The sequence below is a fragment of the Phycodurus eques genome, chromosome 12 (genome assembly GCF_024500275.1).
Source record: "Phycodurus eques isolate BA_2022a chromosome 12, UOR_Pequ_1.1, whole genome shotgun sequence".
Lineage (NCBI taxonomy): Eukaryota > Metazoa > Chordata > Actinopteri > Syngnathiformes > Syngnathidae > Phycodurus > Phycodurus eques.
In genome coordinates, this window is record NC_084536.1 from 13,380,414 (window position 1) to 13,518,571 (window position 138,158).

The 138,158-nt window shown below is 40.5% G+C and overlaps 2 protein-coding genes across 2 annotated transcripts; both read right to left on the reverse strand.

Moving 5' to 3' along the window:
- Nucleotides 1-27,579: 27,579 nt before the first annotated feature.
- tbx15 (T-box transcription factor 15) lies at nucleotides 27,580-61,348 on the reverse strand. Its single transcript, XM_061691904.1, has 8 exons — nucleotides 60,944-61,348; nucleotides 54,456-54,714; nucleotides 51,139-51,240; nucleotides 44,318-44,489; nucleotides 39,066-39,233; nucleotides 38,914-38,978; nucleotides 31,883-31,980; nucleotides 27,580-29,212 (listed from the first exon to the last, which is right to left on the reverse strand). The coding sequence occupies exons 1-8, from the start codon at nucleotides 61,185-61,187 to the stop codon at nucleotides 28,392-28,394; spliced, it is 1,929 nt and encodes a 642-aa protein (XP_061547888.1). The 5' UTR covers nucleotides 61,188-61,348; the 3' UTR covers nucleotides 27,580-28,391.
- A 3,763-nt stretch (nucleotides 61,349-65,111) lies between these two features.
- Nucleotides 65,112-102,777, reverse strand: wars2 (tryptophanyl tRNA synthetase 2, mitochondrial). Its single transcript, XM_061692276.1, has 6 exons — nucleotides 102,658-102,777; nucleotides 78,291-78,554; nucleotides 72,819-72,899; nucleotides 71,253-71,335; nucleotides 70,487-70,608; nucleotides 65,112-65,703 (listed from the first exon to the last, which is right to left on the reverse strand). The coding sequence occupies exons 1-6, from the start codon at nucleotides 102,769-102,771 to the stop codon at nucleotides 65,255-65,257; spliced, it is 1,113 nt and encodes a 370-aa protein (XP_061548260.1). The 5' UTR covers nucleotides 102,772-102,777; the 3' UTR covers nucleotides 65,112-65,254.
- Between the last annotated feature and the right edge of the window lie 35,381 nt (nucleotides 102,778-138,158).

Genomic DNA, 138,158 nt, shown 5'->3' on the forward strand with positions numbered 1-138,158 from the left:
TATCATTCCCCTCCCTACATGCTTCACTGGTGACACACGCCAAATACAAAGACGCACGCACAAAGACATACACATGCATGTGGCAGTAGCAAAGAACACACGTACACGCACAAACATGCACATAAACTTGGGCAAGCACACACACAACACTGACAGACACACAAAGATACACGTGTACACAAACACGCACAAAACAAAAACCCTCACATACATACTCTCTCTCTCTCTCTCACACATACACACACACACACACACAGTGCATTCTCACACACACAAAGACACACACGAGCACACGCACACACAGAGTAGTAAAGAAGGGCACCAGCAAACTCACAAAATTGTCAACAAAAGAGGACTCAATGTTGAGGAAAAGGAGGAAGAGAAGGCGGTTGCCAGAGCGCCGTGAGGCGCGGCCTTGTCCGCACATAAACACTTGACACACAAAACCATCCGCGCTAACAACTTGACGGCGACTATTTATAACGGGCTGCCACTTCATTTCCATGTCTCATCTGTTGCCTTTATTTCGGGCACCTGCATGCACACACACACACACACACACGCACATGTGCGAGAGTGCTGTGTTACATTGCAGAATGACGCTCGAGAAGAGAGAAGAGAAATCTTATTTGATTTTCTCCGTTTAAGACATTTGGAGGAAATCGCAAATCACACAAAATCACCAGGTTTCTGTCTCAATTGCTCAAAATCCATAGATGCTTCGTCAAGAAGTCTCATCAAATCTTTTTATACTTTCAAGAATTTTTCTTTTATTGTTTTTGTAAACACATTTCATTTCATCACAAAAGTAATTTTTCAACAATTTTTTCATTAGTTTTTTGAAAAGTAGATTTTCTTTAAAAGGTAGTATTTTTCCAAGAAAATAAATCTCTTTTATTTTGCTTATTTTATGAATTTTATTTTTAAAATAATTTTTGAAAATGTTACTTTTTTCCCCTACTAATGTTTTTTTTTAATTAACAAAAATGTATTCCCCCCCTAAAAATATTTGTTCAAGACAGAAGCATTTTCTGAAAAGTTTTCTCTTTTCAATAAGAAAGGCTGTTCTTTTTAGAATTTTTCAATTTTCTTCCTGAAAAATGTTTTGATTTAAAATGCTTTAAAAAAATGTTTGCCCTAAATGTACCAAATGGTGGATTTCCCCCCTGCCCCTTTAAAAAAGGGGTTATTGTTTTATTTATTTATTTATTTATTAGAAAAGCCGTATTTCTAGACACTGCACACTTAGTTTTTGTTTAGACTTTTGTGGGTTTTTATTTTGTGATACCACTACCAAGGAAAAAAAGTGATGCTAATCATAGAGCTGGAAACATATTGTGACATCACTCATAATGACAAAACTAGCATGCAGTTCTTCTTCAACTGGTAACGTGTATGTCAAATTGAACGGGGTTATTTTGGGTTTCCCACATGACAAAAAGGTGAAGAGGTGCCAAAAGGTCCAGTGTCATTTTATATATATATATATATATATATATATATATATATATATATATATATATATATATATATATATGTAACATTTGGGCTATTTTGTTTTTTCCCGCTGGCTCATGGCAGTGTGTTTTTGCCGCCGTTTCCCACGCCGGTCCGGGACCAATTCAATCATCTGTCTCGGAGCCGAGGTCGCTCTTTGACAAAAGGATCAAGCCAGATCCAACGGCTTTAGCGCTCGGAGCTCTTGCGAGGACGATAAACGTCAGCGGGATATTTACGGTGCCGTAATGATACACACATCTGCGAACGACATCAGCGCGCCACGACGGCGGACGGACGACTGACGACGAAGGCCGTTTTCCTTTTCATTTTCATTGTGGGGGTGCTGACCTGAAAGGCAGCTGCACCCCCCCCACCCTATATACTGTATATGCAATCGTGGAGTCACAAGGTCAACACGACGTAAAAGCTTCTTCAAACCTTTTGTCACGGGCCACACTCTAGAACCGGTTTCCCTCAGAGGGCTGTTATGACTGTGAAACACTATACATCTTTTTCATTTTTCATTGCCTCATCATAGGATAATAGTTTGCTCAACTTGCTAATGTAACGAGGGTTTTGCTCACAAAACATGCTTGCAATAACTCAACATTATGATTTATTACATATGGACGATTTGAAATGTTGGTACAGAGCAAGAATCGTGGCAGCAGAGGCACATGATTTGCTTTCGCGGGCCACGTAAAATGATGTGGCTGGCCGGATGTAGACCCCGGGCCTCGGGTTTGACACCTGTGCTGTAGATGAAGAGACCATTGCAAGCTACAGTCAAATGTATTTCTGAATACTACACACATACACACACGCACAGAAAGGCAAAGCCTCTTTTCCACAGCGGCCAGGTCACATCATTCCATCCTGGTCACAGACAAATGTGCAAATCAATTTTACACTCAAGCATTCGTGTCATGCATGTGCGTGAGTGTGTGTGTATGCCCACATAAACCATTTCAGCACAGCTGTTTTCTGCCACTCTATCTGTCTCGGGATAAGCCTTCTCAAATCTCCCTCCGACCATCATGTGGCCTCCAGCCTGGACTCCTCACAAACGTGTGTGTGTGTGTTCATGTGATGTAGCCATGCCTAATCCAATCATCTAATCTAATCCACACAGCGGGTCCAGCGCAAGAGGTAACCAGGCACCAGGAGGCCACCTGAAGATGTTTGGAGGCCATCCCACATGACAAAAAGGTGAAGAGGTGCCAAAGGTCCAGTGTTAACGTCATTTGAAATAATTTTATTACGTGCAGAGGTTTGAGGGTGGGGGACCAGAATGTGGGGAAGTCCACAAAAGTTGGGGGGGGGGGGAAACAAGTCAACAAGGATAAAGCTCAAAGACGAAAGATAAAATTGACTACAACACTAAACAGGTGAAAAACACCTAAGAACAAACAAACGACTGAATTAGAAATCTTAGAACACATTTTAAATAACACAGAACGGGTGGTCTCAAAGCCAACAACAAGACTGAATGGGCAGATAGTAGGGCTGTCACTATCGAATACTTTTAGAATTCATTATTCTTTCGATTATTAACCGATTGTTGTTTATTTGGTATTGTTTAATGATTAACCAAAACTGCAAAAAAAACATGGAATAATAATAATTATAATAATAGTAAAAATAATAATTCATTTTATTTGAAAGGCACCTTCAAGGCACACAAGGTCACCGTACAAACATTGTTCAAATAAATCAAGCAATACAATTAAATTTGTTTTTAAAAAAAGCAACAGAACACAAAACATCAATTAACATGGCAAATGATATGGGAAATGTTAAAGTGAGTAGGCAGTCCGGAATAGATGTGTCTTGAGTTCCAAAGATGGGGGGCAGAGCGGCTGAAGGCAGAAGGGACGGTGAGGTGGATGGAGGATGAAGAACTGAGAGAATGGGAGGGTATGGCAACTCGCAGGAGGTCAGCAAGATATGGCGGGGCGAGGTTATTGATGGCCTTGAAGGTGCAGATCAGTATTTTATATTCGATGCGGTATTGGACAGGGAGCCAGTGGAGTTGTTGCAGGGCTAGAGTGATGTGGTGAGAAGATGGGGGGGGGGGGGGGGGGTCCTTATGATAATATGGGCGGCAGAGTTCTGGAGAGGCTGTAGTTTTTTTGTGACTTGTGAGGGAGACCAAACAGGAGAGAGTTGCAATAATCTAAGTGGTGAGTGACGAGGCTATGAACAAGGACAGCAGCAGTGTGGGGGGTGAGGGATGGACAGACGCGATTGATGTTTTGTAAATGTAAGTATGCAGACCGGGTGATGTTGTTTATGTGTGCTTGGAGGGAGAGTGTGCTGTCAAAGATGACACCCAGACTCTTAACCTGAGGGGAGGGGGGAAACAAGAATTATCAAGTGTAATGGAAAAAACTGTCAATTTTGGCTAGCGTGGACTTGGTAACCTATGAGAAGCAGTCAGTAAAGGAGGAAAGAGGAATCGTGGTGGTGGGTTTGGTTGAGAGGTAAAGCTGGGTGTCATTCGCGTAATAGTGGAATTGTAAATTCAATTTATGGAAAATATTGCCAAGAGAGGTAGGTTATAAAGAGGAGGAGGCCCAAGGCAGAGCCCTGGGGGACACCAGAAATAACACGAGATGGATGGGATCTGAATGATTTCATTTGAACAAACTGGATTTGACTGGACAGGTAAGAACTGAACGACTGTGTAATGGCAATGTGGTGGAGTCTGTTGAGGAGGATGGTGTGGGTAATAGTATCAAAAGCTGCAGTCAGATCAAGGAGGATGAGGATGGTAAGTAGGCCAGAGTCCGCTGTGAGGAGGAGGTCGTTGTCAATCTTGATGAGTGCTGTTTCAGTGCTACGGAGGTGGCGGAAGCCAGACTGGAACTGTTCGAAGAGATTATTCAAAGTGAGGTGGGAGTGGACCTGGGAAGCGACTGTCTTTTCCACGATTTCTGAGAGAAATGGGAGGTTGGAGGTGGGACGAAGGTTATTAAAAAATATTTGGATCTGAACCTGTTTTTTGTCAGTATTCCAGTTATGGCCGCAGTTTTGAATGCTGTGGTCACAATACCAGTAGAGAGAGATGAGTGGATGATGTTAGTGATGAGGGGGACGAGGGACAGGAGGCATGCTGTTACCAGTACAGTAAGGAGGGGATCAAGTTGGCAAGTGGAGGGCTTGGAGCGACGGACGAATTCTGAAATGTCCACGGCAGAAGGCAGCGTAAAACAGCGCAACATCAGACGAGAGTGACATTGTACTCACCAACCGTTTTGAAAATGAGAGCTACTAATGTGAAGGACAATTAGTTTGGCATACACTTTTGAGGCTACTTCAGGTCATTTACAGGATATTCATACGACAGCTGCAAATAACCATTATTTTTATCATAGAAACCATTTTTTTCCATGAGTTGATTATGACAGTTACTGGTTTGGTCCATAACATGTCAGAAAATAGACAAAAATGTTGATCATTGTTCTCCAAAGTAAAAGCAGATGTTTGCAAATGTCTTATTTTCATTAAACATAAAAGATCTGATTTCATGAAGGGCTACAGAAATGAGAGAATATTTACTGTCGACAGGATGAATCAGAGGATTTGGACAATTTTAAGTCAAACAATAAGACGAAAGGATCAATCGATTATCAAAATAGTTTATTAATTTGATTATGGATTAGTTTTCGATTCATTGATTAATTGTGACACCTTTAGCAGGCGGGCAAAATAAATAAAATAAGACCAAACGAGCAAGCAAGAAAAACAAACAATAACAACACCAAACAGGCAGATGAGGACAACAATCAATAACAACAGCAATTAGAGGTGCCAGAGGACAACAAACGGCACTAAACGGGCAGGCAAGCTCAACAACATGACTAGATGATCCATCCGTCCATTTTCTAACGTGCATGTTTTTGTCATGTGGGAGGAAGCCAAACAAGCAAACTTCACACAAGAGGACCGGAGCCCGCATTTGAACCCCCGACGTCGCAATTGTGAGGCAGATGTGCTAACGTTAACTGTTAGGCGTCAGGGTGCACGTACATCAGCTGTGAGCTTAAAGCTACAAGCACAGTGTCATTTTCATGCGAGAACTTTTCGTACGTGTTGTGTTTCAGCACTAATAGAAAGCTCAGCTAATTAAGCTCAGCACGTCCCAGGAGACGAGGGGTACCAACAAAAAGCCGGCGGGATTTCAATTTTGGGTGGGGGCTTGGGGGGAGGACTGAGGTTTTGGGGCCTCAGCACCTGTCGCGTTCGGCCTGGGAGTAATGAATGCTATTGATGAGCCGAGCGGGGCGAGCTCGGACCTCGGGATCTCCGGCGCAAAGCCAGGGGATCGGCAGACACCTGTCAATCAGGATGGGAAGGGGGAGGGGTGTGTACCGACAGACGGGGGTAGGATCCGCCCTCGGCTACCGACGGCGCAGCTGTAAGACGGCTAAGCTCCGATCCCAAGCCATCTTGTGACATTCTCACGGAAACCAGATCGGACCATGTCACGCAAACACCAACTCGTAGCGCGTGTAGCGCAACCATTTTCTTACCAAAGGGGACATTTTGGTTCTACAAAGTACCAAAGAAAAGTCTCAAGAAGATTAAAAAGGCGTAGGAGCTCAGCCATTTCCTATTGAGGGCAGTGGTCCTTCAAAGACCATCTGGAATTTAAAAAAAAAAAAGAAAATCCAAAAAGCCAGTTTCACGTAAAAGCTTGAAACTTGGGTCGGGTCACAAAAATGTCCCAACAAGACACTGCTGAAAGGAGACGGGAAATCAGTCATTTTGGTTCGAATCATCTCTTTTGGGCTCAAACTAATAAACGCACTTCATTATTATTATTATTATTAATTTTTTTAATTCATCCCCTGTAGACAATTTCACTTAAAAACGTAAAGCCATGCTTGAAAAGACACAGGATCCACTTTCAGTTAGAAACTTGAAACTTGGTAGCCATATCGATCATGAATTGCCCCTCAAAAAAAGTCATTAAGAAGCCATGCTAAATAAAAAAGAAAAGAAGTCAGCCATTTTGGTTCCAATCAGCTCTTTCAATGTCAAACTCGAATAAACTCACTTCATTATTATTAGGTTTTGAAATTCACCCCCTGGAAACAGTTTCACTTTAAAACTTGGTAGACATATTTATCATGAGGAGGCCCACAAAAACGTTTCAAGGAACCATGCTTGAAACGACAGAAAATCAGCCATTTTTGTTTGCTGTAGCCATTTTAAGGTCATTTTTGTCACTGCCAAGGGGCCTTCATTTTTTTTTTTTTTTTGGTGACAATTCAGCCCCTGACGTCCAGATTTAGTTTGAAACTTGAAAATTGGTAGCCATACCTATCATGAGCAGACCCACAAAGTCTCAAAAAGCCATCCTTGAAAAGATACAGAAACTCAGCCATTTTTGTTCGATGACGCCAAATTAGGGTCATTTTTATAACTTCCAGGGGAACTTCCGAATGGGTTCAAAATTCAACACCTGAAGACTGTTTGACTTAGAAACATGAAACTTGGTAGACATGTCTATCATGAGTAGACCCACAAAAATGTCTGAAAAGACTGGAAGTCTGCACTTTTCTTTGAAACGGCCATATTAGGATCCTTTTCAGGCTTTCTCCAAAAACCAACTCATCCTAGATTATTTAATCCATTTCCTATGAAATTTGAGCCACGTATACCAGACGGATGCCATATTTGGCCCACATGCCCCGGGTTGCCCATCCCCGTTTTAGAGGGTGAGAAGAACAACACCCTGCACCACCTGCAGTGAAATGGACTTTTGGTTTTATGTCATGTTATGGTTTTATGTTTTATGTGCGGCTTTGCTGGGCCTACTGAGGCTCAAGTGATCCAGTTACTTCCAAAATGTCATAAATTATTAGTTAGTGTCATTTCAAAGCACAGAATTAGTATTAGTTACGTTACAACATTATACCGTCTCTGAATTTTAAAGTTAGTTTTTTTAAAGTATGGCAACAACAAAAACAATGCCAGAACAACAAATGACATCAAACATTTCCCATTTAAACGAATGGAAATGTGTTTAAATATTTGTTGCTTAAGGGGTTATAACATCGATATTATTCACTCGTCCATTTATGGTGTGTCACATTATGTGTTACTATATAGCTAGCAGACTATCATAAGACGAAGTTAGGTGGTTGCTTGAAATACACAACGTGTAGTTCTCTTTGCTTTATGTTTAATTTGACAGTAAACTTCAGCTAGGAGTGACCATAAACAGGTTGACGTAAACGTTTGGCCTCTTTTTTAAAAGTTCGCTGCTACTGTTTAATGCTCGTATCTCACATTTTTGCTCACAAGTCAAAACCCCCAAAATCGGTCAAAAACCCACAAGTCAAGGTACCACTGTATATTCTTTTATGGCTTTATTGAGTAAAATAAGTCAGGAGCTAGTTAAATAGCATTTTTATATACTGGGTGACATCATTAAAATGAAGTAATTTAATTTATAAAAGAATTTTAGAAAATATTTCCAAAAATATATATGTAATTATGAATCCATAAAATAAACAAATACTGTAAGTACCAAAAACGAATGTAGTCTCTGTACTCATGTACTAATTTACATAAGTCATTTTCTCGTATTCAAATGTTCAGTTTCCAATCTGCCTTCGTGATTTGCCCACAGGTACAAAAGCCCTTTCCCTGATTGGCCACGGGGCTTTTTCCGACAAATGACTTTCTTCAGACTTGTGATTGGCTGAACCCGCGCCCCATGTTGCTTTGACATACACTGTGCATTCGTTCCATGTGGAATGCCACAATTGCTAACCACATTTGGAGCTGGAAAATTACTTTTTGCGGTGCGTCTTTCCACTGCGTGATGGTCCATTGCAGACACTTGCTTTGCGCGCATGTTACATAATATGCGGTGACATCACTAATAAGTGTAATAGATTAATGACGGCTTTTGATTTCCATTGATTAAATGCTGCTTTTTGTTGCCAAATCATGATTGCAATTAGCTGCCAGCCTAAATGATATCGCTACCATTTGTCTCCCAATCAGTCGCCAATTGAAAAAGTCCTCGACTGCTCCAGCTGCATTTGGAAATTGAGGCTAACTTGGACACATTTAGGCGAGGGGAACATTTTTCGACACGGCTGTGTTATGATTGTTCGTTCGCGGGGAATTTTCTCTGACAGCAAGTATTTGCGTCAAAACAGAACTTGAATGTCTTTTAAGTTGACATGTCCGAGGCCTGTTCACGTCGGGACCGTGATTGACAGGAGCTGCTTGTTTTTCTTTGCTGGCGTAAAAAGGATTTGTTTGGTCACACCTCAATGGATCGACCAGTACGCAGGAAATAATTGAAAAACATATCTTAAGAAAAATGGTTCCAAAAGGAATATTGAAATTTAAAATTTGAAATGTCAATTCATGTCAGCTTAAAGAATGATGAAGCATTTAATTTTGGAAAATCCTGTTTTGAAATGGAATTTATTTTATTTATTTATTTTTACAGAATTTGTTCGGTTGAAAGAACCTGAAAATAACAGTCCACTTTGTGTAGCAACCAGCTTTTCCCCTAACTATTAATCTATCTTTTTATGGTTTATGAAATGTGATAAAGTAAAATATACTGTCGATACTGCATTAAACGGCTATACAAGCTCGCTGTTCAGGGCGTCCATATACAGTATCCAATCGCTGAGTGTGTTGGGGTGTGTCAGCAACTCTTATTTTTATGCGATGGTCCGGTCCAACTGGGTTCGACCACATTGCGCAATTTGCGGCGGGCCATACAGAGAAGCAACAAATGTTTGTGTCACGCCAAGAAATGAAGCAAGCCAAGCAAGGGTTAGCACAAAATACAGCGGCTGTCACTGTGTGTGTGTGTGTGTGTGTGAGAGAGAGAGAGAGAGAGAGAGAGAGAGAGAGAGAGAGAGAGCACAGGTGTCATATGGTGGGGGGAATGGGGGGGGGGGGGGGCGGCTGACAATGTGAGCACATTGACACCAGGGAGGTCTTGGAGTTGTTCTCTCAGGAAGCAACTTTGGTTCAGGGAAAAGACGGGATGTCCCGTGACCATTTTTGCGTCGAAGGATTTGGCAAGAAATCAAACTTTGACCCCCGCCTGCCACCACCAAATTTCCAATCCCTGATTCGAGCCCCCCTGACCACCTCCACCACTATTGCCACCTCCGCCCGAGTGGTCCGCTGCAGCTGTCCCGTTTCCCTCTAATTTTTCTCTGTCAGATTTGCGCCTATAATTAGCAGAAAGACCTCAGCGACTATTCCGCCCTCCTCTCCTGGCCCTGGAGGGGCATCTGTAAGTCCGCCCCGCCTCCCCCAGCATCCCTTCCTCGGCTGGGGCATTCCGAGCCAGACGAGGGGCCTCCCACCAACCACCTGCTGCCCCCCCTTTTTTTTGTATTTTTAAAAAATTATTATTTTTTTTTAAGTCGGCAGGTTCTGTGAAGCTCCACGAGACAAGTGGGGAGCGCGATGGGTCCGGCGAGGTCCGCGCACGCGGACCGCCGAAGCACCTGTCGCCGGCCGGTCCTGCCTCGACAGGCCTGAGAACACCGCGGGAAGAAATGAAACCCCGGAAGAGCTCAGCGACCCGTCATCGCGTCCGTGTCAGCTGCGCGCAGGCCCGCTTTGCACGTCGGTAATTGTTTTGCCAACATGTTGCGCTGCGAAAAGTCACAGACGTTTAACACAACTTTGGCTAAAGTCGCAGCTTTGAGCCATCGCAGCATTTTTTCGAAAAAGGTGTCATCTTGCTTTAAGAAAAGAAAAAAGATTTTTTTCTAGAATATTATCTAGAAAAATACCACTTGTGTTCTTTACTTTAAAAATGTTTGCACTAAAATGACTTTATTGAATAATGTGTATTTTCACAGAAGTAAAATCGACAAAAGGTTTTCTCGTCATTCAAGAATCAAGTTCCATCCATCCATTTTCTGAGCCGCTTCTCCGTCCACCCTGAACTGGTCGCCAAGCCAATCGCAGGGTACAAAAACAAACACCCGTGAGCACTCACATTCACACCTACGGGCAATTTATAGTTGTCAATGAACTTACCATGCGTGTTTTTGGGATGTGGGAGGAAACCGGAGTGCCCGGAGAAAGCCCACGCAGGCACGGGGAGAACATGCAAACTCCACACAGGCGGGGACGGGATTCGAACCCCGGTCATCAGAACTGTGAGGCAGATGTGCTAACCAGTCATCCACTGTGCTGCCAAGTTGTGTTTTATTTTCCATAAAAAGGTATTTTTGGAAAAAAACATTGCTTCATGAGAAAAAAACGGGGTTAATCATCCCTTTAACCCATCTGGTTAATCTTCTCCCTTTGCATGGCGTTACTTGGAAATTTAGAATAGCCATTCTCGAAAGTCATTGTAGTGCATTCTTCGACATTTTACTTGGACATGGGCCAAGGAAGGTCTGTGTCATTAGACCCTCTTTAGCCAGCACCTGAGCACAGACCTCCGCCAAGGCCAAATTGGTCAGTGTTTTTTTGTTTTTTTTGGATTATGTTAGTGATTATATTTGTTGTTTTCGTCACTCAAAAGCTGTCGAAAACTTTAAAGATGTCTGCAGTCCGTTGCCGACGAAGGTCTGTGCTCTTAAATACCTTCAGCCAGCACGAGAGCACAGATCTTGGCAAATACCAAGCTGTTAACAAAACAAATCTCATGTTTATTTGGTGTTTTTCTCTTTGTGGATTGGTGCTGTCGGATGCAAAAACAAAAGAAAACTTTGTTGGTTTGGGCCATTCGCCAAGGAAAGTCGATGCTCTCTTTAGCCAGCATGAGGAGGACACAGACCTCCACGACACTGTTATTTATTTCGCATTTTTCTGTTCTTCTCTTTTCAGTGCAACACAAAAACTACCAAAACCTTGTGGATTACAGATGTTGGCCCGAGAATGTTTGCATTCTTAAACATGCATAAGGCAGCACAAGAGCACAGACCTCAACCAAGGGGGTTATTTGTATTTTTTTAATTCATGAGTTAGCAGTATGATGCAAAAACTGCAGAAACCTTTGGGAACAGCCGGGACCATCGGCTAAGAAACACAGACCTACACCAAGGGCCAAAAAGTGAGAAAAGAGTGTATTTTGTATGCATTTGTTGTATTTTTACTTAGCAGGGCGGCAGAAAAACTACTGAAAAGTTGAACAACATGAACAGTTGGGCCCATCTGCTTAGGAAGGTTTGCTCTGATTTTTTTATCCCGCATGAGAGCTCAGACCTCTGCCACGGCCTTAAAAGTTTTTTCATTTTGTATTTTTCGGTTCCTTAGTTTGCAGTATGACGTGAAATCGACCGAAAACCTTGTGGCTGACTTGAAGTTGTGTGGCGCTCTTACCACTTTTAACCCAGGACAAGAGCACAGACCTACGCCAAGGCTAAAACGTGGGCGGAAAAGTGTCCGTTAAGTTTGATTTTGTCTGTTTGTAAGATAGCATGATGATGCAAAAACTACCAAAGGCTTGTCCTGGGCCACGAGCCAAGAAAGAAAGTCGAGGTCCGCGCTCTGGAATGGTCTTCAAAGAGAAAAGCTTCATTTTGCGTGCCGCATTTTGCCATCGTGCTTAAGAATATAAACAGTGGAAGCCACAGGAGAAGTAAGCATTTTACACCGGGTACGATCTCAAATAAAAATAGAAGGCGGCGGACGCAGCAGTCCAATAAACACATGCGGTGGGAGCGCCGTATATTTCCAAAGGGCCTGAAACCCAAGCGGAACTATTTCCAGTGCGGGGGCCACGCCCTAAGCCAGCGTGAAAAATTAAGACAAATGTCGGGCCGCATTGTGGGCGCGGAAACACGAGCTTCATCCTCGTCGTTAGAGTTGCTTTCTTTCCCGTCGTTTTCTTTTCCTCTCTCACACTCGTTTTGGCCGTGGCCCTCGTTTGGCCGTCATGCCGGATTTTCCGCTTTAGCGCCTTTTCTTGCCCCTTAGAGCAGCGGCGCGCAATTCCACCTTTGTGCCAGCAGATGTTGACTTTTTTTTTTTTTTTAACGCACCGTGATGGTGAATGTGCGCCCACTACAACTTCTGTGTTCTCGAGAGATTTTTCTTTTAATGTACGTATCTTCCATGTTTTTGTGCTTTAGTGAGACCGCAATGAGGGCCAAGACAAGGGCCTCCATCCATCCATTTTCTGTACCGCTTAATCCTCACAAGGGTCGCGGGCGTGCTGGAGCCTATCCCAGCTATCTTCGGGCGAGAGGCGGGTAGCACGGTGAACCGGTCGCCAGCCGATCGCAGGGCACGTAGAAACAAACAACCAATCGCGCTCACATTCAGAGTCTCCAATCAAGCCCACCACGCATGTTTTGGGGACGTGGGAGGAAACCGGAGTACCCGGAGAAAACCCACACAGGCACCGGAAGAAAATGCAAAGTCCACACAGGCGAGGCCGGCTTTAAACCCGGGTCCTCAGAACTGTGAGGCGGATGTGCTAACGAGTCGACCACCGTGCAGCCTACTTAAAAGAACAGCTTGATGAAAAACAAGTTCCAAATAGTTAAAAACGGGAACGTGGCGTGCGAGCTCTGTTTGGAAGCTGCCATATTTACATGCGTAAACAATGAAATCCTTCACAGCAAGATGGAGACAAGACAGACCATCATTCCGGTTTGCAGTTTATATGAGGAAAATTTACTTCTGATTGGTTTATCGAAAAGGAATATTCCACCCTGTGGAACTAAATGAAATTCCATTCGGATTGGGCCTGTTTACACTGATTGAGGTGTTAATTGTGTATGGAGCGTTTTCATTTGGTCTGAGCTGCTAAAAGGATTCTAATCGGAATAGAAAGCTCCATGTAGACCCCCTGGTTAGCGCAAAACCTTAAGGCTTCTGCTGGGAAGCAAATAAAAAATCAAAAATGTCAGGAAAGGCCTGCCACAATATCTGTGCTTTATTTGGGGTTAATCAAAGGCATTTTTAATGATGGCTGACTCCCCTTTGATATGAATTTGAATGTGACCGGTTAACAGATTGACTGCCACGGACGAATGTATTCATCAAGGACGTTTTTCTTATGTACATGTGGAAGAGGGTCTCGCCCAGCTTGTCTGACAAATTCCCATTTGCAAACCACTGTAATGATGAACAGATTCCTGCAGGTGGCGCCATTGCATCGCTTTGGATTTGAGCTCAGCACAGCTTTTCAGTAGAAGATAAAGATTAGGCGCTGAATCTCGGCTTGTCACGTCGATTATGAGGAAGAGAAATGCCAACACGTTGGAAGTCAGATCATTTTAGGCACCTGACACTTGAAGAGAATATGTACTGTATATGTATGGTACGACATTTCCACCCGTGGTGGTAAAAAGTGAACCTGCGGTCAGTAAATACAATTAGCAAGATTACTAATGAGGTGGGCAGGCCGGCACAATTGCGGGGGCGCATGGGCGTGTTTGTGCACACCGCATAGCTGTCGCTTTTATTGACTCACCACTGATGATAAAGTCAAGTTGCAAAAGTTGTATTTCTCCTAGACAAATTTCAAGTCTTTAAATAATTTTGGGTGGGGAAAAAAAGTCTTCTGAGAATTCAATCCATTTTTTTTTTCCATTTGATGTGAATGACGTTCTCTTCAGGAAAAACAAAAAACATTTTGGAGAAAATACTTACAAGGAGAAAGATGGGTTTTTCAGGTCAGGTTTTTTCAGAAAGGTTGACATTTTCCAGAAGTCTTTTTTGTCAGACAAAAATTAAGCAGTATTTTTCAAGAAAAACTCATAATATTATGAAAATCAAAAAAATTGTGTGGTGAGAATCAAGTCATACGTTTTTAGGGGGAAAAAATGGACTACTTTTTCTTGAAAAATACATTTTTTAAGTCTTATAAGCATAAAGTGATATTTTTTTCCAAGAAAAAAGCTGCATTTGTTTTTTAGGGGAAAGTGTTTTTAAGAAAATATATATTTCTTGTATATTTTGAGTGAAAAGGTTTCATTTTTGGAGAATGCCATAATGTTTTTTTAAATGTTTTTTTTATTTTATTTGAAAAAAGTTGTATTTTGCTGGAGAAGTGTATCATATTGTTTTGCAATTTTATCCATCCATCCATTTTCTGAGCCGCTTCTCCTCACAAGGGCGTGCTGGAGCCTATCCCAGCTATCTTCAGGCGAGAGGCGGAGAACACCTTAAATTGGTTGCAATTTTATATTTTGTAATGTTATTTTTAAGGGGAAACTATTTTTGTCTGACAAGCATAATTTGTTCTTTCTTGAAAATGATCATTTTTAACAGAAAAAAAGTTCAATTTGTCTAGAATAATCTTTGCATTTTTACCATGAAAATATTTCAGATTTTTGTAGGTTTCAGGAAAAGTTGCATATTTTCGAGAATAATGGGAGCGTAATATAGTTTTATAATCAATATTTTTCTTTCCCAAGGGAAATGTTTTAGTCTTTGGAAAATAATGTTATATTTGTTCAAAAAAGAAACCAAAAGTTGTATTCAATTTGTTTCTATCATTTTTTGAAGCTTCATGAGAAAGAAGTCTTAATATTCCAACAGCAAAACAAGTCATCATGTATTTTGCAGGAATATATATTTTTGAAGTAGTCGTCGTCTTGTAAAAGTAATGTTGCCTTTTCCCTCTTAAGCCTTTTCAGTGTCTCCAAGCCTCCTGCTTCAAGATGGCTGCTCCAGGTAAATCTTGGCGTTTGTCCCGGCTTTCCTCCTCCTAACGATTGTGTTTGGAGGAGCTTCTAGCCGCTCAGGTGCGATTGGTAACGAGCTATAATAAGCTCGGCGAGGTTCAAATGACATCTAACGTCGTCCGAGCGGTCCGCTTTGACACGGAGCTATTTCGACTTCTCCGCTGCAGAACATTGGCACCGCGAGTTCAGAACGCCAAAGTCACACGATAACAAACGGCTTTGTTGTGGCGATCCACGGAGGCCGTGTGTCAAGGTGGGGCGGGTTTATGCGCTTCTGGACACCTGCCCCTAAAGATAGGACGGGATGAAATGGGGGGCGGCCAAGAACTCTTGGTTTGCTTTGACTGGAGGACGTTGAATGTGTTCCACTTTAAGACTATAATGTCCAAACAGAAAACAGTGTTACAAGAATAAAGTTGTATTTTGTACACACTGAAATTGGATTTTTTTTTTGGGAGAAAAATGGAGTCAAAACTGGCAGCACGGTGCACAACTGGTTAGCATCTGCCTCACAGTTCTGAGGACCCGGGTTCAAATCCGGTCTCGCCTGTGTGGAGTTTGCATGTTCTCCCTTTGCCTGCGTGGGTTTTCTCCGGGTACTCCGCTTTCCTCCCACATCCCAAAAACATGCGTGGTAGGTTGATTGAAGGCTCTAAATTGTCCGTAGGTGTGAATGCGAGTGTGAATGATTGTTTGTTTATGTGTGCCCTGCGATTGGCTGGCGACCAGTTGAGGGTGTACCTTGCCTCCTGCCCGATGATCGCTCGGATAAGAGCTAGCATGCCCGTGACCCTCGTGAGGAGAAGCGGCTCAGAAAATGGATGGATGGATGGAGTCAAAACATTGTATTCTTATGAGATTCACGTTTGAATGTTTCAAGAAAAAAAAGTATATTCCTCTGAGATTGAGGTTATATTATTTTCCAGGAAAAGAAATGTCATACTTTTATGAGACTAAAGTTGTATTTTCTTACAGGTTGGGGGGGAGAAAAGTCATTTTGTAATTTTGTCAAGAAAAAAGTCACAATTTTATGAGAGCCAAGTCAAAATCTTTAAGAAAAAGCATCATTTTTACTTATTTACTTTATATATTTATTTTCTATTCATTAATCGATTGTTTTTTAAATTGTAATTTTTCAAGACTAAAATGTTTTTTGTTTTTTTTAGAAAAACACGGTCTTACAGAAATAGAGTCCATTTTTTTTGCAGGAAAAGAAATTGCATTCTTATGAGATTCGAACTGTAATTTTTTAGGGGGCAAAAAAGTTTATTACTCTGAGATATATGTTGTAATCTTATGGGGAAAAAAATTGCATCTTTGTTTTAATATTTGTTGAAAAAAAGTATACTCTTTAAGAATACTTTTTTTTAAAACTCATACAAAGTATTACATTCTACATTCTATTACATTACATTCGTATTACATTACATTCTATTACAGTATCTACATTCTACATTCAAAATATATTTTTTTAAAATATTTTTTTTGTTGATGAAAAGTAATATTTTCTTGGAGTGAAAGCAGTAGTTTATTCCTGAAAAAGTAGCAGTTTTCAAGAAAAAAGTGGCATTTCTAAAATAAAAAAGTAATATAAAATTCAAGAAAAAAAGATGAATCTTTTTCACTAGAAAAAAATCAATTTAAAGACAAATGCTTATTTTCCCTTAAAAAAATATTCATAATCTTGCTAGAATAATCCTACATTATCTATTACAAAAACTGTCTTATGAGATGGAAAAAAAAACTTAAATGAATTTCCTCCTGTTGTTTCTTTCGCTCCAAAAAAGCCCCAAGCAAATTGTTAGAGTCACTCCTGTTGATTCTCGCTGAGCTGAAGTCTCACGAGATGTTTTTTTTTTTTTTTTTTGAAGAAGAAGAAGAAATGCTAACGTTAATGCGAACAAAAAGAAGGAGTAAATCGGTTAAGCCACTGAGAACTAGAGTGGGCTAATTGAATATCATTTTGAAATTAAGTGCAGAACTAAATAGAGAAAGGGGATATCTTTCAGATGAAGACTGAGCTCACGCAAGGTTTACTTCCAATTTTGACATAAAGGGAGCAATTCATTCTTTTTCTTTTTGCAACTGCGTGTTAGTACAAGTGAATGTTGTTCACTAGCTTTCAAGAAATATTGATAGATTTGATGGATGTTTGGACTTTGACCGCTATTACACTGAACGCTTAGTTCACTTATAATCACTCTGTCTGCAAAATGACAAAAACGGAGTTAAAACGGACTTAGTCCACTCTAATTCTCAGTGGATCAGTTTCTTTGAAGTCGCGCACACACATTTGTGAGGCGGCCACAACACGCGCTGAGTGTGTGTGTGTGTGTGTGTGTGTGTGTAATGTTAGCCGCACAGCTCAGTCCAGGCCAGGCCATTAAAGCAGATGTGAGCCAAGCGGGTGAAATGTAGTCTACCGGAATGTTCCACTTGACTATCCAGAGCACCCCAAGTCAGGATGAAGGAGAGTGCGCATGTGTGCGTGTGTGTGTGTGTGTGTGTGTGTGTGTGCACGCATGTATTATAGCGTTTCATTAGACCTTCTCAAGTTGCAACAGTCAAGCAAACGTTTGAGCTCATAAAAAAAATGAGATGTGCTGACTGACTTTGTCCGCGATGGCCGCTACGACGTGTTAAGTGTTGATGTAAGGCTACCTCGGAGCCATGAAAGTGTAAACACGGAATATGTTGACATTATTTCTCGTGTCTGGTGTGTGCGCACAGCACATATGTCATGTCGCGTTTCATTATCATTATTTTAGTTGGTATTAAATATGGCCTTGAAGGCAACATGGCATGATTTGTGACCTCACGGAGTGGAAACACAACACAAAAGTTGTGTTTTTTTCAACGTCCAAATATCCCATTTGAGCAAGGAAATTAGCCCGTTTAAGCAACCAACCAACCAAGCAATCATCCAAACTGAAAGGCTAACCAACCGTCCAAACTAACAAACCAACCAACCGTCCAATTAACCAACCAACAAACCAGCTAAAGTGACAACATCTGACATCTGACAAATGTATCAAACCAACTGACCAAAGTAACACACCGACCGTTGCAATTGACAATCCAAGCAACCAAAACAAAACACCGGCCGAGCAATGAAAAAACAACTCACAATCAACCAACCGCCCAAAGTAACTAACCATCCAGCTAATGTGAATGAGTGCTTGTGTGTGGATGTGGATGAGTATGTCTTTGTGTGTGCGTGTGTGTGTGCGTGCGCGCGCGCATGTTGGTGTGCATATTGCCTAAGTTGTGCTCCAAAAATAGTCACCCAGACGAGCCTCACTGGCCCTCGGACCCCCCAACGCCAGCACACACCTCCCACGTCCCACCGGTGGAAATATTTGTGTGTGCATTTGTGCGTCTTGGTGCCTCCTTCCAAATAAATCCCCCGCGGGCTTGGCAAGTCGACGTTTTTTAAGCGGTGGCAACAAGTTTGCTACTTTTCGACAGAAAAAAAAACATGGTCGCTGCAGAAGGTATCACGTTGCTGCAATGCGGCCAGCTGAAAAACATTTAGCACTCAGCGACCCATCTGTCAGTGAACAGTCGACAATTAGGACTTCATAAATCAGATCCTCATTTTGTTGTTGTTGTTTTTACATTGGAACGCTTAATAGCGGACAAACGTATGTCACTTTGAATGCTTGATGTGTTACTTTGGTTGGTTACGTTGGTTTGTTATTTCCTCTTGTTTGTAGGTTTGTTACTTTTCTTTGTCGGTTTGTCACTCAGCACAGCAGACGTTGCGTGTAGCCATGTTGGACTTGCTCGGCGACCACCGCCAAGGAAGTGCAAACTGCCAGCTGACCCTTAGCGGTGAAAGTCCACAAAGTAAACAAACAAAGAATTTGTCCAAATGTCTTGTTTTCCCCTGCTGGGCGTTTGCCGCCGCGGGTCAAAGGGAAGAGACGGGTGGAAATGTCGTAAATCAGACGGATTTTAGAATGCGATGACAAACCTAATTCCTGTCTGAAAACAGCCGAGACCCCCGAGACTCCCTCCCTCCCTGCGTCCGTCCCCCCACCAAGCGGGACTGTCATCGAAGCCGCCCTATAAACATCACAGCTGTCAGCCAAGCTCGCCCGGACCGCCATCCGACCGCTCACATGCTCCTTCTGAGGGACAATTCTGGCCCGGCGAATTCCACTTTGCATTTTGTCACATCAGACTGCTGCGGTGTTGGTAGTGGGGGGGGGGCTGCTCGTGGGGGTCCCGCCGTGTCAAAAAAACAAAACAAAAACGACCCACTGCCCGCTGGCCGCCTTGACCATCTGTTGAAGGGCACCGAGTGGCTTCATCCCAAAACAGGCACCCTAGCTGGGAAATGGGTGAGCGAGGGTCCCAGGGTGCGGGAGGGTAACGGTGGCATGCGGGGGGGGGGGGGGTCATCACATCGTGCTAAATGTTGTCACGGCGAAAGGGGAGTCGAGGAGCTTTGGAGGCCATTTTCCACTCAACAAATGCTCACACACGCAAAGGAACACACACACGCATGCTCGAGTGGTGACAACAAAATGGGCCAGCATGTCTGCTCGGCAAATTAGGAACATAAAGTTGAGAAGACTTGTTTTTGAGAAAACTAATATAAAACAAGACAATATGGAAAATAATACATTACGATGTTTGGAGGGTTTGTTAATTTGGTTAGTTGATTTGTTACTTGAATTGGTGGGTTTGGTAACTTTAGTTGGTTAGCTGTTTTTTTACGATGTTTGGTTGGTTTCATGGTTTGTTACTTAAGTAGGTTGGTTTGTTACTTTGGTTGTTTAGTTGGTTTGTTTGTCACTTTAGTAGGTTTGCGGTGACAAGATAGTGGCTAACGTGCTGGCTAGGCTAATACACAACTAAACCTGGTGAGTGGTTTACTGGAGGAATTTAGTTTTAAGAGAAGTAATATCAAATTACACGTGCAGTGCCTGGCAAACTGGGTCAATTGAGGTTAATCAATGTTGTATTGAAATCTATTCATCCTTATTAAATACTCAGTTGGTTTGTGACTCGGGTTGTTTGAAAAAGTGATTACGCTGTGGCGTGAACAAGTTATAACCCTAAAATGTCACAGTACGACTTAGCCGTCCTAAATTAAAACCTGTCCAAAGGCGCTAGTAAATTTAACTTGACATTCTGTCACGCAGCAGGTGGGAGGGATTATCATGGACCGCTAGGAAGTGGGTGGGGGCGGGTGACGGGGGAGCTCGTGGTGGGTTCAAGGGTCATGAACAGTAGAAAAGGCCGCACGTATAAATACATACACGTGGTATACGCCACATGAAAAGACGTTTACCTAGAAATGGACAACTGCATGCTCTTAAGATATCACTCAACCGACACCTGTTTACCATAGCAACAGCACCACTTCTGATGCATTGTGGGTAGCTTGTGCTTATCTTTGTTCACTACAGTAACTCAAAGTTATTGAAGCAATCAGAATAGTACCTGTACCACTTTTTATACTTGTAGAAGCTGGCATTTTCTTCCTTTTTGTGGGGGTTGCTGTTCTGTGTTTTTTTGGTAGGTAAATTGGTGGGTTGGTTGTTTGCTTTGCTCATTTGGTGATAATCTTACTTTGGTCGGTTGGTAATGGGTTACTTTGGTTACTTGGTTCATTCATTTGGTGGTTGGTTTGTTACTTTGTTTTGTTCGTTACTTTGGCTGCCTGGCTCGTTACTTTCTTACTTAGGTTGGTGGGTTGGTAGGTGGGTTGTTTTGGTCAGTTGGTGGGTTTGTTACTTTGGTTGGTTGGTGCACTGGTTGGTTAGTCAGCTGGTGTGCTAGTTTGGTTGGTTAGTTGGTTGGTTCGTGTATGACTGGTGTGTTTATTAGTTTATTACTTTGGTTGACGGGTGCAATGGTTGGTTAGTCAGTTTGTTTGTTGCTTTGGTCGTTGGTTGATTTGTTACTTTGGTGAGTTTGTTAATTAGGTTTTTGCTTTGTTATTTTGGCGTCCTACTTTCATTGTTTGTTCATAATCTGGGCGCAGAGAATCCCGAGTTGATACAGCGAATAAGAAACCAAAGTGCAATGGCGGAGATCCCGTTGTGGCCATGCAACATGAAAATGAAATAAGTAGGCTCCGAAGCCGCTCAGACCTTTATCTTCAAAACGCTCGTTATGATCACAGGACGTTGGTTTAAACTCAGCGTAGGTACGATGCTAACGACTAGCTCTGCCCCCCCATGGCTAAATATTTTGTAATTATGAAGCAGCACACACATGCGCGACTTAAATCACTTTTATCACGCTTGTCACATAAAATCGGACTGCAGAATGTGTCGGCTGCGTTTAAAGTGGTGACCCGTTTTCTAGTTGGCCCCGCCTTCAGTCTAAGTATGAGGCGGGGGGGGGGGGTTATACATGCATACATACATACATACAGTAGTGGTGGTGCGTGTCTGAATGTGTTATTTGAGTGTGGCAGCTGAACCAGGACACAAATATGCACAGACCTCCACCAAGGCCAAACAATAAAGGCATGGGGGGGAAAAAATTGCTTTGTCGACTTTGTTCACCCAAAGAACAGCAAGATGGAAAGAAGGTGGAAAAATTTCAGCTATTACAAGTGTAAAAAGGGCTGCAGGCACTGTCCAGCCTCATATATACTACCTCCAAATGCAGAATATTGCCTGGTTGATTTTGTTCCTCTATTCCATGTCGGTGTCATTGATACAGAATGGCAACCTGGAAACAAGATTTTCAGCTTCTACAAGCACAAATGTGCTACAGATGCTGTTACGGCTCTCATATTACCTCCTAATGCGGAATACTGCACATTCCGTGTCTGTGTTGTTATACCAACCAATAACCTGGACGCAAGACAGACAAATGTTGGCTTCTTCAAGTTTAAAAGGGGCTAAACGCATTCTCTCACCTCTTATAGTACCTCTGAAAGTGGAACAATTCTCAACATTTGCAAGCATACGTCTACAGGCGCTGTTACGGCTCACATACTACCTCCAAATGCAGAACATTGCCGGGTCGACATCAATCTTCTAAAAGTGTAAAAGAAGCTACAGGCACTGTCGCGACTATGATACTACCTCTGAAGGTGGAAGCATTACCAGGTCAACTTGGTCAGCCCAATGCGTGTCGGTGCTGCTAATATACTGTCCAGCTGATACTACCTCCGACGGTGGAAAATTACCGGGTTGACTTTATTCACCTATTGAGTGTCACTGGTGTAAATCCAGGAGAGCGAACTGGGAAAATAATGACAAAATGTTGGCTTCTACAAGTGTAAAATGGGCTGCAGATGCTGTTACGGCTCTCACACTACCTCAGAATGCAGAATATTGCCGGGATGAACTTTCATGGACAACACGTATGACGCATCCAATGCCTAGCTAAAAGAAACTAACCTTCCCTCACTGTTGGCGGTCAGCCTCGCCTTAGCATGAAAAACGCTGCCTTCAACCCTCACGTTACGAGAGAAAAGCCAGGTGATAATGTAACCAGCCTGGTGTTTGGGCGGGGGCGGTGAAAAGCGTCTTGTTAACAAGGCGGCTAAAACCCAACGGGCGCACTAGCATGTGTCGCCGCGGTGTCTCTTAAGGTGTGAGGTTTACGTGAGCGCTTGCTGGCTACTGTTCCTCGCACCCCACAAAGCTAAGACCCCCAAAGACACCAACGTTAACTCCAGTGGTGTCAACACGAAATTGGGTGAATATGTCAATCATAACAGGATGCAAGGGGAACATCTCTGGGATCCATACACAAAATTCAACAGGAAGTCAGAGATTTGGGTTACAACCAGCCATTTTGAGCAAATTTACAAAAAAAATCTGCCCCAGATCGGCACTAAACTGGGAGGACTTGTCGATTTTAACTGGGCGCACGAAAAAGTCTTCAGCACCCATTAATAAAATTCAACAGGAAGTCAGCCATTTTGGCTTCATGTAGACATTGTGTGATAAATTCCAAGGCTCAAACTTTGATAGAATGTTCGGGGAAAAAAATCAGTACCGGACACCAGTTTTACCAATAGACACAAAATTAGGTGGGCATGTCTATGATGAGAGGATGAGCGAAAAAGTCTCAAGAACCAACGTACGAAATTTTATGGAAAATTGCCCATTTTGGTTTGAATTCGTCATTTTGGGGCGAATTTCAAGCCGAGTACTTTGTGAGAAAGTTAGCAAAAAACAAAAAAAAAACATCAGCCCCGCACACCAGTTTCACAAGTTGACACAATATTCTGTGGAGTTGTCTATCGTTACAGATGCACAAAAAAGTCTCAACCACGGATGTATGAAAATCAGCCCTGGACACCAAAAACCAAAACCGAAAAATGTGTGACCATCTCTATCATGTTAGAACGTATAAAAAAGTCTCAAAGACCCATGCCCCAAATTGAACCGCAAATCGGCCATTTTTGAAGCACATTCTTGCGCTCGTATTTTGACCGACTCTTACTTGGCCAAGGAAGGGTAATAACTCCCCCACTACCTTAGCTAACTGGCAGGCTTCTAACGGTTCCTCAAAGCCTCAACAGGGATGCGGGCGAGGGTTCCGGGGGGGGGGGGGTGTATCCGGGTCACCTGCGCGGTCAGTCACACTATCCGCCGGACCTCTCGGGACCCCGCCCACCAGAGCGGACCTCTCTCATTTAGACACGGAGCCTGCTCGGCGGGGCACCTTTAAAAATGAGAACCACCTGCCTGTGGGGGTCGACCATATCTCCGACATCTCCTTTGACTCCAGAGGTTTTAGTGCGTGTGTGTGTGCGGGTGTGTGTCTGCGTGCGTGCGTGTGTGTGCGTGTGTATTGCTAAAATGAGCAAAAACGGCCTGCGGCTGCGAAGTGTAGCCAGTCATCTGGCCTTTAGAAGCTTTAGTCTGGTGCTGGTTATGCTTAAACGTGGCGGCCAAATGCAAACGTTTTTTTAATTGATGAATTTTTTTTTTCCAAAATAAAAAAATGCATGAGGAATTCTGGCTATGCAAATGTCATTAAAATCACAAGAATGAAATTGACCCATTTCAAAGTTTGAAAATTCAGCAAAACAAATATGAGTATTTCACTTTTTCTGCTAGACTTATTTCATTATTTAAAATGAAATTAAAATATAATGCCGTTTAAATACATTTGTAAAATTATAATGTATTATTTTTTTAATGTATTTATTAAACCTTCTGTTACGTAGTGGTGGTGTGTCAAACTGACACTTTTTAAAGTTTGATTAAATAACTTCATTTATGTTTTCTTTTAAAAATATATTAAAACAAAAATTTAATTATTAAAAATAATATGTTTTAACATCCACGACCCTAGTGAGGATAAATGTTTTGGAAAATGGATGGATGGATGTTTTTTTATTTTTATAATTATAATAATGTATTATTTTAATATTATAATGCATTACCCTTAGGTTGTGTGGCAGGTAAAATTTTAATGCTCCTTTTTGTTGTTTGCAAATTGAGAAAATTATATACTTATATATTCTGCTGGCCTTATTTTATTAAGTTTTTTTAAATTATTTTTTTAAATAAAACATTTAATTACTGAGAAATCATGGATTTATTTTGTAATCGTTTACAAAATATGCTTCACACATTATGTTTGTGTTTTGTGCGTTTATTACTGTTTAAAGTCAAGTCTGTGGTGCAGATAAACCGTTTTAAAGCTTGAAAAGTGGTAAAAATAACTAGCTAATGAAATAATGGGTCAAACTGGGGCTAAAGATCTCCTGTGCGAATCCACCCAAAGTCTTCATAAGATAACTGGACCCTCTTTTGCCAAATTTGCTTGAAAGAACATGCATGTAAAACAAAACAGATTGGTGGAAATCATGTAGTTGGGCATGACAATTTCCAGTGTGAATCCACCCTATGTCATCATAAAATGATTGGAGTGGCAGGTAAATTTTTTTTTTTTTGGCTAAATTTTCAGCATCTATGACGTCACACCGAAGCTAAACAGACCTATGATGTCAAAATCATTTCGATGCATTTTGTGTATAACTTTGCAGCCGTCTTTATGTGTCTGTGAAGATTTTTTGATTTAAGGAGTTCATCTATCAGGCACTATTTTGTAATCGGCATTACGACTTCAGTTTAAAGTCATTTAAAGAAAACTGGATCCTGCTTCTTTCGCCAAACTTAATTGAAAGTAAATACAGTATATAAAGCAATTTGATATTGTTGCTGAATGATAACTGGCCATAAAGATGAACCCAAGAAGTTGTTTTTTTTAACCAGGTCAATCAGTGAGGCATGACTTTATTGCTGTCTTTTGTCCACTTCTACTGTCAAAAGTTGTGAAGGGCACCAAAACAACCAATTAGATCCTTCTATTACCAAAATCTCATTGAAAGTATGTTTATATAAAAAAAAAAAAAAAAAAAAAAAAAAGTGGATATAGACAAATTGGAATTGGGCTTTAAGATCGCCAATGTAAATTGTGCTTAGGACACAAAGAGATAATTGGACGCCACTTCCTTCATGTAAAAAAAAAAAAAAAAAAGAAAAGAAAATAAATCTACACATCCAATAAATCTCCAATCAAAATTGAGCAGAGTCATCATAAAATGATTGGAGCTTGTTTCTGACACCAAATTTTCATCACGATGTAGATGTCTAAATTAATTTTGGTGTATTCCTGACATGCGTATTACGACCTCACAGTTAATTTTATGTGCCTGTGAAGCTTTTTTGACGTTTTTCTTGATTTAACGGTTCAACACGTGTCGCCCCCACACAGAGAAACCCCTCCGAAAAGCAAATACGTGTCTACCGTCTGCAATAATTCACGTCTACGGAATTTCGCCAGGAGATGAACAAATGTAAGAGAGCAACACTTACCAAATATGTTGCATGGGAGATTCGGACACCAAGAGGCCACTTAAAGATCGCCTTAAATTGGAGCACCAGAACCTTCTGATCTTGTTAAAGGGATCAGTTTTATTCTTCGTTCGGGTGTCGGATGCCCGCCGCTTATCCGTCAACGCCACGTTGACAATGATGAAAGGCTTCCAGGACATTCTTTTCCACTTCTGGGACACTGATGGATGGCGGAAGGTCCATTATGTCATTGATGAATTGGCAGGAGGCTGGAAATAACAGTCTGCATCATTGGCGCACCGCCAACATTATGAAATCATGCTCGTCTGCACTCATTATTTAACGTCCCTCGAGTTGGGGAAAAAAACAGGTGGTTGTAATAGTCTCAGTGGTCCTCATTGTGTTCTGATGATGGCCCAGATATGATATTTCATGAACGTGATTGGAGAGAGATGAGTAACATGCGTGTAAAGGATGCTGATTGGCCCAGGAGGCTGAATCCAGGGAGACTGGTTAGCAAGAGGGAGAGAATTTGTAGTCAATATTACACATGACTAACTCTGCTGACCATGTCAATGTGATCATCATATTTCTGTAAACTAACTCATTTCGTCCCTTGTGGGGCCGCTTTATGCTCACTTTTGTCTACATTTTAATGATGCATTAGCATAGCTCTTAAATAGAAAACAGCATGTCTTTTGCCCCTTCAGGATCACCATGAGTCTTTGCATCCGGGAAAGGTAGTCAACATAACATTATTACGCACGACTAACTCGACCGACCACGTTAATCTTAATCATGGCACTGCCTCATGCCTTATACATAGAAAAGAGGATGTCTTTTGTCTCTTCAGGGCCACCGTATGATTCTTTGAATTCAGGAAAGGTCATCAAGATGACACTATAACACATGCCTACTATGGAAATCATATTCATGACAATAAACTCAGTTTTGTCCCATTAAGGTACTTGTGTGGGGCAAAAGCATTCAGCCTGACAAAGTTACGCACGACTAACTCGACTGACTATTCATCACACCTTTTAGGATTAAAGTGAAATCTTTTGTTACTTTTAAAGCCACTGCCCATTCCCATGTTCAGCGAAAGTAGTCAATGTGGCACATTGTTATGCAGGACTAACTTGACTGACGCTGTCAGTGTGACCAGCTTATTCACGACAAGTTATCACAGCTTTAGGAATGAAAACAGCACGTCTTTTGCCCCTTGAGGGTCACTGTACGTTCCCATGTTTGGTCAAAGTAATAGCCAACAGTACGTATGACTAATTCTGCTGACCATATCAATGTGATCGTCTTTTTCATAACTACTGTATACTCAGTCAATTTTGTCACCACCGTACATTCACTCGTGTCCTGGCAAAAGTAGCCAACATAATACTTTACTAAGCACCACTAACAAACAGTCGGTAAGTAATTCTTTTTGTTCGTGTTACAGTTAACAGTTGCAGCCTCACTTAGCCATCCGTCCAAACTAATTTCACCCACATTGCTGATGGAAAAACCATTCAGTAGACATACGTGAATTAAAACGTTTATTGAGGTTTTTTATGTGCTTGGCACTTTTTTATTTACATTTACACAAAAAACAATAGTTTTTTTTTTGTTTTTGCTTATTTTACTATGCCACACATTTGTATAACAACGATGGTACTGCAGCATTTAAATACCACAAAACACACACTTGAGCAACTTTGCTTTGCTATTGCTGATAACTTCACACGTTTAAGCTTATTGATATATATATATATATATATATATATATATATATATATAGATATATATAGATATATATATAGATATATATATAAAGTTATTTATTTATATGCTAAAATACATAATCCACTCCAAAATGGTGACACCAGGTTTCAGTCTGTCAAGGGATTTTGCTTTGGGGTTGATATTCCTGGTAGGACGAGTGAGGGGGCAACTTGTCCAACAAGGCGCGTCCCCAGATCCCGTCCAAAATGTCCCGATTCTCCCTACACTTGGGCGGTTGTTTTTTGCGGAAACAGGGCATAAGAAAGGGCAGCGTAAATATTGAACCCTAACAAATCTGACTGCATTGAGCCCCTTGCCATTGCCCCTGACATCCCTTCCAGCACTGGGTCACCCCTATAGGTATTGCAGCCGTTCCCCTGCCATCAACAATGCTGCCCGTGCCGCCACCACCCATACCACTTCAGCCATCAAACCTAACACCGCCTATAATGCAGCCGCCGTCACCACCACTCCTGTCATCCCTGCTGCTCCTTTCATCCCGAAAATAAAATTAAATAATAGTAAGGATGCCCCCTCGAAGACCTTTTTAAGAAGAGAAGGGCGTATTCACAAGCTACGATCCTTTTTTAAAAGGCTAACAGCTGGAAAAAAAAAATTCACATGTTCCGAATTTGCGTCAGAATATCGCTGCGCCGCCCTCTTTTCTCTACACCATGTGCATGGACATCTGGGAGGGGGTGCCGTACTGACGTCCATCGCAGGGAGCGGCGCCCTGCTGCTGGCCGCCGGCGCTGTTGCCAATCATGTGCATTGTGTCCATGTTGCCGTTGGACAGGTACTGGCGCTCGGCAAAGGCGCCGGCCGGGGCGGATGAGCACAGCAGCCCCCCCTGGGGCTTCTCGGGGCTGGTGGCCAAGCGGGGCGAGGCGGGGAAGTTGTATCCGTACAAATTGTAGGGGTTGTGCAGGGAGAAGGCGTTGTAGGAGCCCTGCTGCACGTGGTGGTGGCCCCCGCTGAACATGTGAGCTGAGGACGGGGAGGAACCGGAGGGGGCGGTGGCCGAGGTGCCCCCGGACCCGCCGGCGCCCGCCTGCATCACGTACTGCAATTGTGAAGCGGGGAAGGAGCTCAGCTGGCCTCCGTAGGCATCCATTTTGCCGCCGGTGCCGCCGGGGGCGCCTGCAGAACCGCTGCCTTGCATGCCGATCAAGGAGGAAGTCCTCTGTGGCAGGAAGGACTCGGCGGGCTGCGTGGAGGCCACGCCGCTGCCCGCCGCCTGGAGGCGTCCGTAGGAGCCATCGGTCAGGCCGCCGTAGCCCTGTAGCGCCGCCATGTTGCTGCGGGCGCACGCCGGGTACTCGGACAGTCCCAGGTTGCACAGCTGGCTCTCCCTGCAGCCCACATTGAAGGTGTTGGGCGCCAGATGGAAGGCGGGTGGCGAGCAGGAAGGGGACAGGAGGTGGGCGGCCCCGGAGGGGGAGGGCGTCCCCGTGCTGGAGGTGGTCGGAGACGTGCCTGTGCTGCCGCCTGAACACACGAAAAACACACAAATGTTTAGTACCGTTAGAGCTTTGTTGGTGGAGATACATGCTGCAACCTTTCATGCAGACGGCGTGGGTTCTATTCCCGGCCACTGCCCCAATACACAATATTGTCGCTTTAGGCCACAGCTGGTCCGAAGTCCAGATAAAAAGATGGGTGGATTGTGTCAGGAAGGCCATCCAGCGTGAAAACTGTGCCAAACAAATCATGCGAGTGACTCGCTGCGGCGACCCCTGACAAGACAAGCTGGAAGTCACGACAACCGTTTTGATTTTGGTTGGATGCTATCTCCTAGGTGAGAGACTATATTGAGCTGCTTTTTGTAAACTAAGGACTTCGGATGCACTGAGTAAAAATGTACTGTAGATGTTCGCATCTCTACCACCACTACCACCCCTAACGCTGCCACCCCAGCAGCCGACTCACAGTTGTAAGACTACCGCTTTTAAGTAGCTTGCTTTGTTTCTTATTGATCATCTCTGCCTTATTTCAGACAACAAAAGAGGATTAATTGTAGTGCTTATTTTGCTTTTTCCAACACTTGTTAGAAGGAGCAGTCACCTCTATCATTTTTGTACGTTGCTACTTCCTGTTTTGTTTCATTGGCCTGACACTACACTCGGTCACCATTGAGCAATTCTTTTGTGAACAAAGGAGTTTAATTTCCGCTCATCCGTGACCAGAGTTGTGACACGGAGTGAAGATGCCAACCACTACGTTGGCAACTCGTTATTCTACCTCATTTTCTCTGCATATCTCCGAGTATGTTTTGCTTTCTCTTTGGCTTTTTGCAATACTTACTGTTGAAAAAAAAAAAGGACAGTAATGGTAAGAGAAGAATAGCAACAGGAAGTTATCATGAAATAAGAAGTTACCACTTTTATTGGCACTTTGAGAAAGTTTCTCAAAAGTAGAAAAGACTGGCTGTATCCAAACACATACTCTTTTACGAATTTTATTTTGGTATGTTGCCACTAGCTTGTTATCTTGCCATGACAAGGCTCTTGGCCCTCACTGGCCAACTTTTTGTGAACGAAGAATGTGACTCTTCAATGACTAGTCTGTTTGTACTGTTTCGATAAAAACGGAGCACTGAATAAAGACGTTGACTGCTACGTTAGGTCCTAGCCCTAGATGTAGAGTGGTTCAGTTGAAATAATCGCATGCGCCATATGCCTTCGATAAGCTGCGAGACAAAGGGGGTTCACCGTGGGGGGGGAAGGGATATGCGTGAAATATATGTGAAGTCATGTTTTCCTTCGCTTCTAAGGACTTGAGGGATGTTACGAGGGCTTGCAGTGGACTATCGGAAGGAAAAAAATTGGTGTTTGCGCTCGGGGTTCACATTTTTAATGAAAACAAACACGTCGTCCCACTGCAACATCAGGCGAGCCGGGTCGCCATGACAACGGTCACATGGTGTCAGAGGCTGGATCGGGGGACTTATGTTACTTACACCAAGGAGTGTATGTTTTTATAATGTTTTATGATGCAAAACCATTGCAGTGAACCAAGTGGGAACCATTACATTTGGGTGTGGGGAGGGAAAAAAATTGCAGTCGAGCCACAAAAAAAAAATTGTCATTATTCCAAAAAGAGAACGTAAGAATTGTAAGTATTCATCTTTTGCTTGCGGGATTAGGCAAGTTACATGAAACTAGGAGAAAACTTTAGAGAGCGGAAGGAAGAACTCATTAAATTTTGGTGGTGGATACAAAAACTGGTCTGATTGATCTTTTTTTTTTTCCTCCCACAGAAGAAAAATGTGGTAGAAAAACAGTCTACTTTTTTTTCTTCCAGAAAATGGTGCAGATGGTATGTATTTTTCCACTTTAAAGTTGCAAGAAAATGGTGGAAAGTGGTTCAAAATCATAAAAAACTTTTCAAGTGCAAATTCTTTTTTGTTTTTCATTAGGCAATAAAATGAAAAATATTTCAAATAAAAATAAAATGAACAAATGATGTGAATTCTTTTATAAGATTAATGTGGAAAGGAAACTTTTAAGATGTCGTAATTTTTCCCACAAAATGGTGCAAACAATCTCTACGTTTTCCATGTTTTAACAGGGAAAGAAAATGGACAATGGTTAAAAAAAAATAATAATCATCCAGAAAATACTGCAAATCATACCAAAAATATGTGAGAAAATGATTCAAATGTTTCCTGGAAAATCGTGCGAATTATTTTCTTGTATGAGTCAAATTAATGGTGGAAATTGGCATAATTTTGTCCTGCAGAATTGTGCAAATTGTCAATTTGTTTTTCCTTTTTAATATGTAAGAACACTGGGAAATGTTTTTTTCCCCAGAAAACAGAATTTTATTTTTTTAAACTAGCATTTCTGTGGATCCAGAAACAGTGCAAAATTATTATTTTTTTTTCATTAACATCGCGAGTAAAAGATTACCGCAAAAATGGTGCAACTTTCTGAATTTCTTACCACATTTAAGTGTAAAAGCATGACACAATATCACTTTTTTTTGCCAAGTTAAAAAAAAACAACAACAAAAATCTAATTTATCCTCCTGATACACCACCCAAATTCATCAGTGAATAACACTTTGATGAATGTAGACATAATAATCAAACACAATAAACTTGTAATATTGCAATCTGGGCACCCTTCGAGGCACCGTGCAAATGTGGTGACTCACCCTGCTGCTTCTGCATGTTGGTGAAGTCTTCAAAGGTGAGCGTCCTCACTGGAGGTCTCCAGAAAGCGTACGTCTCCATGATGGCCTCAAGGCCTGTCCTAAACCGGCACACACGCGTACACACACGCGCACACACACACACACACACACACACACACAAAATAAAAACCATGAAATAAAAACTGATAAAAAAAAAAACACTGAGCTCATAGGACTAATGCTAATACTAATAAGTTACCTAAGGGCCAAAACCTAAAAACATTTTCAATCACTTAGATGTTATGTCACTACAGTAGGACGACTCATACGATAGTCAGGCTCATAGGTTAATGGTAATACGCTACCGCTAGGATTACGTAAAAAAAGGATCAAAACGAAAACATTTTTGGAGTCCCACAAAGTGATGTTCCTAGTCCGGTTTATATGATAATCCATCCATCCATTGATTTTCTTCCGCTTATCCAAGGTCGGGTCACGGGGGCAGTAGCTTTAGCAGGGAAGCCCAGACTTCCCTCTCCCCAGCCACTTCCTTCAGCTCTTCCGGGGGGATCCTGAGGTGTTCCAGTCAAGCCGAGAAATGCAGACTCTCCAGAGAGAGAGACTACGGGGGGATCCCCGGGGTCTCCTCCCGGTGGGACATGCCCAGAACACCTCACCAGGGAAGCGTCCTGGAGGGATCCTAAACAGATGCCCGAGCCACCTCATCTGGTTCCTCTCAATGCAGAGGAGCAGTGGCTCTAGTCTGAGCTCCTCCCAGATAACTGAGCTTCTCACCCTCTCTCTAAGGGAGAGCCCAGACACCCTGCGGAGGAAACTCATTTTGGGGATCCGGGATCTTGTTCTTTCGGTCACGACCCACAGCTCGTGACCATAGCTGAGGATAGGAACGTAGTTCTGAGCTTTGCCTTTCGGCTTAGCTCCTTCTTCACCACAACAGACCGATACAAAGTCCGCATTACTGCAGACGCTGCACCAATTCGTCTGTCGATCTCCAATTCCATTCTTCCCTCACTCGTGAACAAGACCCCGATGTATTTGAAATCCTCCACTTGAGGAAGGATCTCATCCCCGACCTGGAGAGGGCCCTCCAACCTTTTCCGACTGAGGACCATGGTCTCAGAATTGGAGGGGCTGATTCTCATCCCAGCCGTTTCACACTCGGCTGCGAACCGCTCTAGTGAGAGTTGGAGATCATGGTTTGAAGAAGCCAACAGAATCACATCTGCAAAAAGCAGAGCTGCAATACTGAGGCCACCAAACCGGACCCCCTGTACGCCTCGGCTGCACCTCGAAATTCTGTCCATAAAAGTTATGAACACAATCGGTGACAAAGGGCAGCCTTGGCAGAGTCCAACCCTCACCAGAAACGAGGCTGACCTACTGCCAGCAATGCGGACCAAACTTTGACACCGGTCGTACAGGGACCAAACAGCCCGTATCAGGGGATTTGGTACACTATACTCAACCCCTATCAAGAGGACTGGTACCAGAGCCCAAGCAGTGTGTGGAGGCGAGCCCGAACTTCTCAACCTCACACACCAGCTCGGGCTCTTTCCCTGCCAGAGAGGTGACATTCCACATCCCTAGAGCCAGTTTCTGTAGCCGGGGATCGGATTGCCAAGGTCCCCGCCTTCGGCCACTGCCCAGCTGGCACTGCACCAGAACCCTATGGCCCCTCCTACAGGTGGTGAGCCCATGGGAAGGGGGACCCACGTCACCCTTTCGGGCTGTGCACGGCCAGGCCTCTTGGGCACCTGGGCCCGGCCACCAGGTGCTCGCCTTTGAGCCCCACCTCCAGGCCTGGCTCCAGAGTGGTCCCCCGGTGACCTGCGTCTGGGCAAGAGAAACCTAAATCCATTAATTTTATTTGTCATAGGGGTTTTTGGAGTCGTGCTTTGTCTGGTCCCTCACCTAGGACCTGTTTGCCATGGGTGACCCTACCAGAGCCACAAAGCCCCAGACAACTTAGCTCCTAGGATCATTGGGACACACAAACCCCTCCACCACGATAAAGTGACGGCTCAAGGAGGCGATATGCTAATGCTAATAAACTACCTCTTACAGTCTTGAAAAAAGGACCCAAACAAAAACAAAAAAATTCCCAGTCCAACAGAGTGATGTCACCAGTCTGAACTCCTAGACTAATGCTAATTCTAATAAGCTACCTCTAGGAGTCCGAGAAAAAGGACCAGAACAAAAATCGTTTTCCTAGTCCTTAGTGTTGTAACACTCGAGACAGGTCTCATTTTGAAGGTCTTGGTCTTGTCTCGGACTTGACTCCCAAAAGTCTTGGTCTCGTGCTGCTCTCAGACTGGCCGGACTGAGAATTTTCCATCGACACCGGTCAAGACCAGCACTGATCTGCTATTGTTCAACTTCAATAATGTGATAATAAGGAGAAGCACTTGGTAAAACAACAAATACCTTCAATTCAGGTGTTATAAACCCCAGGCAGACCACCTCCGTAATGACTGCAACCTTTGTGGTGTTGTGACTGAGGAACAGGAGGGGATGGGACGGGACAGGGCTGGACCCCACTCTCCCACCAATCCCTACTCCACCCTCCCCCCAGTTGAGAAGGTTTTTAGTTAGGGGGGCATTATTATGAGAACCCACTGTACACATTTAGGTAACAAAATGCTGCAGTCTCTTATGATTCTTTCTTCTTTAAAACTTGATTTTTTTTAAATACATACAAGGATGCATTTTTTTGCAAGAATTTAGCTTAGTTATTCAACCCTGTCATGGTTTTTAAAATACCAAAATATTGTCACGGTCTCATCTTGTCTCTGTCTCGCCTTATCTCGGTCTTGACTCGCCAAAGTCTTGGTCTCGTACAAGTCTTGTTCTCGGATAGTGTGATCTTAAGCACAACACTACTAGTCCCATTGAGTGTTGTCGCTAGTCCAGCTCATTGGCTAATGCTAATGAAAGTCTGAAAAAGGGAAGAAAAGAAGTTACCCTTCACACAACGTGATATCGCTAGTCCAAACTCATAGACTAATGATAATGCTAATAAACTAGGCCAAAAGAAAAAAAACGTTTTCCTCATCCCATTGAGTGTTATTGCTAGTCTGGTTCATCGGATAATGCTAATGCTAATAACCTACTGCTATCGCGGAGTGGAAAAGAAAATCAAAATAAAAAGCATTCCACCAGTCCAACAGAGTGATGTCACTAATCCGGCTCAGAGGCTAATGCTAATGAAATGCTAGTGCTAATGAGCTACATTTAAGAGTCTTGAAAAGAAAAGCAAAATCAAAAATGTTCCCCTAGTCCAACAGACTGATGGCACAAGTCTGGCTCAGTGGCTCATGCTAATGAAATGCTAGTGCTAATGCGTCTTGAAAAATTTAACAAAATAAAAAGATTTCCCCAACACACAGAGTGTCGTCTCTAGTCTGACTCACAGGCTAAAGCTAATGCTAGTAGTAGAGTCTGACTGCCTGGCTTAAATCAAGGTGGCTGACATGTGTAATTCTAAAAGGAAACTGGAGAGGAAATGTAGGCAGTAAACTAAAACCTATTGCAAAGATGAGCTACAACCAGCGGAAGAATCTACCGCGTTGAAAGAAACCAAGATTCCCGCTCGCAGGAAACCAGAGCTGTTAAAGAGGAAGGCAGAGTTTTATTGTGTGCATAAATCTGCACGAAAGTGTGGACACAAACCTCTGCGACCAGCGTGATTTACTCCCATCGAACTCCCAGCCGAGTAATTTTAGGACAGAAACTTCCTGACCGACTGTTGCAGTACGTTAGCACTAACGTTAACTGGCCTCGGATGCTGCCACGGCGGAAGTTACCAAAATATTTGACAAATACATAAATAATAATAAATCTTACCAATTAATTATAATTTATGTAACTTGAACATTGAAATTGCTGGTCGCTAAATAATCCGATCTGGTTGTCAATACTGCTAATAAGTATAATCAGGTTAGTTGTTTGATAGGGACATATTTGCTGCTTTTAATGTGTGCGCATGCGTGTGTGTGTGAGAATTGCAAACATGTCACAGTTTTATTTGAATCATGTACAAATTTTGCATGCTTGTAACAGTGCTTGAGATCAACATGAGCTAAAAATGGGATTGTAAAATGACATTTTCTTTACCTTACCAAAGTTGACATGAACTTGGAATTACTGAAATATTTTGATGTGTTTTTTTACTGCCAGCGCTATAAAGTCTAATCATACCTAGACCGCCTCCTTTGCTGGTAGTTGTTTGATGTTTCTTTGGGAATAGGACATTTCTAAAATCGTAAATTGCAAGTTTACTGCATTTGTCCCTTTCAAAGTTTTTTTGTGTACTGAACATGGGTCAATTATTTAGATCATGTTTGAATTTTTCTGGTTTGAAACGATACTTGAAATGTCAACATGGACCAAAAACAGTATCTCTTTAATTTTTACGCTTTTTCTGCGAGTGTGAAGGCCACGTTATCTTTTCATGTGTTGCTGTTTTTCCTTTTAACACTAGGCCATAAATCACGAAGTCTATTGTTTGAAAAGCAAAAAAATAAGTCTCGGATATCTCCGCTGCTAATAATGCAGACCAGATGACGGGGTGCTGCTTTCATGTTCAAAACACACCATCTCCGACAAGCCCCTCCCCCCCGCATGCTGATTCAAAGGAAGAAGGAAAAGGAAGGTATGATGTCACCACTGATGGAACGAAGGGAACAACAGAAGCCAACAATCGGCCCAGTCAGGACTTTTTCATTTCTTACAAAGATGTACTAATCAAGCAGTTTTTTTTGTTTTGTTTTTCTTTGAACTTTTTAAGCTAACAATTAGTAGCCAATTTGACACACAGTTTCACTCAGATGACATCAGTGTCAGCGTCTCGACATGTAAAATAGTCATCAGAGAACAACAGTTGCTTTAAACGTGGGTGGGAGACGTAAGGGCTGGGTGTTAAGTACGGAAGGTATTCAGACCCCCTTAAATTTTTCACCCTTTGTTATATTGAAGCCATTTTCTAAAATCATTTAAGTTAATTTTTTTCCTCATTAATGTACACCCAGTACCCCATATTGACAGAAAAAAACAGAATTGTTGAAATTCTTGCTGATTTATTAAAAAAGAAAAACTGAAATATCACACAGCCATAAGTATTCAGACCCTTTGCTGTGACACTCATATTTAACTTGGGTGCTGTAAATTTCTTATGATCATCCTTGAGATGGTTCTAAACCTTCATTAGAGTCCAGCTGTGTTTGATTATACTGATTGGACCTGACTAGGAAAGCCACACACCTGTTTATATAAGACCCTACACCTCACAGTTCATGTCAGAGCAAATGAGAATCATGAGGTCAAAGGAACTGCTTGAAGAGCTCAGAGACCAAATTGTGGCTAGGCACAGATATGGGCAAGGTTACAAACTAATTTCTGCTGCACTTAAGGTTCCTAAGAGCACAGTGGCCTCCCTAATCCTTAAATGGAGGACGTTTGGGACGACCAGAACCCTTCCGAGAGCTGGCCGTCCGGCCAAACTGAGCAACCTTTCTGAGAGAGGTAAAGAAGAACCCAAAGATCACAGTGGCTGACCTCCAGAGATGCAGTCAGGAGATGGGAGAAAGTTCTAGAACGTCAACCATCACTGCAGCCCTCCACCAGTTGGGCTTTATGGCAGAGTGGCCCGACGGAAGCCTCTCCTCAGTGCAAGACAGATGAAAGCCCGCATGGAGTTTGCTAAATAAACACCTGAAGGACTCCAAGATGGTGAGAAATAAGATTCTCTGGTCTGATGAGACCAAGATAGAACTTTTTGGCCTTAAATCTAAGCGGTAATCTAAGCGGTATGTGTGGAGAAAACCAGGCACTGCTCATCACCTGTCCAATACAGTCCCAATATTGAAGCATGATGGTGGCAGCATCATGCTGTGGGGTATTTTTCAGCTGCAGGGACAGGACGACTGGTTGCAATCGAAGGTGATGAATGATGAATGCGAAAACATGAATGCAGCCAAGTACAGGTATATCCTGGATGAAAACTTTCACCACAGTGCTCAGGACCACAGACTGGGCCTAAGGTTCACCTTCCAACAAGACAATGACTCTAAGCACACAGCTAAATAACAAAGGAGTGGCTTCAGAACAACTCTGTGACTCTTCTTGAATGGCCCAGCCAGAGCCCTGACTTAAACCCAATTGAGCATCTCTGGAGTGACCTGAAAATGGCTGTCCATCAACGTTCACCATCCAACCTGACAGAACTGGAGGATCCACAAGGAGGAATGGCAGAGGATCCCCAAATCCAGGTGTGAAAAACTTGCATCATTCCCAAAAAGACTCATGGCTGTATTAGCATAAAAGGGTGCTTCTACTAAATACTGATCAAAGGGCCTGAATATTTATGGCTGTGTGATGTTTCAGTTTTTCTTTTTTAATAAATATGCAAAAATGTCAACAATTACATTTATTTTCTGTCAATATGGGGTGCTGTGTGTACAGGAATAAGGGAAAAAATGAACTTCAATGATTTTAGAAAATCGCTGCAATATAACAAAGAGTGAAAAATTTAAGGGGGTCTGAATACTTTCAGTACCCACTGTACAACACTGCGGTCTCTGCTTTTTATCATAACTTTTCACACAGACACACTATTCCGTAATCCAATAATTCAACGACGTTAGTGACAATTGCTTTCAACACAACCGAGACGGGAAAAATGAGTGTCAGTTGTTAAGTTGCAAACAACAGTCCCAGCTTTTCGTAATACTTTTGACACAGAGACGACGTTAGTGGTACGTATAAAATAGCTGTCTGACAATTGCTTTCAACAGAACAGGAGCGAAATGAGAGTGTTAAAGCTCACACCCCCTCCCAAATTTTTATCATTCCATTTCAAAAAGAGACTAGGCCTCCTACAAATGATAATTATATGATGTCTTCCGACTCAAATAGTTGGACATTGCCAATTGCTTTCAACATCGCATGGTATTAGGTGTGAAGTTCAACACCCTGTCCACCTTTTCCACTATTCCATTTCACACCACCAAAGCATGAAAACAACATTGACGCACCTGTTTCTGCCAGAGTCCCGAAAACCTTTAGCAAAGGGGTTCCGGTCAATCTTTAGTCTGGTGATCTGCAATGACAAATCCCAATCGTGACTCACGATTAAACATGGGATCAAGATGGTGAAGGATGATGCCACAACACAGTGGGAAGGTACCTGCTGGTTCTGGTAGGCGGTGACGGTGGTGAAGACTGTCTCGGGAAAGCTGAAGGTCTTGACGCCCTCGCCACCAGGAACCTGCTTGTTGGGCGACAGCTCGCTGCTGAAGTCCTTGCGGATGACATGAACACGAGGCTGGTACTTGTGCATGGAGTGAAGGATGATCTGCGAGAAAAATAAGAAACGGAATGTCTACTTACACCTGGATGCCAAAGTGTAGTGTGTATGGGATTGTTAATACAACACAGTTTTAAACTTTCAACTAAACTACAAATAATTGTCAGAACTTTCAATCATGGAGTGGAGGATGGGGAAGAATACAGAATACATCAGTTCTTCTACCTGGGCATGAAAGTGTAGTATGTAGGGATCATTAACAAAACATTTTTCACATTTGTATTCAACTGAACTAAAAACAATTACCTGAACCAATTTAACATGAGGTCATGGATGATCTTGGAGGGGGGGGGGGGGGGGGATTACAGAGAATGGGCATGGATTCCCCCCAAATGACACCCGAGTGTAGTGTGTTCGGGATTGGAAAAAAAACATTTTTAGATTTCAACTAAACTAAAAACAATGCATTTATCAGACCCAAAACAACATGCAGTCATTGATAATCTCAGTTAGGGTCACTTTTTTTTTTTTTTTTTTTTTTAAGATTCAACTGAACCAAAAATGATTGTCAGAACCAAAAAAAAACATGAATGATAAAAATACAGAGAACTATCATGAATTCTTCCACCACAATGCCGAAGTGTAGTACATATGGGATAATTAACAACAGATGTACAGTATTTAAGATTAAACTGTACTAAAAACTATTATCTGAACCAATACAACACAAAGTGATGGATGATCTGAAAAAAATATAACAAATGGGCATGGATTCTTCCCACAAGGACACCATAGTGTAGTGTACAGGATTGTAAAAACAATTTTTAGGTTTCAACTGAATTAATAACAATGGCTTTCTCAGCCAAACCCACATGAAGTCATGGATATTCTGCAGGGGGAAAATACCAAGAACGGGCATAGGACGCCTGAGTGTAGCACATATGGGATAGTTAATACAGCATTGCTTTTTTAAGTTTCAAATAAACGTAAAAAAATGTCAAATCCAAAACAACATGGAGTGAAGGATCTGCAGCAAAAAAAAACCCCACCAAGAACAGGCATGACCTTCCTTTCAATCATCAAGTGTAGTGCATGCAGGATCGTTAATACAACATCTTCAACTGGACTAAAAACTATTACATGTGCCAAAACAATATTAAGTGATGGATAAACTGACAAACAATGCCAAAACATATATAAATGTATAAATTACTCCACCAGGACATCAGAGTGTATGTATGGGTTGTCGATCCAGCATTATTTCTGAACTGAAAAGAATGGGGTTGTCACGACAAAAACAACAGAGTGATGAATAATCTGCAGTAAGAAATACCAAGAGCCATCATGAATTCTCACACCAGGCTGTCAATGTGTAGCACGTATGGGATTGTTAATACAACACATTTGTTAGGTCTCAACTGAACTAAAAACAATGGTGTTGTCAGAGTAAAAAAAAAATAAAATAAATAAAAAAGATGAAGTGATGGATATTAAGCTAGATAAAATGCCAAGAACAGACACATTCTCCCATTAGGACACCAGAGTGTAGTGCATACGGGATTGTTAATACAACACATTTTTGCTGCACAACTTGAAGTCTCTTTTTCAAAGAATATTCAATTAAGCAGCCAAAGTGCTGCCACCTGGCGCCATACAGCACTCGTTTCTCAAGTTTGGGCTCGTGACTAAAAGCAAAAACTCGGCCAACTGGCGGTTTGTATCTTTAAAAAATCGTAAGTCGAGTCATTCGTATCTCGGGGCACCACTGTATTGTGTAGGTACACTGAAAAAAATTAAACACAAAACTGACGTAACCAATCAGTGATTCAGTAAAAATGATTCATTTAGTGTAGCCTGAAAGTTTAACCTGAAAGTTTTTATTTCATGTAAACGGTGTTTGAACAAACATTACCTGTTTTCAGGGGCACCATTAGGCGGTTGCCGGAGGTGGCCACGACCTCTGCTATAAATTTGTTGGCTACCCCACTCGCCAGTCAGTTACATAAATCCTAGCGTCAGTTATATTTTCACGGCAAAAAATGTTCTATCACCATACCCCCGGCGGCGATTAGTTTTGGCATCAGAAAATGTCGATGGCAGTATACACATTTTTTCGTTCAAATTTTAAACATTCGGTTCCCAGTTTCGATACCTATAGTCCACCTACCCCGAAAAAGAAAGTGGCGAAAACCAACGAAGAAGAGCTTGTGCCCAAAGGCAGCAGCGGACAAAAGTGTTAACTATGTTAAAATAAATGACCAGTCACCTCAGTGCAACACATGGATTAAGATTATATTGTGCAAAGGAGGGTTTCACGATGTGTAAAAGTCTGACGCGCTGCCTCCGGCTCCGAGCCTCAGCCTACACCGCGTGGAACTTCAGTCAAGTCAATTGGGTGAGTGAAACAATTAAATAAACATTGCCAACATTGAGGCAGCTAACACGTTAAACGGTGGGTTGCACTCTTGCACTGATGGTTTTTAGTGTTTATTGTAGTCTTCAAACCAAAATAAGAGCTGATGACAGACACAAAAATAAAATATAAATTACTTTACCGTACTGGAAAGAAAGTAAAAAGAGTCGCATTACAAGCTTAACATTGAGCTAAAACTTCAGTCAAACTAGCAACTTTACATCACAATTAATTGTTGACAAAATTCAGAAAACCGTTGTCTCACAGTATTACAAACACTAACCTCGTGTTTCATCGGTGTGTAGGTAAAGGAATCAACATTTTACAGTTCCATCCATTACTCTTTTTTTGCATTCGTTTTAAATTCGTTTTTACCGGTGTCGTGTGATGTTATTATTCGTGCCAAAAATGCTGAGTTCTGGTGCGTACCTTTCAAAATAAAAGGCTACCTGCCTAAAACAGGTAGTCAAACTTACACATATAAACCATTTGACGTCACAAAAGAGTCGCAAATAACTATTTTAAAGATACTATATTTAACTTTTCGTTGAAACAATAATTAAGGAATATTAAGTCAATTTGGTTAGTGCCACACACATTGCCTTTTAGTTCGTAGATCTGATATTGATACTGGTTATAAAGAACACTGAGTCAAATGTCAACTTTAGTTTATGCTGCAGGCTGCTAAAAAAATGGATGTTCATGATTTGGACACCCTTTATTTAAACCTTGTGAACTTTTTTGACCCAGCCCCCTAAAAGAATCAGAATCGTTTGGAATCAGAATTGAAATGCAGAACCGGAATCGCTCATATTCAAACGATGCCCAACCCTAAAAATAAATGACTTTCAACTAACCGTAAAGTTACCAAAATGCAAAGTTTATGAAGTTTTCTTACCAATTTCAACACTGCTCTTTCTGTCCAAGTCCTCAATGGATACGCAAATCGCATTCATTTAATGAAAATCCTTTGGTCACAATCAAATATTTCAGTTTGGTGCCAAGCTGTAAATTTAAATTTCAGTAAAGGAAATATGTTTACATCACTTGAAACGAGCAAACTCACATCTTTCCGCTATTTTAATTTCAAAAAATAAATGAATCAAATGTCATCTTTTTTATATTTCTTTAAGTGCATGTGAATGGACAGACACGTTCCTTTATGTTTGTAGGTGAATGGACAGACATGCCCTAAATGCTAACAGCAGGTGGCAAAGACCCTAACATCCCAGCTTTCACCAAGCTCGCACGACTCGACTTTTAGGGAACATATTTGTCACAGCTGGTGGGTACACACATGTAGCGAGCGCGGGATCAGCCAGAGTACGACAGCTCGTCGTTGTTCGCACTCAAAGGCGCTTAAGCCTTAGAAGTGATGTTTGTCTTTTCATGTCGCAGCTGGACCAGCAAAAGTCCAAGTCGATACAATCCATTGGCGCTAATGCAACTGAAACACGAAAAGGCTGTGAAGTCAGCGCCAAAAGCAACAGGTGGTGGCGCCGTAGTCCCCGAACACAGAGGGAGATTGAGCCAATCACAAGGCTGAGGAAAGTCATTCCCGGAAAAGGCGCAATCAGGATCGTTGTAACAGAAATTTGAAGTTACCCCAAAATAATAAATACAGAAACATTAAGTTGGCATGCGTGTGAAAATTCATACAATGAAAAAAGAAGAACACTCCACTTCACCCCACCCAAAAAAATACAAATGAAATGAAATGCATTTAATTCAATTGGCTTCCATGTGAGAAATTGAAATTAAATTACATATGATTAAAAAATTAGGAGGCCTAGTCTCTGTGTGAAATGGAATGATAAAGATTTGGGACGGGGTGTGAGCATTAACACCCAACACTCATTTCTTTCATTTCACTCCTGTTGTGTTCAAAGCAATTGTCCGACAACGATTATATGTACCACTGACGTTATTCGCTGTGTGTCAATGAGTATTATGAAAAGTTGGGACTGATGATTTTTATCAAATCATTCTATCAAATTAATTCATTAAATTCAATTTCATTAAACCAAGTTAAATTAAATCAAATTCATCTTAATTTAACATAGGATGATTTTACTTTGAGTAAAATAACATGAAATCTGACATTAGATGAAATAAACTTGAGAAACAGTCAAATTTAATTAACTCATTAAAATACGTTAAATTTAATAACCCTTAATTAAGTTCAGATAAATCAAGTTAAGGTAAATTACTTAATAATTAAGTTCAATTACGTAAAGTTGATAAAATAATAGTAACCGAAATAAAATCCATAATTAATTTAAATTAAATCACATTCAATCTAAATTAAATCAAGTTCAATTAAGTTAAATTAAATTAGTTTGAACTTAATTTCATTTAATTCAACTCAATGCTTTTGAAGTAAAGTTGATTAGAATAAATCTATTAAAGTTCAATGTAATTAAACCATCCATTTTAAATTTAATTCTAAATTAATTCACTTCAATTGAATTAAACTATACAAAAAAGAATTAAGTGATGTTTATAAAAACTATTGTATTAAATTAAATTAAATCAAGTTAGATTTAAATCGAACAATGTTAAACTAAATTTGAATTCTGGGGGAAAAAAATGCATAATTAAATCAAAGACAAATTACATAAAATTAAGCAATTTAAATTGTACTTGTGCTAACAAAAGACGGGTCATGGTTATCGTTTACAATGACATCACAACCAATCAAAAAGGCGTGAGCGCTTACATGTCCTTGGTCGTCCAGCTCGTTGTTGGTGAGCTTGAGCTTGTCGAAGCTGACCACCTGCCGCATCCACGTGTCGCCCGACGCCAGGGAGTCCGGGTGGATGTAGACCCGCGGGGGCACCGGTGAATCAGCGTTGCCCGCCACCATCCACTTGGAGCTGTGGTACACGTACCTGCCACCAGAGGATGGGACACAAAATTAAAAAAAAAAAAAAAAAAAAGAGAAAAACTCTAGGTTAATTGAAGACTCTAGTTTGTCCGTAGGTCTGAATGTGAGAGCGAATGGTTGTTTGTTCATATGTGCCCTGCGATTGGCTGGCGACCAGTTCAGGGTGTACCCCGCCTCTCGCCCAGAGTCAGCCGGGATAGGCTCCAGCACCCCTGCGACCCTAGTGGGGATAAGCGGCATGGAAAATGGATGGATCGATGAAGAAAAACTCTTTCAGGGCTGCTGTTTTGTTTAGCAACACAGTTGAATTGGACGCAGCAGCTAACTCTTCAACAATGTCTCTGTGTGAACCAAAGCATCTGGGATGATTGCCATTGTCTTTAGGGGGAAAGGGAGGTGTCCTTTTTTTTTTTCTTTTTGAAAAGTGTCTCGGTAGTTTCCACTGTTTAGGTTAGCAACAAATGGACTTGGCAGCAAACTCTTTGTCCTAGGTTGAAAAACAGCATCGGAGATTATCGCCATTACTTTTTTGGGGGGGTGAGGGTGGGGGTGGGGGCGGGGGGACCTGGGGGAGTTACTGTATTTAAGGAAGGCATCTATTTTTAGGTGTAGGTGCTGCTGTTTAGGTTTGTGACAAATGAACTCAGTAGTGACTCTCATTAATGTCCTAGGGTGAACAATAATTACAGTGACTGCCCAATATTTTTCCTGATAAAAAAAGAGGCGTCTGTTTGAAGCAGGTATTTACTTTTTAAAGTGCTGCTGTTTACGTTAGCAACCAGTTTACTCAGTTAACTCTTTAAAGTCCGCTTGTGAAATAATTTAAATGACAAGCCAATATGTGGAGGTGTCCACTTGAGAGAAGAGTTTATGTATTTATGCGTTTATTTTACGTGCCTTGGTAGTTGCTGCCATTGAAGTTAGCGACAAATGGACTCAGCCGTTAGGTCTTCAACAATGTCTGTGTGTGAACAATAGCATCTGGGATGAGTGATGTTTTTTGTTCCTTGATGGGGGAAAAGGGAGGTATTAGGGGGGCATTAATATTTTTCTTTACCCACCTCAGTATGTGCTGCTGTTTAGGTTAGCAAAAACTTAACAGTAGTTAACTCTTTAAAGTCCATTTATGAACAATAATTACAGTCACTGGCCAATATTGTTACTGATGGAGAAATAGGGAGGCGTGTATTTGAGGGAGACATTTTTATTTTGTACAGGCCTGAGTAGGCGTTGCTGTTTAGATTAGCAACAAATGGCCTCGGCAGTTAACGCTATCATGTTCGTGTGTAAACGATAATCACAGCTGTTATTATACTGGCAATATTTTTACTGATGGGAAATGTGGAGGTGTCGATTTGAGGGAAGCATTTATTTGAATTTTTTTTAGACACCTCTGTAGTTTCTGCTGTTTAAGGTAGCAACAGAGTTCAAATGGGCTCAATCTACCAATATTGGAATGCTGAAATTTCTTGTTATAATTCCTAACATCTCGTGCTAGTGACTCTATTGGTCATTGCATGAGCTAGATCAGATGATAGATCATCTGTAATTTAATACTATGTTTGCTAATCCTAGCAGTAGCATTGACAGATTAAGCGTAATGGACAATGTAATTGACTTTGAAAGCATTAAAAGATGTTTTTCTTTATAACAGTAATCATCATTTGACGAGAAGATTTATATTAAAAGTGACACCATCCTCTGCTAATTTCAAGTTTGTTTGCTCTGGCTCACTACCATACTCACGTCTGTGCACGCACACACACACAATGTATTAGCTATTAGCGTTAAGTGTTAACAGATGCTTGTTTTTCTTTCCAAATGCTTCTACAGCTTCCTCTCATTTCTGTCTTCATTGCTATGGCTTATGTACATGCAGAAAATATGACTTGTAAAAATATTACTTTTCGGAACCTGGAAATGTGTAATGATAGGACAGAGCAGGAAACGGGCTGAAACACACAGGAGGAAACCAATATTTTAAAAAAGCCAAATAAATAATACATTCCCATCTAACAAGAGTTTATTTTAAATTTTAGTATTTAAAAGAATCCATCCATCCATCCATTTTCTGAGCCGCTTATCCTCACTAGGGTCGCGGGCGTGCTGGAGCCTATCCCAGCTGTCATCGGGCAGGAGGCGGGGTACACCCTGAACTGGTTGCCAGCCAATCGCAGGGCACATACAAACAAACAACCATCCGCACTCACATTCACACCTATGGGCAATTTAAAGTGTTCAATTAAACTACCATGCATGTTTTTTGGGATGGGGGAAGAAACCGGGGTGCCTGTAGGAAACCCACGCAGGTACGGGTAGAACATGCAAACTCCACACAGGCGAGGCCGGATTTGAACCCAGGTCTTAAGAAATGTGAGGCAGATGTGCTAACCACTCGTACACTGTGTCGCATTCATTGAATTTCTTATCTTAAATACTTTAAATGACTAATTTACGGAAGAATTAATTAATTTATCTATTTAATCGTTCATTTACATATTTAATTACTGAACTTAACTGTTACTTTCACATATTGATTTATATAATTATACTATTTACTTAGTTAATAATTGAAAAACTAAATTCATTCAGTATTTAATTTATGTATTAATCAACTTCATTCTTATGTTCTTTTATTTATTTTTGATGATTTACTTATGAACTAAATGTAAATTTATCCATTTTACTTTTAAATTTACTGACTTGATTTATTTGTGCTTTTTATTTTATTTTCTTATTTACTTATTTAGTCATTTGTTCTTTTAAGTATTTATTTTTCCATTTACTTAATTGTTTCTCTTTTATTTTTAATTTCAGTTACTTCAATGTGAAAAAAGCAACACATTCTAGTTATTAATTTATTTTATTTTATACTAAAAGCAGTCTATCCAGAATAAAAAAAAATAATTGAAAGTATTTTTATAAATTAACAATACATTATGTTGTTGTAATTGTAACATTATCTTACATTGGTATTTTGTTGTTCATCTTTTTATTCAGATATTGTTAACTACAGTGACATGTTGCTACTTTAGCCTGTTATAACCAGTTTAACCACAAGAGGGTGTACATACACAATTTACGTGTTTATTTTAGTCACTTCCGTTGACGCCCTTGTGTATTTTCTCACAGTTAAAAGTCGTTAAAAAGTCGTAAATCTACTCAGTTTGTGAACGTTTTCGATGTAGGCTTCTTTGGCAAAGGTAAATAAAATGAAATTGAAAGGAGGAAAAAAAACAAATAAAAAACACGCACACCATCACACAGCTAGCCTATGCGGGTGTTCCCCGAAATACCAAACACGCTATATATTCTCCACCAGATTACACATATTAGGGACGTCAACGACTGCTCCAAAGAGTTTCATGACTGTCAACTCTTTTAATTGTTGGCATTAAAACGCAAGAAAAACAACAATGAGGTTTCTCGGAAAGATGCTGACTTGTCTAGAATAATTTTTTTACGCTCTTTAAATTAAAAACTATGACTGAGTCTCAATGGGATATTTGTCAGTGCCACGTTTACACTGCACTCCGTATAGTACCAACAGGATTAAAGCAATGTGATGTAAAATTTTTAAACTTCGACTTGTTTATATCGCGATTCTTCGCACAATTCAAATGTAATCAAAGAGCAAAATATGCTATTTGTTGTGTAAAACTGCTGGATTTTTTCTTAGTGCAAACATTAAATAGCAATTCTTATCTCTAACCGCAGTAAAGTATCAAGAGTCAAAAACTATCTCATTATTTGACTCGTTCTTATTGCATGTAATAACAGCAAGATCACTTAACGGATTGAAACACCCACCCAAACAATAAAATGTGCCATCTATTGCGTGAAAGTGTGCTATTACTTTTCTCAAACCAAACTAATAATTACATTTTCTTTGATCCCTGCAAGAAAATTAAAGGTGAGATCATGGTTGGAAAAACAATCATATCGCAAAAGAAGAATTTAAGCAACCAATCACATTGCACAGATTTTCATTACTGTAAGTAATGTACTGAACTCCACAGAACTGTTGTGCAATGTGTGGGGTTAGTCAACTAGTTTTCATTCACGTAATATTTTCTGTGGAGCCTCAAAACCCGATACAGTGTCACAATGTTTCCATTGCAGTGCGTTGGTAGATTTGCGACGCTCAATTGCCTGGTGTGTGGCAAAGAGTCTCCAACTGCATCCCTTTTTTTTTTTTTTTTTTTTTTTTTGCGATGGTCCACTTCAGTCGTGTTTGGCCACGTTTCTTGACATTTGGCAGACCTAACAAGGGTCAACGGCAGTAAATGGTATCAAATGACCCCCCCCAAAAAAGATATTTTTGGGTTTATATCACTTCATTTAGATCAAAAAGGCAATATGATGATGTCACGGCATTGCCCAAAGATTAAAGCACGTAGTATGCATCAGATGACTTTAATGTTATGAGCTGTGACCTGCTTGGCTTCATTTTTTTTTTCCATTGCGCCACGACGCCAACTGGCTCGGGGGCTGTTTTTGGTCCTTGTGGAGTTGGTTGTCTCGGCTGGCGGGAACTCTGGCTTCGCTAGCTGGACCGCCTGGATATGATGAATATATTGCAATTCCGGCGCTCAGCTCTGGCTTCGACTTCAGGGCCCGCGACGGCGGCGAGCCAAAAGGCGTCCGTCTAGTCGAGTTCCCAAAGCGATCAATCACGCAGCCAGCTCTCTGGGCCACGCAAATGATGGGAGAAAGCCAGCAAATAGCCCGGGAGGCAAAACCTTTAAGAATTGGCGTAACGTGGAGATTAATCTCCAGGACTCGCTTGGCTGGAGGTAGCGCTTAGCTCGTGAATATGATGTACTACAATGTTTACAAAAGTACACTTTGACATAGTCTTTAAAAACTAAGCATAGCCCGTTCTTTTTTAAGCTTCCTTAGCATAAAAAGTGTTAAAATACATATACTACAACACAAAAATCCTTGTGTGGTTGCTTTTTTCCTTTCAAAAAAAAAGTTCAACTTATTCTCAACCACTTTCTATTGAAAAATCAGACCAAAAAGTAGTACTATTACGAAAATAGGAATCATTCAATAAAAAGTAATGTTTAAGAATGGAGTTCTAGTGGGAGAATGGTGTCGTAATTTTTTGTGAAAATCAATCTTGCGAGAGAAGTTTTTGATGTCATTTTTGTAGCTTCCTTAGCATAAAAAATGTTAAATACTACATGCTAAATAAAAAAATTTCCCTCGAGTCGTAACATTACGAAAATAGGGGTAATTTTATGTGAAGGAAGTTGCTTTTTTTAAAGTATCGATTTGTATTACGAAAGTGTTGTATTTTTTTCATCATGAAAAATAAAACATTCTTTTTGTAGCTTCATTCGTGTTGAATGTTAATAGTACTACTTTTACTACTACTCCATACGAAATATGACTTTTTTCTCGTGGGATTGTTTTTTCTTTCAGAAAATACGACTTTATTTTCATAATATTGCAAATTTAGTCTGTGAAAAAAAATTACTGCTTTCCCCCATGAAATTACTTTTTATCAAAAAAATCCGACAACAAAAATAGTAATTTACGGAAATAGTATGTGAAGGAAACTTTTTCTTTTAGGAATGAAGTTGTGTCGCTAGAATGATGTTATATTTTCTCTGGAAACCTCACAATCTTGTGAGAATAAGGTTCTTTGACTTCATCTTGACAAACAAAATGTTCTTTTTGTAGTTTTGTAGATGAAACAATTTCATAAACAACAATTAATCTTTTTCTGGATTTTTTTTTTGGGTAAATTTTTACCGCAACAAACAGATGTTGTCCCAAACCAGCTTCCTTGTGCTAAATGGTGATATTTAAAAAACAACAACAACCGAAAAACAGTAAATAGAGTTCTATCTCACTGTGGGAACCAATGTATTCATAGTCATCGTATTCATCATCATGACAGAGTTCTGATTTTTTTATGTGCGCAGAACACAGGGCATAGTTAATTCCGATGACTTTCAAATTTTGCATCGTTGTAATAGTACTTTTTTTCCAATGTAGGCTAAAAATGTTATCTACTGTATAGCTTTAATTTTGAAGAAGTTATAAAAGTTTTGGCGGAACGGTGGGCGATTGGTTAGCACATCTGCCTCACAGTTCTGAGGACCGGGGTTCAAATACGGGCCCGCCTGTGTGGAGTTTGCATGTTCTCCCCGTACCTGCGTGGGTTTTCTCCGTGAACTCCGGTTTCCTCCCCCCTCCCCCAAAAAAACAAAAAAGCACGCATGGTAGGTTAATTGAAGACTCCAAATTGCCCGTAGGTGTGAATGTGAGTGCAAATGGTCGTTTGTTTATATGTGCCCTGCGATTGGCTGGCGACCAGTTCAGGGTGTACCCCGCCTCTCGCCCGAAGATACCTGGGATAGGCTCTAGCATGCCCGTGACCTTAGTGAGGATAAGCAGTACAGAAAATGGATGGATGGATAAAAGTTTTTTTACTCACAATGGCACACAAAAGATGTCATCTCAAGTATAGGGTTTTTAGGCTTTTTTAAAAAACTAATTTGTCTTTTCGCACCTCTTTATAGCCTCAATTTTTTTTATATGCTCAAGTTAGGGTAAAAAAAATGTATCCCGACAAACTCCCGATTTCAACTTCCCAGTTTTTGAAATTACTGCATAGGCTATTGAATGTTGTCGCTCACCGATATCTCTTGTTGTCCACGGGCACGATGTCCATGGCAATGTAGTACTGCTGGTGAGGGTCCAGGCCTGCGATCTTGACTCGCATCGCGGGAAACATCCTCCTGATATCACCAAAAAAAAGAGCAAGGAGTGAGAAAATGATAACCGCTTAACCATCATCGGATTCCGAAGTGATAAAAGAACGCAATGTGTGATTCATCGGATGCAAGCATGCTTTTAAGTTTTTCCGGTCCATATATTATTCATCATTCTAAATTCTTTGAGCTATTTTCCGCAGCATTCCTGGTATAAGTAGCATTGTCGTCATTCATTTTCTCACTTCCTTTGGCATTTTATCTCGGCAACAATAAAATAGCCAACAGCTTTTTACAATCGGTGAGCCCAAAAAATAAAAAATAAACTGCAACCAATTGTGGGTTTGCATGTGTTGAGAGTAATAAAAGAAAACAAGTCATTGTCTTATTTTTATTATTGCATTTAATAACTGAACGATCACTCGTGATTGTGACGAAAATGTGGATTTGTCCATTGACGGCGTGCTATTTATTTTTCTCAGGCCAAATAACTATTCCATAGTCTTTGCTATTTTTGCAGCAACATCATTTTTAAGTAGCATTGTTGTTCTCCTTTTTCTCACATTCTTTTGCAATAAAATAGCAAACAGTAATTTACTCTCAACAATCAGTGAGCAAAAATAAATTAAAAAATAACTGCAACCGATTATGGCTTTGCATCAAGTGTAAAAAAGGAAAACAATTATTATAGGATTCTGGCATGATCAAAGAAGACAATGTGTGATTGGTGAGCTATTAGCGTCTTATTATGTTTTTCCAGTCCAAATATTATTCACCAATCCAAATTTTCCAGCATGCGTGAAAAAGAAAATAAGGGTTAACTTTTGTAAAGTATTGAACAACAAAAATAAAATCATTCCCTGATTTGTTTTCATTTTGCTTAATAAGTGCACAATTAGAGTGAGAAGCTCGGTCATCCGGGAAGATCTCAGAGTAGAGCCGCTGCTCCTTCACATCGAGAGGAGCCAGATGAGGTGGCTGGGGCATCTGATTCGGATGCCTCCCGGACGCCTCCCTCGTGAGGTGTTCCGGGCACGTCCCACCGGGAGGAGACCCCGGGGACGACCCAGGACACGCTGGAGAGATTACATCCTTCGGCTGGCCTGGGAACGTCTCGGGATCCCCCCCCGGAAGAGATGGATGAAGTAGGCTACTAGTGTGCCATTCCGTTTTCTCAGTCCAAACATTATCAATCTTTCCAAAGTCTTTGATCATTTTTCTGCAGCATCTCGGAAACAATAAAATAGCCAACAACAATTGGCAACCCAAAAAAGTACTACAATCGCGACGGATTATGGTTTGCATCATGTGTGAAAAAGAAAACGAGGGTTAACAGTTGTAATGATTTTCATTTTGAAAGAAAAACAAAATCATTCTTTCATCTTTTTATTGTGCTTCATAACTGCGTGGTCCCTCAACAGATTGCGACGCAATCAAAGAATCCACCATACGATTTTTCAAGTACCACAACAATTGTCAACTCGGAAAATACAAAAATCGTGACCCATTATGGGTTCAAAAAGTTTAAGTATTGAACAACAAAAGCAAAAATATTCTTTGACTTGTTTTTATTAACTGTCCCATCCCGCATCGGATTGTGGCGCGATCAAAGAACACAACCTACGATTCCTTGCATACTGGCATGCTATCACATTTTCTCACACCAAACATTATCGACCAATCAGAAGTCTTTAATCTTTTTTCAGCAAGAAGCTTGAAATCATGTCACAGAGTGGCCAGAAGATCAAAAGACGTCAAACAACTTCATCCACGCACTGGGAGAGTTATGTTGGCGTCATCTGGGCATTGCCATCATGTGCTGTTATGTATTAACAGTGTTATAATTCTGAATTAATTCAAAAAGGGGGTGGGGGGGAGTCCCAAAAACAAAGTGCAGCACATGGTGAGAAACGCGATGACACGGAGGGATCAATAAATGTTGGAATGACCTCACGAGTTCATTAATATTTCTTGTTGACGTCATTGCAGCTGGACTCCGACGCACCGCTGTTTTACGGCGTTCGATTCGGGATTTTTTTGTTTAAAAAGTGCTGATCTTTCCGTTCTTATCGTGACATGGGGGGAAAAAAGGTTAGGAGATAAAACGATAGCGACGGGGGGTGGCGTATATATTTAATGAGGTAAAACCAAATGGAAGGTAGTTAAGGAAAGATAAAACTCGCACGAGAGAGAAAATGTGAAAATAATAATAAAAAGCATTACAATAAAGCACTTGATGGTCACTTTATTAGGGACACCTAATAATGTCCAATTGATGGAAGGTCCGAATATTAGGAACATCTCTCAGATTGACACAGGACTACTTTTGAATGATAACCTTTTAAAATTATTGAAATCAATGAAAAGTGAACATTATTATTTTTGTAGAAGCAGTCCTACCCATCTATCGAGTCTTAATTTTTCCACTAATGCACATTTTAGTCGCTCCCTTTCTTGATTTTTTATTTGTGTTATAATATTGAAAAGGAGAGAGAGGCGCAAAAAATTCTTATTTTATTCACTCGCTTGAAAGAAGAAAAATTACATATGCACAAATTGCCAATTCATGCAGTTGAAAATATAAAAATAAGATTAGAATCTCTAAAATTAACAGCTAGACTTCGAGCCGTAACTTCACAAAATAAATATAGGAAACGAATATGTGCAGGCGGCACGGTGAGAGACCGGTTAGCACATCTGCCTCACAGTTCTGAGGACGGGTTCAAATCCCGGCCCCACCTTTGTGGAGTTTGCATGTTTTCCCCGTGCCTGGGTGGGTTTTCTCCGGGTACTCCGGTTTCCTCCCACATCCCCAAAATATGCAAGGGAGGTTAATTGGAGACTCTAAATTGCCCGTATAGTTGTTTGTTTATATGTGCCCTGCGATTGGCTGGTGACCAGTTCAGGGTGTACCCAGCCTCTCGCCCAGAGTCAGCTGGGATGGGCCCAAGGACGCCCGCGACCCTACTGACGATAGGTGGTATGGAACATTTATAGTAATAAAAATATTTTGACTTTTCAACATAAAATTTAGTGCAATAAACCACATTTTAACTACGAGAAAAATAAGTTAAAATGATATATATCTAACATTGTAGTTGTAAATGTCATAATGTATGTACTGTACGTATATTATTGTTTTTATCATTACATGGCAGGTAAAGAGCCTTGTTTTGTTCGCCTCTTCCTGGGAAATGAGCTGCTGTGGCTATTGGTTGTCTTTGGTTTGTGTGTGTGTGTACCTGCCGGCCTTGGTGATGATCATCTCGGTTCCGATGTCGTGGAATCGCTTCCATAGGTCCGCGCACTGCAGCTCCACGTGGATCTCCTCCATGGACGAGCAGGCGGAGGCCGAGGCCGAGGCCGAGGCCGAGGAGGCCTCGCAGGGGCCGCCCGCCCCCACCGACGCAACAGCCGGCAGCTCGCAGGCAGGCGAGCCGAACGAGCACGACGTCCGCTCCGCCAGGTCGGAGCAGTCGGAGCCGGGACTCGCCTCTGAGTCTGGACGACGAGGAGGGAAGAAGTTGGCCGTTTTTATTTCGGGATTTATTGGAAGAAGGGGGAGGAGGAGAACGCGTGTGGAAATTGTTGGAGTCCCACTGTGACGGTGATGCGTGGAAAATCGCGAACACTAACTTTCCCATCATTAAACAAAAAAAGAATGTCCGCGAACGTCCATTTACAAGCTTTTCAGTACCTTGCACGGATTAATTATTTTTTTTTTAAAAAGAACATCTATTTTTTTTAATTATGCAAAAATAAACATTTAAAATGAGGTAGATTCATAATTTACAAAATGAACGCATTTATTAATTAACTTTAGCTGAAATTATATTGTGTGTTTTAGTAAAACCAAACATTCGGTCATTTAGGGTGAAAGAGTTACAATTGTGAAATTTGTGTGACACCCAAAATAGTTCAGATTTTCATGTTCATACAAATGTGAGAAAAGCAACATTCAAATTGAAATATTCAGAGTGCATGTGTTTATCATACATTTTTGTGCGTTATTACATTGTTTTCATGTTATAATGGTTGATGATGACTGTATTATTATACCTCATGTAATTTATGACAATTTATTGACTATTTTCCTATGAGAAAAAACATTTGGTAAAATAGGGTGGAAAATCTACAATTATGGAGGGTCAACCCCCAACAAATTTACTTCATAAAAGTAACTTCAATATGTACTGTATATATTCATTATCAAAATCTACTACATTTACTAAATATAAATATAATTTAATACATTGTCATAAGAGGTATAGATTTTGTATGTGCCATGGTTTGTATTTTTACAATAGAAATAATTAAACATATTACTAAAATAAAATATTTATTCCCAAAATAATAAAATGGCAAATATGAACTCAGTAGCAACAAATGGGACTTGATGACGTAATCATGTTGCCCTAAGACAGATGTTTGGAACAAATTGCTTCACTTACATTTTTACACATGGCTTGCAGATGCCATATTTATTGACATCCATATTTACGATGTCTATACATTTTTATATATTTGTTTTCATACACCGGGGACAAATCATCATAATCGTCACAACTCAATGACAATTTAGTAGCACTGGCTGCAAAAACGTCCTGTAAATAGTATTATATGGATTGGATCATTCCCTTCAGAAAAAAAGAAAAAAAAAAAACATTTTTGCAGCTAAATAAACCATTTGGTAGCCAGATATTGCATTTTCTTGAGGAAGAAAAAGGAGCATTTTTGTGGCATAATTAGTACATAGTACTTCTTTTAGTGTGTAAAGGTTCAGTTTCCATGGCAAATGACAGACTTTCTGGGGATAAATACCACAAATTCTTGTTGTTCGAGGCTTATTGTTGCATTTTTACATATACAATCAATATATTTGTGACTAAATTAGCATTTTGGGAGCAAACATGGAGTTGTCATGGCAAAATAAAGACCGGAGAAAAAGTCTTCAGTAGCACAATCGTGGGATTTATTTGGAAAATAAAATGGAGCATTCTCATCAGAAAATATAAACTACTGATTTGGCGTCAAAATCTATTGTTTGTGGAAAAAAATTGTTTTTGTTGTGCACTTCAGCAATAACCCAATGTACACGTTTTGAGATACGAGCTGTCATTCACTGATTTTTTTTTTGTCTTGAGTTGCGAGCCAACATTTGATTTATGAGCACTTGATGGAGGCACCAAACTTCACAACAATAGCTCAAGAAAGCAGCTTCAAGCGGTTTATGGGCACACCCATCTGAAGTTTACTTTCAAACTAAACATAAAACAAAGAGAATTACATGTGTATTCAACCAAACCACACACCTTACAAAAGTCTGCTAGCTTAATGCTAACTCAGGATATGAACGCTACAGATGGGCTGACAAAACTAGCATCAATTCATTATAAACCGTTAAAACAACTTGTATTGGAACACAAGCAGGAGCAACTCATGCAAATAGAGAACGCTGGGGAACGCAATTTTTGTTGAGCTCGGTCTGACAGGTTTTTTTAACTCAATTTTGGGTGCGGAATCCAAAATTGATCTCAGGTTTTCTCTATCACATCAAATCTTTCAACTATACATCCCCATTTTCTTTAAAAATATGAAATATACCGTACTTAACAGATATGTGCTTGCTTTATAAAACATACAATGAAATATGAAAGAAACAGGCATGACTGCAATGTTAACTTAACACTATTATGTTTTACAAAGGATATGGCGCAAATCCTCCTAATTCCTCCTACGCTAGCTTTCTGTTTGCAGATAGTGATAGTACTGACCTACTGGGAGCTGTGCACACCTCTCACCGCACACTCTCAATTGCGACTGCTCAAACAAGTTGCCACGTAGCTGGAGAGGAGTCCAATCGTAATCAGCTGGCAAGTCTTACTACAGCTAATAAGTGGAATTTTGCTTATCTGGAGGGTAAGCTGTGGAGAAAAAAACTTGATGTGCTCGGAAAAAAAACTGACTGCAATTTTGGAATCAGCATGCCAATGTTAGTTTTAATCCACATAAAAATCTAACTCAACAGATTTTTTTTGTCTTCAAATTCTTCCCCAGTGTAATATGGCATATTCTTTATCCTCCGTGAAGAATGACTCATATTACTGCAGCTTAGGTGAACAGTCTACTTCTGTGATGTAGTATGTCTGCATGCATTGTACTGCCCCTTGTTGGCCATCATGATGCACAAATGGTTTAGCTCTTTATTTACTCGTTATTCTTGTATGTTTCTATAAAGTACAAGACTATAGACTGTTATTTTAGTTTTTAAAAACATTTTTTTTTTAAATTGTTGGCGTTTTGGGGGAGGCTGGAATGGATTAATGGCACTTTCATTCATTTCAGTGGAGAAAGATCATTTGAGATACAAGCGTGATCACAGAATACATTAAACCTGCAATTCCAGGTCTCTCTTTATTGCAGTTTTGGGTTCAGACATTGCATTTTGTTCGTAAAATGAGCCATGTATAGCATTTGTTGAGTTTTACTTGGGAAAATAGGGGTTTTACGGTGAATGCTAAATACAAAATATTGAAATTCTGTGGAAAAATACATTTTAAAACACATTTTGTTGCAAAATACCGTGTCATGTAAGTGTGGCTATGTGTTTTGTTCAGGAAATATAACATTTGAGGCATATTTATTGCCGTTTCGTAGCAAATGACGCATGATATTTTCTTGGCAAACTCGTGTTTATCTTGACATCCATATAGTACGTGTGGCTTTGACACATTTTGCCTCGTGAGTGTTGCACTTTTAACTGTTTTGTAATCCCTTTGCTTTAAATGGTCCGAATTATTTGTTTATGTAGGATTTTCTATTAAATCCTGACGAGACTCCCAACACACACACCATCATTTTGGTTATTAATCATTATTATTTGAATGACACTTTGAACAATACGTTTATCAATCGTATTGTCCTGTATACATCATAACTGTTATTTACAATGTATTATGCCAGTGTCATAGTTTAGCAGTCTCGAATATTTTGTCTAGTTAGTAAAATGGACGTAGGGTGTAGTCCGCCTTTTGCTCGAAGCCGAACACGATAAGCGGTATTGAGAATGGATGGATGGATAGTAAAACAGAGAAAATTTGACAGGAAGTCCTCAGAGGAGGAAAAAAGCGGAGGCCAAACGGGAGCTGTCAACACACACACCAGACCTCATTAGTTGGGGGGGGGGGGGCCCAAATTGAGGGTTCGGGGGTCTCAAAATGGGTCTGATTTTTATTGCCCGTTTTCCCCATCACACACGCCTTTTTCTTGACTCGGGTTTTTGTAGCATTTTGTAGGAATTCGTGACGAAATGTTGTTGGTGTTGCGTGAACGTTTCCCAAACTAACCCAAAGTGCTTTGGAGTCACAGTTTAAGAAAATAATACAATTAAATTTAAAAATTAAGCGTTGTCATGGTCCAATATAGTTTTTGTGGTAATTGTATTTTGGAAATTCTAGCGGTTTTGTGGTGGAACATGTTTTGGGGCATTTCTTTTGACCTTGTTCAAGAATAGGGCTGTAAAATCTGGTACCAAAAAAAAGTGTTTTTGTAGCAAAATACACTATTTTCTTGGGAAACATTTGTTGTGTTGAAAGTGACACACTGTTTTGTTTCAATTAACTTATCTTTGTACGCTCTTTGAAAATTAACTTGTTTGTGTGTGTGCAGAATATAGCATTTTTGTGGCAACTTTGGTCGCTTTTTTGTTGAACAGTATTCTTTCTACTTTAAAAATGGAAGTTTTTTTTTTTTATCTAATGCAAAAATATGACGTTGTTGTGGCACAATAGTGTTTTGCCCATTGTTTATTGGATTTTCTTCGATATGTTCTTTTTTGAATGCGTCATTTTGGGGGTTTAAGTTATTTGTGTCAAAATATTGCGATTTCAAGGTGAAACGAGGATTTAGTGGGATAACGGATTTGATGGCGATGGTGATTCGGCCTAGAGTGTTTTTGTTGCTTTTTGTCCTCTGCGGAGGTGTACAAAGTAAGGCCGAGTTAGTTGGGAGAGGAGGCCGGCGAAGAGGCTCTTGTGGCCGCCTGCACGCAGGTCGGCACCCCGATGAGAGCAGCTGGGGGAAAATTCGTATTTGCGCAACGCAAAACTTCCAGTTCAGGGCAACGTGTAGTTTGAGTCACGTGATTTCAAAACCACATTTCAACATTAATTTGAATCAACAGTTTTACACTGAACGCTATATTGAAGATGTATTTTAAAGAATTCAATGTGTTTCCCCTTTATATCGGTTTATTGTTGTAAATATATAAAAATGTAGTTGATGAATTGATAGTTTAATATTTCTACGTAATAACGGTAATACAGTACGGCTATACTACCACCAATAATAATAATAATAATAATAATAATGTACTGTGATTTTTTTTTTTTACATTTGTCACTTAATTTAAAAAATATATTTTACTATACGACTTGCACAAAAATTGTACACTATTTTAAAAATTTATTTCATGTGATTTGTTCTTGTCATGAAGTATACTCCTAAAACCTTTGTGGATTTATTTTCCATTTCCATTTCATGTTATTATTATTTTATTTACTGAATATTATGTTTCCCCTTAACTTTGTTTTTTTGTTATTTTTTGTAAAATAAAATTAACATTTTGCAGATTTTTTTTGAAAAACGTGTTTACCTTTTTACATAGTTTTTTTTTGTTGTTGTTGTAAATCACATAATGTTCAAGACTTTATGATTGAATTTATTGGATTAAAAGTCTACATTTGAATTACCAATAAGTCTCCTTTAAACGTATTTTAAATAAGGACTTGGACGAGTATTTTAATGATGTATTGCACATATTCAATAATATTAATAATAAAGATTATTGTACGTGGTGCCACTCAAGGTTCTATAGACAGTATGGCGGAAATTAATTCATATCGTATTAGATAATACTATAATGTGTATTAGATAATATATAACTATTGGGGAAAATCGTGCAGTGCTAACGTCTTTTATGGTTTTGGAGGTGCGCGCTACCGTGGCCCTGCCGCCAAACTTAAGAACACTTCGTGGCTCATGCACGCGCGATCCGTGACGTCTTCACGTACCGGTTAACCCTGAAGATTTTTTTCGGTAACCCTGAAATCATTATTTAAATATTAGGTTTGAATGATTTAACGTATATCTTTACTTTAAAAAAATAAATTAAAAAAAACACAAACAAACAGAAAAACTATTTTGAACTTAATTCGAACATATCCATCGGTTGCACATGATTAAAATGTGTTAAACTAACATATATTATTCATTTTCGAGGAGAAGACGGGACAATTGCGTCAGTTAAACGTTTCAATTATGTGCAAACGATGTACATGATCAAATTAAGTACTTTTTTCAGTTAAATGAACATTTTATACCTTAATTTACAAAAAAAAAACAATAAAGAGTAAAAACTACATGTCAATGACTAATACTTATAATGTAAATAGTATTTATTATCTTAATTTTAATGCTATAGATATATCATTATCATGATAATGATAATGTATTGACAACATGGTCTGCCTTAATTACTTTTAAAAAACCGTCATACATTTTTGTTTGTTTTTATGTGATTTCGGACGTGAATTTGAGCGTGCGAGTTCAGCGCTGCGTTCACGTCCCGGTCCAGAAATTAGTCTCCGCTAAAATGGCCGATTAAATACGCGGGTGGTCTTTGAAAAAATAAAATAAATAAATAGTTTGTGTTGTGAGCATGCGCACTGACCCGGATCCATGTGGAGGCAGTGCGCCGGGTCGTCGGTGTCCACCACGGCGGCCAAGTGGAGGTCGTCGTCGTCTTTTTGGTGGTCCCAGCCACCGCCGGTGGCAGCAGCAGCGGCGGCGGCGGCGGCGGCGGCAGCGGCGGCGGCCCGGAGCTTCCTCTTCTTGCCGGAGCCGATGAGGGCTTCCACGGAGAACGCGTGGGCTCGCGAGCTCAGAGCGGCGGCCGAACGCCTCCTCTCACTCATGTCGGGAGTGGGGAGTAGCGTCCAGTCGCTCCACACCGCGGCTAGAGGTTTAAAATCAAAAAGAGCCCAAAAAAGTAATCCACCACTTAGAAGAAGAAAAAGAAGAAGCAGAAGGAGCGCTGTGTGGAGCTTCCCCGGGCCGCCATGGTCGTCTCTGTGTTGGGGCGAGCCGCCTCTGATTGATACTCACGTCTGGAGTCTTGCTTTTTTTTTTCAAGCGAAGGGCGGGGCTATTTCTGGCGTCCAATCGGCAGCGAGAACGAGGTGCCAGGCAAACTTTTTCCACCAATGGCATGACAGGACCAAATGGCCCTGCAGCCAAAATGGATCATTTCGCAACGGCTGTCAATCACACACACACACACACACACACACACGCACATACACGCAGCAAAATACAAAAAATACCTGCTTGTCAATCAGTCAATGTGATGGATTAATTTGAAATCTAGATTATTATTATTATTTATCTTATTAAAATGTCCATCAACTGCGAAAAGGAAACCACCTGATCGGAGGTCAAAGAGGACGCCGACGCGCAGGTGAGCCTAAAAAACTAAACTCATTATAATATATCTATTGTTATTAAATATGACACAATTATTGTAAGTTTATTTCATTATGCATTTATATGTATCTTACCCACTAATTGTCAATTATAACGACTCGATCAGGGAAAGCACCATTAGTTGTAACGTTGGATTAATCATAAGGAAAATCGAAATACTATTATTCATTATTACGAGTTCTGCTTATTGTTATTAATAAAGGTGATTACACGCGTTTAGGTATCCCCTAATACAAATTAACATCAAATCAGCAGTTTGTTAAATACACTGACAAGAGGTCATTTGAATTGACTCAATTTGAACATGTACACCGGGTGCACATGATTAAAAATGTTAAGCAAACTAAATAGTATTTGATTGTTTTTTGAGGAGAAGAGGGGAAAATTGTGAATTATTTTATTCATGTGCAACTGACGAAATTATCAAACTTGGTAGCTACTTCTTTTTCCAGTGCAGGAGACTATCTAAAATAAGACGATGCTTTAAAAAAATCTTACTAATAATTAATAATGTAGACATCAGCAATATAAATTATGTCATACAACGCCGATGATTTGTTGTATTCACATCAACCGCATTAGTGACAGTGAAAAGTACAATTGTGTAAGAGGAATAGCAATGTATGGATGCTTTGGTAATTTAATAATATGATAAATAATACATTGACTACGCCTAATAATAATAATAATAATAATAATAACAGAGTAATAATGTGCTTTGCGTTTATGTTTTACCCACTGAAAATACATAAGGAGGAAAAACGAGCAATAATTGCATATTATGACACAAAATCAATACGATCGAGGCCCGAGCAAATGTTCTTTTGAGGGCTGTAAAATTCGTACATATTTGCAGTACTTACCGAGCACGTGCAAAAATCTCGTTGCCTCTTTTGCGGATCCGTGCACATGGATCTGCAAAACACCACCAAAAAAAAAAAGAAGAGAGAAAAAAGCCCCTCCCACACCCCCGCGCATGCACACACACAAAGAAAGATTTGTATATCAAAATTCATATTACATTGCGAATGTGGAGTTTAATAAGGTGTATTGTTCGAAAATATGAATAGGGGGTATAATTTAAAAATAAAATGCGTAACTACCCTCTACGTGGCTGCTAATATTATTCCATCCACTTTATTTATTGTATTATGTTGTAATGTATGAAATACTTTACTTTGCATTTCAATACAAGCGATACATAGTCTAATTATGGCAATTATATTATTTTCCCCGACAAAAGATAATACATAAAAATAGTGGAAGCCCTGATTTTAATCCTGTTCAAAATGTGCCATTACTCTATTTAAAAAATGAAACTATAATATAGGCATTACTGAATGGTTGTTGCTTATTTATGTTTTTTTTTTTTTTTTAACGTTCTGTTTTTATTTTTAATTAACAGCACCAGTTTCCTTCTTTCATTTCCAAGAAAGACTTCAACTGCAGGACACACTGCGCATGCGTGGAAGGTGCTGTGTTTAATATTCAATTAGTCGAACCTTTTTGACCCCGAGTGACCCCTGCGATAACTGAAGCGTGCAAAAAAACAAGAGCTGTAAAACACGGCCGCGCCTGTAAGAGGCAAGCACACGCGGGCGCGCACACACACGCAAACACACACGCATCATGCCTGCATAAAAAGCGAGTCAGCGATGTGATTTTGTGCAAAAGTAACGATTATGTTCACTTAAATGAACAGGAAACATCCGGTTTTGACCATTACGGTGCCTATTCGTCAAACAGTTATTTAAAAAAAATGCCTCGTTGTCTTTAGTGACTGTTTTGCAGTTTAAACGCAGCGAGTTGTAATAATTGTTTAGTTTTATGGCAACTTGACGTTTTTATAAGTGTGCATAAAACACGTTTGCACATTTTTATTTAATTACAGACCAAAATAAAAATAAAAATCCAGTCATTTTAGTGTTGTTGTTTTATTTTACGCTCATTCATATATTTTTCAGTGGTTTTTTTGGGATGGGTGGGGGTTTAACAAATGTGTGTAAGAAGCCGACGAGAACAACAAAAGGGGGCAAGACGAAGAAAAATTAAAGGAAACGTGCACGTGAAAATATTGTTTTTTAATTTGGGGAGGTGGGGCTCATGTTGTATATGTATACATCTAATCATTGTGTATATATTTAAGGTTAGTATACAATTGAAACCCTGAGGATAATAATGGAGAGGTAAATCATTATTTACTTTTAAAGTGTATTATCTATCAGATTGAAAATACACATAAAAAAAAATATTTGTATTGTTATTCTGCAACTAAAATTTGTTTTAAAGAACAGAAAATTTGGCTATCAACATACTGGTCCCTGCTTAACCTTTAGCATTTTTTTTTAATTAAAATGAACGTATAAATTTAGTGCTTTGTATGATACAGACTATTAACATATGAATTTGTTTGTCATAGCTGTTTTTTGTTTTTTAAACTTGGAAAAAATATAAAATACAAAAAATAGCAGTTGTGTATCGTAAAATGGTTTAATCTAAGGGAGGAGGAGGGCAAACATTCGGATATGCATTTATGTCTTGTAATGATAATTATTTAAGACATGATTAATTAATTACAAATATGACAAAAACAAAGTTGTGTCTTAAAATGGAGGTAGGAAATGAGTCCATAAACTGTTATGTCATAAAATAAAGGGACCAATCAGGTGGTGTAAATTTCAAGCATGCCATTCACAAAATCTAACTGGTCGTCTAAATTCTTTTGTGTGAAAAAAAGTTGTACATTTGAAAAAAGAAAATCAGAATGCTTAATGTTTAAATATTTATTTCTTGTAATCATGATCCATTCCAAATTTAAAAAAAAAAAAAAAAAAAAAAAAAGTTTCAGAGACAGGAACTATGACGTCATTACAAAACACAGACCAATCAGGTTGTATCCATTCCAATTCGGCCTGTGAACAGAATCTGACCAGTTGGTTAGCTTCATGTAGCGAAAAAGTAATTATGTTGTGATTACACAAAAAATGTAAATGATCGTGTTGAATTTTTATATATTGTTTCCAACCATGATCCAGTTCTCAAAAAATAGAAAAATAAAACGTTTGAGGGAGGAAGTGTGATGTCATCCACACAAATTGACCAATCAGTGGTGTCAATTCCAAGTCTACCTATCACCCGACAAGTGTGACTTCATGTAGTGAAAAGAATTCTTTGTGGAGTAGGCCTAGAAAAATAAAAAGTTTCGGGGACAGGAACTCATCTATCATATCATCAATAAACGGACCAATCAGGCCCAGTTCCAAATCTGCCCTGCCTACAATCCGAAGTAAAAAAAAAAAAAAAAAAAAAAAAAAAAAAAAAAAATATATATATATATATAGTTATATATTGTTAGCAGTATTTCTTATCATGATTCGGTCAAAATAAAAACAACTCATAACAAAACAAAACAAACAAACTTTTTGGAGGCAAGACGTTAACCATGATGTCATCCCAAAAAATTGGATCAATCGGGCAGTGGCAGTTCCAAATCCGCCCGTCAACAGAATCCAACCAATTTTCTGATTTCCTGTAGCGTGATGGTGGCCAGCTGCCTGGCTTTGTGTCGCCCTTCGTCCAGCACAGCCTCCAGGTGGGGGCGCTCCGCCCTGAGCCGCACAACCTTGTCCCGAATGGGCGCCAGCCTCTGGACGACCACTTCGGCGACCAGATTCTTGTACGCCGCAGTGTCCAAACCTCGGGCTTGCGACACAGCCTCGTCGACATTGATGGCGGCGGCGGCAGCGTGGATGCTAACCAAGTTGGACACTCCAGGCCTCGTCTCCGGGTGGTACGTCACCTCCGAGGTAAAGTCGGTGACGGCGCGGCGGATTTTCAGAGTGATTTCTTCCGGGGTGTCTGTGATGTAAATGGTCGCCATGGTCAGAGGGTCCGATTTGGACATTTTGGATGAGGGGTCGCGGAGGGATTTGACCTTTCGGGTGGAGCCTGCAGAGGAAATCAGATGGAGAATGTGAGTAAAGGTTGCGCGAGACTAAAAATGTAATGGTGATCAGATGTCATTGTGGCACATTTACAGTTAAAACTGAATGTGAGAAAATAATAATAGGTGTGAGACAAAAAAGAAGGCGATGAGCATAAAAAGTTGGAGAAAGGCAAGCAGAATGGCAGTCAGGGAAAAATAATGACACATTTACAGTCAAAATGGAGTGAAAATGGGCAATAATTGGTCGGCCGGGCCCAACCACGAATAGTGGAAATCCGTGAATAATTGACTCCCATTACAATTGCATCGGGGCGAAAAAAACTACTTTTAAAACATTTAAAATTTTGAACCTTCCAAAATTCTTGAATAAGCAGGGACATGCCAATAAGCATGGTCCACGAGAAACGGGTGTTGGTTCCCCGAAACAAAAACAACAACAAAAAATGTTTAAAAGATTTAAATAAAAATCTCAGAATAGGTATAGCCGTAGGTGCTGAACCGCGAATATGTGGGGGGTCCACTGTACATATTCACACCTCAAACTGAAGGAAAACATGGAAACTAATAGGTCAGACAAACAATTGGGGCTGCAGTAGCTCTGTTGAAGAGGGTGCGACAGCAGAGAATCTCGGGGAACAACTAGCGAGAAGACAGTCTGGTAAAACAATGATGCATTTACAGCCTGAAACAGACAGAAAACATGAAAACTGATAGTTGGGGCACAAAGTAGGGGGTACGCAAGATTTGTTGAAGGGGGTGCGCAACAGAAAATTGTTCTTGTAAAATAACACTAACAAAGACACACTAACGCCCAAAACCGACTGAAAACTTGTAAACTGATAGGTTGGACAAAAATTTGGGGGTGTGCTAGTTCTGCTGAAGGGGGAGCGCAGTAGAAAACTCTCTGGAAAAGGATAGCAAAAGGCAGTCACGTATGTTAAATATATAGGGGGTACGGAAAGTATTCAGACCCCCTTAAATTTTTCACTCTGTTACATTGCAGCCATTTGCTAAAATCATTGAAGTAAATGTTTTTCCCTCATTAATGTACACACATCACCCCATATTGACAGAAAAAAACAGAATTGTTGGAATTTTTGCAGAGTTATTAAAAAAGATAAATATCACAGAGCCATAAAGGCCTCTTTATACTCCCACGCTCGTGCGGGCGACAGCGCCCGTATTGCATCACGTGACCGACGCATAGGGCCCCTTTAACGGCCGGGTGGAAAGGTTTAAAATCTCAATTAGCTCCCAGTATGCTCTCCCCAATCTGTCATAATCCAGATTTCAAAATTAAGAATATACCCCTTCATTTTAGCACATGGGACCAACATGGAATTGACCACTTACAACTATTTAACGATAATGGTTTTAGGACACTTGATGAACTGTTCCAAGAATTCCAAATAACAGGCAGCAACTTTCTTCAACACAATAAATTAAAACCAGCAATTTAAAAAAAAAAAAAAAAAAAAAAAAAAAAAAAAGAACACTCCAGTTTGTCAAGCAAATAGTGAAGCTTCTTCCGCAAAGGGAAAAAAAAAATCTCTCAAAAGTTTAGAAATTAATCAAATGCACTAAATCAATGCACTTACCAATCACTAAATGGGAAGAAGACCTTTCCATGTCAGTTGACCATAACTACTGGATACAGATATGTAACAATACGCTTAGAATGACACAAATTTACATCTTGTACAATATAAAGTGCTCCACAGAACACATTTTACTCAGTACACTATGCATAAATTGGGTTTATCTCCATCTAATATATGCATGCAATGCTATTTTCACGCTATATGGGAATGCACACCTATTCAATGCTTTTGGTCTTCCGTTACACAGAAACTCTCTTATATTTTGAACTGCAGGATTCCACTTTCCCCAAGATTGGCAACTTAAGCACAATCGACCTCCCTAATAAGTATTCACAATCATTACTTGTCGCGTTAGCTACTCCAAAGAAAAATATTCTATTAAACTGGAAAAACTAACAAACTATTAACATCAATTACTGACTAAATCTCATAGAATATTGCGTTAGAAAAAATATCAGCGGAATGAAAAAAATCAATTACCGGTACATATATATGTAGATAGCTGGTCACCCTTCCTCAACATGCTAAATCTAGATTATTGATTCCTTTGCCTAAGTAGCGTACCATCTGACAATAACAAGACTATTTTGTAAGTGTAAAAGTAAACTTTTGACTTCTGTATTCTTTGTTGTCGAGGTTGTTGTTGTTTTATCATCATTCTATTTTGGGGGGAACCACTGGATTGACCTCCCGGAGAGCATTGATGGTGTGATGGTGACTCGCCCATGTTCCGTGAGTGCTGGGGCGGTGCCAGTTGACGCCCGCCTGGGTCCCCCACTCTGGCTACTGGTGAGGGCGGTGGGGGCCCCCTATCGCTCCTTGGGCTTGCTTCCTCTTCTTCTCTTCGTTCCTTGCTTCCCGCTGCAGTCGCCTCTTCCTCTTCTCGTGGGGGGTCCCCTGCGGGCTGTGGGGTTTTCGTTCCTGCCTGGTTGGGGGGGGGGGGTCCACCTCCCACACACGGGGGCGGCCGTCTTCATCTGTGGTTGTCCTGCCTGATGAGCCGGACCTGCAGGAGCCATGCCTCTTAATCACTCACGTAGTACACACTCATACCACTCACTGTATATATTTTTCTCACTAGTCACATCTGGTCACACATACATATTCAGGGGTTCCTGGGGGACTGGTATGGGCTCGGGAAGGTGCGGGTGCCGGACCGGGTTTCAGCACATCAGTGCTGTTTCTCGGTCCGGGCGCCCTGCCCGCCCCCCTCGATTTTAATGCATCACATACACTCATCCCCATGTGTCTTTTAATGCATTACGTACACCCATCTCTGGGGGACGGTGGGTTTTGGGTGGGGGGGATTTGGCTGTTAGGCAGCAGTGCCTAGCAGTAGCAGAGTAAAAACAGAACAGCCAAAGTCAAGTCAATGTATCACTGTACCTACTGCACTACCTGGTGGAACCACTGGACATTACAGGACAAGGTCAAATGAATGGAGTCATGATTTTGATATGATCTGGGCGATTCTGTACCAATCTTTGGCGGGCCGAATTGAAATGATCAACGGGCCGGATGTGGCCTGCGGGCCGTAGTTTGACCACCCCTGGTATAGGGTCATTGTCTTGTTGGAAGGTGAACCTTCGGCCCAGTCTGAGGTCCTGAGCACTCTGGAGAAGGTTTTCGTCCAGGATATTCCTGTCCCTGATATCCCTGTACTTGGCCACATTCATCTTTCCTTCGATTGCAACCAGTTATCCTGCCCCTGCAGCTGTAAAACACCACCACAACATGATGCTGCCACCACCATGCAGTGATGAGCAGTGCCTGGTTTTCTCCACGCTTAGAATTAAGGTCAAACAGTTCCATCTTGGGTTCATCAGACCAGAGAATCTTATTTCTCACCATCTTGGAGTCCTTCAGGTGTTTTTTTAGCCAACTCCATGCGGGCTTTCATGTGTCTTGCACTGAGGAGAGGCTTCCGTCGGGCCACTCTGCCATAAAGCCCCGACTGGTGGAGGGCTGGAGGGCTGCAGTAATGGTTAACTTTCTAGAACTTTCTCCCATCTCCCGACTGGAGCTCAGCCACAGTGATCTTTGGGTTCTTCTTTACCACTCTCACCAAGGCTCTTCTCCTCCGATTGCTCAGTTTGGCCGGACGGCCAGCTCTAGGAAGGGTTCTGGTCATCCCAAACATCTTCCATTTAATAATTATGGAGGCCACTGTGCTCTAAGGAACCTTAAGTGCAGCAGAATTTTTTTGTAAACTTGGCCAGATCTGTGCTTTGCCACAATTCTGTCTCAAAGCTCTTCAGGCAGTTCCTTTGACTTCATGATTCTCTTTTGCTCTGACATGCACTGTGAACGGTAAGGTCTTATATAGACAGGTCTGTGGCTTTCCTAATCAAGTCCAATCCGTATAAATCAAACACAGCTGGACTCCAATGAAGGTGTCGAACCATCTCAAGGATGATCAGAAGAAATGGACAGCACCAGAGTTAAATATATGAGTGTCACAGCAAAGGGTCTGAATACTTATGGCTGTGTGATATTTCAGTTTTTCTTTTTAATAAATCTGTAAAAAATTCAACACTTTCATTTTTTTCTGTCAATATAGGGTGCTGTGTGTACATTAATGAGGAAAAAAATTAGATGATTTTAGCAAATGGCTGTAATATAACAAAGAATGAAAAATGTAAGGGGGTCTGAATACTTTCCGTACCCACTGTACATTTATCCCTCAAACTGGTTGAAAACTTGTAAACTGATAAGGTGGGACACAAATCTGGGGCTACACTAGCTGTGTTGAAGGGGCTGTACAGCTGAAAAACATGGCCTAGGATATTCCTTTGGTAACCTAGCAAAACCAAACCTCGTCTTTCGTGACTATTTGACTGCCCTCCCCAAAACAAAAACAAAAGACAGGATGGTGAATGGACAGATGAGACCGTCGCCGCTGCCATCCGCCAATCAATCAGATGTCCCGTCCCCCTCCGCAGTCAATTATCACCCTATTGGTGCAGCTTCTTTCATCAACACTGCTGACACCATTTTGTACTTTTACGATGCTTGGGAATAAACAACCGCATTCTCAGTGTGTGTGTCATCTATGTGTTTAATTGCAAGGCTTTTTAAGTAAGCATTTAAAAATAGTCCCATCCATCATTATAATCAGAATTTCTAAATGGAGGCTTATTGGCTTAACTACAGAAGGGGCTGGCATCTATTAACAAGTTCTTACTGAGCAAGGCACGGGGTTCAGGGAAGACGTGGTCCCCGTAGCGCTTGTTGAAGATACGAGCCAGGTCCTGGGCCAGCTCCAGATGCAGGACCTGGTCCTCGCCGACGGGGATGTGAGTGGACCTGAGACCAATCCAAACATTGGAGACCACGTGAACAACTGTACACAATCATCTGTACTTTAGCAAACGTGGTTAAGCAGAAAAAAAAATAGTTATGAAATGTATTTGTTTAAGAGCATATAATTTAATGCAAGACTACAATTTACTTTTTGAAATAAAATTCTGGTTTCTATATAATATTGAGGTGGATAAAAAAATAAATAAATTAAAAAAAGAGGGATCCTGGCCCAACTTCATAAAAAAAAAAAAAAAAAAAAAAAGTGATACCTGGAACATACATCATTAAAATGCAAAACAAAAATAATCCCAGGTCATAGTTAATAATAATAATAAAATGTCTTTCACTTTGCTTTCTAAAAACAACTACAACAACAAGAAAAAGAACATAGGGATCACTGGCCATATTCTATATATTATAAACAAGTAAATTAAAAAGATCTTTGGCCATAGATTTAAAAAAAATAAAAATAAAAATGAAAAAGAAAAAGTGGCATATACTTCATCAGTGACCCACCACATCTAGCAGATGAATGGGATTTAAGAAAAATAAAAAGTTTTTGCTTGCGCATATTGCCACTGCACAGATGAATGCACGGCACGATTGTTACAATGACAGGACAATGTGTGAGATGTCAGAATTCTCACTTGTAGAGGAGAATATCCGCTGCCTGGAGGACAGGATACGTGTACAGACCCACACTGCCTTCCTTCTTCTGCTTGCTCTTCATCTGGACACACACAAAAAAAGATGGACGCGATGCATTTGGTGATTGAAGACCAGAACATTTTTTGACTCGTCTTTTTCGGGGAATTTGGGCAAACAGAAGGTGAGTTTTTATCTTTTTCCTTTTTGGCTCCGGTGCCTCCTCAGGGCCCGATTGACGCTGCAGGTGGCTGGGAAATGACGGCTATTAAGAGGACAAATCTGGCAGGTGGAAAAACCAATAAAACAGACAACGACGACAGGGAAGCGGATGGTAATCGGATATGCAGCGGGAGGAAAACAAAACAAAAAACCCGCAACTATTACTTTATACAACAAATAAACATTTCACTTCTGTGTTGAAAAATGGGGGTTCCATAAGCAACAGCATGGTCTTAAGGCCGTGCAGCAAACCTGAATAGACGCAACTTCTCCACAGACAGCTCACCCATGTTGCATCCAAGTTGTAAACAAACCCAAAGGTCACTGTTAACATGAATAAATTAGGACTGGGCATTGTTAAGAACCTCACAATTCGATGGTCGTCAAACCCCATTGATTTATTGCCTCTGTCAACAAGTTTGCTATATTGTGTGTCTGTCAACAAGTTTGTGAAATTGCTCCCTGCGTGGCTTCAATGCAGGGCACTATAGTCTGCAGAACATTTTAAACTAATTCCCACACGTAAGAAATGAAATGAGAAGTGATAGTTACGTACGGTTAGTCACTCTGGAAGTCTAACCATCACATGCATGTGGCACTCCTTCTGCCGATTTAAACGACGCTAAGACCGCTGTCGTAATTCTGTGTACAGCTTCAGGACGGTGACTTCTGACGTGTTTTTGTGTAGGTATTGTTTATCTTCAAATGTCTTTTGTTCATTTCCTGTGTTGCGGATTTACAAAGGAATCCAAAACAACGGTCAAATTTAAAAGTACAAGTCGCTCGCTTTACCCTGCTGCTTCTGCGCCTGCTTGCTTTAATCGCCATTTTCTTGTCGCTTGGTCGAGTGTGACTTCCGCCTGTACAATGTGAATCACACGCAAAGCGCCTGGAGGTGCATCAAATCAGAGGATTTACTAAATTGATACTGAATAGCGTGGTAAAGAACTGCAATGCATTGACGAATCATTATTTTTACCCACCCCGAATAGACTTGGGCACAGTGCTTCGAGCTTGTCTGCGCTGTTCAGGCATGTGTGTCTACATGAGACATGTGGAAACCTAAAAATTAGATCCACCTGCAATTACACTACACTATTGAGCAGTCTTATTGCCGTGCAGCAAGTGCAAAACCCTGAATAGACGGAACTTGGCCACAGAGCTCTAAAGGCGTTTGCTTTGGCCACGCTGTTTAGGCAGGTATGAAAACTAAAGCAGGAAAAAATTATCTCTTCCTCCCATTACAGTATACAGAATTTTGATTGTCTTATGGCCATGCAGCAAGTGCAAACTTGAATAGACTGTGTGTGTGTGTGTTTGCTTGCGTGCATGGTTTTCATAGCTACCTTCCACTGTGGCAGGTGTCGGAGGCGCGGCATGCTGGTCAGGCATCCGAGGATCCAGGAGAGTTCGGCATGCTCAGGCACCTGCAAAGGGGGGAAATGTCCAGATGTCTTTAAACGCACCATCTGGAAGTTAAAGTCCCATATGATCTTTTACATTCATGAAGTTTAGTGGAGAAACCCCCCACGGAGCCACTAAACAAAACAAGATTGGAAGATTAAAGGTGACCCCATAGCGCCTCATAGTGGCAACAAAGGGTACTGCACACAAATTTAAAACTGATGACAAATGCAATAACATATGAGGAGATTTCAAGAAGTACGCAATTGGTCGATTGGTTTAAATGACAGATGTGAGTGTGTGTGGGTGCGCATGCGGGTGCATGTGTGCGTATGTTTCGGGGAAATATCCTCCCACTCCTGCAAATTAAAGTTTATGGTTTGCTGGCTCCTTTGACATCCTCTCTCAGTGGCTGGGCGCAATGAATTGTGGGAGTGACGTCAATGTCAGATAACTGGGACTTAAATCTGAAATCTACATAAGGGACCAACTCTCCAATTTCACCCTGAAAAAGTAGAATGTGAGATCATTTGTTAAAAGGATGCAATCTGATTGACAATTCCACATTAAAGATGTTAACTTGGAAAGCCACGCAGCATTGAACATCGTTTGGGATGAGACATGAACAATGGAGGGTCTCCTGTGTTCACATCTTGGAAGGAGGTGCTTTTTTTTTATGAAAGAGAAGACTGCTGCAGCACAGTGGAGACTTTGGAGTATAATACCACAGTGTCCAGAGCTAAAGCAAGGACAGATGGAAAGTGTTTATTTTCTTTTAAGGACATCCTCACATGTTAGAAGGAAATTTAAATTTTATTTGAGAGGTAACTAAGGACAGGGAGAAAATGGACCGCTGCCGCAAAATGGAGACAGGAGTCTCCACTGCAGTATCCGGAATCAACTCTGAGCAAAAGAGTAAGCTTATTATTGTCATTTCTAGCCATGTATCCTCAACTGTTACAATGATTGGGAAATGTTATCCAATAGGAAAATGAGGGCAGCAAGAAACTGGAGTGCTGCCAAACAGGGGTGAATTTGGTGTAACATACTAAACCTAAAGTCATAGTAAGGGGGTAAGATAAGGTTAACAAAAAGAGACGATGGATTCCTGTAATTACTTCGCGGTAAACGGACAAATTTAATCACAGAAGAGACTATAGCGCGCTGCAGCAATGTGGAGATTTGGGCATATCATACTAAGCAAAGATGCTGCAAGAGAAATTTTATAATAGCAACAATGGGGAACAAAGGTATCCTTTATTTACTTCTGGTAAGGAGGGAAATTTAATCCAGCAGGAGACTAAGGACTGCTGGAGCAAAGTGGATAATAATACTGCAGCATCCCAAGCTAGGACATCCACAGGCTAAGCTATCTTTAGCACGTGTGTTTATAGTTGGCATTTCGAGTCATCTATCCTAAACTGTTACAACGAGGTGGCAACATTATTCGAAGAGATAGAGAGCAAAAAAATAAAATGGAACGTCTCGAGCTAAAGCACAGCCACAGGCTAAGCCATCATTAACATGTGTGTTTATAGTTGTATTTTTTTTAATAAAAAGTTGTAATTTCTAGCCGTGTATCCTCAAAAGTTACAATGAGGTGGCAACTTTATCCGAGAGGAGACTGAGGGCAGCAAAATAGCGCAAACTAAAACAAAAACACAAACGTCAAGATCCAAGGCACAGTAACTGGACAACCCAACGTTAGGTTGTGTGTTTATCATAGTCTTTTGTAGATGTGCATCGTCAAATGTGATAATGAGGTGGCAACTTTATCCAAAAGGCAACTGCGGACAACAGAGCTAAGGCACAGCCATAGGGTAAGATAACTTTAGTGTGTCTGTGCTTACATTTGTCATTTCTAGCCGTAAATGTTCCAATGAGGAGAAACCTTTACCCGAGAGGAGACAAAGGTTGGCAAAAGGTGCAGTAAAGTGGAGACTGAGGCGTATCAAACTAGTTATATCATACTCTTAGTCATATTAGGGCAGCCTCCAAAGCTAAGATGAGTATTCAAAGGTCTCGTGCGTTTCCTCCTCAACATACGGCTGTTTGTCATGGTAAGAATTGTATCAGAGAGGAGACTATGGGCAAAAAGAAAGCAGTGGAAACTAATACTGCAGAGTTTTGTTAAGCTAACGTTAGTGTATAAAAATAGTTAGTGGTCACAAATTGTACTCTGGTGAGCATCCAAAAGGCCCAAAGCAGCTGTTAGGATTTCCCACATTGTCGTCGCCGTGACGTTGACATTTGCAATTTGCTCAAGTGCTGAAAATGGTCAAAATGGCTTCTTCTTTACCATTTTTTTCTCTCTTTCCACAGAGATTCTTTGATGTGGCTGAAGCGGCCACTTCTCGGCGCTTTGTGTTTGTGTGTCTTACAATCCTGCCCTATCAAAGACCCTGTGTGCATGTGCGTCCGTGTGCATGTGAGCGAGAGAGATAAGAATCAAGCGAGCGCTTTGAGGCGCCAGAGTGTGATGACAGGTAAACACGAAGGCGGTTGACGGCGATAAAATAAACTAAAAGAAAGAAAAAAAGCAATTGATGAATTTGGGTTTCAAGCGTGGGTTAAAGCTTTAAACAAGAGTTAGTGTTTCGAAGGTTTCAAGCCTCGGGTTAGAGTTTCAAGTTAAGCCTAGGTTTGAAGTTTTGGGTTAGCATTTCCAATAAGAAGTTTCAAGCCTACATCTGGGTTTCAAATTAAGGTTTCAAGCCTGGGTAATGGTTTCAACCCTAGTTTAGGGTTTTAAATATGTGCTATGGTTTCAAGTTCAGGTTTCAAGCCTGGGTTAGGGATTTAAAAAAGGGCTAGGGTTTCAAACAACGGTTAGTGTTTTCAATCATGATTTTAAGCCTACGTCTGGGTTTCAAGGAAAGGTTTCAAAGCCTCCTTTAGGGTTTTAAACTAGTGATATGGTTTTATATGAAGGTTTAGGGCTTTAAATTACTGTAGGTTTTAATGAGGTGGCACGGTGCATGAGTGGTTAGCACATCCGCCTAACACTTCTGAGGACCCGGGTTCAAATCCGGCCTCACCTGTGTGCAGTTTGCATCTTCTCTCAGTGCCTGCGTGGGTTTTCTCCGGGTACTCCGGTTCCCTCCCACATCCCAAAAACATGCACGGTAGGTTAATTGAAGACTCTAAATTGTGCGTAGGTATGAATGTGAGTGTGAATGGTTGTTTGTTTATATGTGCCCAGCGATTGGCTGGCGGCCAGTTCGGGCTGTACCCCACCTCCCGCCCGCAGTTAGCTGGGATAGACTCCAGCATACCCAGCGACCTTAGGATAAGCGGTGTAGAAAACAGATGGATGGATGGAAGGTTTTAATGACTCCTTCCCATGGAATCACCACCTGTGGGAGGGGCCAAGGGGTCGGTGAGGTGGGCGCCGGCCAAAGTGGGGGACGTTGGTGGTCTGGTCCCGGCTACAGAAGCTGGCTCTAGGGATGTGGAACGTCACTTCTCTGGCAGGAAAAGAGCCTGTGCGAGGCTGAGAAATTCCGACTAGATACAGTGGGGCTTGCCTCAACACACAGTTTGGGCTCCGGTACGAGTCTTCCTAAGAGGTGTTGGACTGTTTCCACTCTGAAGTTGCCCACGGTGAGAGGGGCCCAGCAGGTCTGGGCATACTTATTGCCCCCCCGGCTTGGTGCCTGTACACTGAGGTTCACCCCAGTAGATGAGAGTGTAGCCTCACTCTACATTCGGGTGGGGGGGATGGTTGACTGTTGACTGTTGTTTGTGCCTATGTACTGGACTGCACGATATTTGTAAAAAAAAAAAAAAAAAAAAGACATTGCATTTTAATTTTTTTTTTTTTTTTTTTTTTAAACCCTGCAATATATATATATATATATATATATATTGCAATGTGAAAAAATACAGAATAACACAATTCTTTTTCCCTCTCTGCATTTTCTTGACAATTTATAATAGCTTCACTAGAAAAGAAACTATGCTCAGTATGCACAAAAGTATACTGAGTCATTTGTATGAAGTCTACCTGCATTTAATTGCACTGTAGTATTGAGCAGGTAACAGTTCAGCCAGACTTGAATTTAAAATCATTTCTTTTCATGGGCAGTTATACTGTATTGTCCTTAGCACAGTCCTGACACCTTTTATTTGTTTTTAGCCAATCTGTTATTTTACACATATTTTAACATAATATGCATGAGTATTTATATATTTGAGTGCATTAGTTTAATCAACACACGTCGTTGTGTACACCTGAAGTTTGTTCCTTCAATAATGGATTAACCCTCTCCCCCGAGTACCCCTTTCCTTCTTTTAGCTTCATCAAGTTGCAATCTTCAACTCTCACCGGAGCCGTTCGCAGCTGAGTGTGAAGCGGTTGGGATGAGAATCAGCACCTCCAAATCTGAGCTTCTCTGGGTTGAGGAGGAGATCGTGTCCCAAGTGGAAGTGTTCAAGTATCTCAAGCCCTTGTTCACAAGTGAGGGAAGAATGGAGCGGTAGATCGCCAGGTGGATCTGTGCAGCGTCTGCAGTGACGTGGACTCTGTATCGGTCTGTCGTGGTGAAGAAGGAGCTGCGCTGAAAGGCAAAGCTCTCTATTTACCGGTCAATCTACGTTCCTACCCTCACCTATGGTCACATGCTGTGGGTCATGACCGAAAGAACAAGATCGCGAATACAAAATGAGTTTCCTCCCTAGGATGTTCGAGCTCTCCCTTAGAGATAGGGTGAGAAGCTCGGTCATCCAGGAGGGGCTCAGAGTCTAGCCACTGCTCCTCCGCATTGAGAGGAGCCAGATGAAGTGGCTTGGGCATCTGGTTAGGATGCCCACTGGATGCCTGCCTGGTGAGGTGTTCCAAGCATGTCCCACCAGGAAGTGGGACAAGCTGGAGAGACTATGTCTCCCAGCTGACCTGGGAACGCCTCGCTGCATGAAGTGGCTTGGGAGAGGAAAGTCTCGGCTTTTCTGCTTAAGATGCTGCCTCCGTGACCCTACTTATGATAAGCGGAAGACAATGAATGGATTGTTTTCATGACAAGGTTAACACTTCAAACCACGGTATGTGTTTGAAATTAGGCTTTGAAAATAGTGGTAGGGTTGGAAATTAGGGTTTAAACCCTGGGTTTTGGTTTCAAACTAGGATTAGAATTTAATATTAGGTTTTCAAGACAGGGTTAGGGCTTCAAATTATGGTTTCAAATAAAATGTAGGGTTTCCACTGAATGCTTGAAATCTACGATACAGTCCTAAACAAGGCTAGGGTTTCAAACTAAGATTACAGTACGTTTTCAAATATGGGGTTTCAAGCCTGTCCTCGGGTTTCGATATTCAAACTACGCTGTGATTGGCCAGTTGGTCTGAGAGAATGGTCAGTGCTTCTTATTCATTGGTCTCTAGCCCCCCCCCCCAACCTTTGCGTGTATTGGTCGTACCTGTGACTGCTGGAAGAGAATGGCCTTGTGCGGGTTGATGCCACACGCCAGCAGGCTGGCCACCATGTCCAGCGTGTTGGTCCTGAGACTGCGAGGGTCCTGGGGCTGGGTGATGGCATGCAGGTCCACCACACTGTACACGACGGACGGGTAGCGGTCCTGGAGGGACGCCCAGGTCTCCAGGGTCCCCAGGTAGTTGCCCAGGTGGGGCACCCCAGTGGGCTGGATCCCGGAGAACACCCGCTGCCATGTTGTCGTAGACGCCTATGGACACAGAAAAAAAAAAAAATAAAGCTAACTTTTAACATTAGCTATCCAGCTATAAAGAGCTAATGCTACGTAGCTAATGGATGGTATAAACAGGGTGAAAGTGAAAAGGTGTGAAAAATTACAGTGAGAGCAAGGGAAATTAGAGTCTGGGTTTCAAATTAGGGTTTGAAACAATGGTTAAGGTTCCAAATTAGGGTTACAACCCTGGGTTGGGTTTAAAATCCTTTTTCTACATTTAGTTTGAAGCCTGTAGCTCCAAAATGCCATGAGTACATAGCTGAGATTGCCTATAAGCACGGTGGAAATGTGAAAATGTGTGAAAGTCGCAACAAGAGAGAGCGAGTGTGCGAGAGTGTTCCGAGAGCAAAGTGTCAAATTTACACCATGGATGCTTCGGAGCGCTTGTGTTCTCTCCCAAACACGCTCGGAAGCAAAGAATGCGTCACCTTGCGGGCCAAAAACATCGTTTTTTTTTTTCTTTGTTGGCCACCAGAGCGACTGCTTGAGGTGGCGTGGGAACAACAAACAACCAGAATGGTCAAGAGCGCAGTTTAACATCAACAACGTGACAAACTCACTTAAGTGTTTTGGAAAGTCCTGTTAGGCCTGACATCAGCCACTACACTACAAAGTAAAGTTCCTTCCATAGAGGGCGCCATTCAGAATCCAAATTGTCCCCAAATACCAAGAAAAAGGTTATTCACAACATAGCAGCGGTGGTTTCAAAGCCTAGGTCCTGTTTCAAGACTTGGGCTGGGCTTTAAACAAGCTAAGGTTGGAAATGACGATTAGGGTTTCAAGCCAGGATCAAAGGTCAAGTTAAGGTTTCAAACTTGGGATAGGGTTTTAAATTTGGGCTTTTGAATTAGGGTTTCAAGCCTGGATTGCAATTCAAATGAATGTTTAAATACAGGGCTAGATTTTCAAACTAGGGTCTGAAATTAGGGTTTAAAACAAGGGTTGAGGATTCAAACAAGGATTAGAGTTTCAAATTAGAATAAATCAGGGTTCCGGTTTCACACTAGGGTTTCAAGACTGTGTAAGGTTTTAAGCAAGGGTTTTGAGTTACGATTACAAAACAGGGATAGGGTTTGAAATTAGGGTTTTAACCCATGGTTTTGGTTTACAATTCGGGTTTCAAGCTTGAGGTCGCGTTACAAACAAGGGTTAGGGTGTCAGAATTGGGTTTCAAGGCAGGCTTAGGTTTTGAAATAAGGGTTTCAAGAATAGGTTAGGCTTTCAACAAAGTTTAGGGTTTCAAGACAGGGATAGGGTATAAAATTTGGGTTTCAAGCCTTGGTTAGGGTTTTCAATTCGGGCTGGGGACACCAATTAGGGTTTCAAATTTTGTTATGTTTCAATAAAGGGTCAGTGTTTTGTGTTAGGGTTTCAAGCTAGGGTTAGTATTTCAAACTGGTGTTGGGGTTTGAAAATAGGGTTTTAAAACAAGGGTGAGGGCGTCCAGATTGGATTAGAGTTTATCCAAGAGTTAGGGTTTTAAATTAGTTTTTTAAAACCGGGTTTGCGTTTCAAGCCTGGGTTTAAATTTTAAATTCGGGTTTTAGCTTGGGTTCAGGTTTTAAACAAGGGTTAGGCTTTCAAGAGCGTGTTTCAAGGCAGTCTTAGGTCTTTAAATTAGGGTTTCTAGATTTGGTTAGGGTTTTAAATTGGGGTTGCATACAAGGGTTAGCGTTTTGAATAAGGGTTTTAAGATAGTGTTAGGCTTTTAAACTAGGGTTAGGGTTTGAAATTTTAGTTTTGGGTTTTAAATCAGGGTTAGGGAGTCAAATTACGGAGTCAAATTGGGGTTTTCAAATGTTTCACAAAGAGTCAGCATTTTGTATTAGGGTTCCAAGCAAGGGTTAGGCTTTAAAACTAGGTTTGAGTTTCGAATTAGAGTTTAAAACCAAGGTTAGGTTTTGAGGCAAGATTAGGTTTTTATACTAGTGTTAGGGTTTGAAAATAGGGCTTCAAACAATAGTGACAATTTAAAAATGGGATTAGGATTTTATCCAAGGGATTTTGAATTAGGATTTAACGTCACGGTTCGGGTTTCAAATTAGGGTTTCAAGTGTTTAAGATTTCAAATCAGAGTTTCAAGCCTTGGGTAGAATTTCAAACAAGAGCTTGGGTTTCAAATTAGGGTTAAGGCTTTAAATTAATGTTTCAAGCCCTTGTCTGTACTCTTGTAGGTTATCGACAACCAATCATAAAGTCCTTTTCTGTTCTTCTCCTGGTAGGACAATCGTATCACATTCAATCAATTTCTCCCGACTGGTCCTGAAATCAGCTAGCAGCAGAGCCTTCAAAACTCCCAGCCCTGCAAGCCACAGAACAACCACTGGTCCCAGGTCTGCATAAAGCCCTCGGCACGGGGGAGCACGAACAAGGCCGGAAGGAACTGACCGCTTATGTCATTAGCCACCAGGTAATTGCATTGAGTCTCATTGGGGACGTAAGAGTCGATATGAGGTGCAGACGGGACCCCGAGTCTGGCTCATGTGTGTTCTCACCTCTAGTTGACATGTTAACCCCCTCGAGGCAAGCCATTAGCCACGCAGACATGCTAATATGGCATCATTTGAGCCAATCAAGTGTCAAACCAGAGTCAACACCGGCCACTAAGCAGCCGTCACCTGGCCAGACGCCTTCGAGGAAGGCCGGGGTCTGGAGACGAGGTTGTGGGAAGGAGGTGTGAGGGGGGGTAAATCAGCTCCCGCCCGACGACAGGCCAGACAGCGAATGGTGTACGGTAATTAAATTTTTATGACGGATGCAGCAACACAAGCGCAACAGTCATAAAAGATGATACGCTTTTAAATCACAAGAGCCAGTGTCTGAAAGAAGCAGTCACTGCCACGAAACATGATTTGTCCCACAATATTTCATATCGCCAATAAAATTAGCAGGGAATAAAACACGGAGCATACTTGGTAACTTGATGTGATGTATAAAAATGTACTGACTCTATGCGCCTTACTATGAGACAAGCATATGGTTGGTTTCTCACAGCCAGTTGATGCCGAGATAAGGATAATTGTATTATAATTCATGAATGCACCCAGTTTTCATGGTGAAGCCTCAAAATGATCTCATCAGAAATCTATCTACAGTCCCCTCCAAAGTATCGGAACGGCAAGGTCGCTTCCTTTGTTTTTGTTGTATACTGAAAACATTTGGGTTTCAGATCAAAAGATGACTATGAGACAAAACTTCAGAATTCCATCTTTTATTTCATGGTATTTACATCTAGATGCATTAAACAACTCAGGAGAGAGCACCTTTTGTTTGAACCCACCCACTTTAAAAGTGAGCAAAAGTATTGGAACATGACTGATGGGTGTTTCTTGTTGCTTAGGTGTTGCCTCTTCGATTAATTGCTTAAGCATTAGCTAGTGCTTATTTTTGGCTTTGAGTTTCTCCTGTGAAAACTGCATTTGCTGGTAAGCAAACGAAGACCAGAGAGCTGTCTATGGGAGAAAAGCAAACCATTTAGAAGCTGAGAGAAGAGGGAAAATTTATCAGAGCTATTGCACAAATATTGGGCATAGCCAATACAACAATTTGGAATGCCCTGCAAAAGAAACTATTGGTGTACTGCGCAACAGACATCGAACAGGTCGGCCAAGGGTATCAACAGCAGTTGATGACAAACATTGTGAGAGCTGTGATGCAACACCCAAAGAAAAAAGTCAGTTACATCACTGCCAACCTCCACAGGACAGGGGTGAAGGTATCACAAGCCACTGTTCGAAGAAGGCTTCGAGAGAAGAAATAGACAGGCTGTACCACAAGATGCAAACCACTCATCTGCAAAAAAAATAAAATAAAAACAAAAGTAAAAAAATATAAGGCCAGATTGCAAAGAAGTACAGAGATGAGCCACAAAAGTTTTGGAACAAAGTTTTATGGACTGATGAGACCTAGATTAACGTCTAACAAAGTGATGGAAAGGCCAAAGTATGAAGAAAGAAAGGATCTGCTTATGATCGAAAACACACAAGCCCATCTCTGAAGCATGGTGGAAGTAATGTCATGGCTTGGGCTTGCATGGCTGCTTCTGGAACGGGCTCAATAGTCTTTATTGATGATCTAACTCATGGTGGTAGCAGCAGAATGAATTCTGAAGTCTACAATACCATTTTGTCTGGCAATTTACAGAAAAATGCATCCAAACTAATTGTGAGAAACTTCAACATGCAACAAGACAATGACCCAAAACACACTCCCAACACAACAAATGACTTCATCAGGGGAAAAAGTGGAAGGTCTTAGACTGGCCAAGTCAATCACCTGACCTTAGACCATGCATGTTACCTCCTGAAGAGGAGACTGAAGGGAGAAACCTCCAGAAACAAACAAGAACCGAAAGAGGCTGCAGTAAAGGGCTGGTAAAGCATTTCAAATGAAGAATGCAACAGTCTGGTGTAGTCAATGGGTTGCAGGCTTGATGCAGCAAGTAAGGGTTATGCCACCAAATAGTAAATGTTATTCATCCATCCATCCATCCATTTTCTTCCGCTTATCCGAGGTCGGGTCACGGGGGCAGTAGCTTTTGCAGGGAAGCCCAGACTTCCCTCTCCCCAGTCACTTCCTCTAGCTCATCCGAGGGGATACCGAGGCGTTCCCAGGTCAGCCTAGAGATGTAGTCTCTCCAGCGTGTCCTGGGTCAATGTTATTTATTAAGTTAATTTAACAATGTCTGTTCCAATACTTTTGCTCACTTGAAAAGTGGGTGGCTTCGAACGAAAGGTGTTCTGTCCAGAGTTAACACATCCAGATGTAAATACCATGAAATAAAAGGTAGAATTCTGAACTTTGGTCTCACATTCATCCTTTGATCTGAAACCCAAATGTCTTCAGTATACAACAAAAACAAAGGAATGGACCCCGTTCCAATACTTGTGGAGGGGACTGTATGTAGGATACCATAATGGCTGTTTCAACCCAAAATGGCCAACTTCCTGTTGAGAGGCTGCAGTAAAGGCCTGGAAAAGCATTTCAAATAAAGAATGTAAAATGCTTTAGAATGTAAATGAAAGTCTGGTGAAGTCAATGGGTTGCAGGCTTGACACAGTATGGGTTATGCCACCAAATATTATTCACTTTTAGTTAATTTAATAATGTCTGTTCCAATACTTTTGTTCACTTGTGAACTTGGGTGGCTTCAAACAAAAGGTGCTGTCCTGAGCTTTTTCACAAATCTAGATGTAAATACCATGAAGTAAATGCTGGAATTCTAAATTTTGTCTCATATTCATATTTTGATCTGAAACCCAAATCTCTTCAGTAAACAACAAAAACAAAGGAATGGACCTTGCCGTTCCAATACTTTTGGAGGGGACTGTATGTAGGCTGTTTTAACCCAAAATTCCTCTGGACCAGAATTTCCTCGAAGCCGCCCTGAAGTCGTTCTCCACGGCCTCACCGAACTCCACCCACGCCTGAGTTTTTGCCTCAGCGACCAACAAAGCTGCATTCTGCTTGGCCAGCCATTACCCATCAGCTGCCTCAGGAGTCCCACAGGCCAAAGAGGCCCGATAGGACTCCTTCAGCTTGACGGCATCCCTCACCGCTAGTGTCCACCAACGGGTTCGGTGATTGCCGCCACAACAGGCACCGACTAACTTACGGCCACAGTTCCGGTCGGCCGCTTTGGCAATAGAGGCGCAGAACATGGTCCAATCGGACTCAATGTTCCCCGCCTCCCCCGAGACGTGGGTGAAGTTCTGCCAGAGGTGGGAGTTGAAACTCCTTCTGACAGGGGATTCTGCCAGACGTTCCCAGCAGACCCTCAGAATACGTTTGGACCTGCCGGACCGGCATCTTCCCCCACCATCGGAGCCAACTCCCCACCAGGTGGTGATCAGTTGACAGCTCCGCCCCCTCTGCACCCGAGTGTCCAAGACATGCGGCCACAAGTCCGATGTCACGACTACAAAGTCGATTATCGAACGCCGACCTAGGGTGTCCTGGTGCCAAGTGCATGTGTGGACACCCTTATGCTTGAACATGGTGTTCTTATGGACAATACATGGTGAGTACAGAAGTCTAATAACAGCAATTTAGTGACCCATGTTAGATTATAAAAAGTTGGCTGTGACATGGCAACCTGAAAAGAAAACTTGAAATTCATGCACCATGGCTTATCTTGTACTATTGGATGATTTGGAGAAACATTTCAAAGAGCATGCCTGTCTGCTCAGTCAGAGCATAGAGTGGCTTCTCAGCAGATAACGCTTCCCCAAAAATATATTGATGAATTTATGCCGTGATTTGTTAGCCATGTTGGAGAAGGAGACAAAATCCACGAAAGCCAGTGCACAGATCCAACTTCTGAGAACATGAGGCAGGAGTGGTTTGAGTTTATTATTGAAATAACAAATTATTGTTATCTTTATTTTTTACAAATTAAACTGTCTAAATAAATGTTCACCCATGTATTTTTTCCCCTTTTGTTGGTAACACTTGAATCAATTGTTCCAAACAGTACTTTTTGGTTTGTTTCCAAGTATTTCTTTGCTCCGCCCTCTTTTTCAGAGAAGTAATCCATCCGCAGATTCTTAAAAGGGATTGCTACAACTGTATATGGTCAACTGGAGGCATTTCTCAATGCAAATGATGCTCGAATTGCGTGAGCGTGGCAGTTTAGAACAGCTGGGATGTATCAAAAATAGGGCTGTCAATCGATTAATTAAAAAAAAAAAAATCAGATCAATCACCCTTTTGAATTTTGTTTACCGTATTTTCACGGCTATAAGGCGCACCGTATTAAAAGGTGCAGTCTCAGTTACGGGGTCTATTTCTGTATTTAACACATACATAAGGCGCACCGTATTATTGGGCGCAGGCATGGTAAAACATATGCTAGCTTAAAACATACGGTAGCATGCATGCACGCTAAAACAATGTTTTTAAAAAGGCAGCGGGAGCAAAACTGAGTTCGGTTGTACTTTTTGGAAGTATTTAACAATGTACTCACGTTATTTTTTTAATCAATCCTCATCCACAAATCCATCAAAGTCCTCATGTTCTGTATCCGAAATGAACAGCTGGGCAAGTTCTCAATCAAACACGCCAGGTTCGAGTCAGTCTCGTTGCCGTGCGAAAGCTCGAACAACAGTGCAAGCAGACACATTAGCCCCAGCATCCACAATCCATTCACAAATTGTGGCGTAACTCGCCCGGCGCTGCTTCCTCATCTTAGTAAAGCTGTGTTCGCCATCTGTCATCCATCGCTTCCACGCCGCTCACAACTTCACTTTGAACGCCTTGTTTACAGGTGTCCAGCGATTCGTCAAGCCTCCCGGAATGATGGCAAGTTATTCTTTGCACATTAATGCATTGCTCGAGTTGGTCTTCCAACTCGGGCCACCTCGTCTTGTTTCCGCGTTTTGTTTTTCTTTTTTTTCCCCGCGAAAACTCAGCTTCGTCTTCTTGACTTGGCGAAGCTTGTTTTCCTGCTTCCTCCACTTGCAAACCATGGATTTATTGATCTTGAATTCTCTTGCGGCTGCTCTGGAGTCCTTAGCCAAACCGATGTTGTTTTGCACAATGCGCACCCCGGAAATGCTCCCCGTCAGTAAAGCGTTAAAAAAAAAAAATAAGAAGAAGAAAAAATCAAATATCAAATAAAAAAAAAAAAAAAAAAAAAAACACGCAGTGCTATATCCCCACTGGGGGTGTGGCTTTAGCGGCCTTCCCCTGTCCTCAGCCACGTCCGCTTTTCCTCTGCGTAAGCAGCGTGTCGGCAGGAAATGCAAAAAAAAAAAAAAAAAAAGATAAAAAAAGATGAAAAAAAAAAAAGAAAGTCGAGCGGAGCGCTCATCACACAACAACATTTATAGATGTTGGAACTCGGTGCACAAATAAGGGGTGCCATATTATAAGGCGCCCTGTCCATTTTGGAGAAAATTTTAGACTTTTAAGTGCGCCTTATGGTCGTGAAAATACGGTAATTGCGATTAATCAGAGGGGCCAAATATACCACACATAGGACTACATTTCGCTTTTAGATGGTATTTTAAACTTGTTGTGCTTCGATGAAAAGAAACTTCAGCGCTGCACTATATGCAAATTACCTTAGTTTTATTTTGAAATTTCGACAGACCTTTGAAGCTAAATTTGCCGCCAAGCACACCAGTCGGTGTCTCCTCACGTTTCGTTGCACTGGCGTATGAACTGACCCGATCACTGACCTTATAGCAATCTGAATCGTATTTCAGATATCTATCATCGGTTAAGGTATAGGAGGGTGTGTGGTCAAAAGAAATAGTTTGATTAATCTGAGTTAATACATGATTAAGGCAATAATTTTGTTGTGATTAAACATGAGTTGTTAACGGTTTAACTTTTACAGCCCTAATCAAAACACATTACTTACAGGTGTTCATGTGATAGGCGTCCGCACGTTTGATACATTTTTTGCCAAATATTTTATTTATCAAACGAACCTAAAACCCATTCTACACACTCTTTGATAAATGTGGCCCCTCGACTTCACCACAAAATGGCTGCTTCAAACCAAAATGAATGACTTCCTGTTCAATTTCAGCTATGGGTCATTGAGACTTTTTCGTGCATCCTGGGGAGTTAGAAACAAATCGGCCCCTCATACCAGTTTCACCTATCGACACGAAATTGGGTGGACAATGTTGATCATAAAAGGACGCACGAAAAAAATCTAATGGACCCATGCATGAAATTGAACCAGAAGTCAGCCATTTTGGTTTGAAGCAGCCCTTTTGTCTGCCATTTCAGGGCTTGTACTTTGACAAACTCCAATGAGGGAATTTTCCCAAATGAAGCCGAATGTGAAGCAGATATCCTCGCCAGATGGATGACACTAAATTGTGATGCTTTTTTTTTACCTATGCTGGTGGTGTCAAAGTTTGATCATCATTCCAAGGATTTGTTGTGGAAAAAAAAAGGGTTTAAGGGTCCGGTTCATCGCCTGCTTGCAGCTTTAATTTGTTATTGTGGTTGAGAAAGTTAGCGGAACTTCCCAAAATTCTCAACATGGAATTAAACTAAAATTAGTTTTGGTATGAAAACATCTTGCCAGCTTCCTCCAGGACTTGTGCAAGCCCTTGCCTCAAATGAAAATGTTTCTATGGCTCTACTTGCACTCTCTCTCTGGGTTTTACATGTATTTATCAGGCATTCTTGTACGAGGATGTCATTTTGTTGTGGCTGATTAATCCAATATTTTCACGCCAGCACCACAGCATGCGGTCGGTTGTTCCACGGCTCTGCTGCAAGACATTGGCGGACAAGAAAAGAGAAAAATGTTGGAAAAGGGCTCTCCTCTGGAACTGTAAGGGGGGGGAAAAAAGCCGCCGCTCACTCCAGTGTTAGCGTACGATTTGCTCTTTGTCCTCACATGACGTGACGACTGTTTTTCTGTGTGGCATCTTTTTTATTTTTTTTGAAGGCTCGTCCATCCAAGTTTAAGATGGACACATTTCCTCCACACCATGTTTGCGCTTGACCTCCGCCCCACTGCGGACGTTACCACACATGAACACCACCAAACAAATGAACACCTATTCTGGGAAAAAGTTTAAAAACATGGTGCTAACGTGTACGTAACCTTCTAAAAGTCGCCGCCCTCCGCATCCCCCCACCCCCTTCAGACTCTTACTCCGCACACACAAAGCGTGTAATGTCTTCAGCATATGGCGGCCGCAAAAGACGAAAGCTTTCGTCACCTTAGCGACGATGTAGCGCAACGGCTGCTGCTGTCGGTGTTAAAATATGAGAAAAGGGGGGAGGGAAACACAGCGTTTTCCGTGTCTGTTATGCGTCGTCGACAGGTTTTCCACGTGCTGACGTCCGTTTTTTTCAATTTTGTACGTTTATTTGTCAAGGAGACAGAGCATTTTGTCAGCCGCAGTTGGCTGTGGAGAAGCCTGAGAGTCATCAAACCTTTGACACCCCACTACGTCCATATTAGACAGGGTAACTAGAGCTTCGCAATTTAGCACCATCCATCTGTCTATAATACCTGCTTCTGATTGGAGCGAATTTGGGTGAATTCGTCAAAGTTCTAGCCTTGGAATTCCCTGAAAACGGCTGCGCTTTAAACCAAAATGGCCAACGTTCCGTAAAATTTCAGGCATAGGATTGAGACTGTTTTGTGCGTCCTGTTACAACGAGGGTTGGGCATCGAGAATCGAGAACTGATTGGAACCAGGACTAACGTTCCGGTTCTCCCAGAAACAATTAAATACGTCTATGCCAACATTGAGGCAGAAAATAAGTTAATCCGTTGGTTGCACTTTTGCACTGATGGTTTTTAGCATTTATTTTGTCTTGAAACCAACGTAAGAGAGAAAAAAAAAAAGCTTAACATTGAGCTAAAAAATCACCAAAGGTCAAACTAGTAACTTTACATCACAATGAACTGGGACAAAATTCACAAAGACTAACCTTGTGCCTCATCGGTGGGTAGGTAAAGGAATCAACGTTTTATAGCATTTGATCACAATCACTACCGTGTCGGTTAACTTTGGTTTTCAAAATAAACCAGTGTCATGTGAAGTTACTTTCCTGCCAGAATGCTGAGTTCCCATGTATACCCTCAAAATAAAAGGCTACAAGCTTAATACAGGAAGTCAACTTAACACTTGCACAATATAAACCATTTGACATGATAAAACAGTCCCAAATAACATTAATTAACAAATATTAAGTCAATTTGGTTAGTTCCACACACATTTCCACAGGTTCACAGGTTTGATATTGATTAAAGAACACAGAGTCAAATGTTCATTGAGTCTACGCTGCGGGCTGCTAAGAAAACGGATGTTCATAATTTGGACACCATTTAAACTATGCAAATTGTTTTTGACCCAGCCCTCTAAAAGAATCGGAATCGTTTGGAACCAGAATCGAAATGAGGAACCAGAATCGCTCAAATTCAAACGATGCCCAGCTCTAGTTACGACAGACGCGTCTACCCAATTTCGTGTGGATCAGTGAAACTGGTGCTTGGAGCTGTTTTCATCCAACTTTCTAACCAAGTAGTAGGCCAAGAATTCGCCCAAAATGGCTGCTTCTATCGCAAATGGTCTACTACATATTAAATTTTGGGCATGGATCCAAGAGACTTTTTCATGCGTCTTATTATGTTCGAGATACCCACCCAACTTTGTGTCGATCGGTGTAACAGATTGCAGCTTTTTTGGGGGGACAACTTTCTATCAAAGCACTTGGCCTATAATTCCCCAAAATGGCTGTTTCAGACAAAAATTAACAACTTCCTGTTCAGTTATGGGTACTGATCCTTGAGATTTTTTCATAAGTTCAGTTATGACAGACAAGTCCACCAAATTTCGTACTAACTGGTGAAACCAGTGTTCGTGTCAGATCCCCCCCCCCCCCTAATTTTCTAACCAAGTAAGAGTTATAGAATTCACCCAGAATGCCTGTTTCTAACCCAAATGGCCAACTCCAAGGTCAATTTTGGGCATGGGTCCTGGAGACTTTTCCGTGCGTCCTGTTATGATAGACGTACAACCAATTCTGTGTAAACTGTAAAACTGGTCCCAGGGGCTAATTTTTTTGAAACCATTATCTTGTGGGAGGGGGGGGGTGGGGGAGCAAAAATCTTTCGTTTTTATCTGCATTCAGTCACAGCCACAGATGCCCTAAGAGGCTGTGAGCAGTATATGGATGACGACATTTAAATTGGACCCCATGTTCCAAGCCATACAATGACAACATTCATGCGGGTTTTGTCCATTATGTTGTCTTTGATTTTGATATCAGTGGACATCATTTTGTTCCCACGGTCTTTCAGAAAACATCCAATCTTTTGCTTTTGAGAATGCTTTAATCCTGAACGAGCTACACATTTAGTTTTTGTAATCCAATGTTTTGTTTATAGGCGGCATGGTGAACGACTAGTTAGCACACCTGCCTCACAGTTCTGAGGACCAAATTCAAATTCAGCCACGCCTGTTTGGAGTTTGCATGTTCTCCTCATGCCTGAGTGGGTTTACTCCGGGTACTCAGGTTTCCTCCCACATCCCAAAAACACGCAAGGTAGGTTAATCGAAGACTCTAAATTGTGAATGTGAGTGCCTTTTGTTGTTTGTTTATATGTGCCCTACGATTGGCTGGCGACCAGTTCAGGACGTAACCCGCCTCTCGCCCGCAGTCAGCTGGGATAGACTCCAGCACGCCCACGACCCAAGTGAGGATAAGCGGTAGAGAAAACGAATGATTGGATGAATATTTTGTTTCTGATAATCATTTAGTCCCGAACAAGCAAAACATTTAGTTTTTGTTTCACTTTCAATCAGGGATTACATTTCTGGCTGTGCCATGACATCAAGGAACATCATTTTCTGTTCACGATCTTAATCTTGAAAAACATCCAATATTTCAGTTACGATAAGCAGCATCCTGCATATTTAAACTGAGGATTGGGCATTGTCATCAAGTATTTTCCAGCATGACCAGACCTGTCAACATTATTAATCACAGCTAAACAGACCATATCTGTTCCATGATGTGCTCTGGGCGTCGTTTAAGGGCTCATACGTTCGATAGCAGCCAAGACATTTCACACCGACGGACTGTGCCAACTTCAACAAGTCTGCGGGACGGCCGCCGTTTGGACCCCCGCTGTGAACGACCGTCAAGTCTTTGTAGGGGGACTCCGGCGTCAGATCTTTGCCAACGCCACATCCCGACAGGAGTGCAGATGGAAGGACGGAAGGATTTCCCCCCCACCAACTCCCCTCTCACGACTCTCCTGCTGAGCATCCCAACACAGAGGGTCCAGTGTTCCCCCTTCCGTCCCGGAACACCCCCCGTTAACACTGCCATTGCAATGTTAATTCACCTTGACGTGCTTTCCCTCCCTATCCGACTTCGCCATCTATGTCCCGGGACCTGTTAACCGAAATCTACGACATTGTGAGTGTTTTTGTCCGAGGTGAGAACACACCACAGCCTAAGACCAAGTACGTAGCAAGAAAATGTCTAGCCAAAAGAAAAGCTGGAATGTTCTTCCGAAACACAGCACACTCCAAATCCCAATTTTGATGGTTCGTAAAAATTATTGGGTGGATTTGCACCTGCAGAACTTTTTCATCTATGGAATCTTGGCATTAGCTATGTGGTTGGAGGGAAGCCAACCATAAGAACCCAAGAACCTCAACCTACAAGGCAGCAGCTGGGATAGAAAAATGCACCTAATGAAGTCAAGAGCACAAACGCAGACATCGCAAATCTGACTACAGTTGGATAACGGTAATTTATTTGTTGATATTTCATTGATTCCACTGTAATAGGTCACAACCTAACCCAAAACCTAGCCCGAACCTGAACCCGTAAACCAAACAGAGGGCAGAAGGAAGGTTTTTCCCAAGCCCTAAATCGATAAACCTAAAAACCAAGCTCGATATCCTGACCCAGATGGAAGGATTTTTCCGAACCCAATAACCTAATGATGCGCTGAAATGAAAAATCTTGGTCGAAACCGAAAACCGAAACACTGGGGGAAAAAATTATGATGCCCATTGTTTGTAAAATTGCATTTATGGCTATGACTGTGTACTAACCTATGGCTGGGCAATATGGCAAAAAAAACAAAACAGATCACGATATATTTTTTCATATTGTCTGATCAAGATTATTATTACAGTTTTTTTAATAAATAAATAAAATGCTTTTAAACTGAAGGTTTTTAAGTGTCTGTACTGAAAACTAAAGAAAAGTTCAACATTTCTATGAAGTAAATTAAAAAAGAAAAGAAAAACAATTTGCAAAAATCTACTCAACAGTATAACAAATGTAAAAAAAAATAATAACAGTCAACTAGTGTAGCACTTCGGGAAAATTATAATACTTGGAATTTGAATCTATTTCTTTTACCTTATTCCTTGGTTTATCGTCATTTTATATTTCAAAGGAGTACAGTAATTACTAAATGTTTGTGGCTTTATTTTGGACGCTTCCTAGATACTTCCTATATTTTCATGAGTTTGAGCTTTTATTTTGAGGCATGGTGGATATGATGTGGTTGCTCGTGTCTTTCAGTTTGCTTTCAATTTACCTGAGAGGCATGTAATGGACACGTGAACTAAAGCAAATGTTTGCCCTTTTTTTTCTCATCACACTAAAGAAATAAAACCCAAATTTGGAGCCACTTCTGTGTTCCTGCCCTTTCTATGTCACAGAAAACAACGAACGCAGTGTAGCTGGACATGCAGAACGCTCTGAACGCTGCTTGTAGCAGTGGGAAGCTGTGCAGACTCCGCTCGCATTTTGATACTTTCTAAATAATTACTTGGTGATACTTGTTCAAATGATTAAACAGGTTTGTTGTGGCCCGTTTATGAGGGCATCAACTGCCGACATACCTGAACATTTCTTTATTTGCTCCAAGCCACTTTGGAGATACCGCCACACAATCAACGTTGAGTGAGTATATAGCCTCAACTTCGGAAGGCAACTTCAAGTAATGGCTGACATCTATTTCGCTGCACTCAGCCACACATTTAACTCAAAGCATCTTATATATTTATCAAGGAAAGTCTACTTTGAGATATTTATCTTTATCGTTTTATTATCGCCTATCCGTAAATAAGACATTTTGACAGACCATCATAGCCACTAAATAACGAGAGAGACGCTTACGGGGCATGGCACCTCATTGTTGATGGCACCTCCGAGCTTTATCCAGAGAAGCGCACACTGGCCGTGCTGTTTCGGTCTTTTTGTTTCCGTGACAATAATCTTTCAGCCCGAAACCGAAATTTAATTTTTGGGCAAGTTCTGGCTGAAAATTTTCAGTGCATCACTCCTCTTAACCTAACAACCTTAACTCAAGTCCTAAACTGTAACCCCAAACCATAACCCTAGCTCTAACCCAAAACCGGATGGAAGGATTTGTACAAACTCAATAACCCTAAAACCGAATCCCTAACCCAAAAAGGAGTGCAGATGGAGGGATGTTGCCTAACCGTAGTCCTAAACCAAAAAGGATCAAAGAATTTTCGATAAACTGATAACCATTACCGACGCCAAGCCCAGATGGAAGCATTTTTCCTTAACATGATAACCCTAGCCTAACCCAAACCCAGGAAGACAGATGGGAGGATTTTCCCTAACCTGATAACATAAATTCTAATCCAAAACACTAACACCAAACCTTAACCCTAGCTCTAGTCCAAACCCAGATGGAAGGATTTTACTAACCCAATAACCGCAATCCTAAACCCCAAGACAGATGATAAAATGAAACCCTCAGGACATGTTTTAAATGAGAAAATCTGGGCCCGTGCCTACTCTACCCTTTGGTATAGAGCCTTAATTTCTTCAGTATAATCCTAGCGTTAACCCTAAACCATAACCCCCCCAAAATATATATAGATTTTTAAACCTGTCCCGCTCGGCTGCTTGGTCATGCAGAATGGATCATCCATATACCTTTTAGTGCAAGCGCAGTTTTTCTGTACAACCGAGGAGCACCATAACCCAAATCCTGACCCTGAGGGAAGGATTTTCCTTTACTAGATAACGTTAAGCATAGCCCTAAGACTAAACCATAACCCAAACCCTAACCCGGAGGGTTGGATTTTCTCTAACCTAATAACCCCAAGCCTAAACCACTCGCACTATCCCTGCAATATTATTCATTCATTTTCATACAGGAAGGATTTTCCCTAAACCGACAACCCCACCCATTTTCCTAAACACCCTAGTCCTAAACACTAACCCTAACCCCAAACCCAAAGCCTGGAATATTAGTGTCATGCATTTTCCAAAGTGCCTCCATGCTAGGAGGTTTGAAAGAAAATGTGTAAATCAAGTGTCTTAAAAACATAACATCTACGAATGTTTTTTTTTTTTTTTTTTAACCCATTCTAGATTTCAGTGTGTGTTTTTCTGTTTTTCCTCCACGGAGGGTGCCGAAGGGAAGCAGGGAGTTGGAGGGTATGCCCCCCCCCCCCCCCCCCAAAAAAAAAAGCATTTGATTAAATCTGCGGTGGAAAGGCAGGACAGGTGAGATTGATGAGGTTCCTCCAAGCTTCACACTGTGCAGAGTGCACGGCGGCAGGGCAGGAACAGAAACGCCGCAGTGTGGCAGGCCAGGGCTGCCGGCCTGCACTCGCACCGTGGGGTCCCTGGCCTGATTAATGGGGACTGGAGGCCCTTCAAAAACACCAGACATGGACCGCTCCAAAAATAACCTCAACGGGCAGCGGCTTCTGAAGGGTCCAGACTTCAAGACAGCCTGAAGGGAGGCCAGGGGAAGAGGGGAGGCGGTCAGGAAACTGTAATCTCCCTCATTAGGAACTCAACCTTTAAAGACTGTTTCCAGTTTACGCAAAGTTACAAAAATTGACGAGGGGAACTGTATCAACTATATGATCTTGCGAGCGGTTGCTGTGGTTACGTGCAAGTGACAGACACAATTAGCAGGAGAAGTTAGCGGGACACTCAGGCCCATAAACGACGTGATTTAGCAACATTTGTGGACTTCTTTCAACAGAAAATTAGCAAATCTCAGGGGAACACAAACAACAGGAAATTCGGCTTCAGTACTACTAGCTAGAATATTTTTGCAGTACCGGGCAGGCAAAAGAACCAAAACGGAACTAACAAGGAAGAAATTTCCCACAAGAACATTTTGAGCAAAAATAAACTGTAATACATAATCATCCTATGACAAAGAGTGGTGAAAAGTGAATGGATGCATCACGGATTTAGTTAGCTTCCTAAAAGGGTTAGGAAGAATTTAAGTAACAAGGAAGCAATTTATCACACAACAAATCTGAGCTAAAGAAAATATTGCAATACCAGGTATAACAGAGACAAAGACTGGTGAAAAGTAGATTGCGGCGCAATAGATTTAGGTTGCTGCCTAAATGGGTTACATACAAACCAAATGAAACGTAATCAGGAAGAAATTGTCACAGGACTCTTGAGCAATAAAAAAATATTGTAATATTTACGGTACCTATGACAAAGACTGGTGAAAAGTGAATAGATGCATAATGGATTTAGTTTGCTTCCTAAACGGGATGCGTACAAAAAGGAATCAGAAAGAAATCTGTCACGTTCCATGTGAAGCTAGAAATGTTACAATAAGATTTATATTCAAGAACAAAGACTGGTGAAAAGGAAACAGAAATAATGGTAAAAATTATACATAAATTTTACAACATTTTATCAACTTTATTGACCAATTGGTTAATAATAATTAATCATCAACAAAAAGGAGAATATGTTTTTTTAAATAAACTATTTTGCATATTTTACATACAGTGTACTTAATCATTTTGTATTATTTATCTTGTAGAATTATTTTATTCTAAATTTTTTTTTTTTAAATTAGTAAAATATCAAGTGGATCCACACAATTTGCAGGGGCTAGGGACCGTGCCGGATCACGATGGCGAAAAACTGCAAATACGCTCCCTTATAATTGCCATGCGAATAATGAGGGATGGGTTAAAATACAAATAGGTAAATTCGCGAATGCTGAACCGAGAACATATAGGTGTCATATATTCTCTTTTATTTCTACACCTGTATGTTTATATTATCAAACTATTGGCTAATTGATCATAATTAAATTAATTACAACAATGAAATTAAAATGATGAAATCAAAATAAACTATTTTACCTATTTCACATACACATTTCAGTAACTATAAAATTTTTAAAAATCAAATGTGGCCTTTTGAGCAGAAAATTTTGCTCAGCCCTGGTGTAAAGTGTGCTAGAAATCTTCCTTGGGGTATTTGGACAAAAATATGTCACCGACGTTATCAGATCACTCACTCTTTTAAACTCTGACAAAATGCATAATGTCTTCTTTTTAAGTTCATTTTGTTACTTGATGTTCAGACGAGCAGTGTGCTGCTGGGATTCATGATGAGAATGACTTCTAAAATCAACTTGTAACCGCACACAAGCTAAGTCAGCAGGACACGTTCTTACGCTATCATCACAGAGCAACTTTTTCACTCCTGTCACGATGTGGTTGCCTTCAGGGAGGTAACAAAACAGAGAAGGGGCGGATTGGGACGTGGTGGGGGTGGGGGATTTATAGACAATTTGAAGTAAAAACAACACATACGGCATGGAAAAGAGATGGTGATTGGTGATGCGCTAAAAGGTAAACATCTCCACAGGTTGCTTCCCTGAAAAATATCATCATAATAAATCTGACTTATATGGCCTTTTTTTCTTTTCTTGGGGAAGTCAAAAACTTTAATAAAAAACTACCAAAAAAAAAAAAAAAAAAGAATTTTTCATTTCCTCCTGCTTGGGAGGTTTACATTGGATGGAAGCTTTGACTTGGCAGAAGTCATTTTGAATGTCAAGCTGTCTTGATGATTTGTATTTTGTAAATACGTTGGCGTCAAGACGACTTTGGGGATTTAGGGCGCCAAACTGACATTTGAAAATAAATCGGGGAGTTGAGCAGCACTCATAAGGCCCAGGTTAAGTCCCCCCGCAACCCGCTAGTCGACTCTTGCCGCAATCTCCCATGTGGCACAAGGTGGGGGTGAGGTGGATTTAATGGTTTAAGTCGACACCCGAGTAAGTGAATTTTGGGGCCGTGGGGGAGAACAGAGAGGCCAATCATAAGTCACTTCCTGTTTCCTGCAGGCTGACAGAACAGGACTGATTTGCAGCAATGACGTGAGCGGCACTCGCAGCTGACAGCTGAACATATCAATTAGTACAAAATAATCCAAGAACCTATCGTCTTTTTACACTTGTGCGACGGTTAAGAATGGCAAAAATATGTTTCTCGAGTGGTGTTTTTGTCACAATTCAACGCCTTCCTTTTCCCCCTTCCAGCCTGCTCTAGTGTTATTTTTTATATTTGTTATGACAGGTAGACTGCACCAGTGCAAACTACAACCACCTTAACAAAAACACAGCAAAGCTCAACAATCCTCAGGTCCTACAATTCGGAGTTGATGTATCAAAGATATCTAAAAAAAAACAGCTCTCTGCCTTCATTTTTGTCCGAAAAACACCTTTATGTATTTCTACCTTAGACTTAGATCTCCACTCTTACTTTCATCGTAAAAACACCTCTCCACCTTTAGTTTCACCCAAAACACACCTGCCCATCTTAAATTCCACCTTTAGAACACTTCTCCACCTTTACTTCCACATTAACCTTTCAGCTTCACCTGTACTTCAACCTTAACCCTCTGATGCATGATTTATAAAAGGCTTGGTCAAGAGTGTTTTTAATTCTTCTTAGAACATGGAAAAAGATTTCAGCTTCCCCCCCCCCCCCCCCAAAATATGACTTTTTCATAGTTACAGACATGTCCAATCCAGTGGACTACAGGACCAAAGGACTGCTATGCACCAAAGGGTTAAACTAGGGTTAGACCGATTATCAGCTAACCCGATTATGGGCGCCAATATTCTGCATTTTGACGAATATCGCATTGGCCTTTTCTTTAAATCCGACGGCCGAGAAGACATCAATTTAAAACAGGCTAAACATCAGGGAACTATATTTATTTATTTAAATTTTCATTCAACTTTATAAAACATGCTGCTGACCGTGGGAGCTCCCTGCACTTTTTTTGGTTTAAACATAAAACAAAGCTAGGTAAAAGATTAACATTTCAGTTATATTGAAATGTAGTAAAATTTTATTTTCAATACAAAACTTTAGAAAGCTGTTTGTTTAAGTTTTCATTTAACTTCATAAAAAAATGCTACTGAACGTGGGAGCTCCCAACACTTTTTGTTAAAACCTTTAAAACAAAGCCGTCCATAGTCGAAGAAAAACCTTTTAAATTTGCTGCTTAATAAACACATGCTTTGAGGCATTTAAACTAGACTTTACACCGATTTTATCAGGCTGATCAGTATCGGCCGATATTTAGCATTTTATGCTGATCGGCTTTAATGTCATCATTCGCCTAGCCAATAAAATGACTCCGCAAAAGACATTTACTCTGCGTCGCCATCGTGCACAGTATATTTGAATCCAAAAGCTAGTTTATTTTTACCCTTGTCGCGCGTCTTTTGACGAGTATTGGAAATATCTGACGGCCAATAAAGTTATTTTTAAAAAAAACAACAAAAAAACGGTGGTGTGGAAGAGACAACACAACACGTCTGAGACAGACAACACGTAATGCATGGATCAGACTACAAGACAAATTTGCTCTTTCACGATTGAAAGAGCAAATTTGTCAGACTACTGCAATAAAATATTGTATTCCGATACCACCGCATCCCGTTTTTTACGATCATTGGGCTTTATCTTGTCAACTCAAATGCGACCAGAAACTCGTTACCGTGGCGACGACAACAAGAGTGGAGCGCGCCGACTTTGTGTTATAAGGACAAAATGGGGAAAAACGTGTGTTGGTGGTCACCGCCGTTCTGTCGAATCATGTCATTTCGGTGTGGGTGAAGTAATTTGATTACATTAAGTTAGCACCCATTATTTCTTTCATGTAATGTTGGTTTGACCTGATTGATTAGAATACACGATCTGAGTAGAGCAGTGATTTCCAACCTTTATGAAGCCAAGGAACATATTTTACAATTGAAAAATCTCACGGAACACCAACAAACAAAAATGTCGCAAAAAGTGGATACATTAATTACTGTATGTACTTCCTGCCATCTAATAGAAGACCATTTATCATTTGTTCTGTCACTATGCATCACTGGCATAAATAGATGAACAAACATAAATTATTTATTGTAAATATATTTTTTTGAGCAATTAAGTACACAAGTATATACAGTAAAGGAACAGGTCATTTAAATAGGCACATTCCTCCATCTTGTGATCGGCCCCAAAAATCCTGATCGTGTAAAGCCTAATTTAAACTGTTGAATTTTGTATTATTCTAAAGTTTGTAGCCAATATTTTCCCTTTTACTGCAAATAAATATCAGCTCCAAATATCAGTTATTGGCCTCCTTGACCATTAATAATTGGTATCGGTATCACCATATCGGCCTAGCTCTACCTTAAAAACCTCTCTCCACACTTACTTTCACCTTAAAAATGTCTCTCCACCTTTTCTTTGGCCTTAAACTTTACAGATCCACCTTTACTTTCACCTTAAACACACCTCTTCACCTTCAATTCTACTTAAAAATACCATGCACTTTTATTTCCACTTTAAAAAGAATCTACCTTCCTACCTTTAATTCCACCTTAAATACACCTGTCCACCTTTACATCCACCTTAAAAACACCTCTTAACCTTTAATTCCACCTAAACAAGACACCTCTTCACCTTTACTTCTGCCTTAACTGTACAGCACCACTTTCAATTCCACCTTAAAAACACCTCTGCACCTTTACTCCCATCTTAAACACACATCTCCACCTTTATTTCCACCTTCAAAACACCCCTCCACATTCTTTTCCAGCTTGAACACACCTTTTCACCTTTATTGCATACACCTGGCTGAATACATAAATTGCTGTTTTCCTGTTCATCAGTGGTAAACTAACTTTTCCACTTCACGACAGGAATGTTCCAATTAGACATGAAACGTTGCACGTACACAATAAAAGGTTTCACCCTGGCGAATTGGATTGACATTTTTACCTACGGGGAAAACATTTGCAGTTTAGGCCGATGTACGAGCTGCACCATATGTATTTTGTGAAGGCGTGCAAGGTGTGCTTGCAGCAATAACATAGCAGATGAAGTGTTGCTTTTCATTCCTTTTAATTCTCCCCAAATGTGCAAAGCGCCTCACACAAAAGGGGGCAGAGGTGTGATGTGCGTCAAACCTGGCCAACCTTCACCTTCCCTTTCACGCTCTGGAATTTTTTTTTCATGAATCTGATTGCAAGATGAAGTGTTACCTCTCTGTCACATGTTCTATATGCTCACCACTTAGAGTAATATTTGAATATGAGCACTGGTTAACTTCTACTTACACTTGTATGACAGGTAAACACATTTATAAGGTGAAGGTAGAAGTGGAGAAGTGTTTTTAAGGTGAAAATGAAGGTAAGAGGCATTTTAAAGGTGGAAATAAATGTGGAGATGAGTAGTTAAAGTCAATGAAGGCAAAGATGTCAAGGTAAGGTGGTAATGAAGGTGAAAATAAATTAAGAGCACATATGAGAAAATTGCCATTTAATTTTAAGAAAAAATACTATCGGGATTTAAATACTGTAGTTATTAGGACATACAATGATCAATACTGGGATTTGTTTCCCCATATTACACAGCACTGCTTGTAAATATTGTTATATAATCTTTCTGTACATGTTACTGCACCATTTGTGTTTGAATATTCATTATTTAATGGCTATATCATCGATGTTATGCGTTACCTCATCTATAGCGTTAGTTTTAGCGTAAACTTCAACTGAGTGTGCCGATAAACAGCTTGAAGCAAGTACACGTTAACTTTTTTTGAAGAACTTTTGCTACCTGCCAAATTGCCCACCGCACGCTAAGGGAGGACAAGAGTATAGTACAAACCCCAGTTTCAATGAGGCTGGGACATTGTGTAAAATGTAAACAAAAACAGTATACAAAGATGTGCAAATACTTTCCGGCCTATATTAAATTGAATACACAACAAAGATATTTAATGTTCAAACTGATAAACTTAGTTTTTGTACAAATACACATTTATATATATATATACACACACACACATATATATACATATACGTATATATAAATATATATACATACATACATATATATATATATATATATATATACATACATACATATACAAATACATATATACATATACACACACATATATACATATACACAAACACACATCTATATATATATATATATATATATATATACACACACACACACAGATACATATATACACCGTGCCATTCAAGGTGGGACTGCACACACGCGCTGGTTTTTTTTGTTGTTGTTGTTTTTTTGGCTGAGTGCTTACTGACATTTTGAACTTTTAAATCGTGATGACTAGCTTAGTTCAACTGGCGATTGTTGTGTCAGCTTCGGGCCATACCTGGCTGTGTGTCCTCCTCGAAATGTCTTTTTAGGGTCGCACAGCAACAACACTGGAACGTATAAGTGGACCGCGAGGAGTGAGTTTTAGCCCATTGGAATTGCCAAGATGTACCTACCTTTGCCATATTGTCTGCTTGCTTACAATCTGTGGCGCACATTTCGCCGCCGGCCCTGGTATCGGGAACGGACTTAAAATAAGGTACGTAACGTTGCATTCAATGTTAACAACACCCGGGCCAACGCCACTTTGCTATCGCTGTGACCACGAAAGTAGCTTAACTATTGAAAAGCTATTTGATGTTGAAATAGCGACGTTACGGAGACATGTAGTTAAACTGGTAGTGTCGCTAGTATCCATCACTGCTGTGCTTGGTTGTAAACATAACGTTACCTGCGGGGGACAGCGCGAGACCTCTCGCACTTGTAAGTGGTGAAAACCACAAAGCCGCAAGCAACCAATTCACGAAGGCAGAAAATATTTTCCTTTGTTCATAACGTTGCGTTTAAAAAAAAAAAAAAGTTCGGTTTCTGGGAGAAACAGCCTAATTTAGTAAAACCTACATATATTCAACTATTGATTACTAAAGAAGGGGAAAGGTAGAATCAAAATTATTTTTCCTGGTGAAAGAAGGGAGTTTATTCTTTCATTTGGTAGAATTGGTGCATATCAGTCTTTAAAAAACAAATTCTAAACTCCGAAATAATTAACAAGTAGGAATCAGGACGCTCATTTACTAAAAAGGTCAATAATATTATAAACAGTGTTAACAGTTATTATGTAAAATTAGATAATAAATTACATCACGTAGTCAAGTGTTTATACATAAAATTACCTCATATTTATTTACATGTGGAATGCGCCTTTAAAACGAGAGAACTACCACTTGATGTCACATCCGACGAAATAAGCCCCAATTCTAACAAGTGTTGACTGTTAACACGTCCAAAAATATTTATTTGAGTTATTGATAAAGAACATTTATTTATACTACTAGTGAGTGACGGCAAACAGGAGAGTGATGTTACGAGTGTGTTAAAGGCAGTAAAAAAGGCATTCGTCTGCATACAACTTAGACAGCGTAAATGCCCATCTTTACCTTCGTTTCCAACGTGCCCCCATCGCAGAGAAACCTTCGGTGGACTCGGTGAAGCTTCCTGAAGAACTTGATCAGGAGATGCCGTGCTAGCTTAGCCCGCACCGGCAGCGCCATGTTGGGATTCGGCAGGGGGGGTTTGACGTCACCCCACAGCTAGTACGGTGGCCTGGCGAGGACGAAAAGACTTTGAGAAAAGTGTAAATTGGATAACTTGGTTGGAGGAATTTTAGCGATAGTTTCTATGTATGATTATCTAAGGGCAAATAACTCTCTTATTGTGTTACAAAATGAAAAGCCAACAACATTTATGTATCCACCAAGGGCTATTTTAATAGCATCAGTGGAAGTGGAGAGGTGTGTTGAAGGTTGAAAAGGTGGTGTAAAATAAAAAAATAGAGCTGTGTTAAATGTGAAAATGAAGGTAAAGTGTTCTTAATGGAGAAAAAACGTGCTGAGACGTTCTTGAGGTGGAAATAAAGGTGGAGAGGCATGGTTCAGGCAAAAATTAAGACAGAAGGATGTGTCTAAGGTGGAAATAAGGGTAGCGAGGTGCGTTTAAGGTGGAATTGAAAGCGGCAAGGTGTAAAAAAAAAAAAAAAAGTGAGCCATTTCTAAGGTGGAAATAAGGGTAGCGAGGTGCGTTTAAGGTGGAATTGAAAGCGGCAAGGTGTAAAAAAAGAAAAAAAAAAAAAGTGAGCCATTTCTAAGGTGGAAATAAAGGTAGCGATGTGTGTTTAAGGTGGACATGAAGGTTGTAAGGAGTTTAAAGTTTAAATAAAAGTGAAGACACTAATTTCCAGAGGTGGGACAAAGTCATTGCTTTGCAAGGCTCAAGTCTTTGCCCTCAAGTCCCAAGTCGAGACAGGCAAGTCCCGAGTCAAGTCTCAAGTCGAAACATTCAAGTCCTGAGTCAAGTCGCAAGTTCTACACTTTGAGTTTTGAGTCCTTTCGAATCATTTACCAACAAAATAAAGACATATTTTAATATACACAATATTTACATTTAATATGTATATTATATACTGAATTTATATATTTAATATATTTTAAAATCCATATCTATTTATAAAAAAAAGATAAACAAGTGGCGGCACGGCTACCTGACTGGTTAGAGCGTCTGCCTCACAGTTCTGAGGACCCGGGTTCAATCCCCGCCTGTGTGGAGTTTGCATGTTCTCCCTGTGCCTGCGTGGGTCCCACATCCCAAAAACATGCATGGTAGGTTAATTAACAACTCCAAATTGCCCGTAGGTGTGCATGTGAGTGCGAATGGTTGTTTGTTTGTATGTGCCCTGCTGGCAACCAGTTCAGGGTGTACCCCGCCTCCTGCCCGGTGATAGCTGGGATTGGCTCCATCACGCCCGCGACCCTAGTGAGGAGAAGCGGCTCAGAAAATGGATGGATGGATGGATGGATAAACAAGTGCATTGAACCTTTATAAGAAGACTAGGGGACTGATCAAAATCTTTGCACCTTCAAAGCCAATCATCAAAGGAGGGGGCTTACTTTATTGCCCCTTCAAAACCGATTGATAGTAGGTTTTCAATTATTTTATGTTAATGCTATGCTATGACTTACTCTTTCTCACTTTATTTCTGTAGTGACATTAAACAGACCTGTCACAAATAAGTATTTGCATCCAGTAGTGCTGCAATTAGTAATCGAGTATTCTACTGGAATAATCAAGAGTAAGGATAAAATATAATTTCTGCTTGGCTAAAGAGCAGCGGCACCGGAGTGCTCGGAGAAAACCCACCCAGATACGGGGAGAACATGCAAACTCCCCACCGGTGGGGCTGGGATTTGAACCCCAGTCCCCAGAACTGTGAGGCAGATGTGCTAACCAGTCGACCACTGCGCCAGTATGTAAGACATTAATTAAAAAAAAGAGGAACATAAGTTTGTCATCTTGTTTACAAAGGACAATTTTATGCAACTGTGATATCTCAGATAGAACACTCGGGAGCACTACGTAAAAATATTACGTCAAAACGTTGCGAAGAAGAGTGTAGTTAAATAGATGCTAGCTGTGTGCTTATCGATAAAGGTAAATAGAGTACAAGACTGATTCTTGAGAACACTACACTGACTAAACCAGACTGTAATGTACAGGAAGCCCAGATAGCGCATGGCCGGCCTGCCGTGTAACTATTTGCGTGATCACTCTGATATACATGATCAAATTAAGTAGTTTTTTCATTGTGGAAATAGAGCAGTATATATAATGGAAATAAAGCTGGACAGGTGTGTTTAAGGTGCAAATAAGGGTAGAGACATATTTTCCAGGTGGAAATAAAGATATGTGGAAAACAAATTCCATTGAATTTATTTAATTTGAACATGTACATTGGTTGCAAATGAATCAAATGTGTTAAACTATCAGATATTTGATCATTGCCATGGCAAATAGTGGGACATTATGTCAGTTTATCACATTTGAATCATGTGCAACCGAATATGAAGTGCTCTTTTAAAGACAGATGTGTTTAAGGTGGAACTTAAGTTTCACAGGTGTGTTTGAGGTGGAAATAAACGTGGCGAGATGGAGACAACGGTAAAAAGGTGGACATTAAGGTAAAGTTGTGTAACTGTAAATGTGGTGAGTAGGTCTTAAGGTGAAATTAAAGGCGTCGAGGTGTTTCCAGGAGGCCATACTAATTGCTGTGTCTGGGCCCCGACGGGGCTCCCTTCACTTTCCCATGACCGCTGAGCTCTTTTCCATGCGTGGCCGTCATATATTATTATTACACATATCGACTATATTAGCGATTAGTCGGCACACGGGGGTCAGGTTACACGACACCATGTTTGCGGGGCAGCCTGGCACTACCTGAGAGCTTTCATGTCAGCAACATCTGCTGCATCTGGTTGCATTTGCCGCACAAAATGGGAGACCGTCATTCCATATTCATTATTGGTTCCCGAGGCAATGGAGCCGCATGGTTGGCTGTTGCATTCTCTCATGCTGCTGCTGCTGTGTGTGTATGTGTGTGTGTGTGTGTGCGCATGTGTGTGTGTGTGTGCGGGTGTGTGCGTGCACGCGCGCGTGTGTATACCTTCAGCTCCTGTTTCCTGGCCACCCACCAGACATAGACACACACACACATACACTATAGTGGATCCAGTAAGAAATTCCTTGACTTGACTCAAGGCAAAGTTCTTTGCAATGAGGTGGAAAAAATGCGGAATAATAATGAAACAGAAGAGATCGCTCCAGTTACAAGTAATGAAGTAGTGGAATTTTTAAAATGTGAATTTAATGCTAATAAAATAACATGACATGGAAATGAATGTGATTAAAGACATGGAAAATATTTATTATTATTTGTTATCATAAAGTTCAGTAATTTTTTAAATTATGAAAATACCAGATAGAACCTAAATATTAGAGCCAATAAACAGCATGAGTGCCCAACAAAAACATCTTGAGATTGCTAAAACAAACTAACAAAATATATTTATCTTTATTCATTCTTATTGATCTATTATTAATTTTATTATTATTATTATTATTATTAAATACAGAAATATTGTATTTTTATAAATATTTTGGACTAACAAAACACTATTAAATACAAAATTTATATTTATTTTGAATAATGAATGGTAAATAAATAGAAATACTGTACAGCCTTTTTGTAAATGTTTTGTATGATTGAAATACAAATAAAATGAGAAATACTGTATTTTAAATATAATAAAATGAATGCAATTATTGTTTTTCTAATTTTTGGAAAATATTTAGTTTAATTGTCAATAAATATTTTTTTAAATGTTGTATTTATGTATGTATAAGAAAATAATTCTGCAAAATATATTTTTTCCTAAATATTTAAATACAATAAAATATAAACTACAATATTTTATCTTTTATTTTGTCAAAGATTAATATTTTATAACTGTACTTAATTATAATCAAATACAAAATACTTTAAAAAATATTAAATGTATTATACTTATGATTATATGTATGATAAAACACATACTAATATTTATTTATGTAAACGTTGAGTATGAAAATTCCTTTAAATACTAATATTTTGTGCCAGAGCCAAACCAGGGTATTAGTTTTTTCAAAACAAAAATGTTTAGAATTAGAAGCCTGATTAAAAAAAAGTTTCAGTCATGTCTTAACGAGAGCACACAGTCCACCGAATTTAGAGTGAGGAAGTTTGGCGTCAAAGCGTTCAACGTGTCCGTCAGTCCCAGAGAAGAAAAGTTTGACCCGAGGAGAGTGAGAGGCCGAGCGAGCCAGCGACGAGTGAAAGCGTCAAAACGCTCTCAGCAATAACATATAATACAACAAGCTCATTTGTCTTGCTCTGACTTCGCCTCCTCCTCCTCCTCGTCACCATCTGACACTTCATTAGGTACACCCACACCATCCAATACAAAATACACAAGGCTCCATTCGTACATTTGCAAATGTTTCCCCACAGGAAATAATGTCACGTCAATTCACAAGGGTATAAACTTTTAAGAAGTGTTCAGGCAGTGTTTTACATCAAATTTGAACATTCCCAACTGTCAAACAAAGGAAAAGTCAGCTTACCACTGATCACTGGGTGTGGCGCTGCTACTCACCACTACTGAAATTTACCCACATTCGGCGGGTTGTCGGGTGTTAATGCCAAGCCCTGTGAATATTATATTTAGAAATAAATCTCACAATTCACTTTACAGGGTCTTAAATATTCCACTGATTCAGTGATGACTGAGAGTTAACTGTTAGTTGTATGTCTCATGAATGATTGTTGTACTTGTATTGAACTGGGAGCTGTCAACTGAACTGCCCGTATGAAATCAAGTTTTCTAAAATTCAGTCTGTTAAAGGTGGAGAGATGTGTTTCAGACGTAAATGAAGCCGGAAATTAAGGTTGAGCTGTATCGTGAAGGTGGACTTGAAGGTGGAGAAGTATTTTTAGGGTGGAAAAACAGGTGTAAGTTTGCCTTTATGACAGAGATTTGGAATTGGAATTCCAAATTATACGAGTTGAGGGGTGTTGGTCTTTAGCGGCATGTTTATTATGGTGGTTGTAATTTTTTTGGTGGTGCAGTCCACCTGTCATAATAACACCACCCTTTCTTCTGTGGGGGGGAGCAAGGTGCTGAGTGAGGGCTCAAATGGGTCAATGTGTGTGCGTGTGTGTGTGTGTGTGGCGTGTGGATGTTGATGCTGAAAGATAGCCGACATTGAAGGCCTTCAGTGTGCACACAGGACGGCCGGACGCCACCCAAGTGGATGATGGATAGACGGATGGACAGACAGACATGGACGGACAGCCAGTAAGGGTTGACACTCGACATCTGTGCTTATGTTTGGCCATCGATTTGGTGATCGATTTTTTTTTTTATACACACAAAAAGTCACATAAAAATACAAAATAAATGTATGCGTGTGTGTGTGTCTGTGTGTGTTTTACTACATCTGTGTGCGTGAGTACTTCCCTAAGGGCGACCGGTTTCAGCGCCTTGTCTCATTTCCTGTTGTGGTGTCGACAGCAGCTGAAGTGTGTGTGTGTGTGTGTGTGTGTCAATTGAAGTGAATGGCAGAAACAGACAAGTTCAACCAAGATCATGTACGATTATTCCCTGTTTGAAATCAATGTTTTACATCAAGTACACAAAATATTTTGGACTTACTGTGTTTTGATTGACAATAGAACCACTGACGATTAAAGTGGCCTAACTCCATTCTTGTCATTTGGAAGTTAAGTACAGAAATGAAGAGAGAGAAAAGGCATATCTTTCAGATGATCAAATTCAAAGTTTACTTCCTTTTTTACATATTGGGAGCAGTGCATTAATGTACTCAGCACTTTTCCTGATCATCAGTTTAACACTGGGCTAATATTCCAGAAAGTGACGTTCAGAGATTGATAAAAGACTCGGTAAGTAAATAGTGCTTTAACTTGGGCACCAGTGCATCTGCCTGTTAGTATAAGTGAGTTTTATTTATCAACATTCATGAAATATCAATAGATGTGATGGATGTTTCGACTTGGACCACTATTTATTTATTTTTTTCTCCCCTCATCCCAGTTTCTTTCTTTTCTTTCAGACGATGCTGACCGAGATCCGTGAATCTCAAAATGCTGACAGTATCTCAGTTATGGATAAAAGTGCAAGCAGTATGAGCCAAGTCCAATATCATTACACTGTATTTGTCGTAATGCCCCAAATTTAAGGAAAACCGCAATTCCTGTAAAATCAAATATCCAGAAGTCATCGTTGCCATACAAATCATCAAGATATAAGATTTGATAGCAGCGATGAAACTTTAAATCACTCACTCTCCTGCGGAACGGCAGTACTTAGCCCACTCTAGTTCTCACTGGCTCAATTTGTGTTTAAAATGAAATTGAAGGTGGAAAAGTGTGTTAAGGCCCTAAGAGAAAACGGAGAGATGGTTTAAAGGTGGAAATAATGTTGGAGATGTGTTTTTAGGGAGAAAAAGAAGGTGGAGAAAATCTATTTTCAAGTGGAGGGGATGGTGACGAGGTACAGTATGTTTAAGGTGGAAATAAAGATAGCATGATGTTTATAAGTTGAAACGAGAGGCAACGAAGCACTTTTAAGGTGGATACAATGATACAAAGATGTGTTTGCGTTAGAAATAAAAGTGGAGAGAAGTTTTTAAGGTGGTAAGGGTGTGTTTAATAGTGGAAATAAAGGTGTTGAGACATTTATAAGGTATAAATACAGATAAAGAGAAAATGGAGATATGTTTATAAGGGGGACGGAAAAGAGAAGTGCCTTTAAGGTGGAAATAATGATGGAAATGTGTGTTTAATTTAGAAATAAAGGTGGAGAAAAGTTTTTAAGGTGGCACTAAAGTTGCAAGGTGTGTTGAATGAGGAAATAAATGTGGAGAGACATTTTTAAGGTGGAAATACCGGTAAAGTTGTGTGGTTGGCTAGTTTAGATGCCCACCAATGGGTGTACAGCAAAGCATAATAAAGCCAACTTCATCGTTGCGTTATGCGTTTCCCTGAGTCTTGACAAAATGTCAAATATGTGTGAATAATGGATGTATAGTAAATACAAACTGTGCGTGAGAGAAGCTACATCTTTTCATGTCCTCGTGTGTGCGTGCGTGCGCGTGCGTGTGTGTGTGGAGAGCACCTAATCAGAACCAGACTCGCAATCCATCAACGAACCCTCCGTCCGAACATGACACACACGAGAGACACGAGAGGATGGAGACTTTCTCTTCTGCTCGTTAGTCAACCTGACAGACTCCTGCGGCCCCTGTGAACAATTTAGGACTGTCTAACACACACACACGCACCCGCACATGCAAACACGCAATTTGTACTAAAAGTGTTATCATGTTTTAAAAAAATAATAACTGCATTTTCAGGTCCAAACACAGCATTTTAAGGCAATATAATATATTTTTGGTAGTCTAATATAGCCTTTTTGTGCGAAAATCTAGAGTTTGGCAACATTTTGTAATTCTATGGGAAAATACCACTTTCCCTATCATTTTTGTCACAATAAATTGTGTCTTATGTTTAAAAGACCGCATTGTTATGCCAATATACAACTTTTTGTGGGCACATTTTGTATTTTTGTGTACAAATAATGCAGTGTTCTGGCAAATATAAAATACAACTTTTTAACACATATTGTACAAAATTATATTTACAGTATGTGACGAAACCATTTCCTGGCCTTTTGTGGTCTACTATTGCCTTTTTGTGAGCAAATTTAGTGTTTTAATGGCAAAATGTTGCATTTGCATTTGTGTGGGTAACTACCACTTGAATGCAAACTTTGCATATATTTAATTGAGTTTTTTTTAGGGCAAAGCATAGCATTTTTGTGCCCGAAAATATCTTTTTCTTGTCAACAGTTGTATTTTTGTGAACAAATATTGCACTTTTGTGACAAAGTAGAGCATTTTTGCACCCAAAATAACTAAAATGACATTTACACATATCTTTAATCATATGTTACGTGATATTACCAAACAATTTCCTGACCCTTTTGTGGTCATATGTTTTAATGGCAAACTGTTGCTTTTCTGTGAGAAAGTACCATTTTCCTTTGCCCTTTTTTGGAACAAAATGCAACTTTTTGTGGTCTATTATTGCATTTTGTAGCAAAATAAAATGAAAAAAATGTGAATATGTATAACATTACTGTGCCACAATACAATTTTGTGTGGTCAGCTGTTGCATTTTTGTGAACAAATATTGTAGTTTTGTGACAAAGTAAATGATTTTTGTACCGAATACAAATTAACAACACAATTCAATGATCTTTTTGTGGTCTAATGTAGTGCACAAATATGTTTTATTGACAATATGTCACATTGTTGTGGAAAACAACCATTTTCCTTTTCTATTTCAGGGACAAAATACAGCTTTTTGTGTTAAATTCTAACCTTTTTGAATCTATAGTAGATATTTTAATTGTGCGGCAAAGTATAGCATTTTTGCGTCAACAGAGAAATTTTAACCATGTATATTGCAATGTTGTAGCATTTATGGGCTCAAACATAATCACTGCATGCATTGCAATGCAATTGCAGCTTTTCTGGTCTATTGAAGCCTTTTTTTGCGAGAAAATATTGTTTTAATGGCAATATGTGGCATTTATGTGGGGAAAGTACCAATTTCCAGGACAATACATAGTTTTTATGGGAAATTATAGCAATTTTGCATGGAAAATATAACTTTTTCTGGTCAAATGTTGTATTTTGTGTACAGAAATGTCCCGTTTTTGGAAAATTATATGCTTTTCTGTGGCAAAGACGATACACCTCTGCTCCAATCATGTTTGTAGTTCATTACAAAGGTGAACTTTTTTTTACCATGTAGTAAAGATACTCTGATTTTTCTTTGAGGAGCACCTGACACCTGAGAGGCAGCTGCTACAGGCACGTCATTTGGTTTACGTGACACTTTCTTGATTTATGTAACACAATAGGCAGAGTAGCACCGTGTCGAGAAGAAAGACTTTCCTGACTTTAAACACAGAGAGAGAGAAAAAAAGACATCATGTTTGGATTTAACACTACCTCCCTGGAATGTTCACAATTCTTTCTCCAAATATTAATGTACAGTACAGTGGAACCTCCAATTTTCAACACAATCCATCGTGGGGCCTCAGAATTGAAATCATTTATCCCGTAGGAAATAATCCTCAAACCGCGGCTATCGTAAATGCTCTAGTAAGTGTACAGGCAATGTTTTAGCGTAAAATTTTAACACTCTTAACTGTCATACAAATGGAAAAATAACTCACTGTCACTGATAATATTAAATTGTTGGGGGGAAAAATCACTCTAGTGTACGTGAAAGTGGAAATTAAGGTGGATAGTGTGTTTAAGGTGGAAATAAAGGTAGAGAGGCTACTATAAAGTACAAATAATGTTGGAGATGTGTATTTAAAGGTACAAAAAGGTGGAGTGGTGTGTTTGAGTGGAAATAAAAGTGGAGAGGTTATATAGTAGAAATAAAGGTGGAGGGATGTAGTTAAGGTATAAACAAAGGTGGAGATGTGTGGGTAAGGTGGAAAAACAGGTGAACAGGTGTGTAAGGGAAGGAAATAGGGGGAGAAAGGTTTCACTCGTACAACAGATTTACAAAGCAAAACAAGGCTTAAAGACATTTTCTTGTAATTCTTGTAGTATTAGTACATTTATTCTTGTGACATTTATACTTTTGTTCCTGTAATATATTTTTTTATTTTATTCCAGCAATTTTTATATTTTTTCCCCTTGTAATAGTTTTATTTTTTACTTTTTACTTTTTTTTATTAAAATATGTTTTTATTGTAATATTTGGGCTTTTTAAAAAATGTTTTTACTTTATTCTAGTAAAATATTTTTTTCTTTTAATATTTGAACTTTTTGTTGTAATATTTGTATTTTATTCTTGTACTATTTATGTTTTATACTTGTAATATGTGTACTTTATCCTAGTAATATAAGTACTTTTTTCTTGTTATATTACAATTTCTTTTCTAGTAGTATTTGTACTATTAAAATTAAAATTGCTCATCAAATTATACCGATTTTTCTAGTAATAATTTGACTTTATTCTGTCCATACTTTATTATTTATTATTTTATTTTACTCACTGAAGAATCAATGCAACCTTTTTCTTGTAATTACATTTTTTTTTCTTTCTTCTGGTCATCTTATGGCTGTTTCCCATGAAATGATATCCCCTTTTTCATAGGGTAGCTTTACCGCTTTCGAATCTTTTGACTCTGTCTTATCAGCTAAATCAGGTAACCAAAGTATTGGCGACAGCTCTCAATCTGATCTAAACAACAAAAACAATAATATTGTTAAATACTGTATACATTGCATTAGCTGTTGTATTGGAGGTGATTAGATTTTGACACAGAGAGCATACATGGTTCCATTTACTAAAAATGATGCAATGCTGGGTAGATTAAAAAAATCTCTTTGATGTTGACGCAGATGTCCGCTTTAATGAGGAGACATATTTTATATGCTCCAAATATGCCAACTGGTATCAGGACAGAAACACTTAAAAAGTGGGCGAGTCACGTCTGCTGCGCCGATCTCACGCGTTCCCAAGTGTGCGTACGTGTGTGTGTAATAGACGCGTAATATGTGCTCCAATGTCTCGCCGCTGCTGTCAGCACGTCGGAAATCAGCCACTTTCAACGGTGGATAACTTTATTCAAGTCGCTCAGCTGGAACGAGACAGCATTCAGGCTTCTGAACAGATAAAGGCCGACTTAAATAAATTAAATAAAGCTATGCGTCTCTCCGCATAGTCATTGAACGCATCGAAAATCAACAGGGACATGTTCCTGACTCCGCTCCTTCGTGTACATATCCAGTAACATTATTCCTCTTTGCCTGATTGCCATTTGCAGTGCATTATTTAGTCTATTTTAGTATAGTTTTTATATTATTAAAAAAATCAAGCCATTCTCTCCACTATCAAATGCTGTGACGTGTCAGCTGCATGCGCTGAAACCACGCCCCGTTCAGATGTCCACTGTCATTCACTTCCACAACCTGGAAAAATAATTGCTATTTCATCTAGCATCTTTCTTATGCCTACAGATAACTACATGTTTGAGCAGCTAAAATATATCCACCTCCGGTGGTTGGAAGCTATCCCACCGAGTCGTTGTGTGGCTTTTCCATGCCGCGACAACGAGGCACTCTAAAGCCGCCACACCAGTTGTTATGTTAACAGTGATTCTTGGAATGTATACCTTATTTAGCTATCCCATTGATTGTTGATTCATGTTTTGTTTGTTTGTTTGTTTTTTGTTTTTAAATGTAACCATTACTTTATGTAGTGTGTGAAAGAATGACCTCTTGGTCAATTCCTCTACCAGAGTGTCCCCAACAGGGCGTGACCTGTTAAAAGATAATAAGAACAAAATACACATGAGCAATAACGCCGTGGGGAACGTCAACCTAATAATTATTCATCAAGACCTTCATCATTATGTTGTCACTTATCGTATTTGCTGCTATCGAAACAGTAAGTTGCACATACTGTATAGCTATAGAAAAACAAAACTACAAAGTGTTGGTTTCTTATTGCTTTGGTTAAAGCAGTCTTTTCATGTCAATGGGTTCAAGTCCAAGTGAAGTCATGTGTTTCCAGTCTTTTAACATATTGTCAAATCAAATCTGAAGTCATCAAATTCATGACTCGAGTCTGACTCGAGTCCAAGTCATGTAACTCAAGTCCACACCTCTGTAGATTATGCCGGACGCGATCGCCCAAAAAAATCTGAAAAAGTGAAATGGTGAAAAACAGTTCAACATATCTCCTCAATCATACTACAGAGTTCTCAATCTTTGCACGTTTTCAGTTGCCCTTCAAATTCTCTTCAAATACGTACAATGTGTTTAGAAACAAATGTTTTAATTCACTTTACAGGTTCTTTAATTTTGCCACGATGAACTAGTGGTAAGCACAGCTGACTCACAGTTCTGAGTTCATGGGTTCAAATCCGGCCTGCAGCCTCCCTGTCTGGTGTTGGCATGTTCTCCCAGTGCCTGGATGGGTTTTCTCCAGTTATCCCGGTTCCCTCCCACATTCCAGAAACATCCATGGTAGGTGAATCGAAGACAAATTTCTGGTGTGGAAGGTTTTTTTGTCTATATGTGCCCTGTGATTGGTTGGCGACTTGTTCTGAGTGTACGTCGCCTCTCGCCCAAAGTCAACTGAGATAGGCTCCAGCACAACTGTGACCCTAATGAGGACCAGCGCTGTATAAAATGGATGGGTAGGTGGTTCTTTCATTTGTCCAAAGTATCTTTGTTCATCTCTCTATGCCAGCAATGTATAGTGGAAGGCAGCAGAATTAAATGCTCTTCCATTAGGTGGCAGAAAGTACAACAAACCTGTTGACATTCATACAACAGAAGAATAGCTTTAAGACGAGATCATCACTATTTCAGGGCGGCATGGTGGACATCCGGTTAGCGCATTCAGAGAACTCGGGTTCAAATCCCACCTCGCCAGTGTGGAGTTTGTGTGTTTTCCCGTGGCTGCGTGGGTTTTCTCCCACATTCCAAAAACATGCATTCTAGTTTAAGTGCAGACTCTAAATTGCCTATAGGTGTGAATGTGAGTGTGAATGATTGTTTTGTCTATGCGTGCCCTGCAATTGGCTGGCGACCAGTTCAGGGTGTACCCCACCTTTCGCCCAAAGTTAGCTGAGATAGGCTCCAGCATGCCCGCGACACCAGTGAGGATAAGTGGTACGGAAAATCGATGGATGGATAATCACTATTTCAGCATTTATACTATATGTGAGATTTTGTTTGGTAGTGTACCATGAGATTTTTCTCATGTAAAGTGTGGGTGTCTAGGTTAAATATGGGAAATGCTACACAGTTTATTATAATTAATGTAGTTTTTTTATTTGTTATAAATACTGTGTGTGCAAAGGTGAAACACGTCACACGTCCATTTGAATTTGAACAGCTGTAAAACTTTCCACAGTCACCATTCATGCACCCTCGCTTCATACGTTAGCCTGAATTCTGCACCAAGTATTGTGATTTATGAATAATGTGCAAAAAAAAAAGAACTTATTGTTTGTCTTGTGGAGGACGTGGATGGGCAGCCATGCTTTATTAGTTTTTATGGCCGCACAGACAGATGCATGTGGAGTGAAAGAGTTATGGCCACATGCGCATGCTGCACACACACACACACACACACACGAGCGGAAAAACCAACTGAAAATGTACAAATATCCATCCATCCATCCATTTTCTGTACCGCTTCTCCTCACTAGGGTCACGGGCATGTACAAATATTAGATGAAGATAGAAAAAAAAAAAAAAAAAAAATATATATATATATATATATATATATATATATATATTTGAATTTTTTTTATTTGAAAACAATGTGAAAAATATTCTGAAAAAATAAAAAGTGAAAATTTACAAATATAAGATAAAAAATACACAAATATTAAAAAATACATATTACAAAAACAAATCTATTAGAAAACACAAATATTGGGGGGAAATGCATAAAATATTAGAAGAACATACAAACTAAAAATCTACAAATATTATCTGAAAAACCCACATAAAAAATAAAAATAAATAAATATTGGTAAAATACACGAATATTGGAACAAAATACACAAATATAAAAAAAATACAAAGATGAAAAAGAGTTGAAAACCCAACAAAAAAAAATATTGTATTATTTCTAATATATTGGTAAGAATGTTTCATAAAGTGTTTTAAAAAATATGATAACGTCTCGAGATAAAGGCCTTCCGCGTAATGTACTTGTCGCTACCATTTCTCAGCACTCATGCTTGCTAGTGACACCATACTGTGTCCAATAGGTGGCTTTCATGTTTTTGTCATGTGGAATAAATGGCGCTTTAGTGACAGCTTCTTCGATTGGCCTCAGCACGGCCGGCCTACTTTGAAGAGCTATCCTGCTAAGTGCGAAGGAACTCCAGCTGATTCCCATTATGCCACTCAAAGGTTTTTTTATCCTTCTTTGGGTATTCACGGATATTCCTGAAAGTTAGTATAACCCCCCAAAAACATGACACGAATAACACCCTCAGCAGGGTTAGTTTGGCGTGAATATTGCGTGTGAAACAATAACAGCACAAAACTGGAGAGCCGACCTCCACCGGGCTGGAAAAACGACAACAAGAAAAGCACACAACAGCTTCAAATCATAACATACGGGTTTCAAGGTATACTGCGGATTAGAAAAGTTTTTTAAAAATCCTAAAACTTTCCATCAGCTGGCTCTTTTGGGTTTTTTGGGGGGAGGGTTTGGTCGAAGAAGGATATGCAAAACGGATGCTTGTGAAGAGTGGCTGCTAGAGGAGGACTGTCTTGATATCCCATTTACAAATGCGTCATCTGTCACTCTTTGACAAAGTCAAGGTAACGTTAATATATTACTTAAACGCTGTCTCGAGATGAAGGTGGTCAACCAGCTACGAGAGTTAGCGTGTCTACAATTGGGGAAATAAATACTATAGACTCGCTACTGAGGCAGCTGACGAGCTAACTAGTATGGCTAACGTTAGTTCGGTCAGGCTCCTGTGATACCGTGAAATCACAATATTTTCATCAGAATCTGATAATGCCCCTTGCTTAAAGAGTGGCGGTTATAGCGAGTAACTGGTCGGAGGAGCAATCACATTCATTATATGAAACGTCAACTTTGACTTTGGGGATTATTTCGCGTGATTGTGCATAGTTAAACAGTTTTAGTAACTTGTAGGGGGAGTAATTAGATTCATTGTATCACTTGTCAATACATTTCAACAGCCTTAGTGTCCTCAAATTTTGAAACACCTGTACAAAATAATTTTACAGACACACATATATATACATATATACACACACACACACAGTGGAGCTTCACACACACCGAAACCTTATGATTCGACAGAACGCCGGCATGTTTACGTACAACCGTTAGTGCTAGCACTAGCTTGGTAGGCTACATAACTTTTTGTTGCCTGCTTGCGAGCCGTATTGTATTAAAAGTATGTGAACATACCTCAGGCAATCCTGAGAAGAAAGTCCTCTCCCGAGCACCGGTGATACCACCACACGTTTTTCCCCATTTTGTTCTTATGATACATGTGGTGCGATCCATTGTTGTTGTCGTCGCCATGGTAACAAGTGTATCCAGTTTGCATTTGAGTTGACAAGATAAAGCCCAGTGATCGTAAAAGACGGGACGGGGTGGTATCGGAAAACAAGATTTTATCGCAGTAGTCTGACAATCGTGAAAGACCAAATTTGTCTTGTGGTCTGATTCAGGCATTACATGTTGTCTGTCTCAGACGTGTTGTCTGTCCCACACTGCCAACATGTTTTTTAAAAATAACTTTATTGGCAGTCAGATATTTACAGTACTGCTGTATGTGTGTGTGTGTGTGTGTGTGTAATCACTCTTTAGGGAAAAGTCAGCGTATTTCAGGATTAAAGAATGACATTTAGGGTATTTTTATTGCTGTTAAATGTCTATTCTAAAATATGTAAGGGTTGAAGGATATATGACATACAGTACAATGAACCTCGGTTTTTGTATGCCCTAGTTTTCATATGATTCACTTTTTAACGATTTTTTACATCTAAATTTTGTCACGGTTTTCGTAAATCTGCTTGGTTTTCATACAAATAAAAAAATGGGACTCGACCATTAATTCCCGGGAATTGATGTGCCTTAATTTGAAGCATTTCTTAATTTGTGTATCAAGTTTTCAACAGACAGCAAGACATATTGCACAATGCAATGCGGAACGCATCTTGTCAAGTCAGACTTTCAAAATAAAAGCACTCAGCCAACAGTTTCACAACACTTTCCATGGACACATGGAAGCTTATGTAACAGTCACACTCAATGAACAAGCACAAAAAAGTAGAGTGTGACTGCCAAATAAGCCAACATGGGTCCAAAGAAAGTGTGGTGAAAGTTATTTTACTTGGGTGGTTTGAGTTTGATGGCCTGACATTTGACAGCGTGTTACGCCGATGTTGTCCCAACTTGTCTGCGTATTGGTGAGCGGACCGGGGGGCTTGTTATTACTTTGCGTTGATAATGAAAGCCTGCATTGTGGAATATACACTATGCCGTCTGCTGAAACCTTTTTACACAGTACGACAAGGTACAGAGTGTCAGCCATTTGATAAAAAAGGCGAGAAACACCATAGAATTCAAGGAAGAACTTGGAAAATGGCTCACCAGTCTCCCCTTGTCTACACACCATCAAGAGTCTTCATCCATCCATCCATCCATTTTCTGAGCCGCTTCTCCTCACTTGGGTCGCGGGCGCGCTGGAGCCAATCCCAGCTGTCATCGGCCAGTAGGCGGGGTACACCCTGAACTGGTTGCCAGCCAATCGCAGGGCACACACAAACAAACAACCATTCGCACTCACATTCACACCTACGGGCAATTTAGAGTCTCCAATTCATGCATGTTTTTGGGATGTGGGAGGAAACCGGAGTGCCCAGATAAAACCCACGCAGGCACGGGGAGAACATTCAAACTCCACACAGGCGGGGGGGGGGGTTGAACCCGGGTCCTCAGAACTGTGAGGCTGACGCTCTAACCAGTCGTCCACCGTGCCGCCCAAGAGTCTTCAATATAGGTAAAAGTTATGTTAAATGTTTATGTATCCACTTCATTAGTCATTAATGTTTTTTTTCACAGTTTTTTACATAAAGCTTTAGTTATTCCCTCTAAAATATATTTTTTGTTAAGATTTTGGGGCGTCTGGAACGGATTAATAGGATTTACTTTAATTCCTATGGGAAGTATTTCTTTGGATTTTGTGAGATTCTGTTTGCGTTAGACATTCTGGAATGGATTAATCATCAAAACTGAAGTTCTACTCCAATATCTTTTTGCAAATGATTTTGCAGACCCCGAAGCCATGTTTTGCGGACCCCAATTTGAGAACCCCTGGTCTAATACATTTGTTAAGCACTGTTTGTTGGTCGAACAATAACTACCTCCTACACCCGACCTCGCAGAGTAGGTCCACCATCGTGAATTACGCCATCTCACAGAAAAACAGCAGACGTCAGCCCGTCCAGATGTTATGTTTTGTCAGGACACTTGAGACTACGTACCAGCTGCTCATCTCTGAGCCGAGAGAGAAAAGACGAGGAGATACAATTAGGGCTCATGAGTGAGGCAAACTGTCCGTGACGGGGGGGGGGCGTAATGAATCCCCAGGATCGCGCTGCTGTTTACGGATGACCGACGGGTAGCGGGCAGCGCTGATGGAAACGATGCACATTGATCACATCTTAAAGGGAGCCATATGAGCGGGTCGCTTGGTCGGTTGGTTGGTTGGTTGGACCGACGCATCCTCGAAACAGATCCTAATCAAGGCCTGTGAGGCAGAAAAATGGATAGGATCGGGGTGATTTGAAGCAAAATAGAGTGGTGTTGCCTGGGAACCCGAAGCTCAAAGAAGTCAATCATGTGATCTATCGGTGGCATCTGGAAAAGATTGGGCCGGAGGGCGCCTGGCTCTTTTGCCTCCATCCTCTCGTTTGCTCCCCGGCTCTCCATTACGCTGTTTATTTGGGCAGCCGGACTTCGCTGCACCAACAGGATTACGTGGCCAGATCCTACACAAACACTGTTATTAAAGCTGGATTTCTGATATATTCTCCGCAATAATCGATTTACAAGGAACAGATTTCTTTTTCAGCCCCCCCCCCCCGTAGTCTCTCTTTGTCATTGGTTTTCCAGAAATTGAAACCAGATCTGGCAGCGATGTGCGCAGCAAGAAGGAAGAAGCCAGCGGATGGCTTTTTAGCACGGCATTAAAAGACTTCCACTACAGCACAAGGGTCAAACTCAAGGCCCGCGGGCCACATTTGGCCTCCACGTCGTTTTATTTGGCCTGTGAAAGCTTGACTTCTGTTCAAAAGTAGCAAAATATAATCGGACCATTATTAGGGTTCCCACACAGAACATATGACTTAAGGCCTGGTACACAAAGAAATTCCACTCTTAAAAGATTTGTATTCTGTGACAGAAAAAATCTGGCATTTAACAACTTTGGTCATATTGTGTGTGGTGTGGGCGGCACGGTGGTTGACTGGTTAGCACATCTGCCTCACAGTTCTGAGGACCTGGGTTCAAATCCGGCCTCGCCTGTGTGGTGTTTGCATGTTCTCCCCGTGCCTGTGTGGGTTTTCTCCAGGTACTCCAGTTTCCTCCCACATTCCAAAGACATGCATGGTAGGTTAATTGAAGACTCTAAATTGCCACTGCTAAATTGACCAGTTTAGGGTGTACACCGCCTCTCGCCCAAAGATAGCTGGGATGGGCTCCAGCACGCTCACGACCCTAGTGAGGATAAGCGGTACGGAAAATGGATGGATAGACGGTGCGTGGTGTGTGCCGATAATGTTATTTTTATTATTATTATACAACACAGAACAGCACAAGCATAAAGATTCTGTTCGAACGGCGAACTATAAATCTGGCGTGATCACACGTGATCTCACAAAACCGAACAAGAAGAAACACTTCTGGCTTTGCACTGATGTTTCCCGAATGTTCCCGAAGGTTGCCAGAGCTGGGATCCTTATAAAATGGCGTTGTCCTCAAAAAACAACTTGCTTTGGAAAATACTTCTTGTCGTCTGGGGAACCCACTTTTATACAAAAAAATATTACATCGGGTAAGACATGCTTATTTTTATTTACAGCTGTTTCCTTTTCTTTAGTCGGGGTGCTTGTTGATTGGCTATATTCCGTTTCATGTGACAATTCACAGCGTCATGACTCGGGAGAAGTCGGCTCTCCCCCACACGCATGAAGTCTTGAAGAATTGAACACGTTCATTATTTAAGTTGTCGGCCCCAATCTGTTACTGTCCCTAAAATCGGGAGGAATCCACTCTTAACACACATCAGACCTAAGGCCAATCTTATAGGATAGTTAAGATTGTCTGGCGATTGACGTGCTTGGTCGAGAAGGGGCAAAATCGGCATAAAAACAGGCCGATTGTCTTTATGTGTGTAATGGGCCGTAAGGGACAAGAAGTCAGTGAAGAAACACATTGCAGCTAAGCTTCTGGCTAGCAGATGTCATAGCTAGTGCTACAGTACGTTTAATAAAATGCTAACAACATCTCCCACGCTCTACAAATGGAGCCAAAGTAATTACAATGATTTTTTTGTGTTTTTATCGCATGATTCACACTGTTTAAACTACTTTTACTACTATTGATCTTGCACTTTCCTGAAAAGAAGGCAAACTTGATGTTTAACTTTCCTAAAAAGAAGATAAACTATTCAAGTTGAATTTGACCAACACAGGACAAAATTATTGATGTTGACCTTTCCTAAAAAGATGACAAAATATTGATGTTAGTTTCCTAAAAAGGAGACAAAATATTTATGTTGCACCTTCCTAAAAAGAAGACAAATTATTCAAGTTGACGCTTGACCCAAAGAGACGATAAAGACACTCAGTGGTGTTCTCAACAAAGCTGAACTACAAACGCTACGCTGGATATTAGCTTTGTAGCAAAGACCAATGCTGGATAAAGACAAAATAATGTGGTGATTATGGGCTGCTGACAAATTTCCTCGACTCGTTCTTTGGCCCACACCCAAGGATCCACGGTATTGTGTGGAAATCAGCTGAGTGGTTAGCGGCATGGGGACGAACATATGACAGGAACATCCCGAAAACGCCTTGAGTCTTTCACAAAGAGAGCCATTTTTTCCTTTTTTTTTAATAGAGAACCCGGCAACACAGCATACAGTTCAAAAGATGTGTCAACAGTGTGTGCTTTCACCTATGTCTGGTATGATGTATGGAATACAGACGGTCACAATTTAACAGTTGTTCCAGCTATGCAGTGGTCCCTTTAATGCACAAGCCCTACTTTTTTACATAGGAACCGTCCTGCCTCTGTTCCAGCTCTGGCATTACCTCCAAGTGGCAATACTGCTTCTAATTATATCTTACTAACAGGGCATAATTTGTTACCATAAATGGCTCCAGTATACACTGTATACACTGCTTCAATGACTTGGTCTTGACCTGGTCAAGACATGACTGTGTCAACTTCTCTCAAGTCTTGGTTCGACTTGGCTTAAAATGTCTTGGTCTTGAAGGGGTCTACATTTTCAAAGTCTTGACTTGCTCTCAATGTGAAATATAGTGAATATGAAAACATTAGCACCTTGTGGGAGGTAATAGAGACAGTAGCTGAGCTCAGTGCTGCTAATTGGATGTGGACATACAACTCTACTCTAACTCCTCCAGTATTTTGTGTTAGAACATTAACACCTTTGGGAGGTAATAACAGAGGCGATAGGTGAGGTAAATCCTGCTAATCGGAATTTTGACACTCCCCACAACAACGTGGGCATACGGCTCTACCAGACGGAACGCCTCCAGTGTTTTATGTGTATGATGGCCATCATGGCTTTAGCAGAGGTAAATATGAAAACATTAGCACCTTGGGCTGGTAATAGCAGAGGCGATAGCTGAGGTAAATGCTGCTAATCTTAATTTTGACATCCTACAAAGCAAAGTGCGCATACAACTCTTCCACTTCCACTTCTTCAACTCCTCGAGGACTGAGAACAGCAAAAACTAATAATCCTGCCTGGGCCATCATCTGGATTATATTTCTGCACTGTAACACGCTTGAAAGAGTTGGAGGAGGAAGCAATGGCGAGATAAAGCCTCACAAAAAGGGGTGTGAGATGAGAGACGTGGCATATGATTCTCTCCCTGTCCAATTTGGAGTTCTCCACAACAGGAAGTGAGGCTGCCATGTCCCCTTTCCCCCACAATCCCTCAGGCGGGGCCTCCTCCCGCCTCCAAGCACGAAGTGCCAGCTCCAATCTCCGCTTTGCCGCCTCGCTGCGGGGCCCTCGGGACGAGATGAGGGGGCCGCCCTTCTGGTCCTGCATGGGGGACCAAGGCTTCTTGTGGTGCTGGTTTCTCTTCGGTAGACTCAATGAGATTTACATTACACAGCCACGTGTTCATTATCACAACACACATTACATTCTCTGCATATATTAGGAAGATTTTTTTTGTAATGAGGAACATAATCATTTTTATACAATTATATATATATATATATATATATATATATATATATATATATATATATATATAGACAGACAACAATTCACACTCACACCATCACTGAGTGGGAACTGAACCCATACTGCCCAAACTAAAGTTAGGCAAATGTACCACTACACCATAAGTGACTATATATGAAATGAATACATCTTTTTTAGTTATTTTGTATGACAAATAAAAATGTGCCAATTTTGGGAAATTTGTATGACATTACATTTTGTATGACACATGCTGTATTAATTTTGTATGGCAATTACATGTTTATTTTTGTCTCACATAATTATGATTAAATACTTAATAAACTTTTGTATGCTATTATATATTTCTGAATGACATGACCTCATATTTCTAATTATTCTACATTACATAATTAAATAAATGTGTTATTTTGTATGATGTTATGGTGCAGTTTTTTTATATTGCATGACAATGATTACATGATTTTTTAGTTCTTTTCATATGCCATAATTCCATATTCCTAGTTACATTTGTATTACATAATGACATTTTTTTTTTTTTTTTTTTGTCAACCGATGATGTAACCCTGACTAAATCCAGAAATTAATTTAAGTAAATCAGTGGAATTATCTTGTATTAATTTCTGATTAGTTATTAGAGTGACTTTAAAAAACCTAGTTTATATTGTGTTGATGAAAATTTGTTTGACGTATTTCATATTTTAGCAGAATAGCAGAAATTTATTGACATTATTAAAAAGAAAGGCACTGTTTATCCAGTAAACCAATAAAACGTGCAGCAGTGTCAAACAAATGTGACTAAAAATACGTAATTACAATACACAATACACATTGGGAAGATGATTATTTGGTGAGAAATAAACTCTTAAAGTATGCATTAAAAAAACAAAACAAAATCAAGCGCTGATCTGTCAGCAAAATCCTCAAAAGTAATTTATTGAAATCGATGTGGTAGTTTTTTGTGCTGACAGACGGACAGAGAAACAAATAAAGCTGAAGAGCTGGCCGGCGAAAAAGAAAGATGTGCTAATAAATCCACACATGCTGCGTATGATTCCCAACACCTCATTTGCATAGCATATTGTTCCCATTAGGCTTTTGAAATGACAAATTTGGCGTATTGTCCTTTGCTCACCACAGATGCGTGCATGTGTTGCACATGCGACACAGAACCTCGCCTGCACACAACGCACCGCCATCGAGAATGAAGCTCGAACATACAAAGGTCAGCCACTGCAAATTTGTCCAGGTGCCCCTACCCACAGTTCTAAACATGGAATTTGGTACACAAGGCAAACTAGGTTGTGTGTGTGTGTGTGTGTGGGGGGTCCCCCCAAAAAAACGTGAGGGGCAATTTTATGGGGGGCGTAGATAAATGGATTTATAATCCCCCTGTCACCCATATCAAAAAATGCCCCTGCATGGTAAGTCTGCCATTTTGCTCGGAAGCTGCCATTTCAGGGGCATTTTGGCCATTTTGAGATTCTGTCCGATTGCTACCGAGTTTAAGGTTTTGGAAATTCAGCCCCCAAAGCAGCTTTCACTTAGCTGTATGAGATTTCATATGCATGTCCATCTTGAGTAGAGCCACAAAAGAGACCCAAGAAGCTATGCCCAAAAAATCTTCCATTTCAGTTTGGAGCAACCATTTTGGAGTTATTTTAGTCATTTACAAGGATCCTGGAAACAAACCTGTTGGACAAAATTTGTCTGATTGCTACCAAATTTGAAGCATGTATGCTAGTTTCTTTGGGCAATGCCAAATTGAGAAAATGCTGGATTTTAGTGATTGCATGTGGGCAGAGCAGGGCACCGAAATGTAATAATTTGGCATAAAACATGAAACTCAAAAACCAGTTTAACATAGCTTTATGAAATTTTCTAGACATGTCCAACATGAGCAGACCCACAAAATAAGCCTCAGAAAACCATGCCCAAAAAGACGCAGGAAGTCTGCCGTCTTGGGGTCACTTTGGCCATTTCTAGTGCCCCTTCAAAATCGTGATGATAAAAATTTATTGGTGCCCCCTTTTGGCAGAAATGCGTACTGTACATGCGCTCACTGAGTTCTTGTTGTTCCAATTTTAAACCCTGTTCGCTCACAATGAGTTGTCCCTCTGGCTGTTTTTAAGAATTCGGTACATCTGTGGCTCACGGCTTCAAGTTTCATGCCACTCCCTTTAATGGAAAACAACACAGATTCTCCACTTTGATGTTTCCGGGTGGATTTGATCTCGCAGCAAAATACAGTCCTACCTCCATTTATGTGTCCCAACTTACAGTTTTTTTCAAATTACGAATCATCGCTTGGTTGATTTTTTTTTTTTTACTTTTGCTTCAAGCCAAAAGTTGAGCTATGAGCGAGCTTCAAATATGCCGCTGCTCGAGTGCCAAGCAATTAAGGTACTCTGCCCTTGCATGTGGGCCAGGAGAGTCACAGTCGCCGATGCACTTTCACATGTTTACTGAAGGGTCAGGTAGTCAAATACACAAATACAAAATGACAACACTCACCAGGAGGTGCTGTAGGCTACAACTCACGCCCAGAGGTTCACACGCAGACGAACCCAACCAAATTATCCAAAGCACACATCTAACTTCCAAATTCCTCCCCACAAAAATCTAAATTGCCCTTTATAAAACCAGTTATTTATTTATATTCTCTTTTATTGTGTTTTGTTGTGTTTTTATACAACACAGTGCTATTTTTCTTTATTAAAAACATGTAACATAAAAAATTCTTTTGTGGGGGCTGGAACGGATCAATGGCATTTCTATTCATTTCCATGAAGAAAATTTATTTGATATACTGTCCAGGTTCCTGAATATGGTAGAAAAGACGACACGGTGGACGACTGGTTAGAGCGTCTGCCTCACAGTTCTGAGGACTGGGGTTCAGTCCCCGTCCCCGCCTGTGTGGAGTTTGCATGTTCTCCCCGTGCCTGCGTGGGTTTTCTCCGGGCACTCCGGTTTCCTCCCACATCCCAAAAACATGCATTAATTGGAGACTCTAAATTGCCCGTAGGTGTGAATGTGAGTGCGAATGGTTGTTTGTTTGTTTGTTTGTGCCCTGCGTTTGGCTGGCAACCAGTTCAGGGTGTACCCCGCCTCCTGCCCGATGATAGCTGGGATGGGCTCCAAGCACGCCCGCGACCCGAAGTGAGGAGAAGCGGCTCAGAAAATGGATGGATGGATGGTAGAAAAGTCCATTTGTTTCAGTAGTACATTATACACACATTATATACTGTAGATTTTGGGGAATTCAGAAAATACTTTTCAGAATGCAAAGTCCTGCCTAATTTCTACATTAAAAATCATTTTCATTGTTTGTTTATTGTTTTTTATGTAATATTCTTGTTTCTAGAGGTAGTCAATTTGGGGTTTCAGTTTGCTGTAACCTATAATGCAAACTATCAATGCAAACTAGAACCAGTAGACATTCCAACAGCTTCTTCCCTCTTGCGATCAACTTCTTGAACACCTAACCTATAATTCCATTACAATAAGCTGGGAATTTTTTGACTTGAGTTCGTTGTCACATTTCTGTGGGGCCAATTATGTATTACTCGTGCACTCACTGTAGTTGTCTCGCCATGCTGCACTATTTGCATATACTGGCCACTCATGCCAGAGTAGCATCTGCTCCATTTGCACACTGATTGAGGAGTATCTGCAACATTTGCACCACCAACATTGTCCCAGATGATCGCACTATTCGTCACTTTAAACCGCATACACTCCTTGAAGTCTCAGCGCCCTTTGCACAATGGTCATTGCACCGTTCTATTGCAATATTAGTCATTCGAACTGCTCTAAGTGCTAGAGGACTCTGCATCTTTTTGCACAATTGTTTTTTGTCAATGTCTTTATGTCTCCAAAGTGTTCTGTAACTTGACTGTCTGTTGTACTAGAGCGGCTCCAACTACCGGAGACAAATTCCTTGTGTGTTTTGGACATACTTAGCAAATAAAGATGATTCTGATTCTGATAATCATCAAAATTATACATATGCGTATATATATATATATATATATATATATATACATATATATATATTTAAAAAAATCAAGAAATATTTCACTCTGAGTGTGTGTTGTACATCTCTTTCACTTTTTGAATTGAGCTACCTAACTAAATTAGGTTTTGACACCATTCTAATTATTGAGATGTCATGGCATGAATTGGACACGTAAGTCAAGGTATCACTGTAGTGCAAAGCTGGTATGATGCCTACATCTGTTAAAATGCCATGAAAGCCTCTGTGCCTCCCCCCCCCACCCCCGAAAAGGGGGACTGGACCGATTCCCAGTATGGAGAAACCCTGTCGAGGCAAACCCGGACGAGTGGTGCACAGACCAGCTCCATGTGTGAGCTGTATCTGGGCACGTAGATAACAACAACACATGGTTTAATCATTTTCACAAGTCTGACTGCACACATCAAAACCGTGTCGGACAGAATGTGGAACGCAGGAAGCACACATGCGACATAAGGGATTAGATTATTGTCAATAGCATGGGCGTGAACCCTATTCGCTTTGATGGCGAATAAAAACGGAGATTAAGAGGAAGTGGACTCGCTTACGTCCGGACGTAAATTTAGACCGATGACGCATCAAAAATAAATAAATAAATATGTTCAATACATGAGACAGACGATCATGATTTATTAGAAAACTAATAGTCCATATATCACAGTGTATATACATTGTATGCATGTGTGCTACACGCGCTTTGCATTTTACTGCAACATGGTGGCCCAATAGCAAAGAGCGCAGTTCGGCTGTAGTCAAAGTGAGAGGCGTCGTGCCAGGAGAGAAACCGGAGAACTTTTGTTACATTTGGACGACAATGCGACAGCATTGATTTTAATCTTAAACATATTCTCCTAATCTCAATAAGTATTCTGGTTAGATAAAGCAAGTCCATATTGTTCTTTTTGGGGGCAGTTCTTCTTCCTGGTTTAACAGAAGGCTTAAATTTATGACCTCTCATTATCTAATTAAGGACATACTAACATTGGGTCGCGATTTAATATGTTTAATATTAAATCACAATTACTTTTGTTTTTAGGGCGGGACCGTTACACACAAGACAATATGGAATTATGTGTGGTCGCTTCAAACCAAAATGACAGACTTCCTGTGTCTTTTTAGACATGGCTTCTTGAAAATGTTTTGGGTGTCTTCTCATGGTAGATATGTCTGCTAAATTGCATGCTGCAAAATTAAACTGGTTTTTGGGGAAAACCTTTCTTGAAATGACCCCTGGAAATGGCCAAAAATTATGCTAAAATGCCCGCTTTAAAGCAAAATGGCAGTCTTCCTACGTCTTTGAAGGCATGGCTTATTGAGACTTTTTAGTGGGTCTACTACTCATAATAGACATGCATAACAAATGCCATTGTCACGAATGGTATTTGAAGGTGAGGAAGGCAAGGCAAAAATGTGGAGGACCCAAGTGCAGGGAAGCAGGGAGGCAAGGCAGGAGAGCAGGAGTCTCAAAAAATGATACAACCCCAATTCCAATGAAGTTGGGACGTGTTAAACATAAATAAAAACAGAATACAATGATTTGCAAATCACGTTCAACCTATATTTAATTGAATACACTACAAAAACAAGATATTTAATATTCAAACTGCTAAACTTTATTGTTTTTAGCAAATAATCATGAACTTCGAATTTTATGGCTGCAACACGTTCCAAAAAAGCTGGAACAGGGTCAATTTTACTACTGTGTTACATCACATTTTCTTTTCACAACATTCAATAAACGTTTGGGAACTGAGGACACTAATTGTTGAAGCTTTATATGTGGAATTCTTTCCCATTCTTGCTTGATGTACAGCTTCAACTGTTCAACAGTCCGGGGTATTTTATGCTTCATAATGCGCCACACGTTTTCAATAGGAGACAGGTCTGGACTGCAGGCAGGTCAGTCTTGTACCCGCACTCTTTTACGATGAAACCACGCTGTTGTAACACGTGCAGAATGTGGTTTGGCATTGTCTTGCCTGGCGTCCATGAAAAAGATGTTCCTTGGATGGCAGCATATGTTTCTCCAAAACCTGTATGCACCTTTCAGCATTAATGGTGCCTTCACAGATGTGTAAGTTACCCATGCCATTGGCACTAACACAGCCCCATACCATCACAGATGCTGCTTTGCATATAGACTTTCAAGTTGCACCTACGGATGTAGCGCTGAACTGTATTTACTGATATTGTTTTTCTGAAGTGTTCCTGAGCCCATGTGGTGATACCCTTTACACATTGATGCCGGTTTCTGATGCAGTGCCGCCTGAGGGATCGAAGGTCACGGGCATTCAATGTTAGTTTTCGGGCTTGCCGCTTACATGCAGTGGTTTCTCCAGATTCTTTGAACCTTTTGATGATATTATGGACCATAGATGATGGAATCCCTAAATTCCTTGCAAGTGTAGGTTGAGGAACATTGTCCTTAAACTGTTGGACTATTTTCTCACGCACTTGTTCACAAAGTGGTGAACCTCGCCCCATCTTTTCTTGTGAATGACTGAGCAGTTTTATACCCAATCATGGCACCCACCTGTTCCCAATTAGCCTGTTCACCTATGGGATGTTCCAAACAGGTGTTTGATGAGCATTCCTCAACTTTCTCAGTCTTTTTTGCCACATGTCCCAGCTTTTTTGGAAAGTGTTGCTGTCATAAAATTCGAAGTTAATGATTTTTTGCTAAAAACAATAAAGTTTCTCAGTTTAAACATTAAATATATTGTCTTTGTAGTGTCTTCCATTAAATATAGGTTCAATATGATTTGCAAATAATTGTATTCTGTTTTTATTTATGTTTAACACAACGTCACAACTTCATTGGAATTGGGGTTGTATTTCATTTCCCAAAAAAGGGAAAACAAGAAAAATGGATAAAGCAAACTAAACAAAGTCCCACAGCAGAGTAACAAAGAAAGCAAACTAAACAAAGTCCCACAGCAGAGAGTAACAAAGAAACACTTGAATAAACCTAAAACTGGAAACAAAAGACGTGGCACAGACAGAGACAATGACACCTGACAATGACAATGAACCGACAATAACTGAAACAAACCAAGGAACTAAATACAAACAGATTGACGAGGCAACGAGGAACACCTGGACAAGACACCAGTGGCTGGAGGGAGCTGATTGGTTGGCACAAGGTAGAAGGTTGATGAGAACAGGTGGACACGAACTAAATGAGCACACAAGACATGAAAAAACATGGAACACAGGAAAACATGACACAAAACCAAACACAACCCAAACCAAAACATAGACCATGACAGTCATGTTGGTAAATGAAACTGGCTTCGAAGTCTGAAATTTCAAATATATTTAAGGACCCCATGGAAATGGCCAATGTGGGCTGAATCTGGCAGCTTAAAACCAAAATGTCTGACTTCTTATTCAATTTCGGGCTTGGGTCTTTGTGACGGTTTCATGCATCCTGTTATGAAACACACACCCACCCAATTTCATTATGATCTGTGAAACTGGCGTTAGAGGAAATCTAAGATTACGAATTAATCACAGAACTAAAAACCCTGTCAAGAAGCTATGCTACCTTGACATAGGTTTGTTCTAAATACCTTTCCAAGTCATTTGACTATCTTAACGCATCTCATCCCCGGACGTCCATATATACTGTATTCCATTGGTAGGAGGCCATGTTCTCGTTACCAACTTCATCTGTCTTTGCTTTTGTGCTGGCCAGGGAGTGGACAGTGAGCTCATTCAAATGTTGTTGCCGAAAAACAACACATGGTGGATAAAATCAGGTAAACGCTAATCAAAAGCATTCTCTTGCAATTATTTCATCTTATGTAGCTGTTAAAAAGCGTGAGGTTCAGGACCTCACGCTGTTTTTCGAAGTATACCGTGGTTTAATTAATGCACATTTCTCTGTCTTTTTATAGACTATTGTTTTATATTTTGGCATTAAAGGAATGATGGCTTTTCCACCAGTTGATTTTCTCGTTTGTAACCGGACGAGATGATGAAGTCTCCATAAATGTTCTGCTTCCTTTTTTCTGAAGGATCTATGGCAGAATAGGCCTTGAATCCGAGTCAGTGGTCAGTCAGTTTTTCCACAGGGACCAGTCCCAGCGTAGGTTACGTCAGGTCAGCGCTCAGAAGCGGGACGATGAGCGAGCTTTGGCCTCGTGAACAACACATTAACGTGAGTTAACATAATCCGTCCTTACAAAAAGCAACTTGCAGATCTCAAAAGGCGTCTTCAAAGGAGGACATCTCAAGTCTGGCAGCCAGAAAGCTTTGGCAAGCAGGTTTTGCTTTACTTAATCATTACGTGTGGCGTTTTCTAATTATATCCCTTCGCAACAGCTTTTCCTAAGAACTTTGTGTGAAACAAACATGATTTGGAAGGTCATTCTAGTTGCAGTACAGTGGCAAGAGTTTTAGATCATAGACAAAGAAGAGATAAGTGGAAATTAGTTTTTGTTGTTTTTTTTTTAAATCAGAAGCATAAATCTGGTGCTTCTAAGATCAGTCGGAACATAGCCAGAAGACAGTAGGAGTGGCCGATATCAGACAAGATGATTTGAACAAGAAGGGACGACAGGGATGATGACTCTGCATAGTCGCTGTCGCCATTATAATGCTAGAGAGCTGATTTTGAGTAAGTCCTGTTTTAAAAAACAACATCCACAGTCAGTCGACCTTTGAATATGTATAGACCTTTTCATAATGTTTGTAAACAAAAGGCGACAGGGTACTTCGTGTGGCAGAAAATGATTCATTGGCATGTAAATGAACCACTGACCTGAACTGAAAATGATGAAGCTTGCTGTGTTTGGGGTTGCGCCGCAAGTTATACCCCAAAAGGTTCTGGCTTTTCTCAATTTCTTTAAAAAAGGGATGGACTGTGAACCAAACCTCCAATGTTTGGTTGACTTGTCTTTGAGTCATTTAGCAAATCACAATGGCTAGCTTGCAAGCTAACATTAACGCTACAGCACGATATCCATTTCAGCATCAAAATAGCGCTTCTCTGCAATTAATCAGAGCAAAATAAAAGTCAATTTATTAAACAGTCCCTCAAAGATCATGTTTACGCTGTCTGAATTTCCACCATGTTGATTTTTGAAACAACTGTTAAAATGTAAATTACGCCCAGTAATCTCTCCTATACGTCACACATTCAATCTATGGCGGTAGAGAAGACTTCAATCATCTTCCGTGTGTGTGTGTGTGTGTGTGTGTGTGTGTGCAGCTTGAGTTTAGCACATACCCCAAGAGATGCATGTTTTACAGTTACTTGTGATAAAGTAGGGCTAATGTGGGCTAATATGCACAGCCAAAACAACATCTGCAATTTACACAAGGTGTTTTCTCAAGTTAGAAGTGGGCTGAATTATCCCCATTTGGGCAGACAGTGCCAGAAAAATGCTATAATGCATGAAACCTGTTGTTTTTCTTCATCTGAATGTAAACACGGTGCGCGCATTTGCCTTCAATGGAAATGACGACCTTCCCAGCATCGTTGCCACGTAGGGACGGCGTTTAGCCGGGCTGGTGTATCTACTGTTAATACCTATCCCCGGGAAGCCCAATCGAAGACGTTGTGTGCAGACATGTGACTTCCTTGTGTCATTTGATTGGTGAACTAGACTTAAAGGTCACTAGTGCTTAAATTGGATTAGAGCAAACAGCATCCAATGCAGAATTCGAAGTCATAGTCTAAACAGATAGGTAGTTGATAAATAAGTAATAATTAATAAATAAAAGTAGAGAGCGGCATTTAGATCATTGTAACGGAGTAAAGGTACTGTTTCTTCTTAACATAAATAAAGTAAAATGTATGCTGTATTAAAACTACTTTGACAAGTAAAGTCGATCCAAAATGCTAGTTGAGAACACATAACAGCAAATGTAACGCGTTACGAGCCACCTCTGGTGAAGCCATGTTAAAAGGTTATATTTAGACGGTAACTACGAAAGAAGCATTTAGCATGGTGTACAGTGATGAAATATTTGAGCGGCATGTGGCGTGATATATATGAGTATATGATGTGATATGGCATAGCACGGAATGGTATGATGTGATACGGCATGGCATGGCTGGTATGATACAGCAAGGGATGGTATGACATGGTATGTGGAATGACACTAAATGGTGTGACATGGCATGGCATGGTATGATGTGATATGATATGGCAGAGTATGTATGTGATGGCATGCTATGACATGACATGACATGGTATAGTATAATATATAATATATCATGACATGGTATGGTAGGTATGCTGTGGTATGATGTGATAAGGCATGATATATGATACAGTATGTCATTAGGAGTAAGATGTTTAGTCTGCGTTCAGTCGGACTAATGTAATCATTTGTAAAGGTACTCAATCAGTCAATTCATCCGAGGCGGGGAAAAGGGTGTTCCTCAGGGATTGCTCACCGAGAACCCGCAAAGCCTCAACTGTGTGAAGGATTACCGCTGATCCCGTGCTGAGGCGTCAGAGAAATATGCTTCTGCAACACATCCAATGCTTCTTTTATCAATCACTGGGCTGGCATTGACTCCTCTGTTTTTACAGGGCTATGCGAGAGGCTGAGGGCAGCGTTCCGTCTATTCCGACTTGTGCCAGCCGAGATGGAGCTTTGAAAATGAAATGCAATAAGGCCCCAATGGCAGAGGCCAAAGAAGGAAAAATGATATTCTTTTCATTAGAAAATCCCCCGGCCGTGGGCCCTTTGTTGTGGGGGCTTCTGCTTTTAACCAAAAACAGGTCTGGGCGGCCTCCTGTCTCACCAGTGCACCCCCGACATCACCATGCCCATATTTTTTCCCTCAGTGTTCAAGTCTTGCTAAGTTTTCTCACCAAGGGGTTTCTAAGTCCCAGAGGGTCAAAGGTGTGCTTACGCTTCGACCTGCGGTTTACCACGAATGCCGATACGTTCTATCCCACCCTGTCATGTTCTGATGGGGTCCTTCATATTGATCATGTTCTATCAAGTCTTTCCAAGAATAAAACGTTAACACCAGGCAGCTTTGGAGCATGTTTGTGGCGAATGAATGAGCTCCCCTGCTGGGCCTGGCCCCAGAGTCGGCGTCAGCGGAGGGCTGGGGGGCACATACTCCAGCTCAATAAATTTGAGTAAATTACTTTTCCGTCAACAACTAATTCACTATTTCATCTCTTGTATCAAAACATGCAAAAGAGCCCGTTATTCACATACACTCTGCACACTCTGCGCATCCTCTCTCTGTCTCTCTCTCTAATTTTGTCAGGATGGACAGACGCAATCCTACAAGAATAGAAACGGAATTTCCAAGATAGTTGGAATATTAAAGTCATAGTTCAGCGGGGTAATAAATTCATTTATATGTTATAATAAGTTATGATAACAAATTTGTATTTTTTAGATGAAAAAAGCTGTAATGTCATGGGAATAATGTGATCTATTTTCAAGAAAAAAGTTGTCATTTTAAAATGAACAAACACCTACTTTGTCGGTATGAAAAGTCGTCATTTTACGAGAATGAAGTTGTATTATTCCTGGATCAAGTTGTAATATTATCACATTTAAGTCAAAGTTTAACAATGAAAGAAAGTCATATTTTATGTTATGATTTTATGTTATGATTTTTAGAGAAACAACGTTAATATGTGTTATTTTTACAAGAGTATAGACTTATTTGGGGAAAAATGTCGAGGGACACATTTGAACACGTGAATTTCATAAATCCAACTTTATTTTTGTAATATTACACGTTTTGTTCTGGAAAAGAAATTCATTCTAAAAAAAAATGCTTTTTTAAAAAAAAAAGACTGCTCATGCAGGGATGTCAGATTTATGTGATGATATGACACATAAAACTAGAGCTTTTAATTAGCCCGAAGCTAACGTAGGGAGGAGTCATTGGTTTATTATACTTGTTTTCTTTTAGTGGTGGGCCGTTTGTCATAAATTGGAATGCATAATCATTTATTGCAAATAATTATGCAAACCCCCAAGCTACAGCTCGAGGTCCCCAGTTTGAGAACCACTGGTGTAGAAAACCAACCATAAAAGTAAGGCAATCTCATTTTCAGTCCTGCTCGTTTCCACAGTGAGTCAGTCTACTGGCTCTGAAACACATTTTTCCCCCTTTTTATAGCTGAAACCGATCCTCCAATTTCAGCTTCGGATGTTTTCCGCCTTGTGAAAATCAAAATCCCGACGATTTCATTTCAAACTGCTCCGTTAAATGATGCATCTGTTCACGTCTTATCAACGGGAGCTTGCTTTTCAACTACATGCTGTTCTAATGTTGCATTATTAGAAGACGTTTATCCCGTAACACTTGACTTCTCCTCTTTGGAGGTTTCGTTCCTGGAGAGCAGAAACCCTAACTGTGGTGCTCATGCACCACTGGGGGTGCATGAGTGCATGAGCGCACTCTAGGGGGTGCGGGCTAACTCTGTGAGGGTGTTGAAAGTTCGATGACGTAAAGCCAACATCACTACAGGCTAAACCGAGTTTGTTTGCTTGTCATTTTAGTTCAGTTTAGTTTTTGGCAGGTTGATGTGCAGTTGTGGTTCCGGATACAGAGGTGCGCCAAGTCTATCGGCGTGTCCAATGGGGTGCATGGCTTAAAGTTGAGGAAACGCTTTTTGATAACAAAATCACTATGCTAAACAGGTGTTTAGATATTTTGGAGAGGCGTGTCGATGGGGCTTGTGGTGACGAGGATGGGGGTGCACCGAGTCTGTCGGGGTGTCGAAGGGGGTGCGTGACTACAAATGAGAGAGAAACGTTTGGTCTATAACATAAATTGAACAAACCTATATGCTAAACTGTGTTTCTTTGTGTCCACTGGATATGATAAACAGGTTGGTTTACATTCTTTGGGATGGGTTGATTCGGGGCTGTGGTGTCAAGGATAAGTGCATACAGAAGAGTGTGCATGGCTTGGAAAGACTGTTGTATGACATAAAAACAAAAACTGCTAAAATATGTGTTTATTTATTGACTTTATTATTTATTTTTTTGTGGCAGCACGGTGAGCAACCGGTTAGCACATCTGCCTCACAGTTCTGAGGACCGGGGTTCAAATCCCGGCCTCGCCTGTGTGGCGTTTGCATGTTGTCCCTGTGCCTGCGTGGGTTTTCTCCAGTACTCCGGTTTCCTTCCACATCCCAAAAAACATGCATGGTAGGTTAATTGAAGACTCTAAATTGTCCGTAGGTGTGAATGTGAGCGTGAATGGTTGTTTGTTTATATGTGCCCTGCGACTGGCTGGCGACCAGTTCAAGGTGTACCCCGCCTCTCGCCCAAAGATAGCTGGAATAGGCTCCAGCACACCCTTGTGAGGATAAGCGGTACAGAAAATGGATGGATGGATTTATTTTTGTAGCTTCTGCCTTGTTGATGCACATAGGCGTGTGCCAAGTCTGTCAGGGTGTTGAACTGGGTATGTGGTTTAAAATGTTTTGGGAAAGACCTTTCTACAACGTGGACTTCTAAAAAAATAAAAATAAAAAAAAATAAAATTTTTTTTTTTTTTTTTTTTTTACATTTTTGGGGTTTTCGTGGATTGTTGGAGGGTTATGGTGTCGAAGAGGATATGTGTGGCTAAAAAGGTTTGGGATATAAAACCAGGACATCTATATGCTAAACCAGATTGAATTTTTGTTTATTTTAGTGTCAAGGATTGGGGTGCATCGAAGGGGGTGGATGGGTTAAAAAAAAATGTAATGCTGTTTTACTTGACAGCCTTATATTTCCTTATTTCGGAAACCAGCCACTAAGAACTTAAGTGGCCTAACTCCATTCTTGTCTAAATCAAGGTTTAGTCATAACTATGACATATAGGGGGCACTCCTGTATTGCACGCAGCCCTTAATCTGACTCATCAGTGCAACACTGGGCCAACTCCCATTTCTTAGATTAGCCAGGGCTTCACCAACCACAAAAACATCCCAGAGAGTGTGGTTCAGAGAATGACAGGAGACTCAGAAAGTAAGTAGTTATTTATCTTGGGTGCCAGTGCATCTGCATGTTACTCTAAATGAATGGAATATATCATCTATCAGGAATTATTCATAGATTTTACAAATGTCTGGATTTAGACCGCTATTGCATATTTTTTTATCATTAAACTAATTATTACATCTTATATATTCTAATAATGTCGTAAATAAATACTATTAAATAAATGATTGTTACTTATTATTGAGCTGTTTTTTAAAACTCTCCATTAATCCAGTTTATAAAATGCTTTATATCCTGTTCAGGGTAACGGGTGTGCTAAAGCCTATCCCAGTTGAATTCAGACAAATGGTGTGCTGCACCCTGGACTGGTCAGCCGCCGGGCTCATATAGAGATAGACAACCATTCACTCTCACATTTACACCATCACTGGGTGGGAACCGAAGTCAG

What these genes read in the sequence shown, in the direction of transcription:
- wars2 (XM_061692276.1), bottom strand. Translation starts at nt 102,771, where the DNA reads ATGGCGCTGCCGGTGCGGGCTAAGCTAGCACGGCATCTCCTGATCAAG. An exon ending in GGGGCACGTTGGAAACGAAG is followed by an intron (nt 78,555 to 102,657) that starts GTAAAGATGGGC and finishes CTGTGTCCATAG; the next exon opens with GCGTCTACGACAACATGGCA. An exon ending in GACACCTGCCACAGTGGAAG is followed by an intron (nt 71,336 to 72,818) that starts GTAGCTATGAAA and finishes GTGTGTGTCCAG; the next exon opens with ATGAAGAGCAAGCAGAAGAA.
- tbx15 (XM_061691904.1), bottom strand. Translation starts at nt 61,187, where the DNA reads ATGAGTGAGAGGAGGCGTTCGGCCGCCGCTCTGAGCTCGCGAGCCCAC. An exon ending in ATCATCACCAAGGCCGGCAG is followed by an intron (nt 51,241 to 54,455) that starts GTACACACACAC and finishes TGGTGATATCAG; the next exon opens with GAGGATGTTTCCCGCGATGC. An exon ending in CCGCCTACCAGAACCAGCAG is followed by an intron (nt 38,979 to 39,065) that starts GTACCTTCCCAC and finishes TTGTCATTGCAG; the next exon opens with ATCACCAGACTAAAGATTGA.